This window comes from Rhipicephalus sanguineus, chromosome 7 (assembly GCF_013339695.2).
Source record: "Rhipicephalus sanguineus isolate Rsan-2018 chromosome 7, BIME_Rsan_1.4, whole genome shotgun sequence".
In the NCBI taxonomy this organism is placed as follows: Eukaryota; Metazoa; Arthropoda; class Arachnida; order Ixodida; family Ixodidae; genus Rhipicephalus; species Rhipicephalus sanguineus.
The window spans coordinates 147,792,155-147,895,763 of NC_051182.1; the positions used below are offsets into that span (position 1 = coordinate 147,792,155).

General features: G+C 46.5%; 1 protein-coding gene across 1 annotated transcript; it reads right to left on the minus strand.

The window, feature by feature from the left end:
* Positions 1–3,543: 3,543 nt before the first annotated feature.
* Positions 3,544–67,249, minus strand: LOC119400216 (4-pyridoxate dehydrogenase). Its single transcript, XM_049417547.1, has 11 exons — positions 67,060–67,249; positions 43,594–43,790; positions 41,435–41,630; positions 38,388–38,525; positions 34,379–34,506; positions 31,789–31,956; positions 20,386–20,530; positions 19,528–19,679; positions 10,996–11,173; positions 6,180–6,396; positions 3,544–3,829 (listed from the first exon to the last, which is right to left on the minus strand). Exons 1-11 carry the CDS (start codon positions 67,247–67,249, stop codon positions 3,676–3,678), a joined length of 1,863 nt encoding a protein of 620 aa, XP_049273504.1. The 3' UTR covers positions 3,544–3,675.
* Positions 67,250–103,609: the final 36,360 nt, after the last annotated feature.

Consider the following 103,609-nt stretch of genomic DNA (forward strand, 5'->3'; position numbering starts at 1 on the left):
GGGATCGGACTGGCAGAACCGCTTCGTGAAGGGGTGGTGAGCATCAGGCATTGAAGTCCGAAGAACCGAAGACCCGAGCGTCGTCTTCCTCAGAGAAATCGTGGTTGCTCCTCGAGCTTCCCACTTCGTCGTCCTCAGTTATCTAGCCGGCCTTGAGCCGTGTTTTCATCATATACAAGTACATATACAAGTATCATATACGAGTATGGGGTACCTTTCATGTGTGCTTGTATTAGTTGCCCCAAGAGGGTCTACAAGGGGGCTCTAGAAAGATCTATCTATCTATCTATCTATCTATCTATCTATCTATCTATCTATCTATCTATCTATCTATCTATCTATCTATCTATCTATCTATCTATCTATCTATCTATCTATCTATCTATCTATCTATCTATCTATCTATCTATCTAGCCGCCTACGTCTGGGCGCTCTGTTGGTCGTCTCCATAACTTGTAATATGCGAAAATTGGCATGGAGGGGGTCTGTGTATGACGAACACAATTCACTGGTCATGACGTGAATAACGCAAAACGCTTGTCGCATACCTCATGAAATCCTCTCCCTCAGTCACGTGTGTCACATACCCGCATACCACAGTTCATGTTATGCGGGTATGCGCCACAGGTTATACACAGTCTCAATCAACACAGTAAGTGAGTGAGTGAGAACTTTATTGTGGTCCAGAAGTGGCAGAAGCTGAACGCGACTGTAGGTCCCGCTAGCTCAGCCAGGTGGCTCCACCCAGGAAGGTGCCGGAAGCTGGAGCCTCTCGGCGATGTCTCGGGCCCTCTGGACTGCCAGGAGTTGGTTGTTCAATTTCTGCGCATGGCAGCGTCCCAGGAGGGTTTGTCTGATAATCGTGACCCCGAATTAAAGGGGCATAGCCAGAGCATATGTTCGAAATTGCAGTGCTCGTGGTTACGGTGGTGACAGTGAGGTAAATGTCTGGATCGATTCTGTTTAGCATGGCTGGAGTGATGTACGTTTTTGTCTGTAGTTGTCGTGGTGTGACCGCTTGCGCTTTATTCACTTTAGGGTGTGGAGGGGGGAAGAGCCTGCGCCCTAGTTTGTGAGCTGAGGTGATCTCGTGGAATGATATTAATGGATCCTTGAAGTCGATGCATCCCCGTTCCCGTCCCGTCTGAGATGGCCGGTCACCGCCGCGGGGAGCTAGTTCACGCGCTAGCTGGTGAGCCCTCTCGTTAGGGTAACATATCATCCTCCCCAACCGGCAATCAACACAGTAACCACGAACATACACATTGAAACGCAAGGCAAATGAGGGATCTGAAGGCAGAACTCCCCCGGACGGCGCTCGACTGCCATCTACTCGTCCTCGTGGTCCGCCAGAATGGCGCACCCAACGACATCACAGGGCCACCCGGACGAATTTTTATACATTGCACTGTCATACCGAGTATGCGTAAAGCAAGCATGAGAGCCCGCTATTTTCTAACAGCTCTGAAAGCACTGACACAAGCGACCACACGGCGCAAGCATGGCCATCACCTCCAGCCGTCAGCAGCCCCCACCGTCGTCTGCACCACCAGGTGGCGCCTGGTGTTCAGAGTAGCGGCGCGGCTGGCACTCACTCCACGAGGCTAAGAAAAGTGTGATCTATAGACTCGGGCGTATAGTCGTCACCGTGCCGAAGATGCAGCGTTGCGAGCTCGCGAAGCGGAGGCCAAGCGCCAGCGGAGAGCCGAGGACACTAAACTGCGACCTCGCGAAGATGACGCAATACGCCAGCGGAGAGTCGAAATCTCCAATTGTGAACTCGGGAAGCCGAAGTAAGGTAAGGGTTGCCTCCACTTCAGGGTCCACTGCAAGGAATGCCACAAAGGCTCCGCTGTACGACCGTCTTCAGATGGCGGATGGGTCATATATTTAACGCGGAAGTGTTTTATGCCGGGGTCCACGAAGACTTCACTGATATCATTTCCATCACAGAAGTGACGTCGGAAAAATGTACACGAACGGATGACGAAGAAAAATCAGAAGAAGAGGTTTCGTTCATTTGGATAACCTGCGAATCGAACCCACGAATTCTCGGTCAGCGACGACAGGTGCCCGGCGCTCTACCCAATGCGCCACCAACGCACATGCACGAGGTTTTGCAAGCGCGCCTTCTACCTTACACACCTCTCTCTCACAGTGATGTTGGCAGGGTGGTGTCGCCGTCTACAATAGGTGTAGTGAAGTACTGCATTATGACACGAACAAGTGCCGTCAGGAAGCGCTTCGTCGGTAATTTCAGCGCAGCGGACGCCTTCAGTGCATTAGTGTAGGAAGCTCTGCGGTTGGTGCTATGCGCCGTGCGCGATGATTCGGTTTGGTGACGACGCAGTACGTGGTTTTTCTTTCGTGTCATGTTAGCGTGACGACTCGTTTACAGAGCAGTGCAGCTTCCACATGCACCTACGGCGTTTTTCCACCGCCTACCGCTTCGAGTGCGATAGCACCGGCTACTAAAACTGCTGCAATAAGCGGCACTCAAAGGCAATGGTGTCGACGGGTGAATGTCCCGCAGAGAGTTGTTTGGTGCAGCAAGAAAGATGCCTGTGTTTAGCGGAACGCCTTCCAGCGTTCACGGCTTAACCTACGAGCTCTGCCTCTCGCGTTCCTGGAACACTGTGCGGTATATGCATGAGCACAGGCGTGGGTGACCCTATTACTTGGGAGCGCACGCCTTGGCGTTTTTCTCGTCAGATGACGGCGTTTTGAATCAATGCATAACGAGTACCAGTGTTCATTGCGTGCTTGTTTATGCCATCTTTGCGCGTAATTCACCCTCTGCTGTGTCCGGGTGTATGCTAACTACTTCAGACACCACAAGGGTTAACTCAAGATCATCGACGTTAGTCGTCGGGATGGAGACGTGCCACTAGGCTTCAATGGGGGTGCATCCACGTCCAACGGTGCTATAGGTGCCAGACATCAATTCACATTGTGCAAGCTTTCATACATTAATGTACAGTAAACAATCAGCTATACTCCTGCGAAGACACTGTTCACTTTCGTGTTGTACCAATTCCTATGACGGAGGGATCAACCTAGTTTTTTTCGTTGTTGCTGCTGTTAATTCTCCTATTACAACCAATTATAAATGTGTTCCAACTGTTACTAACGAAATTTGTCCACATGAAGTTGGAAGGTTACCTATGACGTGAGAGAAACATCTATCGGATGGGGCCCCTCTGTTCCGTCGCTCTCACCATGGCTCTTGCCAAAGGGAGGGGCGGCTGAAAACAAAGGCGCTACGATCTGTAGCGATTCACAGGTTTAGCACCTTATGGTACATTGCATACTTTACGCAGAGAGCTTAAACCAGTCTGCTAATTATGCTAAGGACTTGCTCCACAAGCCCAATGCGCTTCTACCATATTGTCAAAACTATTTCAGCTTCCAGTGGCACTCGGCGCATTCTCTGTAAGCCTTGATAGCGATCACGTCGCGCTTACGATGCATTTCAGCCAATGCATCTCATAAAATCATGCAAACAAACACGAGTCAACATGGAAATAGAATTCTTCGCGCATTTATTCCTCACAAACAGTGGCCTTCGACAGACGCCAATAGATATTCGAAGCTTCAGTTGGTTTCACATGTCCTTTCTTCTTGTAGCTCATGTTCTCTTAGAACAATATGTAGCAAAATCTCTTTTCTTGGGGTCTATGACATCACTGGCTGATTATTCTTGGCGTCCTGCAGAATCATCTCGGCGCCTTTCTCCCCGATCATGAGAACGGTGGCGTAGGTGTTTCCTGAGACAATCTGTGGCATCACTGAAGCGTCCACGACTCGTAATCCTGCCACGTTTTTCACTCTGCGCAGGAAAACACATGTTCACTTACACACTTCTTACAAAACAGTTCAATGACGTCTAAAAGTAAGCCCACTATAAAGGCTGAAGAGCGAGTTCATGACAAGAAGAGCTATAAACTTCTACCAATCAGTTTTTCGGAAGCCCGCTAAGTTGGACAATGTTCATGAAGAAAGGGAAATATCAAACACCTATTTGCAGCGAGAAGCTGTACGTACAGATCTCTCAGAAAGGAAGCTTCGCAGTTCACGAAATAAATATCCCGGGTCTTGGATTTCAGCCCTAGACCAACACTTTTCAGGGGTGGTTTGGCGAGGGTTCGTATTTTGTCCCAAGGACGTTCGTAACGATTTTCTCACTTCCGCCAAGGCCCTGATATTATTCCTGGAAACCTTTTACGTCACGGTGAAGTGACATGTGGCATGTAAAAGAGGATTTAATAGAGGGCAGGTCACTTTCTGCTTGAATTTTTAAATATCTCTGACCGATGACTTGGACTTGCGTGCGTTCTCAAGTTTCCCTTTATTATTTGTTTTACTCCGTTCCAAAAAAAGATACGGATCAAACATGGACACTTGAAAGAAGTGCTGCAGGCGTCTTTAAAGGGACACTAAAGACAAATATTAAGTCGACGTGGATTAATGAAATACCGGTTCGAAAGCTTCGTATTGCTCGTTTTCTGCCAAGGAAATGCTTCGTTTGAAAGAAAATAAAGTTTAATTGGTCCGCATACTGTTAGCGCAGCTCATACCACGCGCTTTCAAGAACTGCCTTCTGACGTAGCATTCGCCATGCTCGCACTGGCCGACAGCTGGCGCTGCGACGCAGCGGACCAAGAGGCTTTAGCGGAGAACAGCCCGGCAAAAACGGAACTTGAGTCGTTGTCAAGGGTGCCGTCAAGTTCTTTTTTGCATGAAGCAGACGGGAATGCAGAAGCTTCGTTTTATTCCGTCTTGTAATGTAATGAAATGTCCTTTTTTGTCACGGGTAGTTTGAACCTTTCTGATTCATTGTAATGAGGCCCTTCTACGCTATCGAGCTTGCGCTTCAGAATGTCACACTGGTGGCGCAAATCCTGTCCTACATCACCTTATTTTTTCGATTACTGAAGCGCTGTTGTGTATAATATTGACGTTTTAGATGCTCTCAAGCATTGACCTTTCACTCTGACATAAAATGTTATTTCCCTTTAGTGTTCCTTCAAGTACCACTGTCACAATGTACGTGCTATCAGAGCGAACTTCTTTCTGACTGCCAGTAAAGTGGAAGCCAAGCATAGTTTTGTCTCTGAGTGGTAAGCCGGCAATAAAATCTGCACAGCAGCACATGAAGGTATACCGGCGCACGGGAATATTATGCAAATCCAATGCACGTGTTGCACGAACTTTGTACTTCACCTGTGTAAATCGCCAACTCACTTCGGAATCATGCTCACAGGCGTACGCGCAAAGGTTTATAAACTACAACATTGCCACACGGAGGATATGAGTAACCTTCGATAAAAAGCGCACAAGCATCACAAAAAACTTTGGATCGTAGTAAATTCCAACATTCGCGTTGGCTATACCTATTTGGAGAATAATTAGCTGCTGGGAATAGCAACAGCATGTGGTGAAAGCAATGCCCTTGGCGGTGACAAAACTCTTAATTAAGGGACAAGAAGTCACTGGGCAGACGTTTGAAATGGGCACCTTCGACAAGTTAAACATATATTTCAGGATTTCACTTTAGGAATACTTTTGTGTTTGCCCGTGGTACCACGATAGGCGAGCGGACATAGCTCATACGGTGACTGCCGCACCGAACACCAACCACCAGCGTCGGCATCAAGGTGCTATCAGCAGCTCTAGATGAAATGTCAATTTACGAACTATCTCACCTTCTTTTAAGTACCGAGCTCATTTGCCCTAATATTTATCAGATGGTTTTGTTATTATGAGATGATATAGCATTATTTGTTGCTGTGATACTTATGTCATACTTATGTCGTACTTTGATACTGATGTCATATTTTTTTTCCTTCCGCCTCTATATACATATAAAATTTCAGAGCTTATTATGCTATAATTCTTACTATTTTGGCACTTTCCTCCTATGCTGCCAAATAGAAATCTCGCTCGTCATACTACTGCTCAAAGTCATTTATGCAAACAAGCATAGGCGTGCGCAGAGGGGGTGGGGCAGCTGGGTGGCCGCCCCCCCCCCCCTATTCACCTAAGAAGAGGGGAGCGAAAGGTGTGCCCCATACATTAATTGACTTAATAGGGATGGGGGGCGCCGTGTTGAACGTCCCCCCCCCCCTGAAGAAGAACCCTGCGCACGCCTATGCAAACAAGCGTCGACTATATATCACCTTAGTCTGCTGTCAACAACAGCGTCGTTGTGTTCTCCCATCGCGCATGTGCAGCAGACATGCTGACCAGGGAAGGCGGTGTGTTGCGCGAAGCACGTCACGTACTGGGGGCTCCACACGTCGAACTGCTCACAGTATGGGAACTTTCGCTGCCACACTGTAGCGTTGACCTTTTTCATGGATTGCATTTCAAACAGTTTCAGCAGTTTCAGAGTACCTGGAAAAAGAAAGTTTGGGCAGTACAGGACATATCACAGAATGCACCCACGCTCAGATGCTATATGCCTCTTATTAACAAAACATTTAAGATAACCTTACTTTTGGCCCAAACTAGGTTGCCGTATAAGCTGCGGCACCAGGTTCTGATGCAAAGTGAAAATAGTAACAAATATGTTTGCAGGTATACGGCGTAGAACTATATATTACTCATAGAAATTCACTTTGGCGCATCTCTACAAGAGCACGCAGCATATATCAACGACAAAGTTGGCATGAAATCTCATTTGACAACCATATATGATAAGAAAACGCTGGGAAGATAATTATTGCCATGGCACTGGAAATCGATGGCTACGCTCCGATGATGGCCTGCGTCAGCAGCTAAGTACTCCATAATTAGTAACTCGCCCTCCGTTTGTACTTCTTTGGACGACTCTTTTAAATGTATACGAAACGGCGGTGTTTCGTAGCACCGCGGGTGGTATTTGTAGCATAACAAAAGTTTAACTGCTAAAAATGACAAATACAACAAAGTTATTTTTAAAAAAGAACGAGAAAAATCTTTTTTCAGTGATTTTCGGTTGTGCCTTGCGCGCTAGCAGCCGCCGGTAGCAACGTCATGAAACCCCGCGCACGCGCGGCCGCAGCAGCCGCGGGGGCCGCTGTGCCTGTTCATTGCTGTCGGCGCCAACGTCGGGGAAACTTATCTCTTTGTATAACACATGCTTTCCCATGGTCGGTCTTCGGCTTTGAAGCGTTCGTCGCGGCGGAAGGAAACACCTATATCTACTGCTGCGCTAAAGGCTGTCATAACAGCATCGTCGGCCTCGACACACTATCGCATACTTTTCCTAGAGATGACAAGTGGCATAGACTTTGGATACGTGCTACTCAGCCATCACGCCAAGCCTGGACACATTTAAAAATTGACTTCATTTGCTAGCTCCCAACACTTCGCTTCACTTAGCTGCGTCCTAAAAAAGGAACAGCAAAAGCATGGAACGGCGTCGCCATCTAGCTGTAATGATGCGCGCAAACGAAGTTTACTTTCGAATATTCCGTGCTCTCGATGGTGACGAAGCCAACCGATTTCGATTAATTCAACCTGTAAATGTCTTGTGTAAGCGTAGATGTGACAGTAGCTGTTGTATGCACAGAACTATGAAACGGCTGAGAAATTCCACACATTCGGTGCCTCGTAGCGCAGAAACGAACTGCGCAGCGGCCGCACGATGACCGCATAGATAATAAGCCGTAATAGCTGCCTTTCTGCCTCAACGAAGATGATGAAACCACGCATTTTACATCCTCCGTAACACTCACTGATCTACTGCTTCCGCTGTACGTTGGACCATGTTGCTGGCCCGAACTGCCTGACTGGCACGTCCACAGCCTCCTGTTCCTTTTTGTGGCTTGGCACAGGAGGTTCGTAATCTAAGCAGTTATATTTATTGGCAAGTTAAATTGGTCTGCATCATTACAGATGAATTCATCGCTGGTACAGGGACCACGACATGAATGCTTACTGTAAAGCTATGTGACGGCGTGCGCGCTTCGAAAGACGGCGGCCGGCCGGCCGACTTTCGAATGAGGGTGTCATGACGTCACGACTTCCAATTCGCGTTGGCCGAGTCGCTTGGCCCACGCTCACTTAAACGTAGAAAATAAAACCACCCGCTGAAAAGTTCGATAAGTCACGACTGCTTTTCGATGTAAGCGCGCACTAAGAATTCATTTTCAGCGTTTCCGCAAAATTTTCAGATTTCGATTCAGTATCCCTTTAAATGTTGTAGTTCGTTAAAGTGTCACTTTTGTTCAGGAAGCGGGGTTGGTCACATTTACGTTACAGGTTCTCTTGCTTTAGCGACCCGACCACTAGAACTTTTGTGGTGATGGTTAAATTTTGAGAGCGGCGTAGGCACAACGCGAAACGGCAAACATTTTGTCACGAGGGCTCAAACGAGACATCCTAGCTAACGATGACAAGAAGTACTTGTTTTTAACTGTATTCATCGTTTTATGCAATGACTGTATTATTAAGTGCGGAGCACTCTAGGGGCCTGGGCTGTCGTATGCTGTCATCGTATGCTCTCGTAGCTTGGCATAACGCAGGCAAAACCACGGATAGCATAGCCATCTGCAGCATATTATTGCGATGACAATTATAACAATTAATGAACACTCGGCGGACGTTTTCCGTCGCGGTCATGTCCCCGGATATATATATATATATATATATATATATATATATATATATATATATATATATATATATATATATATATAGTTGAAAGAAATTGTAGCAGCGTTGCGTGGTAGTAAACACGCTGAAGCTCCTCGGAGAGGTTGTCTAACGTAACACGCTGGGGAGCGAAGGGTCGCTGGTTAGAACCCCCTGTGGGGTGCTGCGCAATTTTTTTCTTCTTCTTTATTTCATTTTTCTTTGTGCAGATATCTATCTATCTATCTATCTATCTATCTATCTATCTATCTATCTATCTATCTATCTATCTATCTATCTATCTATCTATCTATCTATCTATATAGATAGATAGATAGATAGATAGATAGATAGATAGATAGATAGATAGATAGATAGATAGATAGATAGATAGATAGATAGATAGATAGATAGATAGATAGATAGATAGATAGATAGATAGATAGATAGATAGATAGATAGATAGATAGATAGATAGATAGATAGATAGATAGATAGATAGATAGATAGATAGATAGATATCTGCACAAAGAAAAATGAAATAAAGAAGAAGAAGAAAAAAAATTGCGCGGCACCCGACAGGGGGTTCGAACCAGCGACCCTTCGCTCCCCAGCGTGTTACGTTAGACAACCTCTCCGAGGAGCTTCAGCGTGTTTACTATCACGCAACGCTGCTACAATTTCTTTCAACTTGAAAACTGCCCTTGAGACGCGCACGACAAAGTGGCCCCTTTATGCACACACTCGTGATGTGGAATAAAAAGACAGAACACCGGGCACACCTTGTGTCTTACGCCCCCGTGTGGCAGGAGGCGCAGAAGGGTCACTCAACACACCACAGTTTAGAAGAAAAAGAAATATCTAAGAGCGTCTGATTCTCCATTGCCGAGAGGTGCAATCGCATTGGGCCATAGCCACAGGAACGTTATCGAAGCTGTATGCGATTTCCTACGGGAGACAAAGTGGATTGAATGTTAAGTTTATTTAATTTCACTTTATTGTTCATTCATATTGGCTTCAATTTTTTTAGCCTTGACTACTAGATTGAGTTCATATTTAACTATCCTTTTCTAAACATATTCGAAATGTAAAACACTTTTATCTCTAAAATAAGGTACTGTTCGTTTCATGACCGATCCCCCGCAGTGGGTTGCGCCAGGTTGCTAAGGAACAACCAACCAACCAACTTGCAGCGCGTTGCTCAAGCACAAAGTCGTAACAACTGTTACAGTTGTTAGTTCACGCTTGCCCTGTGCATGCCTGTGCGTTGTTTTCGGGCGTCCTCCTTTATGCTTCAGCGGCCCGCTGCAAGTATCCAGCTGCTTGTCATTCTTCGTGCGACATTCCAATTTCTTGCTATCGCAGTCATTGCTTCGCCCTCGCGGCGAAACTGTGACTTTTTGAGTGCGCGCTCGCGCCAATGAGAAGTCTTCTTCCTCTTGTTCTTCGAGCGTCTTGATGATGATAAATGCGGTGAACTTTAGGGGCCCGGACTGTCGTATGCTGTCCTATCCTGTCGTCGCTTTGCATACCGCAGGTATAGCCGCGTATAAAAATTTAACAAAAAACAGGAAATAAGCGAGGGATAAAAATAGAGAGAGAGAAAGGGTAAAAAACGAAGAAAATTAGAAAGAGCAAGGAAGAGAAATAAATAGAGAGGAAGCAATTGGTAGACATAAAGAGAGAAAGAAAGAGGGAAAAAACTGGAAAAGAGAAAAAGAGAGAAAGAAAAGAGGAAACAAAGAAAGAGAAAACCGAAGAGAAAGAAAGAAGGCTGCCCAGCTCCGCACTTCCCTCAGGCTTGGCACCCCTAGTGCGAAGCGGCCTTAATTTTATGTGGTTAGTAAACAAGGTATGGCAGTAAAGTAAGCCTAGCTTTTTTCGTAATATTACGTATAATTGTAACGTCATTGATAGACAGGCTGAGGAGAAATAATAAGGATACACTAGGGCCATTTGGTGTGCTACTGCCTACAGACGAAACGTTCATAAAGTTTTGGTCTCTTGTTCGGCTAAGTGTGGTCTACGCCTATTGAATTCTTGAAACAGATGGCGTTAATTGCGAACAAAATAAGTATACACTGTAATGAAAAGAAAAGGTTCCAGCTCTTGAGCGATATAGAACGGTGCCGATGATCTTATCGAAGCTTCTAAACAAACGTATAAATTTACTTGCATACTGAAAATGCTTCTTCTGCTAAAGCACTTACCATGCCAGTTTTAGCAATCTCAATACTCATCGTAAAAGACATGAGAAGACTTCCAGAAATCTTGGAAATATTAGTTCGTAGCTTCGTATATGAAATCTATTATTTAATATTTGCACGGACATTCACAAAAAATAATAGAATTCACAAAAAAAACAATAGAACTCACCATTAACAAGTCGGGTCAAATCTATATTCTCTGAGAACATGCGGGGGTCAATGGATGGGTTATCGTCCGGATTCTTCGTGCGCAGACGGACGGATCCTCGGGATTTTGGCTTTACCATGGCTACTGCGTTCATGAAGCCAATACTTCCAAACATTGGCTGGTAGTACTTTTTGTATACCTAGAAAAAAAATTAACACATGTGAATGTGACTTTTACGTTCTTGCATCAGACTTTAAATCTTCTTGATGGACGGGTTTGGCACAGCGCCATTATGTTTCCCTATCGATTGTCGGGCTGATAGTGGTAAAGGGTTAATGTACTTATACACAAAGTGAGAAGAATAATGTGATTCAAAAACGGAAGCCAAGCACTTACACCTAGCCATCTATGATGTCATTGGGGCTGTTCGGGTAGTTTCTGTAGACAGCTGAGCAGTTGTGCAGGGCTGAAGAAATAATTTTAAATAACACCTTCATCAGGGTAAACTATGTGCGGCAACAAATAAAGACACTCTGGTGGCCACTAGAGCCAAACATTCTAGCTAACAGTCGCGTGGTAAACTGTACGCATGTTGTTTTAAGACCTACTTTAAAAATTGGCGGAAATTGAGAACTGTTGGTAACTAATGTATTTTTTCAAGGCTGCCGTTACCTCAACGGCATACATAATAAAAGCACTTTTCCACGAGTAATGTTTCAATTACTACAAGTAAGCCAAGTAAGCTCTTCAATCGAACAACACGTATGGTCGATTCAAATGGCAGACCTGCCTTTAAGTTGTGCCTCATCAATGGAGGCCAGGTGACTTCATGTTCAGGTATCAAAGTTAGGGCACACAGCGCGGAATTTTTACCAAAGCCGTAGGCCAGCATTCGTACGTTACTGCAAAAAGCCCACGCACGCTCCAAAAACTGAAGTTTTCAAAAAGAAAAAAGAAAGTGTGCGACATTCTCCAGCGCGACATTTGTGACAGCCCCGCTTTCTGACTTACAAACTTTTTCTTTGTTATAAGTGCCCTCTTTACTGTCAACCGGGCATATTTTTTTTTTTCGCATTCTGACAATAAGAACAACTGGAAAAGTTTGTGCAATAACTTTCAGCTCAAAAGTGTTCTGTGCCCGGCTCAACAACGATGTGCGTCATTTTCGTAACGGAAATAACGTCGTCATCAAAAGATCACATTAAGTTTCTTGCATCCCCACGAGGGTTCTATCATTTCCCTTCCAGCTTTCACTGGCAGTCTCTTAATTTACTTCCTCTTTACACTTCCCTTGCAGTAACTGCCCAGCCATGGAATGCTTTCTAGACAAATTCGGTCCAAAGTGATCGCTGTCGTCGATATCGTCACACCCATTTACAAAAAATGTGTAAGAGAGGAAAAAAAAAAACATCCGGTGTCGTGCGTATATATGAACATTGGTTGAAAGATGGAAATGCGAAGGAGCTCCTTTTAACGCAGTTTCTCAATGTGGACTACTGCATGTAAACTGCGTTGAATCTACTCCATTTCTTGCATTAGGCACTGTGCAAATTTATGTACTTGCATTTCCTAACGTCCAGCTACGTTGCACCTACTTTTATGAAGCTACCTTTCACTTTCGTGTTACGAGCGATTTCTATGAAAATGGAGTCAACCGTTTTGATTTCTGAAAGCGCTTCATTAAAGTATGACAGTTTAACTACGCATTGTTCCAAAGAAACACGAAAATGTTACATTCCGGCGCTCAACTAGATTTAACTCACGGCATTTCCGTCACGGAAATGACGTCAATAAAAGGAGACGCGGATAAGTCAGAAAGAAATTCAGAAAAAAGAAACTTCAGCTGCGTTGCCCGGCCGTCAAATTATACCACCGACTCTACGGCTCCTACGCACAGAACCTGTACGCGCTAGACACTATACGCCACAACGCAAACAGAATTTTCGGCGCGAACGCGTTATATACGCTCTCTCACAGTGTTTGCCAGTATGAATTGATTGAGCGATGTTAGGAGCATCCCCTGTTGAGTCGGGGTGATGGCTAGTGCCACTAAGCTCTTTGTTATCACTCTCTATGCTATGCAGTTTGCACAAACAAGCTGTCACTACTGACCTTCCACCTTTTTCCTATTGCCATTGTTACTGCAAAATATTTCTATTCCATGTGTTTTACAGTTGTTCACTTCCAATCTCCCAGCCTTAACTTACTGGTCTCTAACGCAGACTCAGTTATGTTCACAAAAGCTCTCTTTGAAAATCAATGTATTGGGCAAAGTTACTCCTGCCTTAATTATTGGATGGATACCTTGACATTCAACTACAATGTGGCCGTGGTTTCTGAACTCCTCCGACTTATTAGGCACGAAACGAAAATTACTTGCTCTAACTCCGCGTTAACACAAGCCCTGATCTCGCCTCAAAGAGCAAGGAAGTAGCCTTAAATAGTAAAAAAAAAAAAGAATTCTCTCTTCATTTCACTCGGCGCTCTCTTTATTTCTGTCGCTCATTTCTTCTCTAACTATGTGGCAATAAACTTCGAAACTTCATTTCTTCTCTACTGCTTTACCCAGAGCGCCATCTCTGCATCTTTGACTTCACACTTAATCCCTTTTTTCTTACCGTTGTCAACCACCTTGTAATATTTACTGGTTACTTTCCTGGTTCTTTTTTTTTTCATTGTATTCGCCCATTTTTTTATTTAAGTACGTGATTATTGTACCTTCCCAACTCTTTTCGTCGATTTTCTCAAGCGTTTCTCGAATGGTCAATTTTAATGGCAGATTCGGAGTGGGCGAAGAAGTCTGCGCCGGAGGACTCCACTCCGGCTGAGGGCAACCGAAGGAAATCTGCCGATGGAACAAGGCGCTCCTGCCAGAGCAAATGGCATGGGGCACCAACGCACATCCGCTTCCGGAAGCGCCCAGCATTCCTCGCGTAAGCGGAAGTTGACGATGCGATGCACCACTCATCCGCGACTCGCCTTCATGGGCGCGCGCGGAGAGAACGGGGGCGCTCGGACAATGCGTTGCGTCGGCCACGTGACACTCCACGCTCTGCGCACGCGCGGGTTGCTTGCAACTTCCGGTCGAATCCGCCGGTTTTCACGGAGTAGAGAGAGAGATGCTCCATGGAGTAGATCTTGCGGCGGAGCTGCTCCAGATCTGCCAATGAAACACACAGGGAGCACTCTCAATCTGCCAATGGAACAGATTTGTTCAGCATGGAGCAGAAAAACTGCTACCATAAGTGCTCCGAATCCGCCATTGGATTACACCAGTAGAGGATTTCCTTCTAGGTTTCGCGCGCTTCGAAGTATGCCCAACCCATCTCTTCCTGCACCACTTCACTTGTGGCATTTGCCATGAGCGCCCAGGGCCAACCTCCCAACTACTATTTGATTATTCTCCAGCCTCGACTGTACATCAAATCTAATCCACAACACCGAGGTAGCAAAGGTTAGTTATGTGCCCAATACTTCCTTCAGAGCCCTCTTACTACCCTAAGATTATTGTGTTCCCGTTATCCTCTATGCGTCACTGTGGCAGAGTTTCTCTGCCTTTTCGCTCTGATTTTCTCTTCATGTTTTTGCTTCCAAGTAACAATTTTCTTCTCTCATCCTTACTCCTAGATAATTTTACTGATCTACATTTGCCATAGGTGTGCGCAGGGTTCTCCACAGAAAGGGGGGAGGGGCAAATTTCTCCGCAGCGACCCACCCCTGTTGGTCGCGTCCGAACGAAAACAAGCTGCGCAAGAGATGCAAAAATTAAAATGAAACGATAATGTTCTTTTCGTAACAGCTTGCCATTGGCCCCGGGCTTTTCGCGAGTAAAGGTGGGAAGTAAACAGCTTTTGGAAGGCAACAGAAGGGGTCCCCCTCGGGCCGCCATTATCGTCAAAAAGATTCTTGGCCATAGGACTTCACGTTAAACAATGACGGGATATGTCCGAATGAGTAAAAGTATGGGGCATAATTGGCGCTCTCATTTAGATAATTAATGGGGTGGCCACCCTCCCTTGTCCCCCTTAGCGCACGCCTATGGCGCTTGGTATCGCATTTGCATGTATTCTGGCTGGCTCGTTCATTTTATCATTAAACACAATCAAACCAGATTTGTTTGCACTAAAGTCTGGGAGCATTCACGGGGATGGTACCTCCATCTGGGAGCGGTGCAGCGAAGTAGTGCGCCGATGTGCTGCGGGGGCGTCTCGGCACAGCGGAGGCTCCAAGCTGCCGTAAAGCGCGTACTTAACTAACAACGCAGTTTGGCTACTGATTCTCTTCCTTGTCTAATTTGCCGATGACATGTGGTTACCTTCAGAGCGCAGTTTTAACATGCAACGCCATTGTTTATACGTCGTCTATACCTCGCCTGCAATGGTGCAAAAAAGCTCACAGGGTCCCTTCTTTATGCGAAAGCCATATTGTCGATGTGTTGATCTTCCCCTCCCTCTTCCGAAAGCTCTGACCACCTAACGTGGTTTTACACTTCATCCAGGATCGTAGGCATTGCACGCTTTCTGAACTGCCTGGCTCAGCCCTGGTTAACCTCCCTGCCTTTCTCTCATCCTTATTCTCCCTCTCTCTCTCTGCTCTGCCTGCGTGATTGGCCCACCTTTGACCAAGTGACGATGCCACGTGATGATGTGATTACGTGACGTCAAGATGTCGTCATAGTGACGTAACATGATGACGCCACAAATTTTGGCGATCTGTGATGTCATGATGACGTCATGTGGTGACGTAGTCACGTGATGATGATTTCTTGCATCACTCGTATTGACACCGCCGACGCGGGACGCCGATGGTCAATTTTCGCGTTCGATGAGGCATCCAAGGTTTTCGCCTTAATAAGAATGCTGCTGCGTTGAACATCGAAGAAAGGCCGCAACCCCAACGGACGAATGTCGTGTATGTGACTGCATTGTGCGAGCGAGAGAGCCACTAGCAGGCTCACGTGTTCGAGGCGCACACTACGAACAGTTACTCCCGATTCGTGAAACTGAGCTCGTCGCAACATGCAGTGCCGGTCCAAAAATGCTCGGTGGGAATGTTAAGTGGGTGTAAACATGGATGCACCCACATCGAAGGCTCTCATGCCATCTCAAAAGCAAGGTACACTGTGCTAATTTCTTAACTTGCATTAAGGCTACAATTACTTACACATGTACTTATCAGGGTTCGCGGTAACGCGTTACAAGTAACGACGTTACTTTCTTTAGCAACTTAGTAACGTACTCGTTACTATTTCGGAATTGTAACGGGTAACGTACTTACGTTGCCATTTTTTGGTAACCTGAGGTGTCACGTTACTCGTTACTTTTCATACCAATTATCCTCGTAGTCTTACACAACATTTATTCGTCTTGTAGGACCGCCTTTCCCGACGTTATTTTGCCACTGTGGTGGAGTGCTGTCCGCCCGCCAATTGTTGACAAAGCGATTCTACGCGGTGACTTTTTTCGGGCGAAATTGCCGAAATTTCTTAAATGGATCTGCTACAGTTTCAGCTACCTTGCTACCGAGGTTCAAGTTGTCGTTGACTGACGATGAAGCGAAGCGTAATGCTGTCCTCGTAACATTCAAAAACGCGCTGTCGAGATCTGCTCGGCTTGCGGACATCAAGATGCGGTGTGAGCTCCAGCACAAAGGAGGACGACTTCTGAGCATAATCACCAACTGAAGATGAGCGACTGTCTCGGTACCCTTGGCATCGCCATGAGCGTGTTCAAGAGAAACTTTCCGCGCGTTCACCAGCTCTTCCTGAAAGTGAATACGCGAGTACCATACAGTGCGTACGTCGAGCTCCTGTTTAGCGTAGGTGCGGACGTATGCGCTAATAAGGGAGTCTAGCTGTCCGATTAAATCTTTCAAACGCAGCTATCGATTATATTGAGCGGTTTGTAGCTACATTAGAAAATCGTTCCCGCATTACTCTAGCACTGCCTATAAACTTCGTATTCAAAATTAGATTTGCTTCTTGCTCTTTCTAACTGCGCCTACATTTCTGGTTATTGAACTCCTGAGGAAGCAAGGCTAACGATGAGCACTTTCCCAAACGCCGTCGCAATATCTGCGGCAATTCTACAGGTGAAATTGAAAAAAAAACTTGCCTATGTGGGCAAATACTTTTTCCCAGATTTATGCCATTTAGGCATTCCTTTATTGCAACGAAATTTCCGCATTTCTTTATGTATTAAAAGCACGCCGTCGTAATTACTGCAAGATTGTTCAGCAATTTTTTCATTGCGGCGGCTGTTGATGATGAAATCGATCACTTTGCGCTTAAAGGGAAACTAAAGGCAAAGAACAATTTATGTCAGAGTGAAAGCTCAATGTATTACAACGTCTAAAACGGCAATATTATCAACAGTAGTGCCTTACTTACCGAGAAATTAAGTTAAGTATATCAGACGACGTGCGCAACGAGTGGGACATTTTGGAAATGATCCCGATGACGTGAGAGCGTCCGACTACAATTAATCACTAGTAATCAAGCTAGCTACAATAAAAAAAATCACAGCATATCCACGGAGTGAATGATGACGAGTGGGCGAAGCTGCAGAGGTTCATCGGTAAACCGTGAATCTTCCGTGCATTCTGCCCAGTACATCATCACCGACGTGAGATCGGGCGCGTTTATACTAAAGGTTCGATGAGAGTTAGGACGTCTTGCAGCTCATTTTAATTTTACATGTACGCTGTGAATTTTCATTGTTTAGAAAACCATTGCTTTAGAAAACATCTGGTGTCTTTCGTTAAGCAGCTGGCGTCTTTTCGTTTTGCTTTAGAAACATCTGGCGTCTTTTCGTTTTGCTTTTAGAAAACATCTGGCGTCTTTCGTTGGTTTATTTCATCAATCAACGGCGTTTTCAACAAATTTTTTATTGTTTAATCACGCACAGGAGAAATCTCACCAGGCACTACCTTGGAGGTAAACAATGGCTGCTAATGGGAATGAGAGACAGAAGAAGTCGGCTTTTAGCTAACACTTACACTTCTACTTCTACTAACGTTTCCTACTGGAACAAGCCAATGGCTGCTAATGGGGAATGAGAGACAGAAGAATTCGGCTTTTAGTTAACGCGCAAGCTGCGAATTTTTTATTGTTAAACAACGCACAGGAGAAATCTCCCACCGACACCACCTTGGAGGTCAAGATCTGGCACTAGCGTTACGACTGGTTACGCACTACGACTACGACAACTACGAGGGACGAACGGTGCCGCCTTAAGGAGCTTCGCCCCTAAAAAACCTTCCGTGCATCAAGAGACTTACCAAAATGCTGCTTGTTCGCTTCTGTTTGATTCATGGAAAAAACCTCTTTGGCGTTGCCATGGGGAACGGCGCGCGTGGTTCAAAGGTTTCGTTTTCGCCGAACTGCGCTTCGCCCGGAGCCCGGCTTCGCTCACGCGGTCGCGTCTCAGTGGTAGTTGCGGTATCGCATACTGCCGCGTGTGTTTTGCACGCTCGTGAAAGTCACTCTGACACCGCACTGCTGGCTTCCTCACTGCTTTCGCGCTACGGAGAGTCGCTGCCGAGGCTGCTGTCGTAGTAGGCAACGACGCCGGTACTACGAGCCCTCAGCAGCATACCGCGTTCATCGGGGCTCAAGTCGCTGAATTGGATCGGAGCCCAGCGTCGCGAGCCAATGTCTCGTTGTCAAGTTCTCCGTCCACATACATTACGGCGATTGCGGCAAGCTTCGAGGGCTCCGATGGCCGTTGTTGCTGCTGTGGCTCCCGCTACTTTCACACTGCTGCTACTAGTGACGGTGGCCGCGCAGTAAAGGCGGGCAACGTTGGGCACGGCAACAGTGACGTCAGAAAGACTGCTTTCAGGCGGGTGGTTTGAAGTGCTCTAACGCGATGCGGACCACTATTTCAACAATCAACATCGACTTAATATTTGCCTTTAGTTTCCCTTTAATGACCCACTCCGAAAAATAGCTTCCCCGTGTGCCACAGAGTTAGAAGCCATCACAAGTAACTATACAGGCAACTTTAGGCCGCTATAGTACTGCGAAGATACGCCACATTCGTGCAAATTGTTCTCGTTTAATGAGTATTTCGGTTAAAATTTTTGTTTGGGTGAAAACTTTAATGTGACATATAAATATGATTTTTATAAGGTTGCTATTGTGGGTTCTTGACACGAAGACGCACGGATTACGATTTCTGACTATGGAGTAACGGCAGAACTACCGTCAGTTATTTCTTTTTTCGGTAACGGTAACGGTAGCGCGTTAACTTTTTTTATAGGTAAGGCAGTGCGGTAACGCGTTCCTTTTTATTTAGCGTAACGAGTAACGTATTTAGTTACTTTTTTTCGGTAACGCATACAACACTGGTACATATACATGTAGCTACTTACATGTGTTTTCTCATTCATATGATGTGAAGGAGATGAAGAAGCACAAATAATGCAACGGCTGCTCCTTAGTTCTTGGAAATCGAGCATACAACTCACAACTTTCTCATATTAACACAAGGAGCAACAGAACACGGCGATTTGAAAGAAAAAAACATGAATTCGCAAGCTGATGTAGCTCACCTCCTTGGAGACGTATTTCGACTTTTCAATCTCTGGACTCGGAAAGAGAGCTGTAAGTTCGAGCTCAATGTCAGGATCATCTTCAGTTTCATTTCCGACGCCGCTCCTTGTAAAGAGCAACGCTTCAAAGGCTCCAGGTATTGTAAGAAGGCCTGGAAAGAAACAAATAATAATGCTATTCTCATCTATGGCGGATAAGCACTACACACCAAACGCAAAAAATGAGCTGTCCACTTGTGTATTTGAGACGACTTGCCTGTTTTCCTGAGTATATTCTGCTGCGACGCGCCTTTTTTCCAAGTTAGTCACGTGGACTTCCGGCCTGACGTCACACAGATAACGCATCTCATGCGTGCCTGGCGCGCTCAGTTATATCGCCGGGATCGGGACCTTGAATTTCGATGATTAATATCTTAAATTACGTGTGTATTTTTGTTTTTTTTTTAATGAGTAGGCCATAAATTCTCACGTGCTGCAACTTATCAATGTAAACCTTCAGTTAATATTTTAAAAGTTAATTAACGAGTTTTTGTTAATCACTCATTTCAAAATAACTTCAGGTGCGGCAGTTTTCCCCCACGGCGTAGAGTTCGTTTGCCAAGATGACTGTCAGCATTTTTATTAAAAATTTGTCTATATGTACGGCCTAAAAAGCACCCTGTATATCCAGATGTGTTATCAACTAGGTGCAGATTTGTTTCTTTGTGAGCATATGGAATATTGTAAAAATGGTTTCTTTTCTTCCGCTCTTTTTTTTTGTATGGGGGGGGGGGGGCTAATCGTTTCAGACGACAAAGTTTGGTCAACTCTATACATGAACGTGGCACATGACAACTCGTAGTCATTCATTATATTTACCTGTTCGCGTTCTTTTGTATTCTTCAACGCTTTCGTTGAAGTGCGACAAGCCGATCAGGTCACCATTTGTGGTCACGACGAGTCCCAAAAAAATCACATGATCTTGAAGCCCTCGTCCCACTGGAAGTTCCACTTTCACAGGAATCTGCGACAAAACAGAACTTTTTTCATTTCCTGTGTAAAAATGTCACTAATTTAATATTATAATAAATTCTATTCAAAATGCGCAGAGAGAGACGTCCTACCATCATTAGCCTTTTCTCTATAACCGAGATATTAATGATGCAATTATACTTAAAATATTGTTACCTGTCTTCGTCATTTTTCTTATGCAATGTCCCATTGCGCGTGTAAGCTACCTATAAAACTTTACCCATATCAAGAATTCGCCGGAGAATAGTGCAAGACATTATTTAAGGAGCACCAGAGCATTTATAGGTGCCAACATCCGGGAAAGTGAAGCTGTGTTGCATCCGTAGTCACATAAGCGTCTATTATAAAAATTCGGCAGGTCCCATGCATTGTGGGCATAGATTTCATCCAAAGAAGTCAGCGAACAGCAAATGTGGCATTTTTTGCTTTTAGCCAAGCGTTACGAGGTGGATGGACACCTTTGTGTAAATTGAGTAGTTTTGCGGGTACCGTGGGCTTGCTAGGAACGTCGGCTACACTGGCGTGTAAAGGATAGCTCATAATCATAAGGTTATAACCTTGTGACAAACGTTACAGCAAGGATGTCACCTGCTTCGCGACGAAGCGCAAGCTTCGGTGAGACCTGCATATTATAAGTAGTGGTTCTCGGCCCATTAGAGCAAAGTTTGACTATATCTTACGGAGTACATATGTAATGATCATCACATTGCATTGTTATAAAAGCTGATAGCCAGCACTGCAAGCACAACTGGAGTTGTCCCGATATGTTGCTGCTTCTCTAGGGTCTTCTAACAAAGCAGTTTGAAGCACTGGCATGCCTGTGGTAGAACATTCGACTGCCATGCAGAATGCCTGGGTTCGATTCCGGCTGGAACCGTGAATTTTCTTGGCTTCCATGGGGATTTTAGAGCGCAACTCTCAGGAGTCCGTTCCTGCGTTGAGCACCGTCGCCGTCGGTTGCGCAACCGCGCGAACAAGTACGTGCCACAGGAATTGGGCAAGCAAAGCAGAAGACTTGCGTTGGTCGAAGGCGCTCTTAGGCGCCTGTTCGTACGTTGAGCGGCGTGGCCGTCGCCGTGCAGAAGAAACACGTTGAGAGCCTCAGAAACAATTACCAAGCCGTGCACCAGGCCCTGGAATCACCCCATTATGATTTAATGGCGCAGTTCTGAGAACATCCCGACGTCATGGACAAGGCAAAGTGCATTTCGGTTCTCCGAGCGGGTACTCCTCGTCCTACCCTCATGCTGCCCCGCACCGTGGAGTAAAGGTGGGTGGATTACTATTACCCATGGGTGGCGTCCATCCTAGATTGAAGCGTGGATCTTCAGGTAGAGCTTGAAACGTACGCATGTGCCGCTTACGTGGTGGGATATGTAAACACGGCCAACCGAGGTATGTCCAATCTTAACCGGACAGTGTAAAAAATTGCGAAAGAGAAGGGCGACATAGATTACGCGTAGGCACTGAGACATCTGGGTAAGAGATGCTCAATGCGATTAAATAGGGGTATGCAACTGTACGTACATACATGAAGGAAAGAAGTGTTGATCTTAAGGGCTCGTTTTCTTTGTTATACACAATATTAATGAGAACTAACAGACAATAATGCCAAGGAAAGTATAGGGGATGTTTTTAGTTGTAAATGTAAGGTAAATGGGAAGAAAGAAAAGTGGACGAAAAGATAGCTTGCCGCGGGCAGGGACCGAACCTGCGACCTTCGAATAACGCGTCCGATGCTCTACCAACTGAGCTACCGCGGCGGCCATCCCTCCGTCCACTTTATAGGGTATATATGTACATTTAAACGTGGGAGCGTCAGTCAGCGCCGCCAGTAGCCATGACGGCGAGTGTGGAACACTCTTTTTCTGCCTGTTGGCGTCACGTAGCACGTGAGCTTATTACGAGCTGGCAGCTGACCAATAATCCCTCGCGTACTACCTGAAAGCATCAAGTCTGCCAGAACGAGACCCTCGCTATGAATGAAGGAAAAGTGTTGATCTTAAGGGCTCGTTTTCTTTGTTATACACAATATTAATGAGAACTAACGGACAATAATACCAAGGAAAGTATAGGGGATGTTTTTAGTTGTAAATGTAAGGTAAATGGGAAGAAAGAAAAGTGGACGAATAGATAGCTTGCCGCGGGCAGGGACCGAACCTGCGACCTTCGAATAACGCGTCCGAATAACGCGTCCACGTTTAAATGTACATATATACCCTATAAAGTGGACGGGGGGATGGCCGCCGCGGTAGCTCAGTTGGTAGAGCATCGGACGCGTTATTCGAAGGTCGCAGGTTCGGTCCCTGCCCGCGGCAAGCTTTCTTTTCGTCCACTTTTCTTTCTTCCCATTTACCTTACATTTACAACTAAAAACATTCCCTATACTTTCCTTGGCATTATTGTCTGTTAGTTCTCATTAATATTGTGTATAACAAAGAAAACGAGCCCTTAAGATCAACACTTCTTTCCTTCATTCATAGCGAGGGTCTCGTTCTGGCAGACTTGATGCTTTCAGGTAGTACGCGAGGGATTATTGGTCAGCTGCCAGCTCGTAATAAGCTCACGTGCTACGTGACGCCAACAGGCAGAAAAAGAGTGTTCCACACTCGCCGTCATGGCTACTGGCGGCGCTGACTGACGCTCCCACGTTTAAATGTACATATATGCCCTATAAAGTGGACGGGGGGATGGCCGCGGTAGCTCAGTTGGTAGAGCATCGGACGCGTTATTCGAAGGTCGCAGGTTCGGTCCCTGCCCGCGGCAAGCTGTCTTTTCGTCCACTTTTCTTTCTTCCCATTTACCTTACATTTACAACTAAAAACATCCCCTATACTTTCCTTGGCATTATTGTCTGTTAGTTCTCATTAATATTGTGTATAACAAAGAAAACGAGCCCTTAAGGTCAACACTTCTTTCCTTCATTCATAGCGAGGGTCTCGTTCTGGCAGACTTGATGCTTTCAGGTAGTACGCGAGGGATTATTGGTCAGCTGCCAGCTCGTAATAAGCTCACGTGCTACGTGACGCCAACAGGCAGAAAAAGAGTGTTCCACACTCGCCGTCATGGCTACTGGCGGCGCTGACTGACGCTCCCACGTTTAAATGTACATATATACCCTATAAAGTGGACGGGGGGATGGCCGCCGCGGTAGCTCAGTTGGTAGAGCATCGGACGCGTTATTCGAAGGTCGCAGGTTCGGTCCCTGCCCGCGGCAAGCTATCTTTTCGTCCACTTTTCTTTCTTCCCATTTACCTTACATTTACAACTAAAAACATCCCCTATACTTTCCTTGGCATTATTGTCTGTTAGTTCTCATTAATATTACGTACATACATGTCTCTCAAATTGTTCGTCTCAACGTATCGCAAAGTTGAAACACCTCAACAGCTGCGCTCAGAATTCGTATTAGGTAGTATCGTAATCATCGGTGATTTTTTTTCGCTCATCGACAACGCCTGTCATTCCGATGCGGCAAGTAAAGACGTTCGTAAAAGACACCCCAAGCCACATGCGGCAGAGAACGGTCGTCTCGGATCAGGGTAGGCCAGATGGAATAGTCAGTTGTTGGCACGGATCCGGGCGGGGAAGACGTGTGTGGAGAAAACCGGGCGCGTTCCATATAGACCCTGCGACAGCATGTGCTAGCGTATTATTATTTGCTGCTGCGTCGCTTCTTGATAGTGGAATAGGTTCCATCACGCCATTTTCGCGAGCATTCTTAGCTGCATCGTCGGCATGCTCGTTACCAGTGATGCCTCAGTGACATGGCAACCACTGAAAAGTACATCATGTCCTTTGTCTATTAGTTGATCGTACAGTTGTCTTATTTCCAGCACCAATTAGTCTTGAGGCCCACGACGAAGAGCAGTTCAAAGACATTGAGGAGCTGGTTTCGAATCAATAAAAATGCTCCATTTTATACGTGCTTCTCGGTCAATCCTGCGGAGTGCGTTGCGGATTGCCGTGAGCTCCGTGGCTGTTGATGTCTCGTGTGACGTTCGAAACTGGATGTTTTTGCTCTTGTTGGGAAGCTCACAGCTCCTGCAGGTCCTCCAACCGTTGTCGAGCCATCCGTGTCAAGGTTAACATGGTGTTTGTATTCTTCGTGTAGCATGAGGAGAGTCAGCTGCTTCAAAGCTGGCGGCGAAAGCTCCGCCTTCTTGCGAATCCCCGGCACTGTCAAGCGTAGTTTTGGTCGGTCCAAACACCAAGGGGGTGTATTCATAACACGAAAGTGAAACGTGCCTACATATAAGTAGTTGCGGCTGTGTTGTATTTTAAGAGATATAATTCACGCATTGTGTATCAATGTTTCTTTTCTGTATTGAACAGTTGTAGTCTGGAATGAAAGTCGGCTAGCACTTGAGGTAGCGAACAAAGAACTGGGGGGTTTATCACATACAGTAGCACTACATGCTGGGGATGCTCCCGGGTAGTTGGCGCGTAGAACTACGGTCTTGTAGCTTCTTATATAACGCTATATAGGTGACGTAGTGAGCGGCCATGGTCACCATGATGACTCAGTGACTCATTCGGATTACTCTAAGAGAGGCCAGAGATCACAGTTTCTAGAACCAATTGGTTTCAGAAGCGTTGGTATGTATTGCTGTTGGGCCGGCACGACAGCCTTCCACACGGATGCACCTACGTTGACACACACATCTCCGCCTGGCGCTTTGATCCGAGACTGACGGTTCATTACTCATGGCCATTAGTATTTTTGTCTTACTCTGCACAACGTTCGTTTATAGCTCAAATGACCGGATGTTGCTTCGTCCTGGCATGCCTGTAATACTTCGCTCCTGAGAAATATTGTGATGACGAGTAAGTGGGTGTTTTCGTTCGGTAAAAACTTCACCTTATGCGGGATATCGTTGCGCAAGCAAAATGACTAGTCTTCTTGCAAACAATTTCGGGACCGTGGTAGTGCGACTCTCCATATAAGTAATGATGGGCTTCAGTTCCGAGTAGTCACGTGGCAGCTTTGCGATTGCTGTCGTGTTGACAACTCTGGCAAAGGCTGAGTCCTCATCCACTCGATTTACAGGTGCGTATGGGGCGGGATAAATGCAACCGGCATCCCAATGGGCAATAGTCAAACCGAATTCTTTAAGCGTCAGCGCGCCAATTTTCCTGATGGTCTTTTTAAATTCGTAAGCAAACTAAGGCGCGTATTGTCTCTGGCAGGAATGAAAGAACGGCCTTACAAATATGGGGGAAATTTTATAACCGCCCGCACCACGGCAATATGCTCTTTTTCTGTCGTGGAATAATTCCATTCCGTGCGGGAGGGGGTTCTGTTTGCATAAGCGATTACTCGTTCGTCGCCTTCTTGCCGTTGCACGAGTACAGCTCCCAAGCCGACATTGCTGGCACAGTGACAGGACTCTTCGACGAAGACGCTCCGACAGCGGTTCGCACCGCTGTCGGAGCGGTGCATTCAATAGCGGCGCATTGCGTAAAAAATTCGGCAGATCCCACGCCTTGTGGGAATCGGTTTCATGCAAAGCAGTCAGCGAGTAAATGCCTAAGCTGAAGTTTTTTGGCTTTCAGCCCAGCGTTACGATGTGGATCGACATGTTTCTGTGAGTGTAGTAGTTGTGTGGTCATCGTGGGCTTATCAGGAACGTCGCGTTTAAAGGGTAACTTATGGCTTCACGCAACATCAGCACTCAAGTTAGAGCAAAGATGTCAGTATTATCGAAACGAAGTGCACTTTACGGTGGATTTTGTGAAGTTCATGCGGAACTTTCGTTAGCGTACTCCTCTGGGTCGAGCAACGCTTGAGTATAACTTGCTGAATCATAGGAATACAAATGTAAAGTTTATTACACTGCTATAGAAGTGGAGCCAACACTGGAACCACAATTGTCATTAACCCGGCGTCATGCCTGTATTATAGGAGTACATATGTAATGTTTATTGATTCTTCGTAAAATTAGATAGCTAGCGCTGCAGGTACAAGTGGCGTTGCACCGACATTACGCCTGTAAAGGGTCTTGTTTCGAAGCAGTTTCAAGGCCTGGCATGGCTCTGAGGTAGAATACCTGAATGCCAAGCAGTATGCTTATGTTCGATTCCTGCTGCGATACTGATTTTTTATTCTCTGCAATCGTCGGGTCGGCGCCACCGATGTCGGTCTTTCTTGACGTTCTCTCATTTAAATTGCCACTGTCTGTTCTCGCTGTTCCTGGTCAGATATAAACTGTCAATCACCTGTGGCGCATACCCGCGGACCGTGGTTACGGGTGTGTGCACACCTGTCTGGTGGGGAGGGTTTGACGATGTGCGCGACAGGATTTTATGTTATTCATGTCATGGCCAGACAGTTGTATTCGCGAGCAACCCTTTTATTCTCCCATACTGATTTTGGTCTGCAGCAAGCTAACGAGGCGATCACGAGAGCTTCCAGACGTAGGCGGCTAGATAGATAGATCGATAGATACGTAAATAGAAACGCTCAAAGTGCCTTAGGTTCTCTAAAAAATGCTTCGCATTTAAAAGTTTGGGTGTGCGAATATTGACTTTTTTAATACGAATCAAATACGAGTATGTCATCATTGTCATCAGCCTATCTTGTGTCCACTTCAGGATGACGGCCTCTCCAAAATGACCTCACCAAGGCACCCTGTCCTGCGCGAGCTCATTCCATTTTATGCCTCCAAATTTCTTAATTTGGTCGCTCCATGTAACCCTTTCAGCAAAAAACTGGCGTCTGTATAGGCTCGTGTATCGCCCCAGTGTTAAGTTATTTGTATCTAGCTCATTTAGATGGAAAGGTTCATGAACGGTTGGCTGGAATAAATGTTAGTAAGTGCTTCCGCTTTGTCGATGATTATTTGATTCTGTTTGATTGCGACTATCATGCCGTTGATGAGTCCTTTCAGCAAGCCTTGAAAGTGTTCCAGGAATGCCTCGATCCGCTATCTCTCACGCATGAGCTGCAGGAAAATGGTTCCCTGAGGTTCTTAAATTTAATACCAACATTTTCAGTCGGACACGTCTGTTCGACATATGAGCCACGGGAGAACAAACCGCTGTCCGTACGCGTCTTCTCACAGCAAACTGGTAAAGCGTGGTATTGTAAAAACATGTTTGCATAACGCTTGAACCAAATCTTTCTTCTACTCAGTACAGGAAAGTTTTGACGAGCAGATTTTCCGTCTTGAGACAGCTGGCTTTCCCATTTCCTTGCTAGTTTCTGTTTCTGAGAAGCTGCGCAGACAGTCAAGGCCAGGTAACACGGGGGGCACTTCACAGGAAACAAATCCCAAGATCGTTGCAGTGATACCGTATCTACACGTCATTTCACATAAGCTCAAAAAGATAGGCCAAAGAGCGGGTGCGTCTGGAGTTTTTTCCTCACCGAATAAACTGTCTCAGTTATGAGTCCGAACTAGTCCTGTAGGAAGTGCAGCGAGCCATTGCAAAAGTAAGCACCGTATAGAGTTTTTTTTAGTGTCCAAGGGGAACTCTTTACAGTATACTGTTGTCTTGTGGACTAAGGTACGTTGGTCAGACAGGCAGGTGCCTTAATGTAAGACTACAGGAACATTGCCAGAAAGTAAGAAATGGGGGAAGGAGCGTTTCTTGGCCTCTCATTGTTCTAAATGTGGATGCCGGCCATTGTTTGAAAAAGCAAGAGTTCTCGCGTCCCAGTCTCACGAAGGCACTAGAATCATAATTGAGGCCGCAACAATAGCTCAAGGAAGTTGCATCAGTAGACCGTCCATATTCTTATCGGAAAAAGAATTGACGTCTTTGAATTCTTCGGCACGTGGTGTTCCAGGGTGACCTCCTGGCTTTTGGGGGGTTTCTTCTTGCCTTTTAGTTTGTTTGGATTTTTTTACTTCTTGGATAAGCATGTGATCTTATCTTTGTCTGTAGCCTATATATTTGTGCGTCCTTGTAATAAAAATTAGTTCGAAGTCTGCGCTGGTCATCGTCTTTTATATGTGTACTGTGTCAAATTTTTTGCGCTGAGCAGTTTAATAATTAAGCGTAAGTCCAGCAGACAGCATGGCTTTAAGCAAGTGCTCGTCAAATCTCGCTGAGAATACGCTGACATCGTCCAAATATACCGCCACGTGCGTTTCTTATTATCACTTTTGCTGTATTCGATTTTTGCCCACAAAGACTGTCAGCAACGCTCAGCGCAAACCGCGCCTCATTGTTCGAGAAGCTTCGCGATTATTGCAGATCGTTTTGTTAAGATTGCGCGCAAGACGCGAACACTCGAGCTTATTCTAGAGTTTGCGCGAAAACCAGCGATGACGCTGGGATATTCGACGGCACATGCATAAATGCCGACGCGCTTCACCGCTTGTCAGTTCATCGACGGCCAACACTCTGTTCGCCGCTATCAGTGCATACCGCGTGTATTGCTGTAAATTAACTTTCCGTTTCTCGGCCACAAGTTCGGCCAAATAAAGAGTTTCATCTTGGACTCGTCGCCTGCGGTCTTCGTCGACGTCACGACCACGTGACAATACTAACCACGTGTGCCACTTGAGGCAGGATAGTACGGTGTCCACGAGCCGCTGAAATGTTGCCGGTGTGGAGCATAAGCCAAAGTTGTTTTCTCTTGGTCTCTGTCGTTGACTTCTGTCTTCCAGTATCAGCTCCTTAAATCCATCGACAAGAAGCAAAGGGCACGCCGCAGTCTGTCGAAGGAGTCTGTACGAGATAGTCGGTAAACGTCCTTCTATGTGACTTGATTGAGCAGAACCGTAAACTGCCATCCTTTTTCTTGACTAATAGTGCCGGCAATGCCCATGGACTCTTCGACGGCTGAGTAACGTTATCTTGAAGCGTTTTTTTTTTACCTGACTTTCTATGGCGTCACGTTCCCGCGGCGTCACCCGGTATAGATTTTTCCGTGTGGGCCTCGCCGTTCCATCCGTAATAATTCTAAGCTTGTTCTAAGGCATTTCACAAATTCTGGACATCGAATAGAAACAGTCATGATAACCATTATTAAGAACCACAAGGCTTTCCTTCTGCTCAGGCAGCAAACTTGGGCCAACATTGACAGATAGAGATACGGGTGGCAGGCCGTTGTTATGTCTTGTCAAACGTCGAGCAGTCTGTGACTTCACTGAGCTCTTCCACGTACGCAATTGTTATTCCTCTCGGTGCTGGCGCTCAGGGCTAAAGTTTGTTAGTAGAACTGGCGTGCGTCCGCAGTGTATGTTTATGACGTCTCGTGCAATGGACAGGCCATGACTGAATAACATTGCTGGAATTCGTTCGGTAGTGCTGTCAGAACTCCTGGGTACGCCGCATGGTATAGACACAACAGCGTTTTACCGCAGTCACGTCATTGTTGAAAGCGCGTTGAGGTTTACGTCGGTAATCTGTACAGGGCTCATTAAAATCTGGTCTGGGCTCATGCAAAACGTGACCGACCTGTGCGGAATGTCTATAACGGCGCCATATTCACGCGGGAAATCCATTCCCAAGATCAGGTCTTTGCAGGAATCCGATAAAATTACTACAATAGCAACGAAAGCCGAACTACTGATATTATGGCACTAGCCACAGGTGTCTATAATATGCCAAACACAATAAGCACTTTCAGTGTGACGCAGGCTAGAGCTTAGCGTACGCTAAAAACATCGTGGGTCCTCAATCAGTGCGCATGTGCAGAACGTTAGTAAGAACTTTGCAGATTGCGCACGTTCCTTAATTCTTGGATTCAGCTTGGCGGGATAGCGGGAGTAGCGTTGGAACATGACGACACGAGGCCACCGGCTTCGATCAGATTTCGGAGTCTGGTTCGTTATTCGTTGTGGAAGGGAGGCATAAACAGTGACATGAACTTTCGCTTGGTCCTACCTATCCTCGGGGAGCAAGTATGGCGAATATTTCGTCGTCATTTTTGGGACCGAGCGTTTGTTTTGACGCTGACAGGAGTAACCAGAAACCGTCGTGTCTGCGAGAATGTTTTGGCTTCATACCAGATGATGGCACCGATGGCGGCGCCCTCGAAGTGACAGCCACCCGCTTGGCCCCTATATCATCTCATCCTGCTGTCTTAGACAACTCGCTCATCCGTAGTAAGTTGTGCCACTTACTTTGGTTACTTTGGTTACTTTGGTTCATGTTCTTTGGTTACTTTGGTTCACTTACTTTGGTTACTTGGTTACTTTGGTTCATGTTAGTTCGGTAAGAGACTACCGTCATGTTTCCTCGGTAATAGACTTGTTTGTGGATTAGGTTGGCTTAGTTCGAGAAAGCCCAATTACTTAGAACATTGATGGCGCTTGTTGACTCTAGATGGTTATGAAGGACAGGTTGGGGCATCCGACAGTGCGTACTGCTCGTCTAACATGCCCATATTGTGGAACGGCCCACTAAAAGTGCGGGCGCGTACTGTTTAGCGCACACTGCAGTTGCGGACGCTATACTAAGACTGCTGTTTACTGTTCTGTTTTTACAGCAGAGCTGTTATGCTCGAAGTTTGCTGTGTTTCGTAGATAGCAAACTATCAACATCATGAACAAGCACACGCTCTCATCGTCCTCTTCTTCATCTCCGTCCTCCTCTTCCTCTTCTGCTTCGCTCCCAGAACACGTGCGCCCATTTGCCCGGCAAGGGATGCAACAACTCTGACGGGCGAGAGAACGAGTACAGAGAGAGAGAGAGAAAGAGAAATTTTTGGCGAAAAAATGTCTTGGCGAGGCGACATTCGAATCCGCGTACTCACGATCAGAAGGCCAGCGTCGCAACCACTCGGCTATCCAGGCACGCTAGCAAAGCATAGCGTAACCTTGTATTGTATAGTATAGCAAGGTGGTGGGAAAGGGAAGTGAGGGTGACGAGGAGGGAAAGGAGAAGGGGAGAACGAGTACAAAGAGAGAAAAAGAGAAAGAAAGGGAAGACTGAGAGAAAAAGACAGAATTCGAGAGAACATCTACAGAGAGAAAGGAAGAAAGGTGTATAGAAGTAAAGAGAAAGAAAAAGAAAGCCAGAAACAAAGGGAAGAAAAAGAAAGCGATAGAAAGACAGATATTCAAAAAAAGATAGGAAAAAAGAGAGCACGCATAGCCATGTGCAGTATAGAATAGAAAAGAGAAAGAGAAAAGTCAGAGGGTAAAAGCCTAGCCAAGCCACGACCAGCCAGGTGCCCACCAGCTCGGCTGTGCCCAAAGCCTTGCTCGACTTAGTGCAAGGTGCGCTATTTTTTTTTTTGTCGCGTAACCAATTTGCATTTTGGCCGAAGCGATATTCATGAGGTGTCCTTACCTTGACTCGATCCAGGTCTTCCCTAGGCCCAATTCCCGATAACATGAGCAGCTTAGGTGTATTCACGGCACCTGCGCACAGGATGACCTCGCGACTGGCGCGCACCGTGCTTTCTTCACCGCCCTTTTTAAATTTTACTCCGACGGCTCTATTTCCTTCGATAATTATCTGTAACGACCAAAATAAAAATTATCAGAGTTGGAGAATCAGACATCACATGAAATCGAGTGCACCAGCAAGTAAATGAATGAATGAATGCACTTTGTTTGTCCCTGGTCAACGGGAAGGGGGCAATGGGACAGGGGGGGGGGGGAGGACCTACTTGAAGTAGGCCTCCTCTACCCTCTCAGCCCACGCCAGGATGTCCTCCTGAATGTCGGGCCTCGAGCTGCGCAAGGCAGCCTCACACTGCTGCTCACTAGAAGTTAGGCGTGTCAGGAAGAAGGAAGAGCACCAGCCAGCAACGAATCCATTCATGTAGTGATAATCGGATTTCTTGTTCAGATACACTACATGCAGTATTTAGCAAGCGAGGCTGTAAACCAGGCTAATATTTCCGGGGTTATTTTTTTTTTATTTGCTCGTAAAACTCGTGCTATGGTTGTCATGGTGCAGGGACTCTCAAGCTATGTACCGCAGTATCAAGATTTCCAGCGAACTCTATTTTAGACTATATATATGTAGACGAAAAAAGAAATATTTCCTCAATTTTGAGAAGTCGGCTATTTTAAAGTTTAGCACCTGGAAAGCACTGCACGCCGCATCCTCAGTTCGCAGTCCTCAAGGGATACCGACACGGTAACTGCGCGCAAAACCCGTTGCAGTGCGATTTCTTGTGCACTTAGTGGCCATACTGACGGATGCTCATCTGTATTCGCGTATGCAGTTTATAATGTGATTGGAAATCAGTTTAGAAGTTAAAAGAAATATGGCCATTTACCCTTTATTAGCACAAAAGATACAAGAAAATTCATGTGGATTTCTTATAGACTAAAGCTTCCTAATTAATCGGATTTCACCCTTGTCTAGCTTTCGAACCCGGCACCGACGCCTATCTGGGGCGGTCGCTCTACCAATTCAGCTAACCTGAAGGCTGGCAACTCATCAGTGAGAGGGCAAGTTGCCGACAAACCGAAGCACATGGACACTGAATATGACAAATGTGTACTTGCGCTGGGCCAGCACGAGCATTTGCAACTGTTAAAGTTGACCCCGCAATGCGAGGCATAATTGTGCTCACCGAACTTCTTCAGAAGCTCCCACAGTGTTACACGTTATGTACGAAGCTGTAAGTACACAGCGCCGAAGTCCAACGTTCCAGCTAGTGTGCACGCATAGTGTTTTCAGAGCTCATAGCACGTTGGTGCCTTAATCTTACTGTAAAAAAACTCATTAAAGTCTCCACGGGCCGCATTGATGTAGTATACATGATGTTTCTTCGCGGGCGAAAGTAATGCGGGTAAACACTGGCGCAAAATAAGAGAACTAGAGAGCTTGAATGTTTGTCTTTCAGTACGTATGGTAATGAAGCATGACCGTCTAACGGTGTTAGTAGGCTTTGTGCATCACGCATTTATACAGCTGAGAACTAAAGGGGGCCTTGTAAGCCTTTTCTAGCATAGAAAACGCTGGCGATCTTTAGTAAAGATCCGGTGAACATGTGAGCCAAAGAATATCGCGCTTCACCAAGCAGAGAATTTACAATTTAGCGTGAAAGGTACCAAAAAACCCCTGAAAGACACGCATGTGGACCTCTTGGAGGTGGCATCTAGCTGCGGCTTAGGCTGCGCAAGCCTGTAGATTGCGTTGCCTAAGCAGCAGCGTAGTTTAGGTGAGAAGAGGGAAAGCACCCGTACATTGCGATATCTCCGCTTATGCACGAATTTAAACAACGTTTGCATTAGCACTGGTTGGTTGGTTTTTTGCAAAACTTTATTTGGATCCTCGAAGGCGCGCGTCAGCGCGCAGCGGGCGACTCCCACGTCGGGACTGTCAGGCCAAGCCTGCCGGCCGCTTCGCGGGCCTGCTGGACGGCCCAGAGCTGGGCAGCCAGGTGTCTTTAGAATATTTGAAAAGGTGTTGCGGGGTCCCTCACGATATAGGCAGTTAAAACTAGCGATAGCGCAAATATTGAGCTGCCTCTTGTTTCGCTGTCTGATCTCTCCGTTAAAAAGTGCACTTTCGTTTAAAAATTCCGATGGCAGGACAGCGGTTAGTGACCGCTGACTTAGTGACCGCTGATTTTTGAGTGGTTACATTCAGCGGTTATTGTTACACACCAAAGATAAACATAAACCAATAAATGTCTCATTTTGTTTAAGAATGTTAATCCTATTAGAAATTTTGAACGGGTACTCAAAAGCGTTTATAAGTGGGCATGTTTTAAAACTGAGGAATGACGTGCGTGTAAATACTTGAGGTACTTGTTTTGATTTACCGACAAATAAATATAGAAACAGCTTAATCAGAAATTGGGTTCTCAATCAAGATGGTTGCGCACGTCCACTTTTCTTTCTTTTTTCTCTGTATCTCGGCTAATTTGGAAGGCGCCTTTAAACTCAAAACACTGGTGAAAAGATTTACTGCTTACCTCTTTTACCACGCTGTATGTGTGAATATGCAAATTTGTAACTTTGGAACGTATTTCTTCATTCAAAAAACATGTGCTGGGACCCATTCGCACACCGTAAGCAGTGTTTGACTGCACCCTGGAATAACCTGAAAAAAATATAAAATGCTTGTACTGGTTTCCCTGTTTCATTTTCTTGGTAACGCATATTTTCCTGGCAACTGATACGGGTTTGAGGAGGATGATAGGAAAAATAAGAGAGGAAGGAAGAAAGAGAAAATAGAAAGACATCAGCAAAGAAGTACACAAAAACGTTTTCAAATGAAAAGCACGCTGTAATGTATAGTTCCTTGCCCAAGCAGTTGTCCAAGGGAAGTGAACTGCATACTGCAATAGCAACCAGTGCGATTCAAACGACACAGAACTTCAGGGGAAGATGTAACCTTGAAGAGCAAAATCTTTGTCTTCGTTTAGGAATCAGCTGGTGGCGACAAGTCCACTTGTCGAAATGTTGCCTCTAGAAACATTCCTTCTTGATTGATTCATTGACATAACTCTAATAACCTAAGATTTTTTTATCGCAACGACCGGCGAGGCCACCTTTAGATTTTCTGCGCATGAAATGATTGTAGCTTGTGCTAATTCGCGTACTGTATAGATGAATGCCAGAACCACACTCAAAATGGAAGGTTAGTACTGTGCACATGAAGCAGACTTGTTGTGCTGGTTGATAGAAGTGCTCAGATGGCGTCCAGTAGTGACCATTGTGTGGTTATGGCTTCTCTTTCAGCAAGTGGTCTATCAGCAGAATCAGTTCAATAAAAACTTCTCTAGACCTCCCTAACCTTTCTAACAGAAGGAAGCGAGCCCGCCTGTGCCTCTTTCGTAAAATATTCTTTACGAATCCTGAAGTACAACGCACATTGTTCTCACCACCTTCTTACGCTTCATCTCTCGTCGACCACAACTTCTGTATAACCAAACACGTCGACCAAACATCTGTATAAGATCTGTCAGAATATAAATAACTTTTCATGTGGTCTCCTAACCAGGACAATACGCTTGCGGCAAATGCCAGCAGCCACTAACGCATAATGAACTAGTACTTTGTGCGAAAAAGATAATGCAATACCCTGCAATACATTTCTCTATATTTTTTCAACAGTAGCATGGCGTTCGTAGTTATTAACGGGATAGTGTTAGAGAGCTTAATAAAATATTTGTGGTGCAGCTGAGACAAGCAAGAAAACAAGAGAAGACAGGATAGGGCGCCAGACGTGTGATAGGACGAAGCAGCGATACGTTAGCACGTGAAGTACTTGAGGCATATCACATAAAGAAGAAGGGAGATGAATGCGTCAGTGTCCCTTCGATCACTTTGTACAAGAAGGAATGCCTATTTTTAGATAGCGCTGTGCGGTAAGGTTTTTTTATTTTTTGTGTTTCGTTTTTTTTTTCTTGGTTTTGCTATGTCATAGTCACCTGTGCTGCACCCCCTCTTTGCGCACATATCTGGAAGCATATATATTTGGGTGATGTGAGGAAAATGAACTAGTTGAAAGTCTGGCGCCCTATCTTGTATTCTCTTGTTTTCTTGCTTGATGAATATTTCATTAAGCTATGCACAAACTCGCCCAACGTCACACTCTGTTAAAGAGCTTGTTTCGCAGAAATTCCGGTGTTGACATCGGTGTCGGTGTCATTGTTTGTGAGCGAAAACTTGGTGTTGTGTGAGCGAAGTCGCGCAAAATGCAAGTAATAAAAATCATGGCTCCGAGCCGGAATACAACCCAGGCCTTCTGCGTGGCAAACAGGTGTCCTGCCACAGAGCCACGCCAGTGCTTGAAGGTGCCGGGAAACAAAATATTATGCAGGTGTCATGTAGTGCGAGGAGTCTCATTAACATGCAAAACTGTGTGGCAGAAACGCAAAATTGCACCAGGGGTCACCCCACCTGAAATGCAAAACAAATGGGTGGTTTAAAGGGCCACCCACTACAAGGCACTCGAGCGTAATTAATCGTCAGCAGCAGCAACAGCATCAACAAAGTGAAAGTGTGCAGATGAGTAAATACACGTAATGCCTTACGGGCACGTAATGGGTGCTTCGGAAAAAAGCAGAATGATTATTTAGGCGTAGTGGGCACTTGGGAACTGTACTTGCAGTCGGCATTATAGAACACTTTAAAACGGCGAAAAGTTCGTTTCTTCGCGACACGGTTGCGATGTCGTTGAGAAGGCATTGCAAACGGGGCCGGCGTTTTACTCTTGAAGACAAGGTTCAAGCGTCTTACGAGTTTTAACACGAAAGTTACGGATATGACGTTGATAAAATGGGCGCCAACGGGTGAGAAAGAAAAAAGCCAAGAAAAACATCCGCCGCTGGGAATCGAACCCACGACATTGCGGCCGCGACGGTAAGCGCCCGACGCTAAACCAACTAAGCTCACTTGGCAGATGTTGGACACTTCACAAACGCGCCTTATGTCTTTCACACATTCTGTCTCGCACTGTGCTCGCAGTTGGCGGTGTAGGTAGGGGTGGAGCGGGACGGTGCCGCCGTCTGTGAGAGGTTGAAAGAAATAATGCACGATCAACACTTACTAGCGCTTACACCGAGATTGCGCGCGATATCAGAGGTCATGGTTAAAGCGTCTCGATACTAGCTAGGGACACCGGCCGCGCCGGCGTCGCCGAGGCACCCTAGACGCAGTTACGTTCCTTGCCATTCGCTTCGTGTTAGCGTGCGCCGGCTCATCGGAGTAGTGCAGCTTCCACGTGCACCAACGGAATTTCTCCACCGCCGACTACTTCCATTGCGAGAGCACCGACTAACAAAACTGCCACAATACGCGTTGCAGAAAGGAAACGATTTCGACGGGCGAATGTCGTGCCTTGGTGGAGCGAGACCAAGGCCAGCGGAACGCACGCGTTTGCGGCTCAAGCTACGAACCTCTATGAACTAGGCGTCAACATGGGTGCATCCACGCCACACGGTGCTATAGCTGCCAAACACGAATATACATTGGACAACCTGTCATATATCACTACACAATAAGCACTACTTCCGTGAAGACACGTTTCACTTTCGTGTTGTAGCGATTCCTATGATGGAGGAATCACCCATGTTTTTAGCTGCTCCTGTGGCGGCCCGCAGAACTTGCCTTCTTCACCAAATAAAAAGCTGGAGGACGATTGAGCTTCGCTTTCAAGATTAGAACGCGATACCGTAATAGGGGCTCCGAGCCCATCGCTTTCAACTATGCCGCAAGGAAAGGGTCGTTCGTGTGCGTAACACTGGCCGTTTCAAACTATGTTAGAACGTTTACTGCAAGTACAGTTGCGAAGTGCCCACTATGCCATAATTCTTCCTTTTGCAAATTGGCGAAGTAACCACGCGCGTCCCTAAGGTGTCACACGCACCTGCGAAGCTGCACAATTTGTAATGGCTGGACAGCTTCAAACTACTTACACGTCTCGCAGTTTACATGTCTTGACGCCTGGTGCGATTCTAGGCTTCTGCCACGCAGTATTACATGCGTTAAGGAGACTCCTCTCACTAAATGACATTCTTATAGCGATTTTTTATGAACAGGCTTCAAGCACTGCCGTCGCTCCGTAGCAGAAGACCTGCTTGCTAAGCTGAAGACCTGGGTTCCATTCTCACTCGAACGGAACATTTTTATTAATTATTTATTTGCATCTATTTCGAATTTTCGCTCACGGACAACGCCGATTTTTCGCTCACAACCAACGACACCGACACCGACACAGGAATTTATACGAAACGAGTTCTTTAACGCTATCGCGATAAAATACATTACCACATGACATCCTCGTCCTACATTCTGTTCACTGACGCAGCATCACAATGTGTAGATGCCATTAGAGTCTAAGCACGCGGAGAATCTATAAATTGTATTTTACTATTTTACACATTTAACCACTTGTATGCAGTGAACGTCAGTTGTCCACTACGGTCAAGCTTCTTCGCTTGCAGCAAAACGGTCTTAATTGCTGTATGGTCACACCTTTATGGCTTTCGCCGTTGTAGTCGACGTACTTGTAGTCAGCTTCTTTACACGCATTGAGAAAAACGTACGACAGGTTTGTGTAGTATCCTGGGTAGTTGATCGGCGTTTCGCCAGAACTTCCATGGTATTTTTCTTCTGCGTGGAATAAAACAATAATTAGGTATCACTAAGGTTTTTGCGGTAGGTCATTGGCCACCTGATTTAGTGCCCATAAAAATATGTGCACTTGATAACAATTCTCAGTTCTCTGCGAGATATTAAGGGGACAATAAAGGCAACTATTACGTTGAGAAGGATTGTTGAAATAACGGTTCAGAAACGTTAGAGTGCTCTTTTCGTGCTATGAAAATGCTTAGTTCGAAAAAAAAAATCGCGTTTTCTGGTCCGCATACCTTTAGCGCAATTCAAACCACCCGCCACCGAGAAGAGGCCTCACGTTCTCGAGTAAGCGTTCACGTTCACGAGTAAAAGAAGAAAAAAATTCACCAAGGATTACGATACCGCCTAATGCGAATTCTGAGCGCAGCTGTTTAGATGTTTTGATTTTGTGATAAGTTGAGACGCGACCGCCTCGCTAACCGGGAGACCGCGGAAGGCAGTACGTAGGCGCGCTCCACCACCACCGCCTTTATTTTCATATATTGTATCGGTGGACGCTCTCGCCGCATACCTTGTGATGACGTCATCGGTGACCGCACGACGGCGCGCACTACTGTGTCGTTCTAAAGTCCCTGGATTTATATGTCGTTCTAGGGACCTTATGTCGTTCTATGTCGTTCTTTCCTCCTCGCGCTTTCCTCGCTATCACCGTCTTTCATCCTCCGCTTAACTCCGCGTTCACTCTCTTTCGTCCTCGTGCGCTATATCGGTTACGCCGACGACGGCGACGCCGCTCAACGCAGGAGAGCTGCGTTCTAAAATATCGAAGAGCACGTGAGAGCTCGAGCGACACGTCTGTTTCGTTCACTTCGTCTGTGCTCCGTTCGCGTCAACAGCAGCGCACTAGGGCGTAAACAAGGGTGAGACGCGTGCTACACAACGGTCCTGCGGCGATGGCACTCAAGCATGCACTGTCTACAGAGGGGAGAGACGACCGAGTTGAGTTCGCTTATAGTTGGGGCCGGGCCCAATTTGGCTGGTCCTGCTCGCTACAGGCTGTGAGTTCTTGCGCTGCTGTCGCATTTCGAAAACTCCATTTCACAGGGCCAATACGTCGCCGCTCGTTAGCAAAGCTTCATTGCACGTCGCTGTGGGTGCAACTAGACTTTCGCTTTCACATTCATAGAAAGTGCTAAGCGTACCCCGTAATGTTTATCATTGGGTAGCTTGAGCACTGGTGATCCCTTGTACTGAGGACCTACTACGAAGTTGGACTAGTACCAGAATATCCCCCTAGCGACTCAAACTGCGTATTCAATTTAAATTATTTGCCGATTACTAAATTCTGCTATGCGCATTATTGATGTTTTCAAGCATTTACCTTTACCTGTTACATACGTTGTTATTAGTCTTTAGTGTCCACTTAGAGTATAATTTAACTATGTGAAGATTTATATATTTTCGTTCTATAAAAAAATGAGAAAAGCACACATACGCCATTTGCGGCATCCTCCACGAACAATAATACGACCTTTTTGTGTTTTAATGCGGAGGTTCCCGCAGGATGCAGCTTTTAGTTTCACTTCTTATATTTAAGTGAGCTTACGTTCATTTGGCCACAGATTGATTTGTGGCAGTTAATCATAGGTGCACAAGCTCAATCACAAGTCGACTCACTTAAAGGTAGACGGGTCCGTCAGTGTGAGTCTGAGTTACTTCAGTTGAGTCTTAAGTTTGGTGAGTTCGAGTCCGAGAGAGCCCATCCAAGTACAGTTTAACGAGTCGGAACCAATATTAGCTGTAGTGGGTACATCTTTTGTCTAAGTGAGTCTGAGAGAGCCATGCGCGAAATAGATATTTTCTGAAATAAAGCGGCTTGCGCTTATTTTGCCGATCTTAATAAGAAAACAGTGCCAGTAAGGCGGCGGCGACGGCAATGCGATGCATCGTGCCACGTTCGTCGCGTGAGCGCATTACAAAATATCGAGCACGTTACTGAGCGGCGTTCGTTCTCGTTGTCAATCGGAGGCATGGCCCACTCGTCGTCAGCCTTCCTATCGCACTTCGCCAGCTTGCAATCAGCGCAACTGAGCACTGGCATCGGAGCAAGTGTTTACTCGTCGTGCTGCGCATTTTTGATTGCATGAATTTCTATAACGACTTCTGCTTATTGAGTTTCTCCTGAGATTTCGTACTTTCAAGTTCCCCAAATTGAGCTCCACTTTCGAAAACGCGGAGATCACACGAAATTCCAGCATTGCTATCAAGAATCGACGTTCGATTGAAAGTTTTCCTGCGGGCGTTTTAGCGTCATTCAGCAAGTAAAATGACTCTTAAAGTGCACGGAGGCCGCCAAATATGGCCTCAACAGGCCAGCCTACTCAGGCCTGTTGAGACCAGAGGAGGCTCCAGGAACAAGACCGCAATGAGGGCTAGTCGGTGTGTATCCTTCTCTAACGAAAAAACAATGCGATACAACAAAGACAAGCAGCAAACGATGAACACTACCGGCGAGTTACTTCACACTAGAAGCGCGAGCTAAACGCTCTACCAGTCAAGATTTGTGACACCTATGATAAAAATGAACGAGTTTCTTGCGTCGCATGCGATAGCATACCTATTACAGTATTTATTTTCCTTTGTTTTATTTTGCTTTAAATAACAAAATCCAAAATGCACGCTTTGTAAGCGCACCAACTTTTCCAATTGTGTGCCACTTTTATACAAGGCATATCTCTTAGGTGTCGTGCATAGAAGCTGAAGCTCCGTGTCTGGAATGCTCATTTTTCGCCCTCTAAGCAAGGCAGAACTTTAGAAGAAGATGGGGGCTTGAAAATACAATTACTCTTAAACAGGGGGTGTGCAATGATACTACCTCTTCAAGAATATTCACTTTTCCGCTCTGAAGTAAAACATATAGTGCTAATATATTATTATATACTTACTCTCCTTTATGCTTTCATGTGTGATGTTGAAGTACTCAATTTTTTTGAAGTATGGAAGCACTTCTTCATAGCTCCAGCCATTTGCCTTATAGTCGCTTTTCCATTTGTCGAAATCGTGCTTACTTCCACGCACGAAGTTCATGGAGTTTATGGAGCCGGTACCACCCATTACTTGTCCCAGAGTAACTGGAGCACGCTGTCGTAATAAAAAAACGCGGAAATAGAAACAAGTCAAACAAAAAGTCATCTTAAACTCCAGAGCGGTGCTAAGCTAAGATTTCAATCAATGCACCATGGGTATTAAGTTTTATTTTGCCTGTATTATCGCAATCAATGGAGAACACTCGGCATTGGGGCTTACATCGAAAAGCTGCAGCAAAATGCAAAATGCGCGTGGCCATGAAGAGGAATAAAAATAGGTCGATTAGCCGGTTTAAAATATTATAATAGATAATGCACTAATTGAGAAAGGAAAGCAAGCGCGAGCCTTTCTGTTCATTTGTGTTGTAACGCAGCAACGAAATGCATAAATATTGATTGGAAGAGCAGCCTGTCAAAGCAGCGAATGGGGTAGAGCGATGAAATTCAGAAACTTTCAGCCGTCAATTTAATCAGCTCGCGCAAGGCAGGGTAAATTGGAGGTCATTGGGAGAGGTCTTCATCCTGCAGTGGGCACAAAATAGGCTGACGACGACGATGATGGTGATTTAGTTCTACGGTGTCTACAGCAGCCAAATCGTAAAGATTAAACTTTCTATTCCGTGAAATTATGTCCAGCAAAACAAAACAAAATATATAAGGAGCCGTTCCCCTCTGTCAAGGTGGATGACCAGCAAAGCTGTTTAGCATACCACGCAGAGGTGGCACAGCATTTTTAACCGTATATCCGATCACACACCCTGCAACTAAATCCCAAATGCCTGTCCAGAAAGTCCCTTCTCAATTTAGCCTATGCTCCTTCAAAGTTTTCCATTTGAACAGCATGCTCTTTTTGACTCGATATGCGTCGTCTTGTATGACTTTCCGCATGCGCTTGGTGCTTCGTGCGCGATGTTAATCAGTTTAAAGCTGAACAATTTGACACAGTTGCCTGTCTGGTTGGGTTAATTAATTAGGACTTTCAAAAGGCCCCAACGAAGAAATTGGTTTATTTCCCGACGTTTCGGAATCAACTCGATTTGTTCTTCAGGGGAAGTGACAGCGGAGGTGTCGAGGTGCATCCTTTAACTTCTTTCACGAGCCAGCTGGGGAGAAGGAGGGAAGGCGCATATTCTTTGATTGTGAGAGTGTTGAGGAGGTTGTGGTTGCTGCGTGTGGTCGGGGACGGTTTAGTTCACTCCTTCTTCTCAGCTGGTTCGTCAAAGAAGACAGCAATAACCCGCCGATATATATATATATATATATATATATATAGTTGGTAGAGTATCGCACGCGTTATTCGAAGGTCGCAGGTTCGGTCCCTGCCCGCGGCAAGCTATCTATTCGTCCACTTTTCTTTCTTCACAATTACCTTACATTTATTACTAAAAACATCCCCTATACTTTCCTTGGCATTATTGTCTGTTAGTTTTCATTAATATTGTGTATAACAAAGAAAACGAGCCCTTGAAATTAACACTTCTTTCCTTCTACACACACACACACACACACATATATATATATATATATATATATATATATATATATATATATATATATAGGAGAGGCACGGTGACGCCGACAGCAAAAACCCGCCGAGAGTGCCCATATAATTGCTATCGCAGTAAAAAGAACGCCAACACAAACGGGCTCACTATGATACTCTCCCTTCGCTGCCGAGCCTCCGCGCAGAGGCAAAGCGTGTGCGGACAAAACCATAGAAACAAACTTCCAAGCGTATAACCCCCTCATATTGACAGGCGAAACGGAGAGCATGACGCCGCATTCTGTGAAGGCCAATGAACACGTCTCAATGAACCCCTTCATTCCTCAGTTAGTCCTCAACCGGCACCAATGTGTACGATCCCGCGTGCGACGCGATTATTAACTTTCTCTCCGCTTTTTCTAAGCATGTTCCAGAGCGCGTTATGTTGGATCTATTTGTTTAGTATGTGTAAGGATGACCCTGCGCAGCGCCTGTCATACGTACCTCCAGAATACAAGTAAATGGATATACTTACATCCTGTGTGAAAAGAGAAAATAATTGTGGTTCTGTTTCATATTCCCAGCTGTTATTTTTATTTGCCGCAAAAGGTGCAGTGAATGGTACCATAAGGTCCGGCGTCATTTCACCTCCAGCTTCCAGCAGAAGAACCTTGTATGACGTGTTTACTGAGAGTCGGTTGGCCACAACACTTCCAGCTGTTCCTGCGCCCACTACACAAACGAAGGATCCGGAAGATTAGCAGCTTGCTTTTTTTCCGAGTTGAAATAAAAAATTAACGTGATGCAAAATAATCGGAAGTAACAACAAATTTTTATAGGCAGATATTGGAAGTATAGTCCTGTAACATAATATATTACGTGGTAAGTCAGGTAAGCGGAAGCCCGCAAAGTGCGGAGAAATTCTCAATAATATCAATTTTTTTGTGCTATTTTGTTCCTTATAGCAGTAAATAGCTAAAAGAAAATGGGGGACAAGGTAAAATAAACAGACAGACACAAGGCAAACGCTAACAGATAAAAATGTATTCCTCAAGCGCGCATACCGAGTTCTGGTTGTGCAATAATAAACGTAAGATGCACAAATGCGCAGAGAGAAAAAAAAAGTCGTCGCGACACTAACGTGTGATTTAGGTGTCGTGCGGCGCGAGTGTGGAATGCACGTATGAGCCACCCTTTTCTGTGTTTTTAATTTTTAAATCCTATTCTTCTTTTTTGTTTGTTTTTCCTTTTCCTTATTTTCTTTTTCATTTGTTTCTTTCTATGTGTGGCTCATACCCACATATCCCTGGTTCAAGCCATCGAAACTGATATGGAATCTGTGAGGGAAGTAGACGTCATCAAAGTCGAATTTGAAGAATCGAAAGCAGGTATGGTGGTGGTCAAGTACAACTTCCAAATTCAGAACCCCAAGATACAGAAATGAAGAAACAAAATTCGAGTCTCTGCAATGAGCTACAAGAAATGAGGGAGGAAATGGTGGAGTTACAACAGCGTAACCGAAAAATAACCTTGAAGTCAGAAGCATCCCTTTGGTAACAGTTGGAAACCGAAACTCAATAACAATTACTATTAAAAGCAACTTCTTTGGCTACTGAAATTTGACTAGGAAACATTGAAGTCATCCATGGCGTTCCTACTGGAGAAAATCAAAACCAGAATTTAGTGGCAAGGTTCTCATTCCGTAAAATCAGACACAATTCTCAGGGCCGCAAAGAGATTCAGGCTAAATACTTCACCTTTGTGACTTAAGAATGGCGCCACAGTTTTTATTAACGAACATATTTACCCAGCAAGCAAGGCATTACTCGGCAGGGCAATAAGCGCAAAACGATTGAAGCCTTGGAAATTTACATGGGAAGCTGGCGGGAAAATGCACATGCGTAAAGCGGGAAATTCTTGTCTGCCTTCATACGACATGCGCAAACGATCTTGCTCAAGAACACAACAAAGGCAGAAGAATCAGTAGAGCCAGAGCTATGCTCCAAAGTTTTGGTCGCAATGAGGAGGCCGTGTTTGTCGATGCAGCACGCTATCGAGACGGTCGCCGTTTTGCTTTTGCGGTTGTAGACCATACGCACAAATGCATGACCAGTGCTTCGATCAACACAAGGCACGTGGAAACAGCGGAGAAGGTAGCTATCGCGCTGGCCATAGCTCACACCGATGCCCAATATATGATCAGTGACTCACAAACGGCAGTACGAAATTTTGCAAATGGTAGGATCTCTCCAGTGGCATTGCAAGTCCTTAATAAAGGCAAAACCCGCTCTGACGAACAAAATGCACACATCCTCTGGTTTCCCGCCCACACACCCGTCGACCGCACGGAGGTCAGTCTTAACGAGGTGGCGCACACGTGGCTCGAGGTCTCACGTTCCGAGCTGCGTCTGCGGTTGACACTACCCGAAAGGACTCCCTTGTGAACGAATGGGAGTGGGGGGATAGACTAACCAGATTCAGTGATATTACCCTACACTATAAAATTCAGCGACGGGAATACCCCCCGCCCCACACCAAACTTAGCCGGGCCCAGTCCGTTCAATGGCGGCAATTACAAACAGGCACCTACACTAATCCCGTAATTATGAAGCACATTTACCTTGATTTGTGTACAACCAACACATGCAAGTATTGCACCAATAGGGCCACACTAGCGCATATTCTCTGGGAGTGTCCAGCACTAATGGGCAAAACTAGGGACGCGGCCTCCAATGAGGACCTTTGGGTGCGTTGGCAGGCCGCGCTGCTCAGCTCAGGACTAGACCATCAGCTCTGGGCGATCCAGCAGGCCAAGGAAGCTGCTGAGAGACACGGTCTCTCGGCCGACTCCTAGGCGGGAACCCAGCCCGGACACCTACAGGAACTTAATAAAGTTATTCACTCACTCACTCACTCACTCACAAGTACAATAATGGCTAAAATGAAGATTTGCGCAGAAATATGAATAGCGTGGCATGCAGAAACAAGCAAACTTATCAATATGTCAGTGCAACATTACGAGCATCACAAAAAAACCTGATTAATTATTTGCTTACGACGAAAACTGCGCGAAATAAACGGGGACAAGGAAGGCACACGCACAAGCGAAGACTAGCAACTGGTAATAGATTACCAACTCACCGAGCGCTCAGTTCTTCTAAATTTCTTGCTCCTATTTTGCAGCACACATTCCATCGCGATCTTTCTACCATAACAGAAACGTGGCTAAAGAATTGTGAGTGTGCCATATTCCCGGCCGCGTATTCTCGACCCAAAAAAAAGTACTGCACGTGGTGGTGGTGTCACGCCTTTTATTCGACAAGGACTAAAGTTCCGATGTTTGACTGAAAGATCTTGCAGCACAGAGGGTGTAGAAACGCTTTTCGTGAGCCATGATTAAGGTGTTGTATTAGAAACCTTTGCCCGTTTCAAATATTAATGACTGTGGTGTCTATTGTGTATCATATGTATCTTCGGAAAATCAAGTTGTGATCTGTGATGACATGAATATTGACATATCAACAGACGATTGTTGCGCAACAGATTTTTTCTACAATCGTCCTACATGAAAAACATAGTTGATTCCCCACTAGCTTATGTTAGGTTTGTGTTACCATCATTGACCGTATGCTTTGTAATAGTGATTTAGATGTAATAATAGGGGTTAGAGATTTCACTCTCATGGACCACTGTCCTACATTCTTAATTCCAGCTTAAACCTGCCTTCTTCATAACCTTGAAAATGCGCCAAATATTCGATGCGTATTGATTACTCACAAGTGCGTATAATTTTGGAAGCAACCAACTTTTAAACCTCATACACTGACGGCGTTCATGTTGAATGTGAGAACATTATATGTTTCATTGCAAAGGCGACAAATCAGTCACGACGAATATGTATACGTCGTACCAATAGGCTTCCCAAGCATCGCTTAGTGGCGCTGCTGGATGGATGGATGGATGGATGGATGGATGCTATGAGCGTCCCCTTTAAAACGGGGCGGTGACATGTCTGCCACCAGGCTCGAAGAAAAAAAAAAGCTTCCTTGTTTCATGTTGGCCTAATACCTTATCTACATTGATTAAATCTATGTTATTATACCAAAACAATATAAATTCACGGTCCATCTCTCTGCCTCTTAAGGCAGAATGACCTTATTTTTCCCCCATTATTTATTTTTGTTCTTTATCTCTACTTTTCTGCCACCAATACTCTAACCGTCTCTTACTTATTTCTATCACGGACGTGTGCAGCTGTTGTCCCTAAAACCCAAGGCTTCATGTAGACTCGTGCCCACACGTATACCTGGGTGAATATCGCCACATTCAATCAGTACATGTTCCATCGTTTCCTTAGTTCCCCCGCAGCATGTACATTGTTCTTCTTCGTTACTGAATCTCGCTTTATAACTACGCGTTCTAAGGCAGCCCGACCTTGCTTCAAACAGTAAAGCGCTTCCCCTTGAATTATCATAAAACCTTTCCCTCCTTATTTCGTTGTTTCCCTTTCGGTAGTTACTCAGAGCCGGCTTCTTTTCCATCGCTGCCATCCAATAAGTCCTTTCCGCCTCTCTGACCTTCCGCTTAATGCTCCTTGTTGCCATATCGCCCGCACTGCTAGCCGTATATTTACTGGTGAGCCTCCTAGTTCTTTTTCTCCACTGCGTGTCAACGCTTTTTCTATACAAATACCTGAAAACCTTCTCTGCCCATCTACTGTTCTTCATTTTCCTCAGCCTCTCTTCGAATCTCATTTTGCTCTGAGCTTCCCTCACTTCAAAGCCTGTCCATCCCATATCACCCTTTACAGCCTCATTTGTCGTCTTCCCGTGAGCGCCCAACGCGAGGCGGCCCACCGTCCTTTGATTTACATCCATTCCGGATTGTACCTCTGACTTCATGCACACTACTGAGTTCCCAAATGTAAGCCCCGGGACCATCACACCCTTCCACAGCCCTCGAAGCACCTCGTACCTATTGTATCCCCATAAAGCTCTGTGCTTCATAATTGCAGCATTCCTCTTTCCCTTTGCTACCGATGCTTTCTCTTGTACCTCCATATATCTATCCCCCTCATTTACCCATACTCCGAGGTACTTGTACTCGCTTACCCTCGGTATTTTTTGGCCCTGTATAAAACCACATGGTCTTCGTGATCATTGAATACCACCAATCCACATTTTGTTGCACTAAATCCTGGTCCTAGAGCCTCACATTCCCTTCCGCATATATCTGCCAGTCGCTGTATCTATCATCTATCTTGACTGTCCGCAAATAAGACAATATCATCTGCATAAAATATACCTGGAAGCTTCTGCTCAACCATCGTGCCGACCTGCTTGTGTGACAAATTAAATCCAATGTTGCTACCTGCTAGCGCTTTTTCCATCCTCACCATGTACAGCATAAATAACAGCGGGGACAAAGGACATCCCTGTCTCAGCCCCTTGCTAATTTCAACGCTGTCCTTGCTACTTATTCCTTCCCATTCTATACAAACTGTATTTTCTCGGTATATTTCCCTCAAAAGCTGTATACAGTCGTCACCTATGCCCACTTCTTTCAGTATATCGCACAAAATTTCCTGATTAACGTTGTCATACGCCCCGGTAATATCTAGATAAGCTACGTATAAGGGCCTCTTTTCTATTTTCGATATTTCTATACACTGGGTAAGAACAAACAGATTATCGTCTAACCGCCTGTCAATTTGAAATCCATTCTGAAGTTCTCCCAAAATATCATTTTGTTCTACCCACGCTTCTATTTTTAATTTTACTGCCTGCATCGCCAGCCTGTATAGCACCGATGTAATGGTTAGCGGTCTATACGAGCGAATGTTATCCTTTTCTCCCTTGCCTTTATAGATTAAGTTCATTCTACTTTTTCGCCAACTGTCTGGTATTTCCCTCTCCTGTAAGCACTTTTCTACGGCTTTCAGCAGTGCTTCTTTAGTGTTATGCCCGAGTTCGTTAATGAGGCTGACGGGAACCCCATCTAAGCCCGGAGTAGTGCGCTTAGGAATTTTTCCTTCGGCCTTCTTCCAATTGAAATTCCCTAGTACTACATCTTCGTTGGTTGCACTCCTTTGAGTACTTTTACTCACTGGGGGAATCCCCGGGGCGACCTGACAGGCGCTGCTCTTGACAGGCAGCGCCATCTCTGGCAGAAAAATATAAACTGGGAGCATGCAACGAGCGTTCTCCGTTCTCGACACCGTGCCGCCGCTCTCGCGGTACATTAGCGTCGCCTCACAATCTACCGCCTGCAGCGCGGCTTCAAAAAGATCTCCGAGCTGGACAGGCACTTCCGAAAAGCGAACTTGATAAAAGGAGAAAGGCTCGTCAATCGCGTTTAAGGTGAAGAGCAGACGATCGACGACAACGACGCGCGACTCAACGCGAAATGCATTTTCAAAGTCGCGATAACACCCTGCAGGACGTATACCTCGACGTACGACTCATTCTGTCACGTTGAAGATACGTAACGGTCCATACGAACTGCGAAGTGAAGCCGTGCACGCCATCGATGTTGTGCGTTGTGGAGTATGAAGCATACGATTATTGTTTTGATATGGCATGCTTGCAGTAGCAGCCGTGTAGTTTCGTGAAGAAATGTTTGCCGCGTGCGAAAAAAAGAAATTATACGGCCATGGAACTAGAAAAGCCTGACAAGGTTAGAATCAAGTCCTCCGTGCCGCTGGAGCATCACCCGCCGACTTAGACGCGAGGCAGCTAGTTGAGCTTTAACCACTGCGAGGAAGGTTCAACTGCTCGCCTCATTTTTTCGGCTCTCGCGTCATGCTTGCACTCCCTTTTGATGAGAATATCGACTTTACAGGCGTATAAAACCTGCTGTACGAACACGTCCGTTCCGGCGTGGTAAAGCAGCCTTCCCGAAGCGTAAATTGCAGGCTCCGTACTTTTGACAATGTGCCGCGTTCAGTTGAATTCAACCTACCGCGCAACGCTAAACGCGATATAACGCTAAAGTGAACGTTCGACAAGGACGCTACCCGGTAGGTCTCACGAACACGGAGAATCAAAACACAAAGTTGTTTCAGCTACAAGCGTAACTGGACTTTCACAATGCGAGAAGACAGCGAGTAATCATTACTGTAGTCGTTTCGTCATGCGCAGCGTTACGTACTGATACAGGTATAGTCGAAACGAACGAAAGCGGTGAACTGAGACAGCCAAAACAGAAGGCGAGACAGTGCTATTAACTAGGACATACTTGATTCTCCTTACTGTGGGGATCCACGCTTGTCGCCTTTATTTCTCGTGCGACATGCCCTGAAACCGATACAGTTTCACACGTAATCGCGTGCCTTGGTGTTTCTGCACTGTTGTGGCAGCCCACGACACAGCAATACTTCGGACCTCACTTCCGCGGGGTAGCTTCTGCCAACGCGGAAATGCAGCTTTGCACAGCAGGCCTCTCGGTTCAGCGCACCAAGCTGGCGGCACGGCGCCCAAGTTCCCCGCACCGACTGAGGAACGCGACGCGCGCGCGAACGTGTTCCCTCTGCCGACAAACAGGCTGAGTCGACCACGCATGCCCCCAGTTGCTCCAGAGCTTCTCTCCAGAGCCGCAGCGTGGCGTTGTCGTCGCACCGCAAACTTGAGCTTGGGTACCCTATAATGTAGCCATCAGTCCATGAATAAATTATTTCAATCTTGCCGTACTGAAGAAAAGCGACTTAACTTCACAAGCTAAAACAGACTAACACTAACTTCTACATATTTCACTTCTAATTATTTAAAAATAAGTTCGCTGCGATGATGTGCTAATCAAAGAAGTCATTATGCACAAATTTACTTAGGTGTCAAGGCGAATGGGAAAAGCATGTTTCGAAAAATCCGAAAGACGCAATTGGACTTAATAAAAAGAGTGATGTTCATTCGGATAGCCCAGCTACCGAAGTGGCTAACCGTTTCAATGCTTATTTTAAGTCTTAAGTGCAGAAACAATAATGCAAGACGGGACAAGGCGATGTGGACACACACAGGCGCTAACTTTCAGCAAATTATTTATCTGAAGCCGGATCACACACATTTATACATTTAAAAAACCAATACTCAGGCATGCGCAGGAACAGTTGCATCGAGGAAAACTAGTTCTTTCCTTGTCGATGATAGTGACGGTGTACTAACGCAATCTCGGCCAAGCCTATGAATGACTGCTGATTCAATGATTAATCGAGTGATTTCGTCATAGCACCTACGCACAATGAAACACTCATCAAATAGCGCAACGCACTCGCACGTGCTAGAATGTGTGCCTAACAAGCCATGCTACCTTTCCGTACATTGCTGCAATGCTCCCTGAGCCTGTCATTAAGACATCGCCCCGTTTGCCCCTACGTAATGTTTACCACATGCTAGGGGGATCTGGTAAACAACACCTTCTTTGCAGGGCACGTAACGTGCCCTGTGGTTCTTACTGCAGCCAAGCCTTTCTTGAGCAGCTGGGTTGCGGCTTTTGCATAGTTTAGCTAACATATTTGAGGCCGTGAACACGACGCCAACGTTAACCTGAGCACCCACCTTTTTTATGTTGTGAGATAGCCTTTGCAGATACGGCATAGCGACAAACTTTTTCCGGCCATCAAAATATTAGCTCTTCTTTCGGCATAGCGACTGGAAGGTGGTTTTCTGAGCAGGCATTATGCGACCGATACAACAATGCTTAATTCAAATAATCGGGGAAAACATTCGTGGGTAGCTACAACCTATCTGCCCCCACGCAGACTTCAGAAGATGGTTCATGTGGATTTCTGTTTTCGGGACACTGGCGTCAAAAAAATTTAATCCACGGTTACAAAGATATCCGTAAGCAAAGCTACTGGACATGATGACATTCATGCAAGTGTAATAAAAGGGGACATCGATGTTTAAGCATCCCAATGGGCCATGTATTCAACCACGCTTTCACCGAGAACGCCAGATGTTTCAAGATTGCTAATGTGACTCCCATACTCAGTGTTGGGGCCCTAATATTTCAAGCAGTTTCAGACCTATATCTGTCTGGAGTATTCATAACGCCATTTTGGAGATAACTCATTGCATTGCGGTTAGACGCATTCCTCCTAAATAGCACCATACTGGGCCTCCAGCAATATGCTTTTGTCTTCGGTAAATACACAAACACCGCCATCTTGACCCTTTCACAACTGATTAGTGGCGCACTTAATAAGCCCAACATTGTAGTCTCAATTTTCTCAGACATTACAAAAGCCTTCGATGTGGTGTGCAGCTTCAATTTTCTACATAAATTAAAATGCTAGGGTATTGTTAGAAACTCACACTAGTTTATTTTCAGTTATTTCCAGCACGTAGACAGAAAGTTTTAGCAATAAGTGATATTCAATATTCGCCGAAATATACTGTGAATTGCCACAAGGATCTGTACTAGGCCAACTATACTTTTGTCTCCGTATCACTGACTTTCCCCTAAACATTCAATTTAGTAATGTCATAGTGTACACAGATGAGACAGCGCTTGTATACAATGGCAAATCGCGCTCAAGTTACAGGCTACAATAGCTTATCAGCTCCTTGCAAAATTGATCGATGATAAACACTCACAAAACGACATGCATGAGATTTCATTCTCATACGTAAAGATACTTCACAATACGTAATTAAAATGTACCTTAGACGATCGCCTAAAAGATTAAGTTGACATCTTTGAATACCTAGAGGTTAATTTAGCCTGTAACCTACTTAGGAAAGTGCAAATGAACAGTTTCTCTAAAAACTTTATTATAGCTGTTACGCCCATACTGGTGCCCGGCAGTATTTTTTCCGCAACGTACGTTTAAATAGTGCTGGGCAGTATCGAAGATACATGTATCTTAGATACTATCTTAGATACTTTATGGGTATCTTGTATCTGTATCGCGATACGTCTCGCAAAACGAGTATTTGCATCTGTATTTCCGATACATTCAATAATGTATCGTGTATCTTAAGATACAAGATACTTCTATCGCAACACAACCGTGCGAAACAATAATCACTGGTCAAGCTCCGCTTCTCAAGCTGGTACTGGTGCCACTAAGCCATCTGAATAAGTCTATGGGCAGTGACGTTATTTTGATTTTACGCCAGAGTCATCCAGTGAGGGTATTAGATCAGGAAGACAAGCGTGCGGACGTCTACGCCCAGCCCACGTACCTTTTCTTTTCTCGATTTCTTTTCTTTTTAGTTGCGCCAATGCCGCGACACTTGCTCTTAGCCACTGTTTTGCGCCGCGTACTCCACTGCGTGCGGCGTCTATCGCGCAAATTCTGATGTTGTAACGGTGCCGTTATTGAACATTATCTTGCGTCTTGCTCCGTAACGAAATGTGATGCGTGCAAGAATAGGGTTGCTTTGCGTGGCGTGGATTTTCCATATCAGCGATTTGAAGGATCTCGTGGATGTAAGTTTGACTTGCATTCAGTAAATTAACTTATATGCAAATAAGATTCTAACAACTTTAGCACCGCTGGTACTTACGCTAGATCTAATAGAGCAAGTGTTTACCTAACAGAAAATATCTTGGCGTACCGTATTTTTCACTTCCATCTACATTTATTCAAAGAATTTATGAAATCATAATCTTATTATTAGCACAAGTGCTTCCTTAGCTAGCTGTCATTTTGCATCACATACGTTACCTAGGTCTCTGCACTGTTTTTCCGGTCTGATTACTGCAGTATGTCTTTTGTAACGCGCTCCCAAAATAAGATTTCTGCTTTATGCTTCTAACTGTCTGCTTTATTTCTACTACTGTTTACACACTTACACGTTGCCAAGGCGATTTTGAAAACAAATATATTATGTGGGCGTGCCTTGAGTATACAGTACAAAATATTCTGCTTGCCGCTTAAGAAAATAGCGAAATTGAGTTTGCATTATAATAACGGAAATCATTAGGAGCCATCTTAAAGATGTTAGGAAGGGGATTCGAGAAACATTGTTTTACTGAATGCTCCGTTTTACTCATGAGCGTCCCAACGAGCCGTTTCAGGCAATTTTCCATGGGAACTGAATTTTCTATTGTCTCAACAGGTAAGTTGACGATACTTCATGCTCATAGCTATTAAGGGCGCCGTCTGTATTGTATTTCTGTACTCATTCAATGTGAATGTTTGATACACAACTACCTCTCTGTTCTACTTATATTTGTTTTCTTGTTTTAGGCCTTCTTAAATATTTTTTGTATTACCAATCGCCCCGTAATGGGAGCTATAAGCGGCAATAGCGCGTACAGTGGCGGTGTCCTGCGACGCTTTGTGCAACTATACAATACGTACTCAGACATTTCTGTGTTGCGCATGTTCTCTCGTTGAAGAAAAGTTGCTAAAATATTGCACGTTATTCAGTATATCAACAAAGAATGCCTTACGACAGCAGCTAAGTAGAACATAGAAATTCATTGCAGTTTTAAGTCATCTACGTATACACCAGGGGTCTCAACTCCGCTTATAGCCGGCGGGCCGCAGTCGCGAAATTTAGCTCCAAGGGCCGGGACAGTGAAGATGGTGGGGTCGGAGAGAGTTTGAACAAAATCACGTTGCCATTTGAAAGGAAGCCTTTTCCATATCTCATATATAGGTCATTTCTGAAGGGGCTTTGGAGTCAGGATTCGAGAAACAACGATACCGACACAACGAGTGAAATCTGAACGCGGATTGAAATACATTTTTGTTCCACGGTTATGTCTCAGGACATGGTAGGAGGATCGAAAAGTGGGCCAGTTGGTAATTCATTTTCTTCGTTCGGCGAACTGGGAGCGCGGAAAATACACAAAGGACGAAGCGAGGAACAACATAAGACGAGCGCTCACTAACAACTGATTTATTTTCCACATCGGAAGGACACATTTACACACAAATTGCGCATGTCAAGAAAGATTATGACGACGGCATGAATAGCATGCGAAGCGTATGATCAAGGCACATGTCTAACGGTTATCTAGGTAGCTCAATTCACAGTCATGCAGTGACAGGGAAGGATGACTTATACATTGATCTGTATTCCTGGAAATGTGATATGCTTCAGATATTTCGCGCGTAGTTTGATGAGGATGCCGGAACAACACAACTGTATTCTCAAACAGAGGTTGGCACTTGCATGAAAAGCAATGTGACGCTAAATGGGAGTAAGGTGTGTTCTTCAAAGAGCTTTTGTGTTCTCTGAGACGCACGTTCACACATCGGCCGGTTTGGCCAATGTACATACGTCCACAAGAAAGGGGTATCTTATATACCACTCCGGTGTTGCACTTAACAAACTTGTTTACATGCTTCTGGAGGCATCTTCTACCTTTAGATGCATTCTGTGCCCTCCTGTGCACCATTGAACATATACTGCCCAATTTATTGGGTGCAGAGAAAACAACGCGCACGCCAAACCGGTTTCCCACATTTTTTAACCCATGGGCCATTTTATGGATGTAAGGGATTACAGCCGCACGCTTCTTTTTTTCTTCTTCCCTGTTCCCTGACGAAGTGCATGTGCGTCTTTCTTTATTTTTGACCGTACGCAAGAGCTTTTCACAGACTGAGGCTATTACGTAGGAAGGGTATCCAGCACCTATTAGCCGTTCTAACTGTGCTACGAAACCACTTTGCATGGTATGAAGGCAACATTTTTCGAGGGCTGAACGTAAGCACGACATTACTATTCCGCGTTTAACGAGCTTGGAATGACCAGAAGAGTAGTCTAGAACGGGTTTTGCAGAACGAGGATTATATTTCCAACAAAGATGCTTATTACCGAAAAACAGGGAAAGGTCTAGGAACTGCAATTTGTTATCTTTGGGAACCTCGGAGGTAAACCGGAGGCCCATGCCTTCATTCTCGAAGCATGCCTTGACACTTTCAACGTCCACTGCTGAACCCTTTTTGATGATGATTAGATAATCGTCAACATAACGGAATACTTTTGTGTTTGGCTGAAGTTTAGCGTCACATTGCTTTTCGTGCAAGTGCCAACCTCTGTTTGAGAATACAGTTGTGTTGTTCCGGCATCCTCATCAAACTACGCGCGAAATATCTGAAGCATATCACATTTCCAGGAATACAGATCAATGTATAAGTCATCCTTCCCTGTCACTGCATGACTGTGAATTGAGCTACCTAGATAACCGTCAGACATGTGCCTTGATCATACGCTTCGCATGCTATTCATGCCGTCGTCATAATCTTTCTTGACATGCGCAGTTTGTGTGTAAATGTGTCCTTCCGATGTGGAAAATAAATCAGTTGTTAGTGAGCGCTCGTCTTATGTGGTTCCTCGCTTCGTCCTTTGTGTATTTTCCGCGCTCCCAGTTCGCTGAACGATGATGATGATGATAACAACTTTATTGTTCCGCCAGAAAAGGAGGCCCCCTACTCCCCGTCCTCGGCACACAGGCCTAGGCGACGGGGGCCGGCACCTCCGCGATTAGAAGCAGGCGAAGAGGTCTTGACTCCTCGCGGCTTCTTCCGCCAGGCGGATGGCTTGTTGCTGTGAAGCGGGTTCCTCGCTCCGCAGCAGGGCTTCCCAGGCCTCTCTACAATTGATATTTGATTTAGCCCCTGGGGAGCTACCACACTCCCAGATTATGTGGTCGAGGGTCCCTCTCGCCCCACAGTGCTTGCACCTATCGTTTGGCCTATCATCTTTCTGAACATGATATGCCCAGACCGGGTTTACAAAATTGCCAGCTTGCAGGCGCCGCCATGCGACTGCCTCCCTATTGTTCAGGCTTTTATCCGGTGGTGGCACCACTCTGCGAAGTAGCCGATAATTTTCAACGATTTCGGTGTAACTTTGCAGACGCTCGTCCACGTTCTAGAAAAGGACATGGTGACCACATGTTCCTCACGAACGAAATGCTTGATACCAGTCATCTCTGTGTAGCTCACGAACATACTTATTTAGAAAAAAAACAAATCGCACGGAGACGGTCATGTGTGCCGGCCTGGCCGCTAGCGTATGGTCTCAAACACCGTATACACCTTGCGCTCCTCCCCTCCCCCCCCCCCCCAAAAAAATCACAGCATATCCACGGAGTGAATGATGATGAGTGGGCGAAGCTGCGGAGGTTCAGCGGTAAACCGTGAATCTTCCGTGCATTCTGCCCAGTACATCATCACCGACGTGAGATCGGGCGCGTTTATACTAAAGGTTTGATGAGAGTTATGACGACTTGCAGCTCACTTTAATTTTACATGTACGCTGTGAATTTTCATTGTTTAGAAAACCATTGCTTTAGAAAACATCTGGCGTCTTTCGTTAAGCAGCTGGCGTCTTTTCGTTTTGCTTTAGAAACATCTGGCGTCTTTTCGTTTTGCTTTTGGAAAACATCTGGCGTCCTTCGTTGGTTTATTTCATCAATCAACGGCGTTTTGAACAAATTTTTTATTGTTTAATCACGCACAGGAGAAATCTCACCAGGCACTACCTTGGAGGTAAACAATGGCTGCTAATGGGAATGAGAGACAGAAGAAGTCGGCTTTTAGCTAACACTTACACTTCTACTTCTACTAACGTTTCCTACTGGAACATGCCAATGGCTGCTAATGGGGAATGAGAGACAGAAGAATTCGGCTTTTAGTTAACGCGCAAGCTGAGAATTTTTTATTGTTCAACAACGCACAGGAGAAATCTCCCACCGGCACCACCTTGGAGGTCAAGATCTGGTACTAGCGTAAAGACTGGTTACGCACTACGACGGGGACGAACGGGTGCCGCTTTAAGGAGCTTCGCCCCTAAAAGTCACTACCAGCGTTGCTGCTGCTGCACACCTGTCCGGATATATGGTATTGTGCAAACTGTCGTTTACGGACAAGGTTTTACGCACAAGTCCACACCGGTATTTGCGCTGTCGTGCGAAGGCTTCTTATTGAGTTACTGTGATTATATGGCAACCCGCTAGCTGGTCGGCAAGCTGAGCAGCGACTCCCATCAATTGCAAAAATGACAAGCAAGAACCGCTGTCAGTGAAGTGTATAAAGAGTTGTCCTGTGAAGAAGCTAAAACAAGCCCCAATAAGTTGTTTTGGAAGGAAACTAATGTACACTGTGCAAGAAGGGCAAAACTTTGAAGATACCAACAGACATTTCATTCAAGTGAAACAAAATAGGTCACAGTTAGGAAATTTTCAAGCATACATTTTTGTGTATAGGCGTTTGCTGCTACATTATATGGATCTATAATAACAAATTTGAGAATGTATCGAAGTATCTTAAGATACAATTGCCAAGTATCGTATCGGATACAATTATTGCGGCAGTATCTTGTATCTGTATCTCCAATACTTTTTGCCTCAGTATCTTGTACCGTATCGCGATACAATTTCAAAGTATCTTTGCCCAGCCCTGGTACGTTACACTTTTACATTTAACTATTTCATGATCACCTAGCTTTGTTTTGACACATGGGGACTAACGTAGACAACGTAACGTAGACAACTCCTTGACTGCGATTGAAGAAACGAGCTATAAGAATAAGTTTTTCTTCTGTCCAATACCCAAGTAATATCCTATTCTATGAGTTCCGCCTTCTTTCATTTACATTTCTACGAAACTACAGGCACAGCTGATTAGTAGACAAGATACTGTACACAAATTCCTCAATTCTTAATAACATGTTTACGTTCCAGCGTGTGCACACTAAGCAAGCAACTAACCGTAACTTAAGTCTCCCCGATTGTAACACGCTTGGCGCTTCCAGCGATGCCTCTGGACAGATGCTAGTCACCAGTATGGACCTCTTTACAAGATCTACCCATTGTGTAACCTCGATATGCCGCGAGACCTAAACAGACCAGAGGAAACATGCTCGCACCTCATCAGACTAAACGTCGCATACACCAACTCCTTCAGGAGCAAGATTAAGCTGTCGGACTCACCAATGTGCGTCAAATGTAACGTCCAAGAAGATCTGCATGATGTTCTTTGTGAATGCAAGCGATACGAATCAGAGGGACAGTCTCTGAAAGCGACCTTGCATCTTCAGTGGGGATCACGCTTAGAGTTGCGATATGTTCTGGGCCCATGGCAAAGCGGCATCTGTGCGCTATGTGCCACGACTTTCTTTACGCTGTCGACTTTCTTGCGGGCCACGAGCCTGAACGAAGCATTGTAAACTTGTGTGGCTGTATGTGTTCTGCGTTTATCACTGTAATCATAATCGTCACCCAGCACCTGGAGTAGCACGTCAGGCGAATAGCCAGGCAAACATGTCCAGCTTTTCATTAAAATGTTTATCTCTCCCAATTGTAACAAAGTGTATGGAGAAATATGGTGGCAGTTTTTCTCTAACCTCGAATGATGGGCATATTGAAATAAAGGTCGCGAGAAACTTTCGTGTTCCACGTAATCACTGTTATTTTCGCAATGAAGCATCCTGATTATTTTATTTATGACCTTGCCTGCAAGTTTACCATTCTTCATTTCAGTTGCTTTCATTGAACTGCGGGTCTTCAGAAGGCCTGCCAGTACCATAAAATGATCTTTTTTTTCAATTCAATCCAGTTTGCACAGACAAAACATTGCCTAGGTTGAAGGGACTAAAGGCAGATTATCTCTGCCTCACTAGGGTCCCTCCACCCTTACATTTGCCCCTTACACCCATACATATGCTGAAACATATGGTAGCTAGAAATGCTATTGGTCCAAATAGTTCTGCATGCATCTTCTTTTGGGTAATGTACAATATAGCATTGATTGAGTGTTAGGTAGAAAGAAAAAAATCACGCCATATCCACGATGTGAATAATGATTGAGGAGCTGGCTCGGAGATAATCGGGTAAACCGTGAATGCTCCGTACAATTCCTGTACTTTCATATGAAGACGTGACATGTTGTTATAGTAGCGATTATGGTCAGGTTGTTCTCGAACCACAAGCGGTCGCAGACGTTGCAGCTGTGGCCGAACGTGTGGTCGTCGGTGCCACCAACTTCCGGTAGCGACTGCTTTCGGCGCTTCACCGCTGCATCCCGCGCCCGTAGCTTTTCGAGGTTCTCTCGCCGCCGCTTCACAGGCTTGTGTCTCGGAGTACGCACGACGCTGACGTCTCTCTGCCTCCTCGCGAGCTCTCATCGTGGAGTCTTCGCGGCGAACCCGCGCTGCTGCTGCCTTGCGAGCCCTCCACTCCGCCGCCTTGTCTTCTTCGTTCACGTTATTAGTATCGAAGCGCACTGACTGACGACTGTCGAAAGAGAGAGGAAGCGCGCAGTTGTGGCCCTCTAGCTGTCTCCTATCAAACTAGAGCACGCGCCGGAGTGGAGCGAGCGCCGCATGCTACAGTTGGCTATGCTTGTTATGGCACGACATAGCCAATCTTGTGGCACACGGCAAGAAATAATGCGTAGTAGAATGAACTACTATCGCTTTGATGGCGACATAGAATCCGAAGAAGAAGAAAAACACGTGCGTAATGGGTCGCTTCTCCGCTTCCTCTTTATCTTCTTTTCTAGGTCCCAACATCTTCCGGGGCCTCAGTTGTGGTAGCGCCGATCTCCAGGTAGTATATATCTTCTGCGCGGGTCTTTTCAAAACTTTTCCGCTACCCAGGCGTAACAGGCAAGCGCGAACAATTCCGTCATTGCCGAGGTAAACTTCTTCAACTTTTGCCAGAGGCCACATAAACTTCGCCCAACAATGCTGTATGTGGTTTTGCCTGAGTTATTATCATCATCAAGGCGGTCGAAGAACAAGAGGAAGAATACTTCTCTTTCGTGCGAGCTGCGCGCGAGCGTGCACATGGTACAATTGGCTATGCTATATGTGGTTTTGCCTGTGTTAATATCGTCGTCAAGGCGCTCGAAGAACAAGAGGAAGAGAACTTCTTTTTCGCGCGAGCAGCGCCTGTAGCGGTCACCTCTGGAACTACGGTCACGGTTACGGCGCGGGACTTGGCCCCAGCCAGTGCCTCCTCTATTTTTCAGTGCCTGGGCGAACGCTCTCCTCGGGCCGTCGAGCGCGCGCTTCGCGTCCGCTCGCCGCTGCCGCGTGGTGGCGCTGTGCAAGTAGACTACGGGAAGCTGGCGCTGAACGGCCGCGCGTATTACGAAGCTCCGAGTTTAATTGCATTTGTGCTTCTTGCAGGCTTTCACAGGTACAGGGGGGTGGAAAGAAACGCGAACATAGCGGCGCGCTGTTTTCATCACGCTCTAATCGCTGTGGCAATAAAAAGATGCTAGATGGTCTTTTATTGTGTTGTGGATGACGTCGTGTTCTCATCAATCATCCTATAACCACTTGAAAATAGATGCGAAACATCAAAGAATGCAGATGCCCCATGTTCGCGTGTCTTTCCATCCCCGCTGTAAGTATTCCGCGGGCAGAATGTCGGACGTGCTGCCGGTTCGACACTTGCACTCGAGTTTGATAGTATTCGCGTTTTATTTTCTATTTCAGGCTATTGCAACCGCCCCAATGCCTTAGTATGTCATACTGTTGTGTTCCACTCTGCAAATGTAACTGAAAGAAATCACGATTGTCTTTTTTTATTTCCCTTTATTGATAAAGAAAAAAAATCTCACAGGGTCCCTTATGCATTCATCTAAGACGACTGAAAGGCGAAAGCCATCTGCTTCTTTTTGCTTTTAGTCAATGTATTGAATATTCCCTGCCTCCCTCCGAAATATTTCTGCGCCTAAAGTGGTTTTCTTACAGCCTCAAGGATCGGAGGCAGTGCAAGGTTTCTGCACATCAGCAGAGGCATGCACTGCCTCCATGATCGGCCCATTTTGACCAAGCGAAGATGTAATATGACGACGTCACGTTATGTGACGTCACGACGATGACACAAAATTTTATGATCTGTGACATCATATGATGACGTCATCACGTAATTACATTTTGCATCACTCGTGCTGACGCCGTCGACGGTCAATTTTCGCGTTTGATGAGGCATCTAAGGCCTTCGCCTTAATACACTGTTCGGCTATCGTTCCGTGAAATTCCAGCTGCCGCTGGTGTACGGTAGAGGTGGCTTGCAGTATTTAGGCGGGATAATTGGTCTCCTAATACATCTTCAAACTACACTAGAATGCAGCCGTCGTTTACGACGCAAAGATTTCATAGAATATAAGAAGCGGCGGCTTACGAAGGATGCAGTATAGCGTCACTCTTTGCAGACTACCCTTCACGTTTGCAGCCCAAGGTAACAACTGTATCAAGCATGGCAAGTATCCCTAAACGTGACTGTGTTGGATCCGAACAGTCAACGAATGCATGTAGTACCAGTAGCAGTGCTGTCTCGCGATCACCGCCATGTGCATGCAGCGCTGACATTAGGTCCCGAAGCTGAAGAATCGGAGCCCATGGACACTACATGCGCTACCGGCGAAACAACCGACAATCATTATGTACATTGTCACTGGAAGCAGCTTAGTGACATTTCATGCTATTTAGCGCATGAACTCATGGCTGGCGTATAGTGTGCTACACCAGTAGACGGTGGCACGCATCGGGGAACTTTAAGCGTCCAAGCTTTCAGTATTAGCTCTTGGCAAATGCTGCTTTCGAAAATCGACTTTCAGGCAGTCAATAACCGACTCTCAGTCAAGCGAACGTAACGGTGACAAAACAATTTTCCGCGAATCACTGGCATGCGCTCTCTGGAATCGGGCTAGCAGACGACGCGCGAGCGTCTCGATCAAATAGCCGCGAAAGACACATGCCTTCGAAATGGGCTGGTTGCTCAGAACGACAAGTGCTTCATGATTCCAGTTTACAAGTTTTCATTATACTTTAAGCAACGCGAATACAGCCGAAAACTGAACCATATAGCAGCTTCGAATTCAGCCACGGCATTCGTTTCCGCGAGCGACTACGCGACGGCTGGTCTACTACGGTGGCGGCGCCAGGCGGCTAAAAGCCGCACTAACGCGCTCCGCTCTTTCGCCCAGGCACAGAAAAATAGAGGCGCTGCTCCAGCTTAAGAACTTGGCAAGCCGGCTCCTAAGATCCATGAACGTGAAGCGCGTGAGCTTCGGAACTACGACGGGCTGAGCAAGAGCGCGGCCAGCTTGGAAGAGAGCAGTACGTTCGGCCTGAGGGAGGAAAATGGACCGAGCTGGTGCCACCAGACCAGCCGGCACGAGCTTGGCGTATCCCTGAGACGAGTGGGTGTTCCGGACCGGGCCTGTGGTGCTGTTTCTGCGGTGTACGAGCGTGCGGGCCAAGGCGAGCAGCTGAGCCTGTTCCAGATTCGGGTCCTTGCACTTCGGCGACCATCATGGCCCAGCATACGATCCGGAGTTGGTCGTCCGGTCGTGAGCTGCGCAGAGCAGCCCCCACAAAGGGGGCGTTTGGCTGGCTTGTTTGTACAATGACGATACACGTGATTAAATTCGGCTCTCGGACTCGAGCAGAGACAAGAACACTCTTTTATTGCGATAGCATCTATATGGACACTGTCGGCTGGTGTTTGTCGTCGCCCTCATGTCCCGCATATGTATACGTATGTATATGTAAGTAAAAGCCACAAAGAAAAATAAATCAGAAGAAAAAATTTCCGAAGTGCGCCACCGGGATTCGAAACTGCGACTCCTCGCTCCGCAGCGCGCCGACTTAAACAAAGCGGCCACGCTCCACCGCTTGTTTGAGATACTAACGCCGAGCTATTTATATGCACCGTTTAACGTTGGCGACACGCAGAGCTCGGATGTGCTTCAGCGTGTGCAGTATCACTCGCGAAATGGCCCAAAGGGCGCACTTTAAAGCAACGATCCTACATTTTCCTTCAGTTTGAAAACTTCGCTTGAGACGCACACTAAAAGTGGCTCATTTCTGTACCCACTCGCGATGTGTAACGCAGGGTAAACAATGCGACGAACGCAACAAGGTGGCAGGAGACGCGGATGGGTCACTCCACGCGCCGCAGTTTTCAAGAGAAAAAAATCTAAGAGCGTTGGGCTATAGCGCGCTGCTGAAACACGAAGTAACAACTGTGACATTTAGTTCGCGCTCATCCTGTGTCACGGCCGGACTGGAAAAGCCGCGAGCGTTGCGTTTCCAGTCCGGCCGCGCCTCTATATACCTGTGCGTTATTTTCGGGAGTGTTGTCTTGTGTTTGAGCAGCGCGCTGCAGCTGTCGTGTTGTCACCGTTGTTAGTTCACGGTCTTCTTGTGTGTGTGCTCTTTTCATGCGTCCTTTGTGCTGGAGCAGCGCGCTGGAAGTTTCGACCTCCTTGCCGTTCTTCGCTTTATAATCCAGTTTGTTGCTATCCCAATCATTGTTTCGCCGTTGCTGCGAAACTTACTTTTCCTGCCAGCTGGAGTCACGCAGCACGAGACATTCTTACGAGCTCCCAGCTCACCAATAAACCCTCGCGTACTACCTGAAGGCATCGTCTGCCGGAACTAGACCCTCGTTATGAATTAACGAAACAAGGTGAATTTAAGGGCTCGTTTTTCTGTATAATGGTCAGATTCCGCACAAGCTTACTGTTTGAAACAACGTTCCCGCCTGTAGCCAATAGGTATGTAGCACGGGTGGCATCGACGCGACCGCCCACCGAAAGAAGACGAGGGCCAGCGAGGCCATGAGTGGCGCGAGAGCTTTGATAGCCCTCAGACTCAAAAGATAAATGAAAAGAACGGTAGGGGATATCGCTCCCGTGCTAGAAGAACGTTTTACATGCGATGCATTTCTTAGCGAACCTTTGGCCCTCTGAGCGTTTCTATCTACGTATCTATCTATCTAGCCGCCTACGTCTGGATGCTCTCATGATCGCCTCCTCAACTTGGTGAAGATCAAGATTGGCCTGAGAGGGTGAGAGGATTTGACGAATATCACTGTCGGGTCATGACATCAATAACGTCAAAATCCTGTCGCGTACGTCGTCAAATCCTTTCCTCTAGACACGTGTGGCTCATACCCGTTTACCACGGGCCGCGGTGAACGGGTATGCGCCACAGTTGATTGACAGTCATATCTACCCAGGAACAGCGAGAACAGACATTGGTAATTTAAATGCGAGAGCGTTAAAAAAACTGACATCTGCGGCGTTGGCCCGACGCCAGGTCTACAAACTGGTTTGGAAAAACATCCTATGCAGGGGCAATGTCGGTGCAACGTCAATTGTGGTTGTGGTGCTTTCTATCTAATTTTACAAGAAAGCAATAAACACTTCATATGTACTCCTACGATACAGGCGTCATATCAGAATAACGTCTGTGATTCCAGTAGTGGCTACGCTTTTATAGCAGTCTAATAAACATTACATTTGTATTCCTATATTTCAGCAAGCTATATTGAACGGTCGACCCCGGAGGAATACATTAATGGAAGCTACCTATGGTATTCATATGATTTCACCATAAAGTGCGCTTAGTTTCGATAATACTGACGTATGCATACACTAACGTGAGGGCTGACGTTACGTCGCACCATAGGTTACGCGTTAAAAGCCAGTGTTGCCGACGTGCTGGGTAAGCCCACGATGTGCACACAGCTACTACACTTACAAAAGCACGTCGATCCACCTCGTCACGCTTGGCTCAAAGCCATAAAACATAGCAATGAAGTGCTCGCTGACTTATTCGCATGAAACCAATTCCCACAACGCGTTGGATCTGCCGAATTTTTTGTCTCTCTCTGTCTCACACACACATACGCTCTACAGTTGGTAACCGCGGACTTCTGATTCAACTCGTACTTGTGCCTCGTAATAGCGTGCCACAAAAAAAAATTGGCTAAGTTCGCACTAAGCAGCGCAAGGCCTGAAACAGCGAAACTGGACGAAATCGGAAGACTAACCTGGTTGCTTCAAGGTTGTTTCTACGCCTTAGCTAGGTGATGCTAGGTTGTTTCTACGTTGATTCTCAGCGCGTAGAGGTTCGAGTTAAACCACAGACAGTCACAGGCACGACACGGACATGCAAGTTCCAGAGACATAACTTCGCACTGAAGGCCAGCGTTCGCACCTCTAATAGGTCTACAACCTGCTTATTGTAGTTGTAGCTAGGCAGAACTTGGTTGAAGCTAGGTTGTCGGTTCACATTTTGGCTTGACTTCTTTCCGCATACCCGTTTGATGACGATAGTTTTCTTCATTTTTACTGTACCAGCGGTGAGTAGTGGTATTTAACCAACCTCTGTGGTACAGACCTGTTTTTCGTGATGATACCCGCATACCCGTTTGATCACGATAGTTTTCTTCGTCATTTTTAGTGGAGCAGTGGTGATTAGTGGGGTTTACCCAATATCTGTGGAACATACCCGTAGGCCGCACAAAGTACGGCTAGCCTTCAGCTTCGCTGTTAAGAGGAAGTGGATCCATGTCGAACACCAACAACCAACGCTAAGTATCCTAGGCCAACACCGAAGCCCCTGAGCCGTCTTCAACCACTGTGGTTGCTTCTAACATCATCTGCCTGATGGAATTCTGGGGACGGAACGCCTACAGCGTGGTTCGTCCAAGCAAAGGCCCATTTCGAACCCTCGCGGACATAACCACAGACCTGCAAGTATCTCCTTGTGGTCTCCACGCTTCCAGCGGCCCTCATAGACGACCAGGGTTGCAATGAAAGCTTATTGGTGAATCACTTGAACAGCTTTGATATAGCGCGAAACGACACATGGACAAGAGAAGGTATATAAGCGGTTGTGGTATAAGCGGTCTGATTTTGAAAATAAACGTCTTGTTGCTAGCAGCGCTGTGTGGTGTCCTTATGCAACTTTTCGTGCCCGTGTGTCGTTTCACGCTACATCAAAGCTGTTCAAAGTCATCGTCGAAATTAATAACTTGTTCCTTTTGTTCGCGCACACCTTTCCAGCGCCGCCTTATGATGCAATCGAGGGCGCTATTCTGGATCGCAGATCAATGCCGGTGCACTCATGGAGGCACCAGCTACTCTTATCCGAACAGCTAGGCAATCAAGGTCGAAGCCAGATGCTGTGCCGAATGCTTAACCTTCTCGGCCCACGCGCTTGCACCACTGACGTACCCTTGCACGGGTGCTGTTACAGCGAAGCTGTCTTTGCAGATCCCGTGCGGAACCCACTTCCACTGGTTGCAGCGTGCGATGCCTGCGTCAGCATCGCACGCTGCGCGTTCTTCACCGCCAGAGCGACCCAAGGCAGCATCGACACCATTCCTAGTGGCTCCTCAGCTGTGTGACAGACTGGAAGTCTTGGTCGCGACCACTTGTAGCGGCGTTTGGCCTTGCTCCCATCTTCACTCTCGTTATTCATCTCTACGATGCGGTCCGTGCCGCGAACGTGAGCGCTACAGAGCTGCAAATCAGCCAGCCAATTGTTGCTATCACCGCCATTTGGGCGCTCAAGAGCACGTCGCAGCCTTCTCCTTGCACTTCGCGGTGAAACTGTACGGCCGGCCGCTGAAGACGACGAGCGGTCACAGCCCCACCCATGGTGTAAGATATACACTCTAGTATATATCTTACACCGTGGCCCCACCACATGTCGCCTCTTCTATGTCATCGACAAGGTCACTAAGCAACGGTTCCTGATTGAAACAGTTTCACAGGTCAGCATTCTGCCAGCTACACGAAGGGATAGCACAGCGGCTCCCATAGTTAAAGGAATGGGCGCGCAAACACGCACACAAGAGAGAAGTCAAAACACAAACACACCGGTGTTTGTGTTGTCTTGAACTGTCCCTTTGGTCCGTATTTTCACACCCAGTCTCTAGTATGAATACCTACCAACCAGCTCAGCTCTCAGTTATTCTAATGCTCCCATCGTGTATACATACAAGCCACAAATGGAACTCGAATTCCTGTATTTCGACAATGCTTACTCACACAGAACATGGGGTTATGAATAGCATACCGGTAGCCCTTCACGGTTGTCGGCATCCGTTCTGCCATTACCTGGACTTATTTCTTCACCGACTATCGCTTAATTGTCGATACCGAACGACAACGCCTCCTGGACGTCACGAAGTCCTTGTGCAAAGCATTGCTGCTCTGTAAACTGCTGATTTAGCGCTCTTTTCCACTACGGCATCCAATGAGCCCTTCGCAGCTTTGCTACGACAGTTGCTTGAACTGCACCGCCTAATTGAAAAAGAAAGCCCGTCTGCCACGACGTACGAAACAACGCCATCATTTCCGGACATCTGACCTGCGGACATTTATCAGACGTGACCTGCGAACTGTTTGTGAGCCGTACATGTGGGTGCCAGACACTGTTTTTTTTCCTGAATCAAACACATTTGCTTTGTATATAAAAAAACGTGGCAGTCTCACTTACAATTTACCAATACCCCGAGGGAGAATTAGAAAAATATGTGTCGCCGCATGGGCGAAGCAATGAATGCGATAGCAACAAAATGGAATGTTATACAAAGTAAGGCATGCAGCTAACTCTTTTGGATCCGATCAGGAATAACTCTACAAAACGCTGGTTTAAGCGAATACGGCCGCTCCAGAGAGCGAAGCGGTTTTCTGTCTGTTTCGTCTCAACGCGAAGTAAGCGGTGAGAGCACAACACGTATACGAGCCGTCTACTGAATATCTGTCGAGATAGCGCGCGCGCCAGCTCTCGCGACCGCACTGTTAGGATCAAATTTCCCAGTTGCTGCTTGAGCAACGCAGCCCCTCCCACCACCCCCAACACACACACAGGGGCCCCTTCATGCTCCTTGACCCGCAATAGCAGCAACTGCTGCGGTAAGCATGCCATGGCGGTGTCCCTTGTGACAAGCATCGGTACGCTGTCCCCATTTCTCTTCCTAATGCCGGCGCGGGAGTCACAGGCAAGATTTGAGGCCTCAAGGCACGCGCGCCCATAGGTTCGCTGCTATCGCCAACCGACGGAGAGGGATGGGTGGGGGAGGAGAACAAACCTACACTCTGAACTCATGAACATTGTATAACTTTGAGGTATCTGTAATTCACACCATTCTAAATTTAAGGTGAAAGATATATCATGAGAGTTATGGTAGATTCATGATAGATACTTGATGTATGACATGATAGATCACGTTAGAGTCAGGATAGATATATCATGATGTAAATTATAGTTGTGAACACTAGCGCTCTCGGTCTTCATGCATCTGTATGCATAGAGGTTACATTTCACATTTTTTTACAAATTCTAAAAAAATATCGAGTGAAAACGGCGCCTTTTTGTCCGAGAACAATAATCGTCCTCTGGCTTGCTTGCGTTGCCTTTCATGAAAACTAGGCACTCGCCATATTTTTATCAAGAAAACGTGTCAGGTTGCTAATGCGCATGCCGTTCGTGACCTGAATGCGATAATGCAAGGAAAGGCTCGCAAGGTAGGTGATAATTATTGTTGTGGTACAAGAACGCACCGTTTTTGCTCGCTTTTTTAGAATAGTATAATTTTGCTACCACATAGTTTAAGTTCTAAAATATGAGTACCAGATAAAATTACACTGGTGCATGCTGTCTATATACTGTGACGTAGCAGTTGACACGCCTTTAATGTGCCTTCGAGACTTCGCGAACCGATCACATCCGAGGCACAAAACAATCTCAAGATGTGTCCCCACAAGCGAAGAACATCATGTGATGATGATAATGTACACATGATGAAGAAGTGCCTGATAAATGCCCACAATACATAATAAAAATAGACATCGAATTTTAACTACATTAAACGAAGGTCGATCTTCCCATAGGTATTGAATTATTTAGTTTAGGAACATTTTTAAAAAGTCGACAATCCCTACTGTTACGAATGAAAATGTTTCTTATTACGGTTAGAAAGGTTTCGAAGCCGACTATCTTCTTGAATTCTTATATTACCGTGCATGTCTCTTTATCGTTTTTTTTTCATGGTTATTGAAGTTCGGCAGTTATACCGGCGCGGAACATGCCTTCTTGCCGAAACAAACGAAAATGTTCAGTGCATATTTCACGCTGTAACTTTTCTCACCACAAGCAGATCTTACCTATAATAAAATCATACTGAGCCAAAAGCGGCGGTGGTTGTGGCGGCTGTTGCGGTTGCTGCTGTTGCTGCTGTTGTTGATGTGTAGGATGGGATATCGACAGCCACGTTACTGCTGTTATCAACAATACCTTAGACTTCGTACAAGCCATGACAATCTGCCACAATGTCGCTCGTACTGAAGCAACAATGTTTGGTACTTGTCCACAAGTAACTCTTCCTCGAAAATTAGGCAAGCAGCGCTGCTTTGTCAAGACTTCGTCGTCAAGTGCTGCTGACTCGACTTCGCAAAGAAATGTGCATTGTTGTCCGCACCTTATGTTCCTTTTATAGAGAGTGTCTTTGTCTATACGTCTGCGGATTGGATACCTGGTTCCGTTGCTGTAACGCAAGCGAAAGTGGATAATAGCATTCATTCGACGAAGAATTGTTTTTTACGTATTTTACTTCTTTATGCACATATGCTGTTGCTGCTGGCTGTCAACATCGGAGTGATTGTCAAGATATATTCACATCTGCTAAATGTCAAATGCGTTTTCCATATCTGTGGTCCGGAAAGGTTATGGCCTATGTATCATACGTGACGCCAGCAGGTGCTTACGGCACTGCAGTTGATAACGTCCTAAAAACATTCAAGAAAACAGTCACTTCTGATATATGCGAAATGCGCACACAAAAGAAAGATATTTTGAGAAATGCTATACCCCACTTATTAAGTTGAAAGCCTTAGATGCCTCATCAAACACGAAAATTGGCCAGCGGCGCCAGCGGCGTCGACGTCAATGCGAGTGATGCAAAAAGTCTCCACGTGATGACGCCATCAAATGACGTCATCCTGACGTCTCACAGTGCCAAAACTTGGTGACGTCACTATGAACTTACATGACATTGTCGCATGGTAAAAGGTGGTCCGATCATGGAGGCAATGCAAAACCAGCTGAGGTGCAGAAAGCTTGCAATGCCTCCGGTCCTGGAGGAAGTACAAAACCACGTCACGTGCAGAAAGCTTTCGCAGGGTTGGGGGAGGATCAATACATCGACTGAAAAGAAAAATATGCTTTTCGCCTTCGAGTTGTCTTAGGCGAATCCATAAGGAAACTTGCGAGTTTTTAAACTAGAACCGATGCACGAGAAATTAACATTAAAACTAAACATGATCTTACTAATTGCATTATGCTTCAGAGTACAAGGCCAACTCGCGGAAAAGACAAGACGATGGGTACTTTTCAGCAAAACGGTCACCTGCAAATATTTTCATGTGAGGTGTATTTAAGAGGGAAGGAAACTTCCGAATGATGTTACATGCTTATCCTCAGTGGAACGTTTTGTAGTGGCTGTTATTCCGAATTTACACTCAAGATGCGATGTCGTTGTTGTAAATTGCTTTCCTTCCTTTCAAGCGTTGTTTATCTTGTGGTTGGTGCATTCCTTCGTTCTTGCATTTCTTGTTTCTGCCTCCCGATTGCCGGTTGTATTAGAGCTTAAATGAATGGTCTGGTACAAATCTATATTGCTTCACTGGGTCTTTTCATGCTTATCGTGCATTTTAGTTTTAACCGTGTAATTGTTTGTATTATCATTCTAGTGGACCAACCTTACGTTGACGAACAAATGGCCACCTTGACGAAGATGTACATCATCTACTTATCGTGTGCAAAAAATATGAATCACAACGAAAAGTATTACGAGCAAGTCTACTGCTTTTAGATAGAAGACACTTCACAGTGAAGGAAATACTAGGTCCATGGTCAACGGCAAGTCTTCAAAAAAGAGCGCTTGTCGTCTTCAAGAAGTTTCTTGAAGAATCTAATATTTTTTGGAAATATTGACCTACTGCACGCGATGTCGACTTCCCCTTCATACTAAAGAAAATGTGTAAAGTTGGGACAGTGCGTCTCAGTCTATGTGTAATCATTTGCGTCAGTATGTTTTCCTGCGTATGTCAAGTAATAGAGAATACTTGAGTTTGAACGTCAACATGTGAAGTGACTTTTCCTATTTAAACTTTTGATACAACACTTGTTTACATGGGAACCTATTAGACGTATCTGAACTGCCATGTGATGTTCGTCTGTGCGCACTTTCACATCGTGTGTTCTAGTGTATTGCATCTTGTGCCCTTATTATTCTTCTTACTACATATTTTGTCTGCTAAGCGAGAAGGAGTAGCCGGTGCCGCCATGATGGCACCAACCTCTCCTATTTCATCATTTCAATAAAAAAAGGGGGGGCGACTGGTAGTATTATGCAAATAATTGAAACATTTCTTCACGACACAGAATCAATCGTACATGTAGCTTCAGTGCAAGTTCCTCAGAGGCTAACCATGTTGCCACGCTCGCTCATTTCTGTTAGCTTTACACGTGTTACCGAAGCTCGGCGCTTGCCACGTCGGAATGTATGGGAAGCTTTCCGATTTTTGTAGAACGTGCTGATAAGATTGTGCGCTGGACGTGAGTAGTTGAGTTCCTTCTCGAACTAAGGCTAGCCCAAGCGATAACTTGGGTAGGCACGATCAGACAGGTATAAAAGCCGACGCGTGTCACGGGCAATAAGATTACCGATGACCGACGATTGTGCTCGATGCCATAGTTGCACTTCGAGGGTTACTTCTTTATTTCCTGGGCACACATTCGCCAAATAACATGTTTTATCTTTACCTGCTTGGGTTCGCGTTCTTCACTGTCATGACCTCGTGACAGTATGTTGAATCAATAGCCTCACTCTGTTGGTAGATGCTTCCCAAATTTTGCAAAATAAAGGAAACTATCCACAAGAATCTTTCAGTTGACGGAGGGGCTGCGATCGCCGAAGTAAGCGCGTGTCCTTCATCGGCTCCGGTTTCAACAAATGATTTCGCAGCGATTTCAACCGTGCTTCACCGGAAATCTTTCACTAACGGATCTGTGAAGTTGAGAGGAATCGACAGATACCTGATTTTTAGGTGGGTCATCATTTTTCGCGGAGTTATTGAACTCTCTGTGCTACGACCCAGCCGCAGCCACACTGGGTCTAGGCGTGAACGCCTACCGCTAGGCCCAGCCGGCGCAACAGCTGCGTGCCGCCGATGGACGCGGTGCCACGTATGCGGACTCTTTCCAACGAAGCGGCACAAGCCGACGAACGTGACTCAAGAATGAATGTGCAAGTGATGGGGGAAGATATTTCCGCCGAAGAAATTACCGAAGACGCCGGATGGAAGACCGCTGGAATGCGGCGTTCGAGAACCCGGCACCGCGGGCCGTGCTCGCCGCACGACATCGACGCAAGAACGGACATGCTTGGTTCAGGCCAGCAAGGTACGAAACCTATGAATGTGAAAGGAAAGGTTATCAAGGCGGGACGCATGCCCAGACTACCGAAAGAGGATATCAAGATTGTGGTGCGACCACAGGGCGGCCTCGACATCGTCAAGGTCGGCGCCCCGGCAGTCACCGCCGCCATCTTCGCGGCTGCCAGTATGACGGGTGAAGAAAATGCGGAAGACACGATCTGTCCGAACTTGCACCGGAAAACATCGTCGTCGTCAGCACTCCGAAACGAGCGAACGCGGACCGCTACGCCAGAATGCGGCAGATTTACATCCAAGGGAAACTGCACGAAGTGAACGTGTACGAAACTGCACCCGATAATACAACAAAGGGAGTGATTCGAGGCATTCCCATTGAGGACGGACCCCGAGCGCTGGACGAGAACATCGTAAACCCGAGAAACCCACTGGCACTGGCCGCCAAACGCATAGGCAATACGTCCACGGTAGTCATCGCGTTCGATGGACTCAAGGTGCCCAAGCTCGTCAGGTACGGTGCAACACTCATCCCTTGCACTTTATATCGCAAGCAAATCGACATCTGTTACCAATGCGGCCGCCTCGGCCACCGTATGGACGTTTGCCCAAATCCTGCCAACCGTATCTGCCGTGGCTGCGGTCTCCGCAACTCCAACCAAGAACACCAATGCTCGCCCAAGTGTGACCTGTGTGGCGGCGCCCACATGACCGCCGACAAGGCCTGCAAAGCAAGGTACAAGACTCCGTACGTGATTCGCAGACGACGATGGGAGCATCGATCTGCAAATAACCAACTGACGCAGCAAGACCTCCCGCCCACCGAGATGACCAAACTCAGATCCAAGTCGCGATCCCGTAGCCGGTCCCGGTCTCGTAGCAGGACAAGGCGCAGCCGCGCTCCGACAAGATCCAGATCCACGACGCCGGCTCCCGTAGACAAGGTGAGCTGGGCTGACAAGGTACGGGGCACTGTGCGGGAGGGGGTCGGTAAAGCACCTACAGTTCCAGAGCAAAATCAAGCGACCGATACCGGTATTGTAGAGGAGCTCAGAAAAGAGAACGCGGTAATCCGCGATTTACTCCAAAAGCTAATGCAAGAGGTGCGAGAACTCAGACGCGAGCGCGCCGCGCTCCGAGAGCCAGGTTCCGAGAGCCAGCTGCAAGCGGAAGTTATAGACATCAAGAAAATGCTACGCACCATGCAAAGCACCATTGAGAAACTACACGCAACAGTCCTCGGGCTCGCAAACAGGACCACTAACCTCGAGGGAAACATGCAGATGACAATGAATCACCCCTTATTTACGCAACACGGACACGTAACGGCGAGCAGCGACGCGGGACCGAGCACCCATCAAGGGCAGCCGGGTAACTTAAACCCGCATCATGGCCTACGCTAATCATGGGATAGTAATATGGCAGTGGAATTGCCGCGGCTTCGCCGGCAAAAAGGCAGTTCTACAGCAACACATCAGGCATTCACCACGAAAACCAGACGTAATATTACTCCAAGAAACGCTTACAAACGCGGTTACTTTAACAGGCTACAAAGCGCAGAGCAGCAAATTCGAGGGAAGGGGTCTATGCACGCTCGTAAGGAAGCGTCTCACATTCGTTGACCACGAACTAAGCGGCGTCCAGATGGAACACGCTCTCATCGAACTAGTGCCGACTAAGCGGAGGAAAGAAAGCATATTCCTACTGAACGTCTATAGCAGCCCGTCGAAACAGCGCCAACGATTTCGGGCGTTGCTTCAGAAGACGCTCAAGATTGCCGGGTCCCGGACGCTTATTGCAGCAGGTGATTTCAATGCGGCAGACACGGCGTGGGGTTACGGATACAGCGCGGCCAAGGGTAGACAACTCGGGCAAGACGCGCAGGAACTAGACTTTACGTTAATTACGGATCCGGCGCACCCGACAAGAATAGGCAACTCCACCACCAGGGACACGACTCCGGACCTGACGTTCGTCAGAAATGCCGGGGGGGGGGGGGCAGCCATCACATGGAAAAACACGTCAGCCGACCTGGCGGGTGACCACATGATAATAGAGATCCACGTCCCGACGCCGGACAAAGCGCAGGGCAGTAAACGCAAGTTTGATTGGACCGACTGGGAAGATTTTAGAAAGAAACGAGGGCAACAAGTGCCTACAGAAGATAAGATCACGGACATCGAAGCATGGACCCGCTCACTGGTCGCGGACACAAAAGCGTCAACCAAGACAATCGAAACTGAGGTCGAAACAGACAGGATGGACAGCCGCCTAGCGCATCTCATCGAGGCGAAGAACTCAATCCTGGCCAGATGGAAGGGCCAGAGACTCAATCGGAGACTCAGAAAGAAAATAGCGGAGATCAGCCGCGACATCGAGGAACACTGCCGCACGCTCACCCGCCAGCAATGGGACGAGTTATGTAATGCAGTGGACGGGCAGCTACACAACGGGAAAGCGTGGAACCTGCTCAAGTACCTGCTGGACGAAACGAAGACTAAGTCCCACCAGAGGGACTGCCTTGCACGTCTCTTACATAAGGAGCTCGACAAGCATGGTAAGGATGCGGTGGCAGCCCGGTTACGGGCGAAGTACGTTCCGCACACTTCGACCGTGCAGCACCGCCCGTATGAGGGTGACGCGAACGAGGAATTGGATAAGGACTTTAGCGTAGAAGAGATCAGGACGGCACTGCACAATCTCAACAGCAGATCGGCGCCGGGCCCCGACCGGGTGTCAAATCGCGCCCTGAAGAATCTCGGCGACCGATCCGTGGAACAGTGGACGGAATACATCAACGACTGCTGGCAGCGCGGTAGCCTCCCGCAACAGTGGAAAACTGCGAGAATGATCCTTATCCCAAAACCGGGTAAAGCGCCGAGCCTCGACAACCTTCGCCCCATATCACTAACGTCGTGTGTCGGCAAGACCATGGAGCACGCTCTGCTTAACCGCTGGCAAGCCCATCTAGAGCAGAAAGAGTCATATCCACCGTCGATCATAGGATTCCGCCCACAGCTATCCACACAAGACGCAATGATACAGCTGAAACACCACGTGCTCGATGGCAAGCGAGGGGGACCAGAGCAATTCTTGGCCTCGACCTCGAGAGCGCGTTTGATAAGATCGCGCACTCGGCGATATTACACCAGGTATCACGGCTAAACCTCGGTTTACGCGCGTACAACTACGTGAGAGATTTCTTGACGGACAAACGAGCCGTTCTAGTGGCAGGCGACCTCGAGCTAGCAGAGCAGACGTTGGGAAGCACCGGCACCCCGCAGGGATCGGTCATCTCGCCCACGCTCTTTAACCTGGTCATGATCGAGCTCGCGGAAAAACTGCAAGAACTGGAAGACGTCCGGCACACAATATACGCTGACGATATTACCATCTGGGTGCACCAAGGCAGCGACGGCCACATCGAAACGGCGCTACAACCAGCAATCGACACTATAGAGGACCATCTCGTGGGAACAGGGCTACGATGCTCCCCGAAAGAGTCTGAACTCCTACTCTACCGCCCCACGCAAAGGGTAGACCACTCGGGGGCGGTGGGAGGGCGGCGACAATTAGGCGCGAATACGAAGAGATCAGGCTGCACACGAGCACCGGAGCAACCATCCCGATAGTAAAGAGCATAAGGGTCCTTGGCATGATAATTGAGGCCAACGGCGTCAACGGCGAAACGATTGCTAAACTAAAGCATAAGGCGACTAACGCCATGAGACTCCTCAAGAGGGTTACTAGCAGAAGAAGCGGAATGAGAGAAGGAGGTCTCATACGACTTATACACTCTTTCGTCATGTGCCACATTGCGTACGTCGCGGCATTCCACAACTGGTACAAGGCAGAAGACGCCAAGATCGACGTCCTCATCCGCAGGGTGTACAAGATAGCTCTGGGGCTACCCGAGTCTACCAGCACACACCTGTTGCTTCAACTTGGGCTTCACAACACGCTTAGCGAAATCGTCGAGGCGCAGCGCACTTCACAACTAGAAAGACTATCGAGCACGAGAGCGGGGCGCCAGATCATGGAAACTCTCGGCATCCGTTACCACACATAACATGGCCAAAAAGCCGCCGTTCCAGACACGATCAGGCAAACGCTAAGGGTTGACCCGATTCCACGGAACGTTCACCCGGAGCACAACCGAGGCAGAAGAGTGGCCAGGGCCAGAGTTCTCGTCCACACTTACGGAGACGAAATGGGGGCGCGGTTCGTTGACGCCGCTGAATATGCAGAACGCTCACGATTCGCGGTCGCGGTCGTCGATTGGAAAGGCCAAACGAGAATATCGGCAAGTATACCGTGCGAGCACGCACAAGAAGCGGAGGAAGTGGCGGTGGCGCTCGCGCTCACGGATCCGACGTGCACGACGGTCATCTGCGACTCGAGACAAACGATCAGAAACTTTGCCAAAGGATGGATCTCGCAACGAGCGGCCAGAATCCTGCCCAATAGTCAAGTCCATCGAGCGGTAGAATGTCAAACCAGACTCATCTGGTTTCCGGCTCACATGGGAGAGGTATCAGAGACTCAACGCAACCTAAACGAGACGGCACACGCCAGGGCGCGCGAGCTCACAAACCGCACCGGCGACCGTCGTCTATGGGGCAACACCAAAGACCGCTTGACCAGCTATAATGAAATTATTAAGGCCTTCTGCCTGGCCCGCCGAACCTTTCCTCCGCCCAGCGACAGGCTGAACAGGACGCAGGCGGCGGCCCTCAGACAACTGCAGGCGTACACGTACCCCAACCCCGCACAGTGTAACAGGCTCTACCCGAGTACATACCCGACAAATATATGCAAGGTCTGCCACACTGAGGTCGCCACATTAAATCACATGCTCTGGGACTGTGACAAAAATCCGGAAGGTGCTAACTCCGGAACCCTTCCGCCGCGGTGGGCCGCTGCCTTGCGCAGCGCCAGCCTCGGCGACCAACTTTGGGCTGTCCAGCAGGCCCGCGAGGCGGCGGTGAGGCAAGGCCTCGACGTCCCCACATGGGAGACCTAAAGCCCAGTCGGCGAAAGCTCTGCCGGACCATCAATAAAGTTGTTACCAACCAACCAAAATCTCACTTCGCTGTCAGCAGTCAGTGAGCTTATGAAAACAAACGTATCAGTTTTTCTTAGTGCGAAAATCCAAATATTTTAGCGCAGGGTGCCTTTTATATCTGTATGAAAATTAATATGTTCAAAAAAGAATCATATCATGTGAAATGTGAGTATTATTCCTCAGCCTGCTTTTAGGACAACAAAAGCAACAATCCGACCTTGCTCAAAAAAGTTTGCGGCAAATCTTCACAAAGCGAACAGCCAAAGTATATCTAAGATTTAGCGCACGAAAACACGAGGACGCAGGAAGGGCACGAGGACACAGCGCTCGCGTCCTCGTGTTTTCGTGCGCTAAATCTTCCGATATGCAGTACCAAGTAGCCCACCAGTCTGTTTTACTGAGCCAAAGTATGTAATCTGAGTGAAATGTTATAAGAACAAATGGCGAACATTACCCAACATAAGCAGAGTTCGGCATTATACGTGCATAGTAGGCTTCGCATAAAGTACGCATTTTTTTCGTTCAGTACCTCACTGGAGATAATTTTCTGTGTTTTAGTTCGGAAAACATTTTTTATTCTAACCCTGCATGCCTCTGAAACTCTTATTTGCTGCTCATAAAATGTTTCACCTGGACTGTGTAACTTGCGAATGATATGAAGGACAAGTTCTACCTTGTGCAATAAGCGTTATTGCGATGGGTCTATGGATATTTTCCTTGAAACAACAGACTAAATGCGTGGGCACTTTCATCTTATTATTTATTATTGCAATAGCAATTATATGGACACTCTCGGCGGGTTTCTGCAATCGGCGTCACCGTCGCCGTCGACGCCGCCGTATTGTTCTTTATATGTATAGGCATGTATATATGTATCAACCCACAAAGAAAAATAGTTCAGAATAAATTTTTTCCGAAGCGCGCCAACGGCATATATGTCAATGCACGCGCTTTCTTTTGGCATCATCATTTCTTTCTTAAACTATAAATAGACGCAAAATGTATTTAGCTTGTCTTGCGAGAAGAAGCGCCGCAGTGGCTGCCCCTGAGTTTTATGCTTCACAGAGAAATAAAAGGCTGATACTGCGGTTTTCTTTCGCACATCTCGAAAGAAACAGATAAGCACCAAACACCACACGCAAAGGTAAGGTGATCCGCTGGCGCAAGTGAGATGACTTGCCGCGTTTCACGAAAAGATCCACCCACGTACGACGCTCCTTAATTGAAATTTTGTCACTTCCTTGTCACGTGTACATTTAGTATGACGTAACAGGGAGGCCGCGCTTCCTGCACGCCAGGCGCGATCAGTTTCGATACTGCCCTTAAAATTCGATGATAAATATATCGAATTACGTACAACTTTCGGGATTTCTAAACAATGGTTATGCAATAAATTGTCACGCACTATAACTTTATGATATTAATGGCTGAAATGGCTGCCCTCAAGTTAATAATTCGGAATTCAATTAACTATATTTGTTAATAAATTGCGACAGTGTCATTACGCCGATAGTACGTGCTGTGCTCTCAGCGCTTACTTCGGGTTGAGACGACAGACAGCACGAAAACCGCTTCGCTCCTTGGAGCGGCCTTTTATCCTTACGCCAGCGTTGTCAGGAGTTACGCGAGGTTAGATCCTAAAGGAGTTAGCTGCTAGTCTTACTTCGTATAACATTTCAATGTATTGCTATTGCACTCATTGCTTCTTCCTTGCGGTGAAACTGTGTCCTTTTTTACCCACCTTTTGATCGCAATATGACTGCCTTTCTTCTATCCTTTCTGTTTTTCCGAAACCTCGGCCTACTACTTGATATACTTCTAAGCAACATAGTGGGCGTCAAAAGAATGCACAGTTGAAAGAACTGTTGGTACGTGTTGTCTGGTTCTTTTAGTACATTTTTTCCCCTAAAACATCACTGCTTGAGTCATTATTAAAATTTAGAAGATGAACTTTAAGGAGCCCCTAAACAACCACAGAAAATACAAAGAACCAGCGCGTTATCACCTTCTGGCGTATACCGTCTCTTCGGCACAATTCATGAGGGCAGCAGTCTGTTCACCTGACGTCATTAGGAAATGTAGACTCTTGATAGGTCCATATACAAGCCGTATCAGTTGTTAGTTGGCCGCGGCATTTCGATGGAGGCGAAATGCTACAGGCCCGTGCACGTTACATACACGTTAAAAAACATCAGGTGGTCGAGATTTCCGGAGCCCCGCACTAAAGCGTCCCTCGTAATTATATCGTGGTTTTGGTACGTGAAACGCCCAACAGCCATTTATTATCAGTTGTGAATTGTCTCCTATCCTGCTTTGCCAAGCAGCCGCACGCCCGCTCTGCCTTGTCTCGCATGTCCATCGTGATCGATTTCACTCCCTCATCTGTGTTTTCGACTGCACAAGCGGAGAAACCAGCGTGTAGCCGAAAAGCGCGAAATCCTGATAGGCTCAACGCTAAGTGCTGACATAGTAAACGTGTTTATGAAGAAATAATGGGCGAAGAGGATATAGTACCTGTAGGAAGGGCTGGGACGTCGAGAAAGAAACCGCTTCCTCGTCATTGAATTCGGGGTGTTTTAGCGGCCATTTATTTATTTATTTATTTATTTATTTATTTATTTATTTATTTATTTATTTATTTATTTATTTATTTATTTATTGTACCCTCAAGGCCTGAGGGCATTACAGAGGGGAGTGGTAAACGAGAAATTGTACACCAATTGGGCAGTAATATTATGCAGTAAGAAAGCAATACAGTACCGCAATAAAACAATGCTCTTGTAATAGCAATAGCAAGGACTGTAAGTACTAATGTACAGAAACAAGATAACATGATATTAGTTCCTACATATAAAATATTAGCTAATTTTTCTGAATTACTCGACAGCAAAACGATCAAAAGAACATGTTGAAATTTCCTATTTAAACAATGTTAGCTACAGCCTTGCGAAAACGTTTGTTATGATTGATGGCGACTATGTCATTGGGAAGGTTGTTCCATTGCCGGGGTGTTCTGGCGAAAAAAAAAATCATTTAAAGTGTTAGTACTTCCTATTGGAATTCTCACTTTGTAGCGATGGTCAATACGGTGCGATAAGTAATGCCGCTGTGAAATGACGTCATTTTGAAGAGATGGATGATGATAGAACTTCTGAAACAAAGTTAAGCGCGCCATCTTCCTCCTAGAGGCTAGTGATGGAAGGCATAAGTTAGCTTTTATTGAAGTTAACACCTGACTATATCGATATGCATGAATATCTTTATTCGAAGTTAAAATAAGACGAGTGATAAAAAAAAAAGACGAGTGATGCACATTTTCACGAAGTGTATATTCTGCTCAACTTTAAACAATCCGCCGCATGCTTGCCATGAAAGGTTAAGTATTTGTATGCCTGACTCAACCACTGCAAACTATTTTAAGTTATGCGCGAGCAGCACTGACGCAAATTATCTCGTGTCTGTGTGGTTCTGCTGTTTTCGCAATCCTTTCTCACCGTCTCTTCATGGCTTACATTCTGCGCCAATTGTTTCATCGCAGTGTCTCCCCCCCCCCCCCCCCCCCATCTCCCCACCCCTTGTAGGTCGAGTCCAAACGATAATATGATTCACAACGGATGAAAAAAATGAAAATGAAGCGATGGCATGCTTCCCACAATGGCCTGCATTTGGCCCCTGGATTTCCGGAAGTAAAGACGGGAAGTAAATAGTTCTTCGGATGCAACATCAGGTGCCTTCAGTCGTCATTATCATCAAAAACCTGCGTGGACATAAACCTCCATTTCAAACATTCACGGGATAGGCCCGACAGTGCAAAAGTATGAGGTAGACTTTGCGCCGCCTCCCCCTCTTAGGTGCCTCCCCCCTTTCCCTTCTGCCCCTTTGTGTGTACGCTTAGGGAGATCCCCAGGTCCGCATTTATAACGTACCATAAGCAAACTCCGAGCAATAGGCCTCAGGCCTGGTCGAACAACCGACCTTCGTCGTTGGATCATGGACGCTTCATCGCTCACTCCTAGAATTTTTGCACGAATCATATTTTTCCGAATGTCTTTCACACCTTTGCCCACGGTGCCTGGGCACATGCTTTCGCTTATGGAAAAGGCGGATACGGGAAACCATTTTCGCACGAGAGATCAGGATGATTAAGAGAAGCCTATCTATCTATCTATCTATCTATCTATCTATCTATCTATCTATCTATCTATCTATCTATCTATCTATCTATCTATCTATCTATCTATCTATCTATCTAACTATCTATCTATCTATCTATCTATCTTCCCTAGGGCGCATGACTTTGGCCATCGCCGTACATTCTAGTTATAGACAGTTACTTTTTTTTTTTGGGGGGGGGGGGGGACTGGAGGTGAGTAGTGCCTAGTGGGAAATGCCCAATTTCCGTGGCACATACCCATTAGGAGCTGCGGACGCTCCGTAGGGATTTTCTTCCAACCTCGACTTTCAACAGCTCAGCGGCTATTACTAAGAACAAAGCAGTAGTAGAGCTTTAGTTATACGTGAGCACAACTTTCCACAGCAAAAACAGACACTCAAAAGAATCTTGACACGAGCGTTCCGTCTGTAAGAATTTTCATGCCTAATCAAAATTGACACTGCTTTGACAAGTACTGCCGATTGGGCAAGTTGGTGCATTGTAATGTCGTTTTCCTATAGCGCAGCGTTTGAGCATGATCATGTTCAAACTGAGTGCGTGTGTATGTCTGGCGTCCCGAATAGTTAAATTATTATTATTATTATTATTATTATTATTATTATTATTATTATTATTATTATTATTATTATTATTATTATTATTATTATTATTATTATTATTATTATTATTATTATTGTAGGGGGGTTTTACATGCCACAGCCACGATATGATTATGAAGCACGCCGTAGTGGAGTGCTCCGGAAATTTCGACCACCTGGGGTTCTTTAAAGGGACCGACAACTGCCCAGAATATGAAATGAGTTGACTCCACTGATGTAGAGATTGCCCGTTGCACTGACTCAAACCAACCCTGTTTTTTTCGTGAGACATGGATTTATATTTTTATTTCTTAATTGAAAGTCGCGAAAAATGATCTGTGGCGCCTCTGGCGGCAAGAACATGAATGATCTGATGAAGACGGCCACGTGACCGTTGACTGCTGTACGCGGTCAACGATTTTTTTGTTAGTGTTAAAATATTGTTCGTTTCTTATAATAAATATATGTACAGGGTCGACCACATCTAAGCTGAACACCTCATTAGTATTCAAACCGGTAAAACTAGAGCGTTTCTTATACTTCACGAGTGCAATGCCCGTTATAGAACGTCTAATCATGGTGTCGACAAACAGAGTAATGATTTTCCGAATTATGTATTAAACAACATCTTCAATGAAGTCTTGAATACTAATGAGGTGTTCAGCTTAAATGTGGACGACTCTGTACATAATAATGTACATATAGGCCTGCGTTAGTAGTATGCATTAAAGTGGCGCTGCCTTCGCGTGATGTAATGATCCCATGCTCGTCAGCGCGTCTTGAGCAACTTTTCAGCGCGCTCATGCAACCGTGCACGCAGTTTCCAGGTCGCTAAGATTTTGGAGCGACATAGTTTTGCTACCTACACTTCGTCTCAGAAATGACGCGCGCTGCTGCTCGGTGCGACCGTGCATACGCACAGTTACGTTTTTGATGACTTGGCTTGGCTCGTGTACCGAGAGAGTAACGACGCCGGGACAAGCCATCCATGACACAGGCGCAGGCAACCTTGGACGCAGGCGCACGCAACGCTGTAAAAAATACCGGGAAGGTGTATAAAACCACACATCTCATTGTAACAGCTTGCTATTTTCAAAAAATGGTTGGAAAGCTCAAAATAAAGGTGGTTAAGCGTAGTTACAGTAACTCCTGCGAAAGCACAACAACGACAGCTTTCACAAGGGCTAGCGGCATCGCTATCAATTCTCAGCGTTGCTGGAGCAAGCCTCCATGTGTGTTTGGAGCCTTTCAGATCGAAAAATACTGCTTATAAAATGACTACGAGCTTTTCGGATAAACCACTGCAGCTACAAACGCTACGAAGGGTGAGCTTCCTGTCGCGCCGTAAGAAACTGGGTCGAGAAAAATCAGTTGTCGGTTCCTTTAACGTAGCAGTTAGACACTCGGTAGGTATGTGACGCGAGAACAGAAATATTGATCACGAGCCAATCATTTGTTTATATAATTTGAACTCTCTTACTTTTAATATTTCTGGTCATTTTAGTGGGAACATCGCTGTGTTGTTGCCGCAGCTTCATGTTTCATTTCCCGTTAGCGATTTATCTACCTTCTGCCGTGTAGTTGTTTCAAGTCAGAAAGAGGGCTAAAAGTTGTCCGTGATGAATAATCTAGATTTGAATTTATCTTCAATAACAAAGTTATACGGTTATTCGTAAATGTATTGCGACGAATGTCACGGCAGCAACCGTTCCTCTTTTGGACGTTCTTCTGTGAAAAAATAACGGTGTTGCTCCATCTACTAGCTTGATATTCGTCGCAATGCGTGTGCTTAATAAAATCGCTGACCACAACGTGCTGCGTACCCAGCTTTACAGAAGATTAGACTGATAATGGTTCGGTACCTAAACGAACAGATGGAAACGCAAGCTGAAGAAGCCTTCCTCAGAAGGTGGCATACACGATTTTTTTGTGGTGCGGAAGGGTAATATTGAATTTCCAATTCTGCCGTTTTAAAAGCGCCTGGCAGAGAAAAAAAGAGTCAAGTATCATATGAGCCGGCCCAATGTGAAGAAAGTAAAGTGGACGAAAAGATAACTTGTGGCAAGTTATCTTTTCGTCCACTTTCTTCACATTTATATCCTAATTACTACAAATAACAATCCCTATACTTTCCTTGGCATTGTTGGCTGGTAATTCTCATTAATACTGTGTCTAACAAAGAAAAACGAGACCTAAAAAGTCATCTTTATTCCTTCATCTCACAGACATGTAATTTATGCCGACCATAGTGTAAATTTTGACCTTTCGCAAGAACAGTATGAGGAATCTTTGTTGTTGTTGTTTTTCGTTATCAGCCTAGTAATGAGTCCAAGAACTGCAGTAGCTGGGACTAGTTGGCGATTCATCTTATAAACCCTAATGTCATCTATTATGGGTCTGTGTGTGCGATCGCACGCGTGAGCTCATGTAAGGTGTTGTTTCTTTTTTTGTGATGTGAGGGAAAGCAGTTTACTATCGAAACCTTCCTCTGGTTTAGGAGAACAGCTGCTCATAAATAATTTATTGTAGAGGCAACGGTACGAGCAGTAACTTTCGCACTAATTGCAAAGCTCAGTGAAGAAAGGTTGCAGCCTTAACACGACAGACAATTATCGCAACCTAGCTGTCTGTCATTTCATAGTATGATTCACGCAGCTTTCTGTAAGAGTCTCCTTTCTGTGTAAAAGTACAGTGCTTACTTATGTATAATTACAGTGATAACGATGATGACACAAACACTAACCATGCCACTAATTGCAAAGTTCAATCAGAAAAGATGGAAATGCGAGTCATGTAGACATCTTTCGCTGCTTGTTGGTGATTTATATTATAAATCATAAAATATAGTCGCTGCGTTTAACAAGCGTACACGTACTCCGAAAAAGTAAAAATGCTTCACATGTACAACGTAGCATAACAGTCAGACATGTAGAAATAATAATATCTGGGGTTTAACGTCCCAAACCAAGATATGATTATGAGAACCGCCGTAGTGAAGGGCTCCGGAAATTTCGACCACCTGGGGTTCTTTAACGTGCACCTAAATCTAAGTACATGGGCCTCAAACATTTTCGCCTTCATCGAAAATGCAGCCGCCACGGCCGGGATTCGATCCCGCGACCTTCGGGTCAGCAGTCGAGCGCCATAACCACTAGACCACCGTGACGGGGACAGACATGTAAAAATATACAATTCCTACACATTGCAATGCGTAAAGAAACGCTACTTGTTGAAGCCTGGTTAGACACTCAAGAGAAACAATGTATCGGCCTAGATCGATAAATTGTGCTCTGAGAACTCTAATGTCGTTAATTTCGCCATCATAGCTTTAATAATAGAGTCTCATTTTTAATAATAAAGTCTCATTTTTAAATTTCGCGCTGAAATTTCCCCGCGTGACGTCATGGATTTCAAAGAGTTTTTATCGATTTTGGCGCCATTGGCTCAACAACATTACCCCAAACTTCGTATGTTAAGTCTATGGCCCCCTCATAGTACAATGTACTTCATTTTTACCGATTAGGAACTACTTAATCCATAGTAGGCGCTGTCAAGCATGTGACTTCATGGCCAATGGGGCGGAAACTTCAAGGTGGCGTCGCCACTCACATTTTGTTTTTGCGCGTTTTCTCACCTACTAAGCGTCTTCTCGCAGCAAGCGAAGCGTTTTTGGTATCGTGAAAGAGCAATTTACTAATATGAGAAAAATCGTTTTGCTCTATAGTGTACCTTTAAGCAGGAAAGGCATCTTTGTATCATCAGTTAATGGTCGTCTCTGTGATGTTCCACAAACCATAAAACAAAGCTGCGATCATTCGCTCAGATCGTACAGCGTTACTTAAAGAGTCCCTAACCAACCTCAAAGAATACAAACAACGAGTGCGTTTATCCTCTCCTGGCGTCTCCCGTCTCTTCGGCACAATTCATGACGGCAGTATACTCTGTTCACGTGACGTTATTGCGAAATACAGGCTTTTGATAGGTCCATATACGAGGCATATCAGTGGTTGGTTGGCAGCGGCGGCCGCATTTCGATGGAGACGAAATGCTAGAGTTCCGTGTGCTTAACTTTAGATGCACGTTAAAAAGAACCCCAGGTGGCCAAGATTTCCGGAGCCCTCCACTAAGGAGTCCCTCGTAATCGTGTCGGCGTTTTGATACGTAGAACCGCCCAACTGTCCTTTATTATCAGTTGTGAATTGTCAACTATGCTGCTTTGCCGAGCAGTCGCACGCCCGGTCGGCCTCGTCTCGCATGTCTATCGTGATCGATCAATTGATTTCCCTTCCTTATGTGTGTTTTTGACTGCGCAAGCGGAAACACCAGCGTGTAGCCGAAAAGCGCGAAATCCTGATAGGCTCAACGCTTACTGCTGACGTCGTAATCGCGTTTTAGGAACAAATAAGTGACGAGGAGGATATAGCACCTGTAGGAAGGGCAGTGAAGCCGAGAAAGAAACCACTTTCTCGTCCTTGAACTCGAAGTTGTTTAGCGGCCGTTTATTTATTTATTTATTTATTTATTTATTTATTTATTTATTTATTTATTTATTTATTTATTTATTTATTGTACCCTCAAGGCCCGAGGGCATTACAGAGGGACGTGGTAAACGGGAAATTGTACACCAATTGGGTAGTAATAGTGAACAGCAAGAAAGTAAGGCAGTAGCGTAATAAAACAACCCACTAGTCATAGCAATACACACAATGTAGTTAGGCAAAGCTTTGCGCAAATGACTGTAAGTACTAATGTGAGGAAATAAGGTAACATGATATTAATTCCTGCATGTAAAATGTTAGCTGATTTTTCTCGATTACTCGACAGCAAAACGATAAAAAGAACATGTTGACATTTCCTATTTAAACAATGTTAGCTACAGCCTTGCGAAAAAGTTTGTTATGATTGATGGCGACTATGTCATTGAGAAGGTTGTTCCATCGCCGGGGTGTACTGGCGAAAAAGGAATCACTGAAAGTGTTAATATTTCATGTTGGAATTCTCGCTTTGTAGCGATGGTCGAAACGGTGCCTTAAGTAATGCCGCTGTAAAATGAAGTCATTTTAATTTTGAAGAGATAGATGGATGATGACAGAACTTGTGCAATAAAATTAAGCGTGCCATTTTCCTCCGAGAGGCTCGGGTTGGAAGGCATAAGTTAGCTTTCATTGAAGTTAACATCTGACTAGATCGACATGCATGAATCTCTTTCCTCAGAGTTAAAATAAGGCTTAAGTGACGCACATTTTCACCAAATGTATTTTCTGCTGAACTTTAAACAATCCGCAGCGTGCTTGTCATGAAAGGTTAAATATTTGTATACCTGACTCAACAGCTGCAAACTTTTTTTTTAGTTATACGTGAGCAGCACTGACGCAGATTTTCTTGTGTCTGTGTGGCACTGCTGTTTTCGCAGTCCTTTCTTGCTGTCTGTTTATTGCTAACACCCTGCGTCAATTGTTTCATCGAAGCCCCCCCCCCCTCCACCACTACCCCTTGTTGCTCGAGTCCAAAAGACAACGTGCTTCACAAAGGAATAAAAAAAATGAAAATGGAGTGATGACGTTATTCTCACAATGGCCGGCCTTTGGTTCCTGGCTTTCCGGGAGTAAAGATGGGAAGCACACAGTTCTTGGATTGCGACATCAGGGGCCTTCGGCCACCATTACCGTCACAAACCTGCGTGGCCATATACCTGCTCTTCAAACAATCGCGGTATAAGCCCGACTGGGCAAAAGTGCGAGCTACACTTTGCGCCCCCACTTAAGTGACTAGCGGGAGCGGCGACCCCCTCCCCCTCCTGCCCCTTTGTGCGTACGCCTAGGGACGTGCCCAGGGCCTCATTTAACTGGCCGCCATAACCAAATCCGAGCAAGAGGCCTCAGGCCTAGTCGAACACCTGACCTTGGTCGTTGGATTCATGGACTGTTTCATCGCTCACTCCTAGACTCTCCTGCACGAATCCAAAATTTCCCATGTGTCTTTGAAACCTTTTCCCACGATGCCTAAGGGCACATGCTTTCGCTTATGGAACAGACAGATACGCGAAATCATTTTTGCACGAGAGTTCAGGATTATACTGAGAAGCCTATCTATCTATCTATCTATCTATCTATCTATCTATCTATCTATCTATCTATCTATCTATCTATCTATCTATCTATCTATCTATCTATCTATCTATCTATCTATCTATCTGTCTATCTATCTATCTATCTATCTATCTATCTATCTATCTATCTATCTATCTATCTATCTATCTCTCTGTCTGTCTCTCTATCTATCTATCTATCTATCTATCTATCTATCTATCTATCTATCTATCTATCTATCTATCTATCTATCTATCTGTCTGTCTGTCTGTCTGTCTGTCTGTCTGTCTGTCTGTCTGTCTGTCTGTCTGTCTGTCTGTCTGTCTGTCTGTCTGTCTGTCTGTCTTCCCGAGAACGCATGACTTTGACCATCGCCAAACATTCTAGTCATATACAGTTCTTTCCCTTTATTGTGGACAGGGGGTAAGTAGTGGCGAGTGGGACTTGCCCAATTTCCGTGGCACGTACCCGTTAGGAGCTGCGGACGCTCCGTAGAGATTTTCCTATAACCTCGACCTTAAGCAGATCCGTGGTTAATACTAACAACAAAACAATAGTGGCGCTTTAGATGTACGCGAAGACAGCTTTCCACAGTAGAAGCACTTGTTCAAAAGAATCTTTACACGAGCTTTCCATCCGTAAGAATTTTCATGCTCAATCAGCGTCGACAATGCTTTGACAAGTAGTGCAGGTTGGGCAAATTGGTGCATTATAATGTCGTTTTGATATAGCGCAGCTCAGTTTGAGCTTGAAGGAAAGAGACAATAGCAAACGAGGAAATTACTGGTAACAGGAGTGGAACTTTATCCTTTTGTTTATCCTCATCCTTTTGCCCGTCGTTTAATTCTTCGCTATTGTCTCTTTCTTCCATGCTCTAAGTGATCAGCGCTATAACAGAACGACGTGACAATGATTTGTTCTATCCGCCTCGTGCGCTGCTTCTTTCAGTTGTACTGGTGGCGCCACCAACGGCGAACGGTGGCGAAAGGTGGACACGCGCGGTTCATAGAAGCCGTGGGCAAAGCGCCCGTTACTCGCCGTTTTTCTCTTCATTTTTCATTCTGGTTTGATATTTGTACTGCCTACGCTGCTCCACTAGACAACCATATGCCGTTTGTTACGTCGATTGTTCTATATTATTTGTTTTAAAACGACAGGCCCGTTTTTTTACGCGTGCGCGCGGTGCACTGCGTACGTTTCTTACGTGCATGTGTCCAAGTTGTTTGCGTGATCTGTTAACACAGATGAAATAAAAACTGTTGCAGTACAAAACAGCATTCTTGTTTTATTGAACACCCCAAACAGTACAACAAAAATGACTATAACGGCTGTATGCCCGCTTAAGAAACGCACAAAAGACACGCGTTTTCATCTTCACCCAACACTCGTAGCACTCAACTAGGCCAAGAAAACCAAAATCTAACTTGCTAAACGTTTTAACAGCCGTCACACAGCTGCATAATAATGCGCGAAAGTACTTTAGCAAACGACCAACAAACATTCACACAGCGTTTTTTTTTTTTTGCTCACAGACCGTGTTAACATATCAGAAAGTTCTAACTGCATTGCAATCCCACATTTCGGAATATCTAATCACTTTCACCATTGAAGCCACAATCCTATAACGCATGCGCTTTAAATTGAGCATAGCATTACTCAGACTTATATAGGTAATGCGCACGCGTGGCATTACTCAAATTTATATAGGAAATGCGCACGCGTGTAATGTATCTCGTATGCTAGATTCTCTTTGGTACGTGCAGCTCAACATAAAATGCGATTCTAGAAGTAATGTTCGTGGAGTGGCGAGCATATAGAAGGGCAACTACTTACAGCTTCACTTACCTTTTCAAAAACCGTATTCGAATTGCAATTCAATATTAACCGACGCAAGAACGAAAACACACTTGTTGCACACAGGCGTACCAGGTTGACGCGCGAAGCCAAGCGCGGTATTTTAAGTGTAGCACAATCGTGCGCGTACAGTACGCTAGAATATTCTGACACAATGTCGTCAAGCTTGCAGTCACTTCAGCGGTTCCCACGATGTAGCAACAGTTGACGTCCTCGCGTCATGAAACTGCTACGACGCCGAGAACTACACACACAGCTGACTTGGAAAAACGCGGTCTTGCAGGAGGCCATCTTGTCCAGCAACCAACGGACAAAAGTACACAGCTGAGGCATCTGAAACATTGCCGTTGATGAGATGGCAGCTGAACGAAATCAGGGTTCATCGTCCGACGTGTGGCCACCGCCTTACGCAATATTAACGTTGCAACGTTCAAGGAAGACGCGACGAAAGCGACGAGCCCAGCCGGCCTTGTCGGGTGCGCTGTCGACTACACAGTGTACAGCGCGCGCTCTCACGGCCACCGAAAGAAATAAAAGAAAGTGGAGAGAGGAGTTAGCTTGGAGCATGGCCAGTCGGTGGAAGAAAGAGGAGGTGTTGGATTGTCGGTATGGCGTGTTGTCGAGAGATGGCGCTAGTTTGTTTTTGAATATGACTACTCCCCTCAATGAAGAGGAGGCAGCCAGTCCCAGTACTGAACAGTCTCCAAGCCAAGAAGAACCACACTGGGCCTTCTCGAGGCTCACAGTGGAACGGGCTTTGAAGCGGGTGAGGGCTCGAACGGCCACTGGTCCTGACAACATACCAGCGCGCATACTGAAGTGCTTGGGAGAGGACTCGAGGGAACAGCTCGCAGAGATCCTCACGGCCATCATTGAAGGCGAGCCCATCCCTAAAGAATGGCATGAAGGCAAGGTGATTCTTATCCCCAAAAGGGGTGGGGATGCGAGAAACATCGCAGACTACAGGCCAATAACGGTCACCAGCGTTAGGTATCGCTTGTTCGCGGGGGTGATCAAAGCATGGATGAGTGGCTGGGCGGAGACCAAGGGACTACTGACAGAGCTCCAGAATGGCTTCAGACCAGGCAGACGGCTGGATGACAATCTGTTCGTCGTCACGCAGTATGCAGAAGTAGCTCGAAAAGAGGGGAGGACACTGTTGTGCTGCTTTCTGGATGTTGAAAAAGCGTACGACAATGTGCCGCATGGTCCTCTCTTCGCATGCCTATCTGACCTTGGACTACCACAAGTGCTAATCTCCACTATACGGCGGATGTACAAGGACAATGTAGTGAGTGTGCAGTTGGGAGCCATAACCACTGGCCGAATTCGTGTAAACAGGGGTCTGAGGCAGGGATGCCTACTGTCGCCATTGCTGTACATTCTGTACGCTTCCAGGATAGAGAGGGCCTTGCTGAACTCAAACCTCGGGTTTAGCATGCGATTCAGCACAACTAGTGCCAGCGAGAACTACCACCTGCCTGATTTGTCATTCGCAGACGATCTGGTTGTTATGGCAGAGAGTAACCAGGATTTGCAGTCCCTCCTCGACATCTGCCAGACAGAGGTTGCGAGTCTTGGACTTCGGTTCAACACTAAGAAATCAGCGGTTGTCTGTCTGGCAGGAGGGAACACAGATACAGCGGCGCTGACCTTGGGAGGAGAACGCAACGACTACTGGTACCTTGGTGTTACCCTGTGTGTGGAAGCCGCAAAATACAGTCTACACGAGACAATGATTCCACAGGCGGCGCTGCAGACTCAACGAATCCTTCATCGTCGATGCCTCTGGGGCTGCAACCGCTTCCAAATGATCCGCGACTTATGGGAAATGGTGCACGTGCCGGGTCTGACGTTTGGAAACGCCGTTGTGTGCCTATCACCAACGACACGGGAGTGGTTGGAGCGCCAGCAGAGAGAGGTCGGCCGTGCGGCGCTTGGTTGCCATGGTCGAGTTGCCAACGAGGCGGTGCAGGGGGATGTCGGCTGGTCCAGCTTTGAGGCTCGGGAAGCCACCAGCAAGATTGCTTACCAGGGTCGTCTCATGCTCATGCGACGCACTCGGTGGGCGCGCCGTGTGTTCGAGTACCTGTCAGCAACCTGCATGCGGACGGACTGGACGCAACGAATCTACCAACTGGAAAAAACGTATGGCTTCTTTAAAGACTTCATCCCTACCGAAACTGCGGCTAAGTGGGCGGTCGAGGTCCGACTGCGAGTCAGGGAAGCGGAAGACACCCAATGGAGAAAGGCTATGGAGGCCAAGCCCACCCTCGAGTGCTACAGGACCCATAAGGAGAACATCAGTGGGTTGCGCTTCTATGACAACAGTTGTGGCAGCAGCCTCCTGTTCGAGGCGAGAGCTGGGGCTCTTCGCACTCTTGAGTACCGCAGAAGGTTTGATGACGCTGTCGTCAGCAGCCTGTGCAGAGTTTGCAGTATGGAGACCGAGACGCAGGCTCACCTCATTCTTCGCTGCAGGAGACTTCCCACGGCTCCGGTGGAGGGCGCAACACTCCCACAGGCGCTAGAGTTACTGTATATGCTACCTTTATACAGTAACTCTAACAGGCGCTAGGGTTTCTCGACGCACAGGACAACAGTGACAATGAGGGGGGACGATGCGCGGTGGCTGTCATGAAAAGGCGGCTTTCCGAGTGGTGGAGAACTGTACACCGAACTTAGGACCTGTTATGTGCGCGTCTCCTGCCTTTGGCGAGTGATGGTGTATCTTCAATATTTCTGTCTTTTTTTCCTTTCTTAATTTTTTTCCGTGAGGCCAGGACACTGAATGTGTTTCCCCGTTGCAAAGGGGCAGGCCACCACTACATCATCATCATCAGCAGCAACGGAATCGCAAACTTCATTCAAAATGCGTGGGATCCTATGGGGGGTTGGGAGAGGGTACAACCGCCTTAGCCGAGCGGTGGCGCCACCATATCGATGCACGAGGCGGATAGCGAATGGTCGCTTCGTGCGTACCGACTTCGCACGTGTTTTCATCGCGATGTTAAACTCCGTGTTAAACTCCGTGTTAAACTCCCCGCGACTTCTTCGTAATTTACTTGTCAAACGTCGTCGGAAATATTTCTCGACACAGTCATTCACCCTATACCTGTCTTCTGGGCGTCTTGCAAACGAACAACGCAGTCGAGAGAGTGGTCGAACTTTCTTGTTTCTCCGAATTCTCTGTTCCTGCTATCCTCCTTCCCAACATTTACGTGACGTAAACGGTGGTACAAAAGCTTCGTGTGAGACTTTTATTCATACTTACGAACTACGAGCCTCCATTCGCATTTACGGGACAGCACTGGTGTGCCTTTAATGGGGGCCAAGAAGGAAAGAAAGAGATTCAAAAGAAAGGCAGTGACGTCAACCTGGTAGTATTAACCGGTTTGCTACCCTGCACAGAGGTGGGGAAAGAGGGGTAGGAAAGAGGACAGAGAGAGAAAGATATAAAATAAAAACAGAAAGGAAGAAAAACAGAAAAGGTCACAGTTTCGCCGCAAGGGCGAAGCAGTGAATTCGATAGCAAGAAATTGGAATGTCACACGAAGAACGAGAAGCAGCTCGATACTTGCAGCGCGCCGCTGAAGCACAAAGGACGCCCGAAAAGAACGCACAGGCATGCACAGGGCAAGCGTGAACTAGCAACTGTCACAGTAGTTACGTCTTTGTGCTTGAGCAACGCGCTGCAAGTGCCGACAATATAGAGTTTGAGAATTGGGGCCCCAAAAAGCTTGGGGACCGAGGAGCTTGCGAGCCGCCACGGCGCATGCGCTGAACCCAAGCCACTCTTGGGCTCTTGTGCACGCACCAGCCCAAGACCCAAAAATCGAAAACTAATGTGGGTCCCCAAGACGTCTTGGGTCACCGTGAGACTATGCAGACGCCGCGCGGGCCACGACGCTGTATGGCCCGCGTCTCGCATGATTTTAATTTCACCACGTGTGGCGCCCCGTGCGTTTGAGGCAACGCAGCTTGCGTTTGACCCAGTTCTGAAGCTCTGCTGATCCTGTGAACGCAAAAGCAGCCTACCCAACGCAGCTTGGTGACCCAGTGTCATGGGTCCCCAATTAAAGGGCCCCTCACCAGGTTTGACAATTTTGAGCCGACGAGCGCAATGCATGCACTAGGCGTTCACGATTACGTCTGCCAAAATTTGCAACGCTACGCGCCGCGTAAATGGGTCAAATTTCAAGCTGAACGCTGCTTGCCCTTCCTCTCGCGGGCGCGCGCTTTAGAGAATGAGGGGATGACGTACATGAGAAAATGGCCCTGCGTAGGTAGTAGTGCTGTGACGTCGCTCCTCTACGTAGACGACTGTGCTCTGACGTCGCCAACAGTAGCACGTGACACTGCGATAATTATTTGACACGACGCGTACGTAGTTTTTGTAATTTGTTGCTTGAATGGATGAATAAAACTTGAGAGCAATAATAAAACACACAAACGGAATGTGTGCGTTTTATTTTTGAATTTTTACTGCGAATCGCAGCGAGATTCGAGACTAATCTACCTCCGTTTCGCACGCGTTCGTGTTCTCGCGCTTTGCGCATGGTGCAGACGCCACCCTTTACAACGAAACTAATATTCTACCGCGTTCCAGCGCTCATTAGGCTCATTTATCCTCCCGCGTCTAACTAGATGTTCATGCGGCACACCGCTAGTTTCGCGTCCGTACAAATGTTGCAGCTTTCGCGCTCAGTAATAGGTTGAAAGCCAAGTGATCGGCGAGGGCGTATTCGGCATAACTTGCAGAGATGAAGCGCAAAGAACGCCGCCACAACACCGCTCGCGTCTCGGGGGCTCGGGCTGGTTCGGGCGCGTCATGCGCTCGTGACATTTTGTGCGCATGACGTGATCATGCGTATGCGTTATGTGATCCTTCCGCTCGCGTGGCGAAGAGGGCAGGGAAGGGATTTGGCTTGCGAAGGCTACGCGGGGCGAGCGGCAAGGGTTTGCAGCTCGCCTCCTCGCATTATGGTTTCGCGCCGCTACAAATTATTGTTTTTCTCAGCTTCTAACGGACCGATTAGAAAAATTCTTGTGGCATAATGCTCTTTATTGGACTCGCAACAACTTGCAATGTCTAACTAAAATTCGCTAGGTCACCTGGTGAGGGGCCCTTTAAATCTCAAACTCTCTAATTGAGAATCAGGTGCTCTTAGATATTTCTTTTTCTTTTAAGCTGCGCCGCGTGGAGTCACCCCCTTCGTTTCCTGCCACACGGGGGCGTCTAGCCCCAACCGCATGCACGCGATTTTCGGGCGACGGCGACGAACGACAGCGACGAGCGACATGATTTGCTGTCGCGGAGGGCCATCCATCGCCGTCGCTTGTCGCGTCGCAGCTTTCTGGAAAACTAGAAAAAATCGCTTGTCGCCCGGAAGTGAGCGCGACGATTTCCGGCAACATGGCAGCATCACCGATCCTCGCTTCGGTTGCAATTTGCTCTTGATGCTTCCAATCGGCGCGTACTTCAATGAATGCAAGTTATAGCCTACCTTCTTTGCAACCCCATCTCACGTGGAGAGCGAAGCAGCGGCCGTATTTTGTCGTTAATTTTGATCGACGGCTCGTTTTGATGTTTCGTTGGTAGCTTGCTGCAATGATGGTAGCTTGCTGCAATGTCAGTTTAAAGTGCGTCGTAGCCAAGGAGGTTAAAAAAAATTGGTTGTAGCGTCGTAGACGTCGTAGATGCGTAGTAGATAGATAGCGTGCGCCCACTCGAGGTCACAGCAGATACTACTGTCGCAGTTAAACAAAACATTGCAAAAAAAAAGAAAATCCCGTAATGCTGCTGTGACTTCCTTATCTCACACAAGTCAATAATAAATTTGACATGCTGCCATTCATCTACTCTGTAATTCTTTTTTGCAATTTACCTGCGTGCACGCAATAGTTTTAAATCTAGCAACCATGACACTTTGTCGCGAACATGTGGGTGCTCCCGTCGCGACGCGACGTCGCGACGGAGCCCGTTTGTCGCTGTCGCTCGTCGCCGTCGCTCGAAAATCGCGTGCATGCGGTTGGGGCTTAACTAAAGTAGCGCCAACTGCGTCCCTTCGCCTCTGCCTCCTCTCCTAGCAGCTGCATCAGCGCCTCTAGTGTGTCCTCTGGGAAACTACGAATTATACCTGCTGTAGAGAAAACATTTTCTTTCTGCTGTTGTACCGGTGATTGCTGCCACTGGCACAACAGGTCGGCATCCCGAAGCATCCAGAACCACCGTACGAACTGACTCAAGCGCGGTCGACCGCGCACCGTGCACCGATCAAGTAAGCAACCGAGACGTGGACAAACAAGATGGCGTTCGCACGACCTTGTGAAAAACTAGTGCGCCACTCTTAAAAACTAGCCATTTCTTAGCGCCGCCGAATTTTCAGTGGCGCTGCCATCAGGAGCGAGCACTTTTGCCTACTAAAACATTATGTACCGTACAATTTTATACTGTCGGTCACCATGAAAAGACGCCACTTGCTTCTGTACACACTACATTGCCGTATTTATCGCTATTAGGAGCTGGCTCGCCAGTTTTTTAAGCTGGGGCGAAGTCCCTCGCTGTAACCTGCATCCATCCATTCAACGCGTCGTGGAACGCGAAGAGGAACGCTACGCGCGTCGTGTCTTCCCTCTAGCGTGGCCACTATTTCTCAGAGGGCGAGCGTGGAACGCGATCGACAGCCAGGCGAGCGTCGGACAGCTATATTAGGGCCACCTTGTCGTGCGCGTCTCGAGCGCAGTTTTCAAATTGAAAGTACATTAGGAGCATTACGTCTGGAAGTGTCGACAATGGAGAATCAGACGCTCTTAGATATTTCGTGTATATATACTTCATCAATGTGTATATAATTGTAAATTGAGTACATCGTTCATCAAAATTATAAATTAATACAACATTGTGTATATATGTATGTATAACAACGTGTGTCACGTCTTCATATGATGGCAAATGACTTGTAGGGAAGATTGACGGGTTTTCCTGATCTTCTCCGAGCCAGCTCCTCAATCATATTTCACTTCGTGGAAATGGCGTGATTTTTTTTTTTAATACTCCTCATTTCGCGAATTTTTCCCACTGCGTCACATAGAACCGCAGCGCCCTCGGATGCGCTAGCGGAATAATTGCACTAGCCTCTCTTTCTGTCCAATAGCCATGGTCTGCGAGCTTCGCCGCTCAACTAACTTCATCTGCAATCTACAAAGCGCACGAGAGAGGAGGTGCCTGCACACTGACACGAATGGCGCTACTTTAGTTATTTTTCAGGGACTTTAGGCGTGCCTGGTGTGCCCAGTGTTCTTTGTGGTTTTTTTCTTCCACGAGTGGCTACAGAAAAGGGCCCATTGTCGTGCGCGTCTCAATGGCAGTTTTCAAATTGAAAGTAAATTAGGAGCGTTGCATGATAGAAAACACGCTGAAGCTCATCCGAGATTTTCTTACCACCAGTGCGAAATGGTGTATATAAATAGCCCGCTGTTATTTCGCCAGCGCATGCATGGGGCATGGTTGAGTTGTCTAATGCAGCAGACTGTGCGAGCGAGGGGTTGGTGGGTCGAAGCCCCGGTGGGGAGCTCAGGAATTTTAAAGACGATAGTCTTTCTTGGGGAACTTAAACGCAGAAATTTTGGTCTGTCTTTCTGTCTGTCTTTCTGTTTGTCGGCACGTCCCTCGATTCAGCCACTCGGCCAAAGTTGAACCACTTGCCCAAGGGCCAGCCATCGTGAACGGCTTACTAGGTTCATACATGTGTACATTGTTGATCAAAAAGCAAACATTACGCATATCTGAGGCGCAACATCACTAGGTAAGTATTAGGTGGTGTGTTCCTTTAATAGAAAATACTGTTACGGGGAGACGACAGAAGAAGGCTGTATTTACAGTATTTACACAACCACAGAGGTAGGGGTGACAACCAAGATGGCGAAAGCAGCAACGTCCTCTTCCTCTTCGTCCTCTAGGTAAGCGGCACATAACATTACCCGCCGGCGGTGAAAGCACCGACTCGGTGCGCCCGGGCAAAGACGGTCGCGAGGATGGTCACTATACACACGCGTCGGTGGGTTCCGGTATGTGATAGGGCTACAGACGGACAACGTGAACAATGTCGGTGCGGGGCTGTGTCTACGAGGACGAAGACAATGGCTCGATTGCATACGTCACGTCGGTCACTTGGCGGCATACACGGTATGGTCCGGTGTACGGGAAGAGGAGCTTTTCAGAAAGCCCAACACGTCGTGCTGGAGACCAAAGGAGGACAAGAGATCCAGGAAGAAAGTGGGCGTTTCTGTGACGGCGATCGTAGCGAGATTGTTGGCCCGCTTGCGATTCGGTTAACCGAGCGCGCGCAACTTGACGTGCATGGTCGGCGCGGGCAATAGCTTCTTGAGCGCACGCAGTAGGTGGGTACATGGAAGGCGGCATCATCGTGTCCATCGTATCTATGTATAACAATACATAGATACGTAATTCTAGAGACCCTAGTTGCTTAAGCTGCGCTGAAAATGCGACTGCGCCGAAACTTGGCTTCCTCTGTGCCCTCTGCACGAGCTCATTGTTGTGTTTCGGTTTCGGTTCAGTATTGCACTGTACGAGTGCCATGGGGCGCCGCTCTGGCATTCCTGCTTTACCTAGGCGACGTGAATATAAAAGAGTGTGTGGAGAGTACTCGTTGAGTGCGGACGTTTCTTCTGCTTCGGCGCTTCGCGCCAAACCGCGTGTTCGGGCTGGCTGGCGTCCCCGCCGGTCGCGTTGGTCACCGCCGGTCTTCGCCTGCTGCTGCGCCGGGACTACCAGCCCGCAACACAGCATTCACGTTTCCCAATGTATTGCCAGATGGCGTTCATATCTCACGCAGCGCCTCTTCTATCGTCTTTAGACGACATTTGCAGCGAAGCACGCAGATACGCGGCCAATTTTTTTTTTCTTCCGCTTTATTTTTCTTTGTGCCGTTTTTATATATATACATACATATACATATCTGGGGCACGACGGCGACGGCAAAAATCAGCTAAGAGTGTCCATATACAGTGAAACCTCGGTGATACGATCACAGCTCATACGAATTTCGGGGTGATACGAATTTTTCGTTGGTCCCGGCCAAGGCCCATTGGCCTCAATGTAATGGAGTATGGTTGTTGCGAACCGATTTTCACCCAGCGACGTTTGATACGAACGTTCGCTACCACCCAGGTTCGAAGAGGTGCTGTCCGCGCTGTCGCGGAAGACACGCCAAGCACGTGCGAGCTCGGGAACGCAAGCGTGGGCATGCGCGCCACACCGCCAAATAGTCAGAATCACGGTGTAAGAAAAACGTTTTTCTTACAGTCAGAATAAACCTTCAGAGACGCGTCACGGCCTCCGAGTGTAGCGTGTCACAACGCACATGGTTCATTAATAAAACGCGCACACGGGCCGTATATTTACGAGTGCTGGTATGATTGCCGACAACTAAAAACTTAACTGACAATCATTCAGGATTCTTCCTGACGTTGCCGCAGCCCTGACAAACAATAAATGAAAATGTACGCAGCTTTCTTTTGTCGCATGCTAATTTTCCATGCTTTCTGGTGATACGAATTTCGCATGATACGAATATTTTAGGTGGTCCCGTGAGATTCGTATCACCGAGGTTTCACTGTAATTGCTATCGCAATAATATTAATAATAATTTTGTTGGGGTTCTACGCGCCACAGCCAGGATATGATTAGACAGATTTAGTTGAGCGTCCGCAACAACGTACGGACGCAGCCTGCCATAGGAAATGGCTGGCAGGCTGCGTCCGTACGTTGTTGCGGACGCCCAACTAAATCTGTCTATTATCAGGGACGCCGTAGTGCAGGGCTCCGTAAGTTGCGGCCACCTGGGCTTCTTTAGCATTGCATTTGGGTAATCGGTGGGCATGTGAGGCGGGAGTAAATAGAGTAAGCACCAGCCAACATTTCCTCTTTCAAGTGAGAAAGTGGGCTAAAAGTTGTCCACTGTGAATAATCGCATTTTTGAATTTGACTGCCATAATAAAGTTATATGGTTATTCGTAAAAGTATTGCGACGAATGTCACGGAAGCAGCCGTTCCTCTTTTGGACGTTCTCCTGTGAAAAATAGCGGCGTTGCTCTATGTACTAGCTTGAGGGTTGTCGCAATTGAATTGGATGGGAATAACTTTATTAACAAAGTCCGGAGGCGTGTGCCTTAGCACACGGTGGGCCGCTCTCACGACGGGACAGTCAGGCCGAGACCTACCGCCGCATCGTGGGCCCTCTGGACAGCCCATAGTTGTGACTGAATGTCCGGACTCCCCAGAGCGGAGCCCCACTTGCTGGCCGATGCTGTATCAATGCCACGTACCGAGCTGCGCTCCCAGAGCATGTGGTGTAAGGTGGCTACACCGCCAAATTTCGTACATGAATTAGTTAAATAAACATCAGGATAAAGCTTGTGCAGAAAGGCAGGGTTAAGATGTGTGTGCATAATAAAATTAAACAAATACTTGTTGTGCCGCGCAAGCAGCGTTGACGGACGATGATTGAGAGTGTGCCGGTTCATGATGATGATAATTTTCTATCTACGACACACGGCAAACCTCGACCGTAACAACTCTGCTGTAAAACAAAATGGCCGCCATTGCAAGACGTGTGCCCCCTTTCTGATTTTTCTGGATTTACGCCACTGCTGTAATGTTACAGAAACCATAAACCATTGCTTCGATTATCCGCTGCAGGGATGCCACGTTATTTCGCTATGTTCTCCAGTGGGTTTTATATTGCCCCATACGCTTATTTTTCTATTTTTATGTAACCAGCCCGTTACACGTGTAATCACTGCCTTGCGCAGGTTGCGCCGGGACGTTTCGGAACGTTCCCGATTATTTTATAATCTTCCGGTAAGATTGCGCGCGCAGCGCGAACAATGGACTTTATTCTGGAGCTAAAGCGAGCACCATGTGATAACCCTGGAAGGATCTATAAGGAATGTGTAAAAGCCAACGCATTTCACAGACGAGTAAGTTATTTGACGACCGATAACTGCGTGCGCCGATATCGTTGCACATTGTCATCCTTTTTTCTGTCCACGAGTTCGCTCAATGAAGAGTTTGATCTTTACCGTCCGCGATTGCTTTGTTCATCGTCACAAGCTCGTGACAATAACTTCTCATAGCGTACGTTATCTCGTACCATCTGTAAAGCGAGGGTGTGTTTGTTGACGTGCTGCTACTAATCGGCGTGCGCAATTCCTGGGAAAACGCGCATGTTCAACTGGAATGCGGAACCAATTCTATGTTCACAGCCGCAGTTCATAGAAATGTTTTTGCAGCTAGCGAACGTTTATGGGCAAACAGAATTCTCACCGGGGTTCCCACCCGATTCGTATTCGTTGTTCATCAAGTGATTGAGCTCGTTGCCCTTTTGGAGAACAGGTTACACTGTAAGTTGTCCTCTGTATTGTTTGTTTCGCGCTTGTAGAGGCGGATCTACGTTTGTAATGACTTCCATGAATGAAAAATAATTCAGAACCTTCACAGGTGTTTTGTAATGGTGCATTCGACTGAAGTCACCGCACTCTTGCTCCGATTGCAGCAATGCGGAGCCCGCTCTTGATCCAAGCCAGAGAACGCGTTTCCGAGCTGAACGTGCAGCCGCTTGCCAGAGCTATCAGAGGCCGGAAGAGAAAACACGCTTCCGCGTATCCTTCTGCATACACAAAAGGCCTGGGAGTCACGCGATCAAATGTCGGTCGCGCTACGAGGTGAAAGTGAGGGCGCCTCAGAGCGCTTTGAGTAGGAGCGTGGTGATCTGAAAGAACCAGTCGAACGTATTCAGAGCGCTCGATTTCGATCAGCCTAACGCGACGCTCGTCGCCAGAGCGCTCTGGTGCGCTCGAAAATGACCAGTTGAACGTGCATCGCACAAGTATGTGTAAGCACAGGCGCACCATCGAAGGGTGTGCCCCCCCCCCCCCCGCATCGACGCGGATAAAGACGCATGCATGGGGCCGAGGCCTCCGCGATTAGCTCCGGCAGCGCGCCGTTCCTCCGGCCAACTCCTCCCCTAATAGAAGAGGCGCTGCTCCGGCCGTCCCACCCAGCGCGTTTTATAATTTTATTAATGCCCTAACACGCCGCAAGGTGGCGTGTTAGGGCATTAATAAACCTTAGCCCAAGGCTCTAACAAATGGCTCTGCGACGCTCGCCTGGCCAACGTTTATAGAACCTGGCTCTATAAACGTTGCGCCTGGCTGTGACCATAGAGTTTCCTACAATATTTACGAGAACTGTGGCGCTGCGATCGTTTAGCCACCATGGGTATGATAAGTAGTACGTGGATTTGCATAGTCTTCGTGCTTGCGGCTTCGAACACACTTGTGGCTCAGTTTATTGCGGGGTTTTGGCTTTTGTTTCGGAAAAAGAATAGCCCGTTGTGAAACACGTAAGCTTATTCGCATTGGGCAACCTTTTAAAAGGGTCAAGGTGTTGAAGTGCGACTTCTGAACTTTTGTTCAACTTCGTATTGCGACAAAACGGCTGCAGGCCACATGGAGCAGAAAGATCGAAGCTTAGGTAAATCGATGTAGTACCCATAATTCCCATGCTATGTGTTGAGGATTCCATAGATACTAACAC

Coding starts and splice junctions, on each gene's coding strand:
- LOC119400216 (XM_049417547.1), bottom strand. CDS start 67,249: ATGAATAACGAGAGTGAAGATGGGAGCAAGGCCAAACGCCGCTACAAG. Junction 31,957..34,378: donor CATACAGCGTGGTAAAAGAG/GTAAGCAGTAAA, acceptor TGGTCGTTACAG/ATAATTATCGAAGGAAATAG. Junction 3,830..6,179: donor GTTGTTGACAGCAGACTAAG/GTGATATATAGT, acceptor TTTCCTGCGCAG/AGTGAAAAACGTGGCAGGAT.